The following is a 144,179-nucleotide window of genomic DNA, read 5'->3' as shown; positions in this document are numbered from 1 at the left end:
ACTGTTCTTACAGTACTCGTGAATGAAGGAAATGCTTTGATGGCCTCACACACGTGGATGGCTTGTTGTCAAGATCCACAAATACTCAAATCAATCTACAATTGATTACTCCATTCAGACTCATCATATTACAACAGCAAATCATTAACTCAGTTATAACCACAGCCATGAGTTGGACGTCCTCTAGAGCTTCACCTCGTTGTCTGACAGTTGGTTAGCTTGAGGCTGTCGTAAATTGTTCGAGCATGCCATAAGCAATTGTGGTGGCGTCTCAAGTCGAGTGGAGTGAGTTGCCACTCGTGGCGAGGAACCAGCCTCACAGGGGTCAGCTGCTACCTCAAGGAGCAGCAAGCACGGGTCGACAGACATGTGGCTCTCTCCAGACAGCTGAGGTGAGGCACATACGCCAAAGGAACTGGTATAGGCATGCGTTTTCAAATACAGAGATATGTAAACAGGCAGAATATGGCGCTACGATTCGGAAACGCCTAAATAAGACAACTAGTGTCTGGTACAGTTGTTAGATCGGTTACTGCTTGTACAATGGCAGGTTATCAAGATTTAAGTGAGTGTGAAAGTGGTGCTATATCGCCGCACGAGCGAAGGTAGACAGCATCTCTGAGATAGCGATCAAGTGGTGACTTTCCCGTACGATCACGTCACGAGTGTACTGCGAATATCAAGAATCCGATAAAATATCAAATCTCCGACTCGCTGCGGCCGGAGGAAGATCCTGCGAGTACCGGACCAACGACAACTGAAGAGAATCGTTCAATGTTACAGGAGTGCAATACTTTCGCAAATTGCTGCATATTTCAGTGCTGGGTCATCAACAAGTGTCAGCGTGCGAACCATTCAAAGAAACATCATCGATATGGGCTTTCGGAGCCGAAGGTCCTCTCGTGTACCCTTGATGACTGCACGGGGCAGAGGTTTAAGCCTCGCACGAATCCGTCGACATCGACATTGGACTGTTGATGACTTGAGACATGTTTCCTGGTCAGACTAGTCTCGTTCCAAATAGTATCGAGCAGACGGACGTGTATGGATATGGAGACAACCTCATGAATTGATTGGCCCCTGCATGTTAGCAGGGACTGCTCAAGCTAGTGGGGACTCTGTAACGGTGTGGGGTGTGTGTAGTTGGAGTGACATGGGACCCCTGATACGTCTAGATACGACTCTGACAGGTGACACGTATGTAAGCATCCTGTCTGATCACCTGCATTCCGACGCATTTGGGCAATTCCAGCAGGACAATGCAACAGCCTATACGTTAATAATTGCTACTCAGTGGCTCCAGTAACTGGAGTCTAAAAACTTTCGCTGGCCACCGAACGCCCCTGAGATGAACATTATTGACCATACCTGGATTGCATTGCAACGTGCGGTCCAGAACAGATCTCCACCCACTGGTATTCTTACGGATTTATGGACAGCCCTGCTGGATTCCGGGTGTCAGTTTCGTCAAGTACTACTTCAAAGAATAGTCGAGTCCATGTCACGTCGTGTTTCGACACTCCTACGAGCTCGTGGAGGCCCTACACGATATTAGGCAGGTGTACCAGTCTATTTGGCTCTTCAGTGTATATAGCGTGCGTTTATCCGTTCAGAACATTCTTCTCATCTTTGCGCCCAGGTCGGGTGCCTCTGCAACTACCAAATACGGCACTTTGGCGACGTAGCTTTATAATTTCTTTATTTATTTTTTATTTTTTTATTTTAGGCCTTCAAAATTATAAAAGTAAACCGTTTTTTACTTTTCAAACGTGTCTGGAATCCACGCCCTTTAAAATTGAAACATCCAGCTTTAGCCTTCTGGGCCTCTTAAACAATGAAAGAAAATAATTAACGAGCCAAATATAATATTGGCTCTATAGTAATTAAACTATTATAACTCTTACTGATGAGGTTCAGTGGAAGAAAGATGACAAACTAGGGGAGTTAATAGCAGTTAGCAGATACCTAGTTAACGAAGACCACATGCAGCTGCGAGTTAGGAGGTCGGATGCTAAACGGAGGTTCGTGCACATATTTTGAGCATTCACTATACGTAAATTATTGGCGCGACCTATAGCTAACCATTTAGGCGGTACTCTGCACTAGCATACTTCCTCATTATCATGAAGGGCCTTCCACTCTCTCTGTCTATCCCTCCACACTCCTCTCTCACCCTCCCTCTCTCTCTCCCTCTCTCTCTCTCCTTCTCTCTCCCTCTCTCTCTCCGTCTCCCTCCCCCCCCTCTCTATCTCTCTCTCTCTCTCTCTCTCTCTTTTCTGATGCGTTATTTTTTTATTGCCCCTGAGCAAATATATTCTCTTTGATCTGCGTCTCGTGTCACTTTTCTGAAACACACAAAGATACATGAGCGTAAGGTTGATACTATAACAAAGCATAAGCCTTTATCATGATCTTCATTACAATTGCAAATTGTAGTTCCCATACCTGCTTATGTGAGCTCATATTACCTCCATTTTTTGCATTGAGGTGTTCCTCATCAGATCATTGCATCCACGGGTGGTATTCGTATTGCTGTATAACTCTTTTAACATCAAAAAAGTGGACTTCCAGATGGTGTCTATCGCACTACCTTCGAACAGTACATACAAAATAGTGAAGCAAGTCCTGCAATGTCGGTTTCTTGATATCATGTACCTATAGCTAAAGCGGCATGTTATTATACAGCCGCTTGCTGCGTAATACTACAGGTGTATTTCACACTGACAACCCTCATTGGCACGGCGCTCCATCGCGTCTGGCTAAACCTAAAACCTGGGTACTCCATAGCTAACAGCTATAATCGCGCAGTGCAATCGCACTACTAGCATCGAATATTAACTACAACACGCAAATCGTCCTTATAAGTCAGACTCGTCCAAATACTCATCCAATGCACTCATTACCTACCAATGCTGCCTCAACTATTTAAACACCATCCACAAGTCGTCCACAAATATTCGTCTCCTTCTTCATTCCACACTAGCCCAGAATTACGAAAGTGGTTGTCATCCGTTCAATGAATCTATTGAGGTGTGAAATGTATATTCGACCTTTCGATTTGTGACTCCAGCGGGCCTCATTCTCAACAACTTTATTATGAATGGTTTTCCTCACTCTGTATGGACTAGAGTGTACGTAAAAGAATTTAGATCTTACAAATTAGCATCAGGTATGACGTTTTGATTTTTTACTTCTTTTCTACAGATGTCAACACATTTATGAGACAGTATCCACATATACCACAGAATGTACCTGAACAATTATATCATACATATAGCTCCGGAGATACTATGGGCATAAACACGCTTTTTGCTTAAAATGGGGCGCAAATTACCCATGCTATTTTCATTCAGTGTTTCATAATGAGAGCATATAGCTACTTCCAACAAATTTTAAGCGTAATATCAAACATTTCATAAACTTTTTCTCACTTACTTGCTTGAACTAAAATATTTAACCCCTGAATTCATTAGTAATGTCATCATACATCTGATGTTGTTTTGTACATAGCACCGCTATTTTTCAAAGAATCCAGAGTGTGCTGGTAGTACCGCAAGAAAACGATGTGAGGATATGTTAAATATAACAATATCCTTGTCTTTAGGTTAGCTGAATAAGATATTTTCCCAAGGGTAAAAGGAAGTGATCTGAACGTCTGGATATCTTAGTGTCGGTTTCTTGTAACTTGTTATCCAGCGAGACTTCTGGAATTTTAAGTAGTGTGTTCTATTTAGCGCGCGACCAGTACTTTGAACACGTAGTGATTACTCAAGAATCGGTCGAACAAGTGGCTTACAAGTTACTTCCTTCGTGGATGAGTTACATTTCTCTAAGATTCTTGCTATGAATCTGAGTCTGGCATCTGCTTTTCCCATTATTTGTTTTATGTTGTCATTCCACTTAACGTCGTTCTGAATAGTTACTTCTAGATGTTTTAAAATACATACTGTTTCCAGTGTAGCCGCGAAATAGGAATACGTTTTCCTTTGCAGTATGTTGCATTTATTCACGTTTGGTGTTAACTGCCTAAGATTGATCTGTCCATCAGTTCTCTGGAGATTAATTTGTTTATCGTTACTATCGTCTGGCGTTGCTACTTGGTTGTGTACTATCGCATCATCAGCGAACAGCCTTAATGAGCATCCGACGTTTTCTATTACATCATTTATGCATACTGTAAACAGTAACGGTCCTATCACCCTTCCTTTGGGTTCTCCTGGAGTAACCTTACATCTATCGATTTTGTTCCGTTAAGAGTGACATGTTGAGTTCTATCTGCATGGGAGTCTAGAATCCACTCGCAAATCTACGCCGATACTCGATAAACTCTTATTTTTTCACCAAATGGCGATGCAGGACAGTCTCAAATGTCTTCCTGAAGTCAAGGAACACGGCATCAGCGTGAGCGCTATTGTCTATGGCACTGTGAATATCATAGAGGGACAAAGCGAGCTGAGTTTCGCAGGACTTCTGTTTCCGGAATCAATAATCATTTTTACATGAGAAACCATCATTCATCGAAAACGTTATAATTCTTGAGCATGAAACATGTTCCATAATTTTACAAGATATTGATGTCAACGATATAGTTAAATAATTGTGTGTATCTGTCCTAATCACTTCTTAAAAACGGGAATGACCTGCACTTTCTTCCAGTCGCTAGGTACCTTTCGATGCTCAAGCGATCTACGATAATTTACTGCTATAAGCGGAGAAACTTCTTTCACATGATCTTTGTAGACTCTTATAAGTATCTCATTTGGTACTGACGCCTTTCCTCTACTAAGCGATTGTAGTTGTTTTTATGTTCCGCGATCTATTACCTCAATATCTGCCATTTCGAAGTTCCTACGACGATTGAAAGGAGGGATCGTTTTACGACCTTCCGCGGCGAAACAACTTAGATAGACGAAATTCCTTCTGTCTGTTATCTCCCGTACGGTACAAGTGAGGTCACTGAGTGAATCAATAGATGATTGTGAACCACTTACTGATTTTACATACGACCAAAACCTCTTATGATTTTTATTCAGTTGGGTTGACTAAGTTTTACTTTTAAAGTCATTGAACGCTTCCCTCCATACACTCATTTTTGCTTCGTTCAGATTTTGTTTTTCGACTAGATTTTTGCTTCTCTTGAATATGAAACGAATCTCTCTTTGTTTGCGTAGCAGCTTTCTAACACGACTATTAAACCATGGTCGTTCCGTCCCATCCGAAACATACTTGTCTAGGGCATATTGCAAGATGCCTTTAAATTTTTTTCCATTTGATCTCCACATCTCCGTCCTTATCAGCGAATATTTTATGCTGACTGCTCAGGTTCTTTGAAATTTGTATCCTGTCTTTCTTGCTAAGCAAAAGTATCTTCTTACTATCCGCCGAAATGAGCAGAGGATACTCTCAGAACCCAAGGGCCGTTGTGACAGATGCTACCACAGCCTAATGATCGCTGATATCTACATCGACGTTAACTGACTAGAAAAATACAAGTGTGTTTGTTGCCAGGAGGACTGTGACGTTATCCTCACGACTTAGTTCTCTATCTGCTCAAAGTAATTTTCGAACAAGATACCCAGAACAATGTCACACGAATCCCTGACTCTGACACCAATTTTGACAGTATGGCACTCCCAATCTATTCCAGGCAATTTAAAGTCTCCTCCTTTTCCCACGGTACGATCAGGAAAATTTGTAACGATATTCTGCATGTTCTGTCTGAAGCTCTGTACCACTAGAGCTGCTGATCCCATTACCATTTTTGACCGATTTTTGGTACTTAACTTCACCCAGATTAATTCACGATCGGAATCCGTGATAACCTCGCTAGATTTTATCGAATTCTTTATTGCAATAAATACGCCTCAACCATTCGCGTTTACTCTATCCTTACGATAAATATTCCAATCTGAACTACGGATTTTGTTGTCATTAACGTCCGGTTTCAACCAACTTTCTGATCCACATACTATATGTGCACTATAACCTGCAGTGAACGATACTAATTATGGAACTTTCTTTAGATGTTCTTGCAGTTTGTTAAAACCATATTAAATTTTTCTATCTCTGACCCTAGATGACTAACATTCTCTGAGGAAGTTTGCGGCTAACGTATCGCGCATATCGTCTTTTATCCAACGGGAGGGTTCATCGAAACTCAAAAGCCACATGTGCGGGCAGTATACTCCGCTGCCCTAGTAGCCCCTTCCTGCGTGTAGTTCACGCCTGACCTATTAAGGGGAACCCACAGTTCTGCACCTCGAATGAGGACGGCCTGGTCAGACGTTGCGCATCAGAAGATGCAGCGACAGCCGGGTCAACAGGAGATTCGGACGGCACCAAAGGTCTCACAGGTCTTGTCACCAGAGCTCCGATGTCGCCGCAACTTTCAGCATTAGCCAGAAGCATGACGACGATAGTCAAAGCAGCTTTGCAGCTGTTCGCAGATAGCAGCCAATTTTCCTTGTGTCCACTCACAACAATCGCATAAACTAGCAATATCGTAGTCTGTAAAAACTCATAGCGAGATGAATGCCGCTACATGTCTGTTTGCGGAATCCATATTAATTTATATAGAAGGGGTTCCTCAACCCCAAGATGGTCGTAAAGCGTGATCGTGAAACGTGCCCCACAATTCTACAACGAAATAACATCAGTGATACAGGCCTACAGTTACGTGTGTTTGCTTGAAAACCAGATTGACCTGCCCTTTTTACAGTTGAATGGTACCTGTCATTGCTCCAGCGACCTGCGACAAGCTGCTGTTAGAAGAGGACCTATTGTCCAAACTTTGTTTTTGTCGACTGAATGAGTTCCTGTGTGTGATTTCTGTTCCAGAAGTATTAAAAATTTGCATGCAGTAAAGATATCTCTTTGTTCCTTCCGATATGTAGGTTCTCACCGCTCTGAGCCATTGTAAAAAATTGGTCACATGGAGAAGCTTACACTGAAACTGAGCGTTTGTACAAAAGTATAAAAGTTGATTTGGTTTACTGCTTCTAGAATTCTTTACTTGTTAGCAAGTTGGTGACACTAGAAATGGTTGGAGAAATAGCAACATGATGCAGAAAAAGCTTAAAAATTCGTAGTTAAGTATTGTACTTTGAATACAGACATAACATTATTCGTACAGAGCCTTCCGGTAACAAGTAGACCGCAGCGATAAGTAGGCAAATGGCCAAACTGAACGGCTTCAAACAATCAAAGGCAAGAGAAATATCAGTCTACAGAGGTCTGAAAGGAAAAAGTGCGTGAGCTGCAAAGAATAGGGATTGTTTCAGGACAGAACCTTTCATTGACACGCATCAGTCATCAAAGTCATTGCGGTGCTGAGCTGCAGTATTTTCACTTTAGCTTGACTAATACAATGATTTGCCGTAGAAAAGATAGGATGCAGGCAATACGACAGCATAGTAATTGGCTCAGCTGGAGACTTCGATATCGCCCTTCGGGTTTGAGCTGTGATGAAATGACGTGACAAATGACATACTCGTGCGGAGAGATGGTTTGTATTACTTAGGCGTGGTAGTAGTGTCAGTATATGCCATGCTTGTAATTTCAATTGGGTTCATAGAGAGCGTTGCAAATTACGATGGTGTGGGGACGTGATTAATCCAGAAGTTTAGTTAACAGAAAATAATGAGCTTACGCTTCACTCTGCCTCAGTCTAACATATAGTGTCACGACACTCACTGATAAAATTGTTGCCATCTGTGCGACTCCAGCACACCAAGGGGCGGCAAAGCAGAGGTAAAATTATAATTCGTTTTTAACATTTTTCTAGTTAATTAGGTAAATAATTATTAAATTATTATAAGACATAAATGATCATGAGAATCTTGTAAAAACGACCAAATCTCCTTGATTCAGTGACATAAGCTACAACATAATTGTAAGGAAATACTTTCGAGTAAGTGTATAATTGTAGCTTACGCTACTGAAAACAAAACCATACAAACACGCATTTCATGCATGAGAAGAATTTTTTTTTCTATGTTCGTATTATGCCAGGGGCTTTCCTTGCCACGTAACGACTCCTCACGGGAGCTAATGTTTCTTACACTTCGTCAACTTTTTAACACATAAATATTTTTGTAAATGTAATTACTTTTGTGTCAAAAGCGGATGTGTTGATGATTCTTGACATTTGTGGCTCAGATGCAGCAACAATTGTGGAATTGGTTTCTTCTGTGTTGGGAAATAGTTTTATTGTTTCCTTTTATTTTATTATCACATGTGTGTATGTTTTTATCTCGAGCTACGGTTGTAGTAGCTTGTCTGCTACGTTGAATCATGTAAGTATTGCATACCAAACTGGTTTCCTTCGTTCCATATTCACTGATTGGACTGGAAGTGTAGCGAAGAATCCTTACGTTTTTGAGCTAATATACGACGCCTTTCTCCAAAAGATCAACTCTGCTGCTGTTTACAAGCACTTTTTCTGCTGTTCAAAAACACTAAATTCTCAAGTAAATATCTGTAGGTTACAAGAAAGTCGTAAATAAACTGTTCTGTTACATAGCGATTCACACCTGCTAGGGTTGTTAAAAACGTAAAAAATGGCATATATATTGCTTTCTTCTTCTTGTTGCTGCAATTTATTGTGCTGCAGACGCTCCAGTTTGTAAAAACCATTCTAGAGACCAATATAAACAGTTAAGTTTCAGTTTCGCTTTCACAAAATGTCGGCGAACCCAACAGTATAACTTCCTGGGCGCTTGTCGTGCTGCAATCGCATTGGGCAACAGAAAAGAGGCGGAGTGTCGCGACTGTGTATGTTCGACTGTGATTCTGCTTACACTCCGAATCAGCCAGAGCTTAAACAGTATCTTTGATCTAATTATTATTATCTTAGTAACGAGAGTAAACAATGATTATCAACATATGTGTACTTGGAATTACTTGTAAATGCGTCTTCCTGTCGGCATTTATTTTTCTGAATTTATTTAATCAATATTAATCGTAATACCACTCAAATAAGAAAAGGTGATGCCTCGATGATTACGAAATGCGTAAGTCTGCAGAAATTTAATATGTGATATTAATAACTGAAAGTAATCTATAGGGGTATACCAGAATTACCTGAGGTAGACAGCCGATAAGATGGTAAAGAGCGATAGAATATAGAAATTCACCATTGCCAGGTCCAGATTAGGGCTTACAACTCCCCTCTAAGTGATTCTGCTCTTTTAATTTGCGCTGTATTGGTGAAGCCGTCTTTTCGATACAGCGTGTTGTCCATTGCTTTGACCAATGACTTTCTGTGTGACGTCTTGAGTTTACGAATCGAAGGATGTGAGCGTCCTGGCCTTAGTGACTGGTGTAAACTGCATATGCTGTTTACTCAAAAGACGAAGTCATGGATCAAAGCCGACTGGTGTAGTCAGATCATGCGCTAATCCCGAAATGTTTGGCTGTTTCTTTCCGTACGTGGCACGAGATCCGAGTGTAAGGTTAGGCAGGAAACTGAGGGCAGAGTTTAAAATGTTGCGAGAGAAACGATTTGTGATATGTGTTTAACCATGCTTCCCACAAATATTTAGTTGTTTTTTGAATTTCACACGTTTGTCTGCGGAGGTGTTAGGTACGAAACTAGGAACACAGCTTATATTGTTACGAGCGCAGGAAGTAGTGCTATCATTTATAATCTTGATTCTTAAAGATTTTTTTTCGAATGTGGTCTCGTAGCGACGGGGCTTATTCGACATGGATTGTTTTTGTAGGAGAGTTGCTGAGTCTTTATGGTGACGTTTAGGACTGTGATTCGGTTTGTAGTAAAGGTGCAGTTGAATGAGAACGAGTCTTTAGTGGTTATTGGTATCTAACTGCATTTGGTTTTTGAACTGTTGCTTTTAGTTTACAGTTTGGTTTTATAGTGTGAAAGTTGTGTGGAGTTTTTGCCTTGGAGTTGTGTTTGAATATTTTCTTTTTTGCAGTATGGTTTGTGTTTTTGTGTGTGCTTGTGCTTGTGCGTGCGTGTGTGTGTGTGTGTGTGTATGTGTGTGTGTGTGTGTGTGTGTGTGTGTGTGTGTGTGGAGTTGTGTTTGAATATTTTCTTTTTTGCAGTATGGTTTGTGTTTTTGTGTGTGCTTGTGTGTGTGTGTGTGTGTGTGTGTGTGTGTGTGTGTGTGTGTGAGCGTGTGTTTTGCAACCAGCTTTGATTAAACATTTGTGGAAGGTGACAATCAACGGCGGTTAAGTAATATATAAAATGCAACTTTGACCATCAGCCATTTTTATTTTAACCCCAAATATCAACCGGTTTCAGTCACCGACCATCTTAACTGATAAGGGTTAAAATGGTTTAAGCCACAACGTATCATTTGTCATTACTTAAATAATGTGTAGAACGTGTCAGGAATATCAAAATACAACGCAGGACTTTCACAAGCAAACAAACTAATACCAAGTGTATACAGAGAAGTACTGAACTATGATTGGTAAGAACGTTTTTATGATCTTTTTTGTTTAGTGTGAGATTGTAATTCGGTCACAGAAAGGATATTGCTTTGAAATTAGGTTCTCAGTTTTGTGTTTGGTTAGTTTTATGTCTTCGTTGTGGCGATGTAGATATAGTGTAATTCGTTATCCTTATTATTATAGCTTTATTGGCGGGGGATTGTGTACATCTATGTCTTCGTTTAAGTTATGTAAGTCAGAGAAAATTTTCAATACTGATCATTTTGTGTTTCCTTCTTTGGCTCTCGGTGGTGGGGGGGAGTGCGTTTTCAGTGTTGCGTTTCCTGTCCTTTTTGGTTGGGTTTATTCTGGAGGTATTCGTGAGAGTTATTTTTCGATTATGTGACTCTCTTGGAACGATGTTAGTCATATTGTAGTATTTTTAGTTTGCCCCTGCTCAAAACTCCTTAATTCCCGTGGTTTGCGGCCGTAATGGTCTATCTTGTGGTCGTGATCTTGAAGTATGCCAGCGGCCTGTTATTACACCTTGGTTGTCATGGTAAATAAAGTACGCTTTATATTCCCGATAAAACGTCAGAGGTCAAAGTAGACGCGTGGAATCGGAACCTGCACTAATCCCAGATGTTGTTTTTGCTACCGCGTTTCAGCGGCTTTTGGCCGTAGGTATTGGTATCCATTTTTTACTTTATGTGTTGGTCTCACTTTCTGCTCTTTGTCTTGGTGACTATTTTTTCAGTTGATTTATATACGTCGAGTGACGTTTTAGAACAAGTGTAGAATAGTGCCAGTGGCGTACTTACGTGTTTCGTGCAGGAATGTTGTCAGCGCTTGCCGTGATGGACGATGAGAGCAAAAGAAGGTGTGTTCGTGTTACGCAGCCAATGGGAAAGGAGCAGGCAGACAACGTGTTTCGACGTAATACTTTCGGAAGAAAGGGCGAAACATTGCCGTAAAAGGGGATTATTGATGTATTTGCTCCTTGTTTGAGTCGTAGCTGTTTGAACTGTGCTAGTATCTACAAACCAAGGAAAGCGTCACAACTCATGCTATACAAGAAAATGTAGTGAAATATTTCTCTGCTTCGTATTTCTGTGCAATCGGTCTGTGTGAGCACACTCAGTAAGTGGGTCAATGTTTTTTAAGTAACTCATTGGAAGAACTGTGTGGATCAATGTTTGTTTTTCTTTCCTTTTTTTCTTTTGAAACATTGAATGAAATAGGTTCATCAATGTTTTTGAGTTAAAATATGGGAGAAGGTATGTGGGTCAGTGTTAATATATCGAACGTGCGACTCCCTTGTGATTAACATTGATCCACTTATTCACTGAGTTTGCACAGATCGATTGCATATTCAATTCCCCACCACATTTGATACCTGCAATTTTCCGTGAGACGTGCAGCAACTCATTGCTTTCGGGGAAATGTAAAGAAAATATAAAAATGAGTCTCCTGCTACAGAATTTTCTTCTCTGACACTACTACAGTTCTCAAAGTGAAAGTAAAGTATTAGAAAACACAGGGGAAAGGGTACGTAATAAGAAGCGACGTCCGCAATATAAGCGGTAATGGTCACGAATGCTCTGTGAATTGTACATAGGTCTTACAGCAGAATTATACGTCCGAAGAACAATTGCTTCATTTACTTGTTTATAGTTGCATCACTATGCTAGAAAACAAATTAACTGACTGCCGATAACAGTGCATACTGACGATGTCAGATGTTGATTACGGTATAGTTTCTTCATTGTTTAGGGTTATATTACATGTGGCGCAAATTTTGAAAGACAAATTCTGTGGGTTCTACATGCTTGTATTAGTGCACCAATATCACAATAGCTTTTTAAAAAAAATATTGCTCAAATTAATTTCTTTCTCGTATAAAGAAAAGATGTAGAAATTATTCACGCCTAACGTTCATTGAAGTAGAGGTGATAACAGACGGAGCTCGTATTGTGGAGAAAATAGTACCAGAGTTATACGAAGGAACCAACCTTGCGGTTACCTTAATCTGCTTAGAGAAACCGCCGAAACCCTAGATATTGATGGACGAATTACTGTGAATCCAAATGCGAAGCCCGCGTGCTACCATAATGGCACCTCACTAGAACTAAAATAAATAACGAAACCATGTTATCCCATTTAGCCAAACTTTTATTAATCGGCAAACTGTGGTTTCAGGTGGTATTGGCCATGGTATCGCGGTCGAACAGTTCAACAGCCAGGCAGTCTTCTCCATGCGCCGAGTTGACGACGGCGCCCCCAGCAGGCAGCATAAGGTTTGGTGGCAATGAAGAGCGGCATGGTGTGGAGTGTTGAGCCTTCGTGGTTGGCAGGGAGGCCACTGGAATGACTCTTCTCCAGGCGCCGAGTTGACGGCGGCGCCCCCAACAGGCAGCATAAGGTTTGGTGGCTATGAAGAGTGAAATGGTGTGGAGTGTTGAGCCTCCGTGGTTGGTGGGGAGGCCACTGGAGTGACTCTTCTCCAGGCGCCGAGTTGACGGCGGCGCCCCCAACAGGCAGCATAAGGTTTGGTGGCTATGAAGAGCGGCATGGTGTGGAGTGTTGAGCCTCCGTGGTTGGTGGGGAGGCCACTGGAATAACCTGTCGACAAATTTAAATTTCAGATTTAGAAACGTGGTCACATTATGATGGGTTGATATGACATAATATGTAAATAAAACTGATAAATTATCATATGACGTGGAGCATATATAGGATCGGTTTCTGTAGCGATACTGTTCAGACTGCAAAGTAGACGCGAAGCACAGTTACTAGTTTATAGCCGTTGCAAAGGATAAAGTAATCTTTACCTAGGTTTCGATAAGTTTAAACCTATCTTCTTCAGAAGTCGGCCTGAGGAAAATGAACGTCGTGATTTATATGAAAGGTATACACATAAGTCAAGATTAGAGTTTAACATATATTAAGAGAAACTTGTGTTACAGAATATGAGAAGAATTTCTTGTACTTACACTACATGGAGTAATACGTCATTGCCATTTTTACAAACGTCTTCGTAGCTCCATTAGTCAAAATCAAATATAGCCCTAAGAGTAGGGTATGTCAGATAAATAAAATTGAGTACATGGAAGCTGGAGAGCGCATAAGCAACTGAGTAAAATCGGCCTGCGTGGTAGCACTGTTGGAAAAAGTGTAAGGCGCTTCGTAGTTATGGGCTAGTAAAATAGTGTAATGACAATATTTTTATAAATTGTTCTGCACCCTAGATACTGGCTCACCGGAGCGATGCTCCTCTCGCCCATACTCATCAGCTCAAGGATGCTAAGTATCATAAATAAGGGCCGATTTTACTCAGTTGCTTATGCGCTCTCCAGCTTCCATGTACTCAATTTTATTTATCTGACACACCCTACTCTTAGGGCTATATTTGATTTTGACTAATGGAGCTACGGAGACGTTTGTAAAAATGGCAATGACGTATTACTCCATGTTAATATAATAGTGTAAGTACAAGAAATTCTTCTCATATTCTGTAACACAAGTTTCTCTTAATATATGTTAAACTCTAATCTTGACTTATGTGTATACCTTTCATATAAATCACGATGTTCATTTTCCTCAGGCCGACTTCTGAAGAAGATAGGTTTAAACTTATCGAAACCTAGGTAAAGATTACTTTATCCTTTGCAACGGGTCGGCTGTTTTAAATCTAAGAATTTAAATGTGGGAACTACCAGCAATGGCTGTTTGCCTCTATCCTGCTCCCTGAGTACAGTTCCTTCTGATGAAATTGGTTAGATAATCATTGTATCATGATGGCAGATAGTTGTTGCAATTATCAGAATATTTCTACCATTATAGTGACCATTATACTTAACGAAGTTCTATGCATAAAGTAACTGAGACAACTGAGACTATTGGTATATGCACTTATGTCAGAATCGTAGAGTTTCTTAAAACAAGTTCCCAAATGTTGAATTGAAATTAGGAGGGCGTCATGTATATAACATTGATGCAGCATAAAATAACCGAACCAAAAGACCAAGTAAAAGCTGCGTGCCATGCTTAAAGGTGAAACTGTACTGAATACTTGATTATTGTTTTGTGGACAGGAGGAGATAAGAATGTTTTCTGAAACTTTGGCCATTCTATGAAAGGATAGGCAATCATATTGTACCGTTGATTCTTAAAATTTAGTGAACCCTAGCAATACTAGGGCGAAATAATATACTGTGGAAGAAGACTGCATATCCGCTCAGAGTTTAAAACTGTTGTAGATGAACAGTATTGCAAGCATCGTAATAACCACCCACAGCTCAGTACAATAAAATTTACGGTTCGACCATAGAATTTTGCATTTTGTAGGCTTGTTGATGTGCCTAATCTTACAGCATTTCAGTGACATTAAAAAAGTACAATTGTAGAGTCGGAAAAATAAGGAAACGCAGGTTACCGTTCTGAAGGGAGTTACGATGTGGCCATGAAAATAGAAATACACTTAGAAACTAAAATCTGCAGATAGAAGTTTCACTCACCCTCGTAGTGTGGATTTCCATTTCTCACTGCAGACGTCTCTGCAGTAGCTCCTCAAAAAACGCGTCCAGCGTAAACTGACACTCCTGTTGGAAAAGAACTTAATTAGTTTTCTGATATCAAACATGTGGAGTAATACAGATTCTAATACGGCCGCTTTTTATGAAGTGCTACATTTATCAATAAATTTGATAGCTACATTTATTGATGATATTTATACAGTGATTGATTTTAATATACAAGTAACATCACTACTCAGTCTACGACTGACCAACTAGTAATACTAAACAAATACTATTGTCTCATGATGTACAAATTTTTTGCTTGCGCAGCTGGTTATTGAAGTACTTCTGGGAATTATGCCGAGTTATTGTTCCTGTTGTATGCAGAGTAATTCAACAACCGATCGAGCCGTGTCCTTCAGATTCCCTGACTAGATGGAGTCCAGGGATCGAGTGCACATAACGGCAAAACTCGCTGCACCCCAGGCACGGTCATCGAAGCATTTTTCACAAATCCAAGCAACTCGGCAAAACACCCGGAAGCAGGGCATTAACCAGTATCACATTCGTGAGTCAGTGATGATGTGAACAGGAAACGAAAAATACACTTTGAAACCAAACGCTATTGTTAGGTATACAGATCTAATTTACACTCACCGGAGGAGCACGGATTTCTTCTTCTTCCTGCAGCCGTTTCTGCAGCAGCTCGACAAAGAACACGTCAAGCGAAAATTGACGTTCCTGTTGGAAAATAACTTATTAGTTTTATCATAAAGAGCACGTTTATAATTCAGAGATAGTGCTACTTCTTAACATGTACAGGTGTTACGAAGTTTAATACTTATTAAGAATGTATGGGCCTGTAGATAGGCAGTAATACCTACCATTATGCTACGGGCGAACTGTTATGCTGGAATTACAGAGGGCTACAGAGTAATTATTCGAAGTACAGCGTCGCCATGATCTTTCTATTCTCTGTTCCGCTGTGTTCTTTCCGTGGAAAGGAAAGTAAGTGGGACTGTGACAGATTTTACTGAAAGTTCCAGTTTCTCTATTCTCTGACTCCTCCGAAATCAACATTAGGCTTCCAAGTCTAGAATTCAGGAATACATTTCCTTTGGTCATCAGATAAAAACCAGTTAGCAGGGAACTCGTTGAGCAGCCAGATGGTTTGCAATGTTGTCTTCAGCCAGTCACTTGTCTTGGACGCGTATAATGTGAAGCTCTGCTCTTACAAGACATTTCAGCACAATTCTCTACAACTTAGAAGGGTCTTTTCCATTCTCAAGCACTTCCGTATCAGCATCATAGTCCAGGCACTCTCAACTAATGGTAGACACAACTTCCCGGTTGGTCAGTATTTATTTTAATGGCCGTCAGTAGAGTTGTTGCAACCATTTAATCGCCTATGGCTGGACTATGAACTTTATCTTATCTAATGCCAGAAGGGGGGATATAATGTGCTAGTAACATGCACGAGACTGGCAGGAGCCTGTGGGATCTGAGGAAAAGAGCAAGCATATCATGCAGCCATGGAGGTCTGTGGGCAACTAACCCATCGAGACAATGTGCCATTATCCTGCAGGTGAGAAAGACATACGACTGTTGGAAAAGGTGTGACTGGCCAATCATCAGACCAAGTAAGACCTTGTATATATATCACTTTCACATACTGAAGTTACCCAGACTCCTACCCGAATAGGATATATTTCTAACAAATGTCATCATAGTCTAATGAGAAGGCAGTTAAATCTGTAATGACTGTGGCGTAATGTTTTTATATGCCATAATGTCTGTGCACGTTATCACAAGGCAGAATTGAATTTAAGTGGAGAACAGCCTTTTATTTTACTTGAATTCGAGATATAGTAAATTTTAAAAATTTTGTGAATCTCTGGAGATGAGATTGAAGACTTTAGTGTGCTGCCGAGAGCAGCAAATTCTGTTTCGCTCCAGTGATCAACAAATCCATCCATTCGCCAGTGACATTCATCTGTGGCTGTATTTTAGATCCGGTTGCGAAAACTGACAACGATTCCTCCATATTGTTCAGAGGTAACAAGTTTTTTGGTTGGTGCTTCAGAATATTCTACTAAACTAGTGAAACGCAGTCACTTATTTTCCACGTATCGAAATAGTATTAAATATAATTTTTGTAATTATGTGTGTGTGGGGGGGGGGAGGGTGGAGGGGGGGAAAGGGGGTCGCTCGTCCTTGCGTGTGCGTTCGTGTGTAAGTAAGGTTTTTAGACATTTTTTACATTTTAATTCTTTGTCGAATTTTTACTGTTTTATCACTTTGAACTTCACTGTTCCCATAAACGTACCACTTTCATGTACGGAAAGCAACACACAATCGTCATAGTCAATACTCTAGTAGAGTTTCCTGTCTTAGATGTATTATTCATCAATAATTGTCACATGGGATGTTTATAGCGAGCCGTAGAGTCATTTACAGTAAATCGTGAAAGTCTGCAATACCTGTTGACCAACCTATGTACAGTGAAGTAGCTCTAAAACTTCAGCTCTTTGTTTATTATGATATCAGTAATGCAACGTGACGTGGCTCACCCCAAAGGTACGTCGAGCAGCGACCAACGTCTCGTCCAGTCGCAGATCTTCGTCTTTCTCCCCTCCCACACACCGGGAGAAAAACGTCTCGATGCGTCGGAACATTGCTGCAACGATAACGGGCAGCATGTTAGATACGGCCATACCTTGTCCACGGAGAAAATCTTATTGTGAAGTCTCACGAGTGTATCGCAAGAAAAAACTTGGGGACGTGATGTCATGTATCTAAACTTAGCTTGTGTAATAATAAGAGCTTTCAGTGTTACAAACGATCTATAATATTCAGATCGATTAAATATCATTGATTTACTTGAAAAAGTTTATCCATTTATGACTGGTCAGGAATTCATCGTCTTAATTCCTTTTTACTAATTCCTAACAGATGAATAGAAGAACTAAACTAACACTAGTTCTTTGATGACAGCCAGAGGTGTCATCATTGTGTGGTACATTTATTCTGCAACGTATAATTTTTGTTTGGTAGCAGTTATTTAAAGCTATCACTATTAGACAGACAGTCAGTACTATTAGCAACACAGTGTAACGCTACACTTGTTTCAGATATACACCAGGTATAGTTATTTAAACTTCGCATTTGACCAGATATTACGCCGCGATTTGGTTAGTACCCTACGTTCGTTCAATATGGCACCATGAGGTAGGAACGGTAATTTAGTTATTGTGTACTAAAAGGAACATCTTGTTGGTGATGTGAAGTTACTGCTTAATAATCTATGCAACAGTGTGGTGGTTTAAATCCCAAATCTCTCCGCAGTGTCTGACGGGATTATATCCGTTGTCTTAGTGTATTCTCAAAGGGCTGCACCTTTCTTTCTATGTGGCACAGTCATCAACAACCTAAGTTCAACACTAAATCTAGAAGCACTGTTCGGAGCTATGTGAACCAAACAACAACCATATTTGCGTTGAAATTTTCCCAGCAACATTTGAATGAAGGAAACACCAGTACAGCTTATTTACTCCCAACGTAATTAAAATTTAACGATGCTCCACGATATTCATTTAATTTTCTTGAGGAACAGAAAAGGAAAATACTTTTCCTATGGGACCATGTCAACTCATTATGACTTTCCGCAGCTGGAACTTGTTTACGAATTGTCTTCTTCTTCACAGAAGGTAGAAGATAAAAGATTAGGTGACAGCAACAGATAATGCCGTTCTCGTTGTGAAACTAAATAATAAATTTGAAAATGACGATTCCAGCAACTGAAATTGACAAAACCTCAGCAAAGAGAACTGTCCCTACAAGTCAAGCTGTCTTGTAACCTTTGTAGCTGCATGGTGTATTGAAAAAATGTAAAGAATGTGAATGGAACTGTCTTTTTTTTCCTTTCATTGCACCTCGCTTCTGAAGTTGGGCGTTCACTTAGTTCAAAGCTTCTAATAGTCCTCAAGAACTTAAAATGTTTCGTTACTTCAGCTCGAAACACAAAGTGTAACAGTAGAATATATGAACAAAAACTGGACCTCCTTTAATTCAAAAACTCACACGAAGAAATCGTATCGTTATTTCAAGTGCTCGAGTGAATACGGAGGTAATTGCAAGGCAACGGCCCTCAACAGTTTAGGTAACACAACATTGATGTTAGCATACATTGTGATCAACATCAATCAGCAACGCCAGTAACTGCAGAGCTCTACACTGTTTAGAAACGTCGATAGGAATGGTGAAACGAGTAGAATTAAAAAATTTAAATAAATCATTATATATACCACAAAATAATGGTATTTTGCTACTGGGAGATATTCAGCAGTATCTAATGAAAAAACCTGAATAGCTAGTCAACTCCCGATGGATTTAACAGCTGACGACATTCCAAGATATTAATTCAATTTCCTGAAGCAACAGGAGACGAAAACTCTTTTGTTACAGAGGCAATCCACTCAATGTTGCTCTAAGCAGCTGCCATCATATTCCAAAGCGTCTTCTTCTTCACAGACGAAAGAAAGTTCCAGCGGTACGACTGTGCAATGATCGCAGACAACATGTATGTACAACTGAGAAGCAAGGAGATTGGTGACACACTTATCATTGTGAAACTAAGTAATTAATTTGTGAAAGTATGAGTAACGTACGTGAACTTCGTCAAAAACTCAGTAAAGTGGTTTGTCTCTGCAAGTCAGGGACCTAACCTTTGAACATGTATAAAAATTAAGACAAAGTGATCTTTCACATACTACACTGTACTAATAACATGTTCCGAAATCACAAAATGATCCATCGTAAAACTGCAACTTGCCAGTACTTCTCCACTAAACTCGCATTCATTTAAAGGCTTGTACGATATTCTAACTGCTGATGATTTTGTATGGTAAATAAATAGGTTACATTTAAGTGAATGGCTCATACCACTTGCGGGTACAATGCACCTCGCCTCTGAAACTGGGCGTTAGCGTACTTCAAAGCTTCTGAAGCTCCGCAGAACTTTAGAAAGTTTCCTTAGTTGTTCTTGAAACACAAACTTCAACGCTACAACACTTGAATCAAAGCTGATGCTTCTTTTACTGAATAAATCACACAACGAATTCGTATAGACACTTCTAGTACTCCAGAGAATACGGAAGTAATTGCTAGACAACGGTCCTCGATGGTTTAGGTGACATAGTACTGTTGTTAGCATACCCTGTGGTCAACATTAAATAAAACCCCAGTAATAGCAACCCCAGCAAATACAGAGCACATTGTTTTATAGGAATGTCAATATCAATAGGCAAACAAGCACTGCAGTAAAATTTTAGGTAATTTAAATCTGTCAGACGAAATAATCAGGCCTTGCTATTGAAAGATATACAGCAGTGCCTAAAAGATGAAAATGCCCGAATAACTAACAAGCTCACAAAGCATTTACCACTAAAAAATACTCCAAGCTCTTAATTCAGTTTCATAAACCAATAAGAGAGTTATACTCCTTTGTTATGGAGGAAGGTCAACTCAGTACGACACCAAACAGTTGGCATCAATTTCCAAAATGTGTTCGTTTTCATAGACGGAAGAAAATTCCAGAAGCATGACCCTGTTATGACCACAGACACTATTTATATGTAATCGACAAGCGAGAAAGATCGCTAACATAGTTGTCGTTGTGAATCTCAACAGTTAAAAGGAACAGAGCATGCTACAATTCTATCCGTCTGCTCTGACCCACGACTCATATTTGTAGTGAAGTGGATAGTTCACACGAGATACTACGACAACTACAGATAACATTTAATAAGAGTCCGATGACATTCTTCAAGACGGTGAACGCAATATAGACCATTAAAATAAAAAATAAACATTAAACATTTTGTGGAGGTGGTATTGAAGAGCTTTAATGAATGTTAAGAACTGCCGTATGCAATACACAGCTGTAATGGCATGTTTTCTTACAGACGATCGATTTCGGTCTAGAAGCAGAAAATCATCGGGTCCAAAAACCTTGTCTTCTATGCAGTTGCTTAATTGGAATAGTAGTTAGCTTATTACAAAGCTCCATCATTGATATATCTATGTATATCGACTACTGGGAAAAAAGTTATCGAGGTTAAACGGACATAATGTTATGTGTGCACAGCTACTATCAATGATGGAACAACGTACATCTGATAACTGCGATTCCATTTACTCAGGCGAATAGCTGAGACTGTTTTTGGACCCGATGATGAAGTGATCCTAGACAGAAATCGATCATTTTTGTTAAAATATACCGTTGTGTATTGTATAATGCCATTCTTAACACACACAAAAAAACCATGTGAAGTATCTGAACCAGTAAATGAAATGAAAGTATAACGACAATCGCGGGAATGTGAGAATTTTGGGTGCGTAGATACTAAAAAAGGTTAATAAGCCTAAGAACATTTCCGAATTCCTTTAGAATAAACCGAACGAAAACATACAGAAAATACAAAATTGGATTCGAATGATTTGCTTGACCAATACAGATGAAACGAAGTCGGTAGTATTAGACACTTCCACAAAACAACATAACTGGAAAGTAACACACTCACACATGCTTCCAGAATGACGCAAGCTGAAATATAAAAAGGAAACCCAAGCTTAATCGCAGCGTACGCTGTACCAATACAGCTTTAACAGCCAATGATAACAGATCCCCTGCAATGTCTCTAACGTAAACAGAAGATACTGCAAAACTGGCAGAATTGGAATAGCATTCTTCGCTTGACCTGTATCTCAAAGGAAGACAGCGGTATCACACACAACCCCACAAAACGACGTAATCGATAAATATCGCACAGAAACTTTTATGTGCTATTTATGCTTATCCATTACGGATATTTTAGAACCGTGACTGTATATTAATGTAAATAAATTATACACAACTGCAACCAGTCACTTTTTCATTAATAATGCTTTATTACATTAACCGGTTTTCGAACCCTTTCAGGTTCATCTTCAGATGATTTCGGCAGAATCCGGGAAGTTACATCATTACTGGTAGTAGCATAATGCTGGGTGCTGGTTCTATGGCAGAGAGATGGGTCACTTCAATGTATCGCCATGACTATATCGATATCGAAAGATAAGGTATAGTCATGGCGATACATTGAAGTGACCCATCTCTCTGCCATAGAACCAGCACCCAGCATTATGCTACTACCAGTAATGATGTAACTTCCCGGATTCTGCCGAAATCATCTGAAGATGAACCTGAAAGGGTTCGAAAACCGGTTAATGTAATAAAGCATTATTAATGAAAAAGTGACTGGTTGCAGTTGTGTATAATTTATTTACATTTTATGTGCTAAACCTAAAAATATAAAAAAGTAACACACAAATGGTATCGCAGTACACACTGGACCTACACAGCTCATTCAAAAACAGCAATTCCACCCCCCCCCCCCCCAAACACACACACAAGCACACACACACACACACACACACACACACACACACACACACACACACACACACACACACACACAAAGACAGACACACACATACAAATCTCACAATGCAAGAATGACGTACAAGTATTTCTCCAGACTAAACCAAAGCGAAAGAAATAAAAAGACATACACATGGATATGTGGAATCATATTTCGAGTCAAGTCTATTGCTACACCGAGGACAGAGATACAAAACAAAAGCCACATACATTAACTTAATCGAAAAATTATTTCCACAGATTCCTTTAGAATAAACCGAAAGAAAATATGTTGGGATCACACTACAAACGAAAATAAATAGTTCAAAAACCGAAAACAAAAAGACACAAATCCATTATGCACCGTAAGAGTGAGTGACCAGTAAAAAGAAATTGAGCTTCTTAGGAACAATGAATTTCATAAGCGCAGCTTGTTAAAGAGTCACATTCGAAAAACGGCCAAATATTTGTAAATTAAAAAATTATGAATAACATTACCACTCGTTATACTCACGACCGTTTGAGCAATGCACTTTGGGTACGGCTAACCTCATCCTCGACGAACTTCCCACATTAAAAACACAGCTAAATAACCCAAATATTTGTCAGAAAACATAATAAAAATATAATCGTTACTAGCTTTTCCGTGGCAGTTTAAGCTGTGGTCTCAAGTTCCACCCAAACCAAACCCTCGTATGTCGCGACGTATTTGGAATAGCAGCATAGTTTACAGGCATCACAGATTTCAGTGGTAAGTAACGCAAACACAGGCCAACGTTTAATACCATTCCGCTTGCATCCAATTCAACATAAAGTCATGACGTCACATAGGATGTCATGGGTCAAAGCAATCGGATGCAAAAGGATAATGCGCTTGACATTTTTGCAATTGTGGAACTAAGAAATTCGTTTGAGAATACAAGATGAAAGCACATGAACTTCGTCAGAAAGAAAGTATAGAGGTCTGCCTGAAAAAGCAAACACTTAATACTTGAATTTCCATTAAAAATTAAAACAAAATGCTGTTTCACGTTATATACTGTTAATAACTTCAGGTTCTGCAATCACATCACACTCCACCACACGCTTCAATCTGCTGGTATTTCTCCACTAGGCACACAGAAAATTAAGATCTTCTACGAAATTCTAACTAAAGGTAATTCCGTAAGGTAAATAAATAGGTGACAGATACGCGAATGCCTCATACCTCTTGAAGGTAGACTGCTCCTCACTTCTGAAGCTGGGCGTTCGCTTCGCTCAAAGCTTCTAAAGCTCCCTAAGATCTTTACAATGTTTCGATAGTTGTTCTCGAAACACAAAATTCAACGCTACAACACTTGAATCTAAGCTGATGCTTCTTTCACTCAATAACTCACGCAACGAATTCGGTTAGACACTTCGAGTACTCGAGAGGGGTAAACAGAAACCTTCGATCTTACTCGTCGGCTTTGACCCGTGACGTAAACGTGTTGTGGTGTGTGACGTCATTACGGCGCGGAGTTTGTTTTGCGATTGTGGCGTGTTTGTAGATGTCTTGTTTTTGTTTGTGGTGCTCTCTGGTGGTGTGTTCATGGTTTTCGTTTGTTTTAATTTAATGCTCATTGCTGTACGTCGGGTGAGTTTGTTATTGAGTGTATTTGGTTGTCGTTTTTTGTTCAGGAATGGATATGAAAGACACCGTTAGAAGTTATCAAGTTCTTACAACTATTCGGTTTAATCGCCGAAGTTGTTGATCGGACGCTTCTGTATTTCCCGCGTGCGTGCGTGCGTGTGTGCATTTGTGTGTGATTGTGGTGGCCAATCTAGTTTGTGGGGCTGGAACTTTTTTGAGGTAAGTTCCTTTTTTTTTGTTTTTGATGTATGTTTTGTGTCAACAGAAACATCCGATCTCACGCGTCGGCTTTGACCCGTGACGTTAGGGACCTACGCATTGATCTGTAGCGTAGCCCTGAATACGAGGTTAGGTTGGGAGGTTTTTTTTTGGCCGGGGGGGGGGGGGCGTCAGGGGGGGGCGCAGCCCCCCCCCCCCCTGCCTGGCCTCGAGTACCACTTGTTTATTATTATCTTTGTTCGATCGTAATTTATGTGATTGGGAGCTGTTGTAGATGTATGTAGGTGTAAGGAAAGTGTTGGTTTTTTAGGTTGGTGTTGGGGGATGTGATCGGTAGGTTCTGTTGAGCTATATAGGTCAACGGAAGTGTTCGATCGTAATTTATGTGATTGGGAGCTGTTGTAGATGTATGTAGGTGTAAGGGAAGTGTTCGTTTTTTTTTTTTTTTGTATTGGAGGATGTGATCGGTAGGTTCTGTTGAGCTATATAGGTCAACGGAAGTGTTCGATCGTAATTTATGTGATTGGGAGCTGTTGTAGATGTATGTAGGTGTAAGGGAAGTGTTCGTTTTTTTTTGTATTGGAGGATGTGATCGGTAGGTTCTGTTGAGCTATATAGGTCAAGGGAAGTGTCCGATTCTGGATAGGAATGTGTTTTTTGGTATTTGGTCAGTTTTATGATGTTGATTTATTTCGTTGTTTTGCGTGGTTTTGTATGGCGGTCGGTGGCTACATTTGTGTATATTTAGTTTGTCCCCACCCAAAAACCCCCAATTTCCCACGCTTGTCCCGTTAGAGTCATTAGGCTTTTTGTGAAACTTGTGTATTTCAGTGTTTATAATACGTATGCGATGTTTTTATATCCGCCTTATTGGATAATACGTATGCGATGTTTTTATATCCGCCATATTGGATTTGTCGTTTATAGTCGTTTCCGCTACATTTGTGACGTCATGGGTCAAAGCCGACGGGTAAGATCGGACGCTTCTGTATTTCCCTCGAGAGAATACCGAAGTAATTGCTAGGCAACGGTCCTTGACGGTTTAGGTGACACAGCATTGTTGTTAGCATACCCTATGACCAACATCAAGCAGTAACCATAGAGACAACAGAGCACAACATCGTATAGGAACGACGACAACAAAAGTTAAACGACCATTGAAATACAAAGTTAATTAAGTTATGTACATGTTGCAGCTTTTCAGATTATGGCATCGCTTAGAAGTAACGTCACACGCTTGTGTCCTCGATCACTCATTCACGTAGTACGTTTAAACTTTTCACACTCGCAAAAATTGATTCCCTCAGCGAAACGAACTTCCACCTTCGTTCTACGTCCGTTTGTGTAAAACCACTAAGACATTTTATGGTGTATTAACTTCCTATATCCTTCGCTGAATCTCTGCGTCGTTAAAATGGAAGATTTGTTAATGAGACGGATCACATGAGCAATAGGTACTTTTATTCCACATACACTGACAGAAAGAAACTGAAACAATCCAGCAGCGCCATTATGAGAATGCAAATCATATTTGCTTCAAGTACACACTGCCAATTTCGTGAGCGTTAGTTACCTTTGAGATTGAGCCAGGTGAGTTGATGTTCGTCAAGAGACATCATCAGCTCCACAATGAGTATGAATGAGACGAGGTAGCAGGGGTACGAAAAGCGGGATGTTTCTTCTGCGATATTGCGGTCTGGGGTGCGATTTCGTATGACAGCACGAGCACTCTTGTGGTCATCCCACTATCCTTGACTGCAAAATTGAACGTCAGTCTGGTGGTTCTAATTGTCATCCTGCCAGTCATGAACAGCATTCCAGGATGTGTTATCCAACACGATAACGCTCTCCCACATACTGCTGTTGCAACCCAAACAGATCCACAGAATGTCGACATGTTGCTTTGGCCTACTCGATCACCAAATCCGTGTCTAGTCGAGCAATATCGGACAACATTGGACGACAATTCCGGCGTCATTCCACAACCTGGATTAACCGTCCGTGTATTGGCCGACCAAAAGCAACAGGCGTGGAACTCCATCCCACAAACTGACACCCGGCATCTGTATTATGCAAGGAATGCTCGTATGCATTCAACATTCTGGCGGTTACACCTTTTACTAATGTACCCGTATATTACATTCGCCATGGCTAATCTAGTGCGTATATTAGCCTGTGCTCTTGCATTGTTAATTACTTAAATATATTACCTAGACGAATGTATTCCCATAATTTCATTAATCTACACTAGTTATCTTTTGGTGTTGAGATTTTTTTGTGCCAGTTTATTTTAAAACTTTATTAATATATCTCACTTATAAAAGGAACGTATGATTCCTTTTACATATTTCAATTGGTATTATCCTGAAAAGAACCTTTTTAGAGGGCAAATTTTCATTGTCTAACTATTCTGGCTTAGAGAACCAAGGCCCAACATTTCGCTTTGAAAGCGAGGCCGGTATCCTGGAACTTTTTCTTGAGTTCCCATGCGGATGAATCCTGTGAAGATCATACTATCGACACGTCATTAAATGTAGGGAAATACGGTGTAGGGAGGAATATAAACTCCAAAAAGTTTCAAGGACTGAATACAAGCTGTCACCCGCACACCGGAAGCAGAGGACGAAGCAGTCAGTCGAGTTACGAAGTCGGAACGTCACGGAACCCTGCTTTTTCTTTTCGCCGTCCCACGCCACCAATTTCAAGTGAGGCGAGGTCTGATCATGCCTAAGCCAGTTGCAACAGTTGACGTCATACTGACGATGGAAAAACTGCTTTTTTGAGCTTGTATTCCTCACGTATAATAATTTACATAGTAGCTTGATAATTGAGTAGCTAGGGTCAAGTGTGCCGTAACGTGTGTTTAAGTTGGTTCACTCTGCCAAATCTGGGACATTTTTCTTGAGGTAACGTTCACTGTAATCAACGTGGCAGCCATTCAGTGAGAGCATACGATGATGGAAAGGAGAAAACTGTCACCGCTATAATCATGGTGCCATGAGCACCCTTTTCACTAACGTTTGTACTTGTAATTGGATGTCAACACTGAAGGTTTGGAACTGAATATGTACTTAAACGGCCGCCGCTGTGACCGAGTGGTTTTAGGCGCTTCAATCTGGAACCGCGAGACCGCTACGGTCGCAGGTTCGAATCCTGCCTGAGGCATGGATGTGTGTGTTGTCCTTAGGTTAGTTAGGTATAGGTAGTTCTAAGTCTAGGTGACTTACGACCTCAGATATTAAGTCCCATAGTGCTCAGAGCCATTTGGACCATTTGTACGTAAATTGCCAGAAACTGTAAGATGTAACAAATGTACTTTTAGGAAAGAATAGTCACTTCAAATGGAGGGTCGTGTTGTGACAGTTTCCCGCTCTTTGTAGTAACTCGTTTGACTAACTATTGCGAATAAGTTGAAACAACCGCCAATACGATCTTCCCTTGGCCCCTGGCAAGGGGAGATAAATAGGATGAGAGCAGTGTTGACACGTAGTTAAGATAATGTTGGCATCTCTTCCAGGTTATGTGACGCAGCGCCATTGCCACAAGAGTCCCAAACGCTTAACAGGAATTTGTGAACTAGTGAGGGCATCACGCAAATATCTACGTCGACTGCTGCAGCAAATGCTACGCAACCGCTAAATGTAGACAATATGTACATAGACGCGTAGAGCTTTCCAACTGCATTGAGATGCCAGGCAAGTATAGCGACATAATACTGAAAAGCGAACTAAAAAAAAAAGGAATGTGTTTTATCTTAAATACTCTGTGCATAGATTAGTACCTCCAAAGCAAATTCAGTTAACTAAGGAAAGGTGGAAATAACTTAATACAAGCCACTTTCTAGACAACATCTAAAATGTGGATAACCGATCATTAGCCGCAGTCACCCAACTTCAGTAGAATTATTGCTTCATCGTGTAACGACGAATTTTGAACCTTCAGACTAAGAAATTACTAAAAACTGTAGTTTCCTACACAGCAGATGCAAATCGTAACTGTAACTGCATAAGAATAAAAAGGCCTGCATGTCAACCAGAGTGGTATATAGCAACATGTTACGGCTTCCCAAGCCCTAATTCTCCTGCTCCCTCTCCATTGCAACCCTACACTTACCGTCCTATCTCCAGCTTCTCCTTTCAAAGAAGACGTTCTACAATAAATTGCTTGCAGTGAAGTGTTTCATTCTCATCATAAAAGTACCGCCAACATTTCATTTTGGAAAATCCACCAAGAGTTTTTAACGTTATTAATGTGCGACGGAGTGTTTCAATAACTAATAAAATTGGCAATAGTATCATTTCAAATTTGCTATGCGTTTCAGTGGGTAAGTGTCAGATTACAAATCACGACGGTCCAAGCCCTAAGCCAGGAGTGGTCAACAATTTTCTCTTACACGTATCTGTTCTTACACGTTCGACAATGATTTGTTAATGTGAGTAATGCGAGGTCAAGCCATGGCTCATATTCCGTGTTAAACTGTAGGGCCTCTTACAACAGACTGGCTAAATGAGTTGCGAGTCGGAGAAACCAACGGGACCATGGATAGAAAATTACTGTGGTGTTTGAACCACCTATCGTGTTGATGACAGTTTTATCGTTAAATGTATACATTTCATAGATTTCCCTTGCTTAACATTATCAAATACTTTTTCAGAAGAGATCACCATCCACACGTACTCTTACGGGTTTGTGGACAGCCCTGCTGGATTCATGGAGTCAGTTTTCTCTAGCACTACTTTAGAGAATTGTAGAGTCCATGATGACCTCAGAAGTTAAATCCCATAGTGCTCAGAGCCATTTGAATCATTTTTTTTTTTTTCGAGTCCATGACACGTCGTGTTTCGCCACTTCTGCGGACTCGCGGGAGCCCTGCAAGGTATTGAACAGTTGTACAAATTTCTTTGGCCCTTCAGTGCATATAGTGTGTGTTTTTCTGTTCAGAATATCCCATATCTTTGCATCCATGTCGGGTGCTTCGTATTACTTGTAAAGCACTGAAACACCAGTACTTGACAATATTTGACAAATGAAATACACGTAGAACCGTTACATACAAGTATCTTGAAGCTACCAAATACAGCTGTATGGATTCATTTATTTTTTATTTTGGTTTTAGGCCTTCAAAAATTGTAAAAATAAACTGTTTATTACTCTTCAAACGTGACTAGAATCCAGGGCTTTTAAAACTGAAATATCGAGCCTTAGCCTTCTGGACCTCTTAAACAATGAAAGAAAACATTTAACGAGCAAAATATAATATTTGCTATATAATAATTAAACTATTATAACTCTTACTGATGAGGCTCACTGGAAGAAAGATGACAAATTAGGGGAGTTAATAGCAGTTAGCAGATACGCAGTTAAATAAGATCACATGCAGTTGCGAGTTAGTTTTCTGAGGTATGAACGGATGCTAAACGGAATTTCGTGAATATATTTTGTGTTTTCACGATATCTAAATTATTGGTGCTCCCTACAGCTAACTATTGAGGCGGCACTCTGCTCTGTCATACTTCCTGATTATCATGATGGGCCTTTCAATTTTCCTCTCCCTCTCTCTCCCTCCATACTTTCTCATTCTTTCTTTCTTTCTCTCTCTCTTCTGATGCTTCCTTTTTTTAATTTGTTCTTGACAAAAATATTCTATTTGATCTGCATCTCATCTCACTTTTCTGAAACACACAACGATACATGAGCATAAGGTTGATGTTATTACAAAGCATAAGCATTTATCATGGTATTCATTAAAATTGCAAAATATTTACGTATTGTACCATACCTGCAAATGTGAGCTCATGTTAACTTCATGTTTTACATTAAAGTGTTCCTCACTAACACATTGCATCCACGGGTTGTATTCGTATTGCTACAAAACTCTTTTAACATCACGAAAGTAGACTTCCAGCGGATGACAGTCGCATCATCTGTGAACCGTACATACAAAATAGTGAAGCAAGTCCTGCATCTTCGGTTTCTTGATATCATGTACCTACACCTAACGTGGCATGTTATTATATAGCCGATGGCTGCGCAATGCTGTAGGTCTATTTTACACTAACAACCCTCATTGGCACGGTGCTCCATCGCGTCTGGCTAAACCTAAGTACCTCGGCACTCCATAGCTACCGGTTATTATCGCGCAGTGCGTCTCACTACTGGCATCAAATATTAACTACAACACGCAAATCGTCCCTACAGGTAAAAGAATTTATATCTTACAAGTCAGCATCAGCTGTTACATTTTGACTTATTTCTTCTGCACTACCGAAGCCAAGACATATATGAGACAGTATCCACATATACAACTCAATGTACCTGAAAAATTGTATCATACATATAGTTCGGTAGCTACAACGTCATTGACATGTTTATTGTTTAGAATGGGGTGCAAATTGCCCATGCTATTATCCATTCACTGCTTCATAATGAGAGCATATAGCTACATCCAAGAAATTTTAAGCGTAATATCAAACCTTTCATAAACTCTTTCTCACTTACCTGCTTGACCTCAAATATTTAACCTACGAATTCATTCGTAAATTAATTATTAATCTGACGTTGTTTTGTACATGGCACTGCTATTTTTCAAAGAATCAAGGGTGTGAAGGTAGTACCATAAGAAGACGCAGTGAATATATGTTAAATATAACAATATCCTTCTCTTTAGCTAAGCTGAACGAGATACTTTCCCAGAGGCAAAAGGAAGTGATCTGAAAAGCAGCATATCTTAGTGTTGGCTTCTTGTAACTTGTTATCCAGCGAGACTACTGGAATTTTACGCAATGTGTTCCATTTAGAGCGCGACCAGCACTGTGTACATATGGTGCTATCAGGATTTCATGCGATTAAGACATGAACTGTTCACTGTGACCAGCTAGGGACCTGTTGAACTCTCCTCTGAACTGCCTCTGCTAAGCTGAGACGAGCCACTGTGCCCACATTGAGTCGTGTGCCGGGGAACAGAGCGTCATGAAGTGAAACAGGGAAGCTCGTGAAATACATGTCGACTTCCATGTACATCTACGTCATACTCCGCAAGCCACCCAATGGTGTATGGCAGAGGGTACTTTTTCAAGCACTAACTGAGCCGTCCAACCCTGTTCCACTACCCATTACCACTTGGAAAGAATTGTTATCCGTAAGCCTTATTATTGGCTCTAATTCCTGGAATTTTCTCCCCGTGGTCATTACGTGAGACAAATGTCGGGGAAGTAACATATTGTCCAACTCTTCCCGGAAAGTGCTCTCTCGAGATTTCAATAGTATATCTTTAAATGATGCAAAAAGCCTCTCTTGTAACATCTACCAATAGAGTTCGTTTAGCCTCTGTGTAGCGCTCTCGCGCCGGTTGAGCGATCTCTTTACGTAACACACCGCTCTTCATTGGATTTTCTCTATCTCTTCTATCAGTCCTATCTGACGGGAACCCCGGATAGACGAACAAACCCCGGATAGACGAACAGTACTCACGAATCGGCCGAACAAGCGGCTTATAAGATGCTTCCTTCGTTGATGAGCTACATTTCCTTAAATTTCTTACCATAAATCTTAGCCTGGCATCTGCTTTTCCCGCTATTTGTTTTATGTGGTCTTTCCGATTAACGTCGCTCTCAATAGTTTCTTCTAGGTATTTTACAGTACACACTATTTCCAGTGTCGGCGTAAAGTAGGAATTTCTTTCCCTATGCATGTGCAGTATGTTATCTTTATTCAAGTGTACTGAGTCTGCAGTTAAGATGTATGTGCAGTTTGTTATATTTATTCAAATTCGGTGTCAACTGCTTGAGGCTGCTCTGTCCATCAATTCTCTGGGGTTATTCTGCTTATCGTTATTATCTTCTGGCGTTGCTACTTAATTATAGACTACCGCATCATCAGCGAACAGCCTTCAAGAGCATCCGACGCTTTCTATTAATTCATTTATGTATGCTGTAAACAGTATCCGTTCTATCAAACTTCCTTTGAGTACTCCGGGAATTACCTTTACATCTGTCGATTTTGTTCCGTTAATAGTGACATGTTGATTTCTGTCTGCAAGGGAGTCTAGAATCCAGTCGCAAATCTGCTCCGATACTCGATAAGCTCTTCTTTTTTCACCAAATGGCAGCGCGGAGCGGTCTCAAATGCCTTCCTGAAGTCAAGGAACACGTCATCAACCTGAGCCACGTTGTCTACGGCACTGTAGATGTGATGGAGGAACAAAGCGAGATGAGTTTCGCAGGGCCTCTGTTACCTGAATGCATGACCAATTTCACAGAGGAGATTTTCATTCACCTAAAACGTCGTAATTCTTGAGTTGAAACATGTTCCATTATTCTACAACATATTGACGTCAACGACATAGTTATATAATTGTGTGCATCTGTCCTAAGACCCTATTTAAAAACGGGAGTGACCTGCACTTTCTTCCAGTCACTACGTACCTTTCGATGCTCAAGCGACCTACGATAATTTACTGCTAGAAGCGGAGAAAGTTCTATCACATGATCTTTGTAGACTCTTATAGCTATCTCATCTGGTACTGACGTCTTTCCGCTACTAAGCGATTATAGCTGTTTTTCTCTTCCGGGAACGATTAACTCAATATCTGCCATTTCGAAGTTCCTACGACGATTTAAAGGAGGGATCGTATTACGACCTTCCGCCGTGAAACAACTTCGAAAGACCAACTTCGGTATTTCAGCCTTTACTCTGTTATCGTCCGTTTCGGTACCAGTGTGCTTACTGAGTGAATTAATAGATGATTCTGAGCCACTTACTGACTTTACATACGACCAAAACCTCTTATGACTTTTATTCAGGTTTCCTGACGAAATTTTGCTTTTAAAGTCATTGAACGCTTCTCTCGTTGCTCTCCTTAAGCTCATTTTCGCTTCATTCAGGTTTTATTTTCAGCTAGGTTTTTCTTCCCTTGAATATTAGATGAATCTCTATTTACGTAGCAGTTTCCTAATAAGGTTATTAAATCATGGCGGGTCCTTCCCATCCCCTAGGAACTTACTAGGGACGAACTTGTCTAGTGCTATTGCAAGATGTCTTTGAATTTTTCTCATTTGTTCTCCACATCTCCCTCCTCATCGCCAAATATTTAATGCTGACTGTTCAGATTCTCTTAAATTTGTATTCTGTCTTTCTTGCTAAGAAAAGATATATTCCGACCATCCGCCGAAACGAGCAGAGGAAGCCCTTAGAACCTATGGGCCGTTTAGATAGATGCTACCACAGCTTAATGATCGCTGATATTTTCATCGACGGTAACTGATTCGATAAATACAGGTGTGTTTGTTTCCTGGAGGACTAAGACGTTACCCTCACGAGTTGGTTCTCTATCTGCTCAAAATAATTTCGTACAAGACATCCAGAGCAATGTCACACGAATCCCTGACTCTGGCACCAGTTTTGAATAGTATGGCACTCCCAATCAATTCCAGGCAACTTAAAGTCACGTCCTTTTACAACTGTACGATCAGGAAAATTTTTAAACGATATTCTGCAAGTTCTGTCTGAAGCGCTCTACCATTAGAGCTGCTGATCCCATTACCATTTTTGACCGATCTTTGTACTTAACTTTACGAACATTAAATCACAATCGGAATCCGTGGTAAGTTCGCAAGATTTTATCGAATTCTTTATTTCAATAAATACTCCACCAACATTCGCGTTTACTCTATCGTTATGACACACTTTCCAATCGGAATTTACGATTTCATTGTCATTAACGTCAAGTTTCAACCAACTTTCGTTCCAGATGCTACCTGTGAATTATAACCTCCATAAACGAAACTAATTCTAGAACCTTCAGTAGATGCTCCTGCAGTTTACTAAAATCATATTAAACTTCTGTATCTCTGATCCTCGACGACTAACATTCATGAAGACGTTGAGGCAAACTTATCAGGCAAATCGTCTTTTATCCCATGGGAGGGTTCATCTAACCTAAAAAAGCCCCATGTGCAGGAAGCACGTACTCCGCTTCCCTAATATCCCTTTCCTGCGTCTAGTTCACGCCTGACCTATTAAAGAGAACCCTACAATTCTGCACCCGATGGCAGTGGTCAAGAAATTCGCATCCGATTCCGTCACAGAGTCGTCTGAGCCTCTGGGTTAGACCTTCCACTCTGCTCCAAAGCAGAGGACCATGAACATTCCTGGGTGATGGCTCTGAGCACTATGGGACTTAACATCTATGGTCATCAGTCCCCTAGAACTTAGAACTATTTAAACCTAACTAACCTAAGGACATCACACAACACCCAGCCATCACGAGGCTGAGAAAACCTGACCCCGCCGGGAACCGAACCCGGGAACCCGAGCGTGGGAAGCGAGAACGCTACCGCACGACTACGAGATGCGGGCGAACATTCCTGGGTACGATGCTACAGGTAGACATCACGGCCTGCACCCTGCATCCACCAAAACAACCATCAGCCGAAACGAGCCGAGGATGTCCTCAGAACTCAAGTGGTAGGCGTCATCCATGCCGACATGTGCCACTAAATGCAGCCGGCCGGACCCAGTGTGCTCGAAAGCTGGTAGCGCCTCCGCCAGAACACAGTCGTGAACCACCGGCAAACATAACGAGTTCAAACTGACTTTCTTTCACGCCTTGCCTACTATTTTATTGAGGGTCTCCACCATCCACCTGACATTTGACCTCCCAATCACAAACATAACCACCCCCTGTCCGGAGTGGGCAGGGAAACTGGTCGCTGTCCCAACATGAGAAGCATCCCGTGATGGCTCACAGTTGTCATCAACACTGGGTAGCACCTCGTACCCACTGCTGAGGCGTTGGGAGCCAGCCACGCGTAATGTCCCCTCCTTCGATTATCTTCCGGTGACGTGCTAACCCACCACCGTCTGCCACCCGCCATCGAATGAGGACGGACTGAGCAGATATTGCGCATCTGAAGATGTAGCGACACCCAGGTCAGCAGGAGATTCGGATGGCACCAAAGGTCTCACAGGTCTGTCACCAGCGCTCCGATGTCGCCGCAACTTCATCAGCCAGAAGCATGACGCCGGTAGCCAACGCAGCTTGCAGCTGTTATAGCGTCCCCAGTGCCATATTACGAAAAGACTTAAAAACAATATTTATAAAGAAGACATCCATAATTTGTAAGAGATTTTTTTTCATGTAGCCGTAAAATAATAATTTCTCTGTCCAAGTTTCAAATGCAAAGAAATAATTTATGACAAAATGATCTAAAGAGGTGACAAGATACACTCTTTTGTTAATTTTTTAGTCGTCTTCATTACTTCTTCTCTTGTCTTTATTGTGTACAGACGGACGTCTTGCGAGTGCTGGCAAATGTAAGCATACTTGTATGAGTTAAGCATATAATATACTGATTTAATATTATTGTGCACTTTTAATTTGTAAGAGGTGATCCCGATTTCATGTCCGCCTTCCTTGAATTAACCTGCATTCAAGTAATTTACAGCTCAACAATCGCAGCGGCCGATGCAGCCAACGACGCCATTACGTGGCGATATTAACTTATGAAAAATTAGCGGAAGCGGAAAACTCGCCCGCTATTAGCATAATATTAATTTTTCTCCACAGCCGCACGAAGTTGCAGAAATACTTAGCTTTAAGATTCTTATTTTCAGTACCATAGCCGAGACCCAGAGCCAGGACTCTGACTACAATACAATGGTTAACGGAGGTAAGAAAAATACTCTCGCGCATGTGTGGGCCGCAATTTTAATTATTAACTAAAGATTTCTTGCTTTAAAGTGAACTGACTAGCCGAGGAAATTAATATGAAAAGTTTATTACATTGTTCAACTTAAATATCATTTTTATTAAGGCCCACCACGTAAGTCGGCAACAATCAAAAAATAATAATAACAATAATAATATATATATTAAATTACGACGGCCGACGGACGCGAGACTGTTTACGAACAGGAGCCAATTTTCCTTGTGTCTGCTCACAATAATCACATTAACTAACCATATCGCAGTGTGTAAAAAGTAGATATAAGATCTCAAATGGCGCTACTGAGTGTGGAATATATGTAAATAATAAAGAGGGAAATAAAGAAACACTAAAAACTGCTCTGCAAATTTCTCGCTACGCTCTGAGAAAACAAGCTCTTGAACAGAAAAAAAATTGCTCTGCTGAAATGGACGTATCTACAGCTACTTGTTACTAGAAACACTGTTCACCGATAAAGCTAATGTTCGACTTAGGTATGCAAACTAGAATGCAATGATCGAAACTATTTGTCGTGTACCAGCACGAAATTTGGACTTAGTGGCGTGTCGTGGAGTTCGTAGCGAAGGGAACATTACACTAGTTTGCCACTTCACACAGGGGTATGCACCAAGATTTACGCAAAAACAAAAACTTACGTTAATTTCCAAACCACTAGTTTACGCAGTAAAATACACAGATATAGATAACTTCATTGCAGAAGCTCGTGAAAAAAAAACAAAAAAACAAAAAACAGAAATTAAACTAAATTACTGTGTATCAGGCAAATGCTGCTGCTGCTACCGCTACTGGCGGGTCCACTCGGCTCGGCGTCTGTCATAGCACACAACTGCTTCCAATAGTTTCTAGTTGCTTCTCGCTTCGCAAGCCAGATTTTGTCGCATCGGAGTGTGTAATATGTGAGTCAAAATGGTTCAAATGGCTCTGAGCACTATGGGACTTAGCATTTGAGGTTATCAGTCCCCTAGAACTTAGAACTACGTAAACTTAACTAACCTAAGGACATCACACACATCCATGCCCGAGGCAGGATTCGAACCTGCGTCCGTAGTGGTCACGCGGTTCCAGACTGAAGCGTCTAGAACCGCACGGCCACACCGGCCGGCGTAATATGTGAGTCATATTTCTCTATTTTCTGTTCTCATAAAAACATTTTCATCATGTGATTTATCCTTGAAGTGCAGTGCTTGTGTACCTATTGATATCGACGTTCCTGTAAAATGATGTGCTCTGTATTTTCTGGGGTAGCTATTATTGGGGTTACTGTTGAATGTTGATCACACGGTACGCTAGCACGAATGCTTTGTTACCTCAACCGTAGAGGACTCTTGCCTCTCAGTTACTTCCGTATTCACTCGACCACTCGAAATAAAGATACGAATTCATTGTGTGAGTTGTTGAATTAAGGGAGGTCCAGTTTTGATTCATATATTGCACTGTTACGCTTTGTGTTTCGAGTTCAAGTAGGGAAACATTTTAAATTTCTTGAGGACTTCTAGAAGCTTTGAACGAAGCGAACGCCCAGTTTCAGAAACGAGGAGCAATGTAAGGAAAATAAAAAAACAACAGTTCCTTACACATTCCATACATTGTTTCAATACGTAATGCAACTACAAAGGTTACGAGCGAGCTTGACTTGTCGACACAGATCTCTTTGCTGAGTTTTTGACAATTTCAGTTGCAGGAATCGTCCATTCTCAAATTTATTATTTAGTTTCACAACAAGAACGGCGTCACTTACCTCTGTCACCAAATCTGTTATATTCTATCTTCTATGAAGAAGAAGACAATACGTAAATAAGTTCCAGCTGCGTAGGGTCATAATGAGTTGACATAGCACCATAGCACGAGTATTTTCTCTTTCTCAAGGAAATCAAATCGAAACCGTGAAGCATCGTTTAATGTTAATTCCGTTAGGAGTTTATAAGCTGTACTTGTGTTTTCTTCATTCAAATAGCGCTGTCAAAATTTCATCGCAAATATGGTTCTTACATCGTACGTGTTGTTCTTTAGTTCACATGGGGATGAAGAGTGATTCTAGCTTTAGCGTTGAACTTAGGTTGTTGATGACTCTGCCACAAAGAAGGAAATGCGCAGCCCGCTTAGAATATATCGACTCAGACAACGGGTATTTGTGAAAATCGTAATCTCGTCAGACACTGCGGAGAGATTTGGGATTTAAACCACCACACTGTTGCATAGATTATTTACCAGTATCTTCCTATCACCAACAGGAGGTTCCCTTATGTACACACTAATTAAATTTCCGATCCCGCGTCAGTAACGTAGAGTAGTAATCAAATCGCGGCGTAATGTCTGTCCAAAGGCGAAGTTTAAATAACTATACTTAGTGAATATCTGAAACTAGTGTAACGTTGCACTCTCTTGCTAATAGTACTGACTGTCTGTCTAATAGTGATAGCTTTAAATAATTTGTAAGTAGGCTGTTTATGTTTTCTCTATGTAACTAGGCTGTTTATGTTTTCTCTATGTAAGTAGGCTGTTTGTGTTTTCTTATTGGCAACGTTACGTAGCGCTCAATATGAAAATCACTGGCTGTGCTGTGTGCAGTCTGTGGCTGCTTTGCATTGTTGTAATACTCACCATTGTAGTGTTAGGCAGCTGGCTGTGAACAGCGCGTAGCGTTGCGCAGTTGGAGGTGATCCGCCAGCAGTGGTGGATGTGGGGAGAGAGATGGCGAAGTTTTGAAATTTGTCATGAACTGCTATATTTATATATGATGATATCAAGGTAAATACATTGTTTGTTCTCTATTAATATCTTTGATTTGCTAACTATCCGTATCAGTAGTTAGTGCCTTCCATAGTTTGAATCTTTTATTTAGCTGGCAGTAGTGGCGCTCGCTGTATTGCAGTAGCTTGAGCAGCGAAGATTTTTGTGAGGTAAGTGATTTGTGAAAGGTATAGTTTAATGTTAGTCAGGGCCATTCTTTTGTAGGGAATTTTAAAAGTCAGATTGCGTTGCGCTAACAAAATATTGTGTGTCAGTTTAAGCACAGTCATGTATAATTGTTCAAAGGGGACGTTTCATAAGCGTTGCGCAGTTGGAGGTGAGCCGCCAGCAGTGGTGGATGTGGGGAGAGAGATGGCGGAGTTTTGAAATTTGTCCTGAACTGCTATATTTATATATGATGATATCAAGGTAAATACATTGTTTGTTCTCTATTAATGTCTTTGATTTGCTAACTATCCGTATCAGTAGTTAGTGCCTTCCATAGCTTGAATCTTTTATTTAGCTGGCAGTAGTGGCGCTCGCTGTATTGCAGTAGCTTGAGCAGCGAAGATTTTTGTGAGGTAAGTGATTTGTGAAAGGTATAGTTTAATGTTAGTCAGGGCCATTCTTTTGTAGGGAATTTTAAAAGTCAGATTGCGTTGCGCTAACAAAATATTGTGTGTCAGTTTAAGCACAGTCATGTATAATTGTTCAAAGGGGACGTTTCAAATTGCTATCAAAAAAAATCATTCATTGCAGAATAAAGCTACCACGTAAGGAACACACCTTTCGCTGTCATCGAAGAACTAGTATTATTTTAATTCATCTATTAGGAATTAGTAAAAGGGAATTAAAATAATGAATTCCTCACCAGTCAAAAATGGATAAACTTTTTCAAGTAAATCAATGATATTTAATCGATCTGGATGTTATACATCGTTTGTAACACTGACAGCTCTTATTATAACAGAAGATAAATTTAAAAACATGACACCACGGTCTCAAGTTTTCCCTTGGGATAGACCTCTGAGACAACGCAATAAGATTTACTCGTGGACACGGTCTGGTCGTATCTAACATGCTGCCCGTTATCGTTGCAGCAATGTTCCGACGCATCAAGACGTTTTTCTCCCGGTGTGTGGGAGGGGAGAAAGACGAAGGTCTGCGACTGGGCAAGTCCTTGATCGCTGCTCGACGTACCTTTGAGGTGAGCCACGTCACGTTGCATTACTGACATCATAATAAGCAAAGCACTAAAGTTTTAGAGCTACTTCATTGTCGATAGGGTGGTCAACTGGTACTACAGACTGTCACGATTTACTGTAAATGAATCTGTAAATCGCTATAAACATCCCATGACACAAGTCATTATGAATAATACATCTAAGACAGAACCCTGTACTATACTATTGACTATGACGATTGTGTGTTGGTTTCCGTGCAAGAAAGCAGTAGCTTTATGGGAAGAGTGAGGTTCAATGCGCTAAAACAGTAAACATTCAATAAAGAATCAAAATGTAAAAAATGTCTAAAAACCTTCCTTACACACGCACGCACACGCAAGCACGCGCGACACTCTCTCTCTCTCTCTCTCTCTCTCTCTCTCACACACACACACACACACACACACACACACACACACACACACATACACACAAATAATTACAAAAATTACTTTTAACACTATTTCGATATCTGGTATTAAAAAGTGACTCTGTTTCACTAATTTAGCAGAATGATCTAAAGTACCAACTAAGAAACTTATTACGTCCGATGGCCACGTCACACTCAACAGATAAGCTTCACTGGCTGCATATATGGAGGGATCGTTGTCAGTTTTTGTGACCGTGTCTGAAGTACAGCCACAGATGAACGTCACTGGCGAATGGATTGATTTCTTCATCACTGGAGCGAAATGCAATTTGCTGGTCACTCAGCAGCAAACTAAAGTCTTCAACCTCGTCTCCAGTGATACACAATTTTTGTTTAAGTTTACTGTATCTTGACTTCAAAAACATATATATATATATATATATATATATATATATATATATATATATATATGCCTGATCTCCACTAAAATTATAATAGTATTTACGCCACAGCCATTACCGATTTAACTGTCTTTTCACCAATTAATGGAGATATTAGTTAGAAATGTATCCTATTGGGATAGAAGTCAGGGTAACTTCAGTGTGTGAAGTGATATATATATAACGTCGGACTTGGCCAGATGATTGGCCAGTCACACCTTTTCCAACGGTCGTATGTCTTCTCACTTGTAGGATAATGGCACGTTTTGTCGATGGGTTAGTTGCCCACAGACCTTCTTGGCTGCATGATGTGCATGATCTTTTCCCCAGATCCCACAGGCTCCTGCCAGTCCTCCATGTTACTGCCACATTATATCCCAAGTTCTGGCATTAGATAAGATAAATTTGATAGTCTAACCAAAAGCTGGTTAAATGGTTGCAACAACTCTCCTGACAGCCATTAAAATTAAGATTGACTAACCAAAAAGTTGTGTCTGGCATTAATTAAGAATGCCTGGACTACGATGCTGATACGGAGGTGCTTGAGAATGGAAAAGACCCTAATAAGTTGTAGAGAATTATGCTTAATTTTGTTACATGGGCAGAGCTTCACATAATATGCGTCCAAGCCAAGTGACTGGCTGAAGACAACATTTCAATCCATCTGGCTGCTCTACGAGTTACCTGATACTTGGAATTTATACCTGACGACCAAAGGAAATGTATTCCTGAATTTCACACTTCGAAGACTAATGATGTTTTCGGAGGAGTCAGAGAACAGAGAAACTGGAACTGTCAGTAAAAATTGTCACAGTCCCACTTACATTCCTTACCAGGGAAAGAACACACCAGAATAGAGAAAGAAAACGTCACGGCGACGTTGTACCTTGAATAATTCCTCTGTAGCCCTCTGTCGTTCCAGCTTAACAGTTCGCCCACAGCATAATGGTAGCTATTACAGCCACACAATGTATTCTCACTATCGCTATCTACAGGCCCATACATTCTTAATAAGTGTTACTCTTCGTAACACCTGTTCATATTAAGAAGTAGCGCTACATCTGAATTAAAACGTGCTTTTTATGATAAAACTAATAAGTTCTTTTCCAACAGGAACGTCAGTTTACACTCGACGTGTTCTTTGTCGAGCTGCTGCAGAAACGGCTGCAGGAAGCCGAAGAAATCTGTGCTGCTCCGGTGAGTGTAAATTAGATCTGTATATGGAATAATAGCGTTTTGTTTTAAAGTGTATTTTTAGTTTCCTCTTCACATGATCACTCACTCACGAACGTGATCTTGTTATTGCTCTGCTTCCGGGTATTCTGCCGAGTTGTTTGTATTTGGTGCACAATTCTTCGATAATCGTCCCAGGCGTCTTCCTCGGGTATAGCGAGTTTTGCTGTTAGGTGCACTCACTGCCTGCACTCCAACCAGTCCGGAAACGCTACACGACACGAAGATGACGGCTCGGTCAGTCGTTGAAAGCATTGTGCATAAAATAAGCATAAAAAGACAGCAAAATTCCCGGAAGTGTATCATTTATCAACTTCGCCTAGAAAACCTTAGCAATGACGGGGTATTAGTTATGTGTTAGAATTACTATTTCCTAAGATGTGGGTAAGAGTGACGTTCCTTGGATATTAAAATTAATCACTGTATACATTATATCAACGTAAGGATGTGCGTTTGCCCTTTTCTGCCAGGGTTTCATTCTCCCTCCATTTCAACTCTTCCCCGCTCTTTCTTTGCTCTTTGTTCGCCATGATGTTAGTCTCTTCTCTATCTTTGTTTCTCTAGCTTTGCAGTTTTAGGTTGGAGGTTTCCGTGTGTTTCAGAGTGGCTGGCTCATCCTTTTCTATTCTTGTGACCAGTCAGCCCACGCTATCTGCTATATTTTTTAATACTTTCTTCGGCATTTGTTTCTTTTAGTGTACGTTTCCCCCTTTTGGTTTCCTTCTTCCGTTTTCTCTTCGAGTAATGTTCCAAGTTACTTTTACTACTTTTTTACTTTCCCAGATTCTTTTGGGGAATGGTTTTAATCCGAAACCCTTTTGAATAAAGAAATGAGAACTGATGACCATGTAGTCTCGATTTTTTAACGTCCAAACCAACCAAAAATCCAATATCTGATAGTTGCGTAATTCATGATAAATATAACACTTTCTTACACTCGGACATAATAGCAAATAGCATATACCCTGTATTATTACACACGTTGGACATCGTAAAACTAAAAGTATCTTTTCTCCTACAGGACCGTCAATTTACACTTGACGAGTTTTTTCTGGAGCTACTGCAGAAACGGCTGCACGAAGAAGAAGAAATCCGTGTTGCTCCGGTGAGTGTAAGTTAGTTCAGTTTTCGGAATAGTGGCATTAGGTTTCAACGTGTACTACTCGTTTCATGTTCAGATCAGTACTCTCTTACGAGCGTGATAGTAGTTAGTGCCCTGCTTCGGGTGTTTTGCTGAGTTGTTTGGATTTGTGCACAATGCTTCGATGACCGTGACCGGAATGAAGCGAGGTTTGCCTATATGTGTACTCGATCCCTGGACTCCATCTAGTCAGGGAATGTCAAATGACCTGAAAGACACGGATCGGTTGGTCGTTGCAATATTCTGCATAAAACAGGAACAACAACTCTAGATAACTCCCAGAAGTACTTCGATAACCAATCGTGCAAACAAAAAACTTGTAGATCATGGGCCACTAGTATTTGTTTAGTATTATTAGTTGGTCAGACATGGACTGAGTAGTGATGTTACTTGAATATTAAAATCGATCACTGTTTAAATATTATCAATAAATGTAGCTGGCAAAATTATTGATAACTGTAGCACTTCGTAAAAAGCGGCCATCTTAGAATCTAGCACATGCTCTGTATTACTCCACATGTTGGAAATCAGAAAACTAATTAGTTCTTTTCCAACAGGAGCGTCAGTTTACGCTGGACGCGTTTTTTGAGGAGCTACTGCAGAGACGTCTGCAGTGAGAAGAGAAAAGCCACACTGCTACGGTGAGTGAAACTTCGATCTGTGGATATCAGTTTCTAAGTGTATTTCTGGTTTCATGGCCACATCGTAACTCGCTTCAGAACGGTAACCTGCGTTTGCGTTACTTTTCCGACTCTACAATTGTACCTTTTTAATGTCACTGAAATGCTGTCAGCTTAGGTACAAAGACAAGCCTACAAGATGCAAAATTCTATGGTCGAACCGTAAAATTTGTTGTACTGAGCTGTGGTTGGTTATCACGATGCTTGCAATCCTATTCTCCTATAAAAGTCTTGAATTTTGAGCGGATACGCAGCCTATTTTGACAGTGTATTCTTTGGCCCTACTATTGTTAGGTTCTACTTAATATTAAAAATGAACGGTACAATATGCTTGCCTACACTTTCACAGTATGGACGGAGTTTCGGAAAACATTTTTATCTCCTGTCGCCCATGAAAAGGGATAACAAGTCTTCAGTATAGTTTCACCTTTATCATCGTACGCTGGTCTTTTGGTTCTCTTCTATTATACTGCATCAAGATTTAGTTTTCTGTCATATAATAAACAATGACGCCCTCGGAATTTCAATTCAACACTTTGGGAACTTGTTGTGACAGCCACCTGCCATCATAATGTAACGATCAAAAGGAACTGTGCTCAGGGGACATGATGGAGGCAAATAGCCATTGTTGGTAGTTTTCAAATTTAAATTCTTATTTATAATACTTAGCAATCTTGAGTTGATGAGTAGGGCAGACAGAAACATCCCTTCACTATACCAGTATATGGAACGCAAAACAATTTTTAAAATATATTGTCATTGCACTCTTTTATTACACTTGTGCCAATATTTATAAACTAGTAATCCATTTCGTGCCTATTTTAGTCTCAACAATATTAATAAAGAATTCAACCCTGTAATACCCTCGGTTCCTACGATAATTTTGCAGTTTTCTTTACATACATCAACCCATCATAATATGATCACGATTTTAATTCTGAAATTTAAATTTCTCGACAGGTGACTCCAGAGGCCTCCCTGCCAACCACGGAGACTCAACACTCCACACCATGCAGTTCTTCATAGCCACCAAAACTTATGCTGCCTCGTGGTGGCGCCGCCGTCAACTCGGCGCCTGAAGAAGAGTCACTCCAGTTGCCTCCCCGCCAACCATGGAGGCTCAACAGTTCACAGCATGCAGCTTTTCATAGCCACGAAATGTCATGCTGCCTGCTGGGGGCGCCGTCGTCAACTCGGCGCGTGGAGAAGACCATCTGGCTGCTCAACTGTTCGACCGCGATACCGTCTCCAATACCACCTGAAACCAAAGTAGACGATTCAATAAAACGTCGGCTTAATGGGATAATATAATCTCGTTATTTATTTTAGTTCTAGTGAGATGGCATTATAGTAACACACGGGCCTCGCATTTGGATTGACAGTGGTACAAGTCAGTAGTCAACATCTAGGGTTTCGGAGGTTTCTCTAAGTAGATTAAGGAAACCATAAGTATCGTTCCCTCGTGATACGACTCATACTATTTTCTCCACAATACGAGCCCTCTTTGTTATTAGCTCTTCTCCGATGGACGTTAGGTCCGAATAATTCCTACATCTTTTCTTTATTGAGTAAGAGATTCATTTGAGCAATACTTTTTTAAAAAAAGCTATTGTGATATTGGTGCGGTAGTACAAGCATTTAGAATCCACAGAACTTGCCTTTCAAAATTTGCTAAGTAAGTTCATCTGCAAATTCATTGAAACTAATGATAACACTTAAAAGAGTAATGTGACTAAAGGACCTCTGCATCTAAGGATAACAAGTTAGTGCCGGTCATCTCGACGGTTACTTATTAACTCAGCCCGCCACATGTAATATAACCCTAAACAATGCAGAAACTAAACCATAATCAACATCGTCATTATACACAGTTATCGGCACTCGATTAGTTTGTTTCCATTAATGACCCCACACTCGTAACTGAAAAACTATATGGGTGAGAAACAGAAGATTTGTTGACACATTTAGCAACTGGTCATAAAAGTAGCATTTGCAACTAGGAAACATAAGCTAAAGCACTCTTAGCGTAATCTAACTGATGCTGCTTTTCATTGTATTCCATCGTGCGAACAATAATTGCTTAACATTGTGATGCAACTAAAAATGCATGGCTCAGCCGTAAGACCTATATACAATTCACAGAGCATGTGTGACCATACACGCTTACAGCGCAGACGTCGCTTCTTATTACGTACCCTTTCCCCTGTGATTTCCAATACTTTACCTTTCACTTTGAGCACTGTAGTAGTGTCAGAGAAGAAAATTCTGTGGCAGGAGACTCATTTTTACTTTTTCTTTCCATTTCCCCGCAAGTAACGTGTTGGTGCACGTCGCACGGAAATTGCAAATATCAAGTGTGGTGGGGAAATGAATATGCAATCGACCTGTGCAAGCTCAGTGAATAAGTGGATTGATGTTAATCACAAGGGAGGTGCAAGTTCGATATATTAACATTGAGCCACGTACCTTTTCCCATATCTTAATTAAAAAACATTGATCAACAACTTCATTCCATGATTCAAGATAAAAAAAGAACTGCAACAAAAGCATTGATCCACACAGTTACTCCCATGACTTAATTAAAAAACATTGAACACCTACTGAGTATGCTCACACAGATCGATTTCGTAGCAATAGGAAGCACAGACATATTTCACTACTTTTTCTGGTATATCATGAGTTGTCATGCTCTCCTTGGTTTGCAGATACTAGCAGAGCTTAAATAGCTACGACTTAAAGAAGGAGCAAATAAATCTATAATCCCCTTTTACGGCAATGTTTCGCCCTTTCTTCCGAAAGTATTACTTCTAAATACGTTGTCTGCCTGCTGGACTCTCATTGGCTGTGTAACATGAACAGCTGACACACCTTCTTTTGCTCCCATAGTACATCCTGCACGAAAAACGTAAGTACGCCAGTGGCCCTATTCTAAACTTTTCCTGAAACATCAGTCGACCTATATAACTCAACTGGAAAACCAGTCACCAATACAAAGAGCAGAAAGTGATACCAATACAGAAATCCAAAAATTGGTGCCAACACATACGGCCAAATCTTGCTGAAATTGACGGAACGCGGTAACAAGGACAACATTTGGGATTAGTGCACGTTGCGATTCTACATGTCTACTTTGATCTAAGACGTTATATCGGGGATACAAAGCGTACTTTATATATTATGCAACCACAGATTTAATAACAGGCCTCAGGCATACTTCAAGATTACTAGCACAAGATAGACCATTACGGTCGTAAATGAACATAAGAAAGATGCGAATTATTTCAGTCACTTAATGAAATGAAACTAACGGGACAGCCACTGGAATTAGGGAGTTCTGGGCGGGGACAAACAAAAAATACTACAATAAGACTAACATCATTCCAAGAGAGTTACATAATCGAAAAAATAATTCTCACGAATTCCTCCGTAATAAACCCAATCACCCCCCCCCCCCCCCCTCCCTTCGCCCGGCCCACGTCAAAGAAGGAAATCCATTATGATCAATATTCGAAAATTTCACCTGACATACATAGCTAAAACGAAGACAGTGATGTAGACAGTTCCCCACCAACAAAGCTAATAAGGGTAACGAATTTCGCGCGCCAATGAAGACATCGGTGCCATAACCACCCCCCCCCCCCTCCCACTTCCCTCAAGAAAAACTAACCAGACACAAATCTAAGAACCTAATTTCAAAGAAATAGCCTTTCCATAAACAAACTACAATCTCACACTAAACAGAAAAGATCATAAAAACGTTCTTACCAATCACAGTTCAGTATTGCTCTGTACTCACTTGGTATTAGTATATCTGCTTCTGAAAGTCCTGCGTCGTATTTTGGTATTCCAGACACGTTCTAATCATTATTTAAGTAATGAAAGATGTTACACTGTGGCTTAAACTATTTTAATCCTTATCCGTGAAGACGACTGAAACCAGTCGAGATATATGGGTTTAAAATGAAAGCAGCTTATGGTCAATTTATACATTACTTGACGGCCGTTGATGGTCACCGTACAAAAATGTTTAATTAAAATGGCCCCAAAACACACACACACACACACACACACACACACAAACACAAACCATACTGCAAACAACAAATTATTTAAACACAACTCCAAGGCAAAACTCCACAAAAGCACACAACTTTCACTCTAGAAAACCAAACTGTAAATTAAAAGCAACAGTTCAAAAACCAAAAACAATTAGAAAACCAATAACTACTAAAGACTCGTTGTTATTGAACTGCACACTTACTGTAAACGAATGACAAATCTAAACGTCCACCACAAACACTCGGCAACCGCACACAATATGTCTCTTACAAAAACAATCAATTTCGAATATGCCGCCTCTCTACGACGTCACATTCGAAAAAAATCTTTAAGAATCAAGATTATAAATATGATCACTAATTGTTTATCTCGTAACAATCTAAGCTGTTTTCCTAGGTTCGTACCTAACATCTCCATCGACAAACATGCCAAATTCCAAAAAAAACTAAGTATTTGTGCGAATCATGGGAAAAAACATAATCACAAAACGTTCCTGCCTAACCTTAGCTTCGGAACTCGTGCCACATACGGAAAGAAACAGCCATACATTTGGGGATTGGCGCGTGGTCTGATTCCCGTCGGCTTTGATACATGACTTCATCTTTGGAATAAACAGCATACACAGTTTATACCAGTCACTAAGCCCAGGCCTGTCATAGCCCTCGCATCGCAAACTCAAGAGTCACACATAATGTCACTGGTCAAAGCAATGTACAAAACGCGGTATCGAAAACATGGCTTCACCAGCGCAATTTAAAACAGCAAAATCACTTAGATGGGAGCTGTACACCCAAATTTGGACATGGCAATGCTGAATTACTTTAGTCTATTGCTCTTTACGTCTTATTGGCTGACTTACACAGGTACGTATGGTACATCGCTATAGACCACTTTCAGTTATTAATATCACATTTTTTACACTTACGAAAAAGTAGCCAATTATTATTTAGAATGAAATCTCTGCAGACTTACGCATTTCGCAGTCATCGAAGCATCACCTTTTTTTTTTTTATTTGAGTGATATTACGATTTATGTTCATTAAATAAATTGAGAAAAAATAAATGTTGCAGGAAAATGCTTTTACAAGTAATTCCTAGTACACATATGTTGTTAATCTTTGTTTACTCTCGTTACTAAGATAATAATAATAAGATCAAAGAAAATGTTTAAGCTCTGGCTGATTAGGAGTGTAATCAGAGTCACATTCGGACATACACAGTCGCGGCAATCCCCCTCTTTTCTGTTGGCAACTGCGATTGCAGCGCACCAAGCGGCCACGAAGTCAAACTGTTGAGTTCGCTGTGATTTTGTCAAAGCGAAAGCGAATCTTAACTGTTTATATTGGTCTGTAGAATGGTTTTTTCAAACAGGAGCGTTTGCACCGCAATAAATTGAAGCAAGAAAAAGAAGAAGGCACGATATTTGCCATTTTTTAAGTTTCTTATCAACCTTAGTAGGTGTGAATCGCTATGTCACAGAACAGTATATTTACGGCTTTCTTCTAACCTAAAGATATTTTCTTGAGAATTTCGTGTTCCTTAAGAACAGAAAAAGTGCTAGTAAACAGGAGCAGACCTGACCTTTTGCAGAAAAGCGTGGTATATTGGCTATATATCTTACGTTTTCTTCGCTACACTTCCAGTCAAATCAGTGAATATGGAACAATGGAAGCCAATATGGTATCCAATACCTACATTATTTTACGTAGCAGACAAGCTACTATAACTGTAGCTGGAGCAAAAATCCCATACAGATGCGACAATAAAAGAAAAATAGCAATAAAACTATTTCCCAATACAGAAGAAATCAAATCCACAATTGTTGCTGCATTTGAACCACAAATGGCAAGAATCATCAACACATCCGCGTTTGAAACAAAAGTAATTACATTTACAAAAATATTTATGTGTTAAACAGTCGATGAAGTGTATGACTGTGCGAAACATTATGTTACATAAAAGTTGTTACGTGTCAAGGCAAGGGTCTGGCATATTACGAACAGACAAAAAAAAATATTATTCTCATACATGAAATGTGTGCTTGTATGGTCTTGTTTTCAATGGAGTATGCTGAAATTATACACATAATCAAAAGTATTTCTTTATAATTATGTTGTAACTTATGTCACTGAATCTAAGAGATTCGGTCGTTTTTACATGTATCTCATGATCATTCATGTCTTATAATAACTTAATAATTATTCAGATAATTAACCAGAAAAATGATTAAAACGAACTATGATATTACCACTGCTTTGTCGCCCCGTGGGGCGCCAGAGTCGCACAAACTGTCAGATGGTAACAATTTTCTCAGCAGTGAGTGACGTGACTGTATGTGTTGGACTGTGGCAGAGTGAAGCGTAAACTCATTATTTTCTGCTAACTAAACTTCTGGATTAATCACGTGCCTATACCATCGAAATTTGCAACTCTCTCTATGAATCCAGTTTAAATTACAAGTATGGCATATGCTGACACTACTACCACGTCTAAGTAATACAAACCATCTCTCCGCACACGTATGTCATTCGCCACGCCAGTACATCACAGCAGAAACGAGCGATATCGAAGTCTCAAGCTGAGCCAATTACTATGCTGTCGTATTGCCTGCATTCTATCTCTTCTACTGCAAATCATTGCACTAGTCAAGCTAAAGCGAAAATTCTGTAGCTCAGCACCGCAATGACTTTGATGACTGCTGCGTGTCGACGGGAGGTTCTGTACTGCAACAGCCTCTATTCTTTGTAGCTCACGCACTTTTTCCTTTCAGACCGCTGTAGACAGATATCTCCCTTGCTTATGATTGTTTGAAGATAATGGGAGGCATTTGATGAGAACGATGTGTCCTGCCGAAATTCATAGGGCAGGCCGTACATTTTTGCCATTCCCCTACTTATCGCTTCCATCTACATGTTGCCGAAAGGCCCTGAACAAATGATTTTGTTTCTGTATTCTACGTACAACGCTTAACACCGAACTCTTGAGCCTTTTTTGCATCATGTTGCTGTTTTTCCAACCATTTCTAGTGTTACCAACTTACTAACCAGTAAAGAATTCCAGAAGCAGTAAACCAATTTAACTTTCCAAGTTTCATATAATCGCTAAGTTTAAATATAAGCTTCCCCTTTGGATCAATTTCTTACAACAGCGCAGAGCGGTGAGAACTTACACATCGGAAGGAACCAAAGGATATCTTTACTGCATGCAAATTTTTAAAAAAGAACAGAAATCACACACGGGAACACATTCAGTCTACAAGTTAAGTACAGACGACAGTTCCTCTTCTAATGGCAGCCTATAGCAGGTCGCTGCAGCAGTGAAAGGTACTATTCGACTGAAAAAAGGGCGGGTCAATCTGGTTTACAAGAAAACACACATAACTATAGGCCTATATCGCTGACGTTGTTTCGTTGTAGAATTGCGGGTCCATCTTGGGCATCAGGAACATTCTCTACAGAAATCAATATGCATTCCGCAAATATAGATGTAGCGACATTCATCTCGCTATGATTGTCCGTGGGATCCAGAGCGTCGAAGAATACGGTGCCTAGGTGAACGGCGTGTCCCTCGCTTCGGTACAGCCCAGCACTGTACTTTAGTGAAGAAAGTAGTGCTTGTCGAGTAGTGGACCAGAAGGCTGGTTACAGCACGTGCTATGAGATGAAGCTCAAAACGTGTAGCTTAAGGTCCAAGGGAGCTCTAAAGGGCCGTTACTGTTTACAGTATAAAGGGCGAAACGGGTGTAAGTCCAGTTATTTCTATTGGTGATTATGGCCGGTGTGCTGAAATGTATTTCTTCGGTACATACATCATTTACAGACTAATAATTATAGTTTATAATAGTAAAAGCCAAGATCGCTCGATGTGAAATATTAACAGAATCTTCCCTCGGTTCTTGGTAGAACAACATTATAATAAATGAAAAACACCAGTTTGTTGAACAGAAGCAAACTGGTGCTTTTCATTTATTACGATGTGAAATAGTTTATTTCATCACCAGAGTCAACAATGAAGTAGCTGTCATCCTGAGTTGCTCAGATCACCGAGAAATATAATTATACTTGTAACTTCCTGGCAGATTAAAACTGTGTGCCCGACCGAGACTCGAACTCGGGACCTTTGCCTTCCGCGGGCAAGTGCTCTACCATCTGAGCTACCGAAGCACGACACACGCCCGGTCATCACAGCCTTACTTCTGCCAGTATCTCGTCTCCTACCTTCCAAACTTTACAGAAGCTCTTCTGCGAACCTTCTCATTCTGGATAATTATACACGATTCAGTCGACGTTCTGAGAACACGCTCAATTACAATAATAGTTCCACATTTGTTTGTAAAATACATAAAGCAAACCGGTATATACGTAGCTTTATTATTATATTTGGAGAAAGTTCGCAGTATATAGATTAGATGATGTGTAATTATGTTTCTGGGAGATCTGAGGATGATCGATAGGTGATGTTAAAAATTGATCTCCCCAAAAACATGTGTGGATTATGGGATACGTTTTGGCCGAGCGGTTCTAGGCACTTCAGTCTGCAACCGCGCTCCCGCTATGGTCGCAGGTTCGAATCCTCCCTCGGGCATGGATGTGTGTGATGTCCTTACGTTAGTTAGGTTTAAGTACTTCTACGTTGTAGGGGACTAACGACCTCAGATGTTATGTCCCATAGTGCTCAGTGCCATTTGAATTATATAATAACTATTGAAGGGACATTTAATAAGTAATGCAATGCTTTCTTTCTGAAAACCGTTTTTCTATTCTTGATCCCAATGTACCATATTATTCTTTCCTCTTTTGACTATAAAATCATAGTGCTCAACATAATTCCTTTCAGTATGATGGTCTTATGCCACCTCATTGGTAGGGCCTGTATACACGCATGGTACCACAGCCGACGTCTTCCTGCATCAGTAACCTCCCCATCATCCACATACCGCTTCACGCAGAGTGCCAGAGTGCATCCCACCACATTGGGCCAAACAGATGGAATTTGGAAGGTACCGGATCTGCGCTGGAGGGTGGATGAGAAGAAACAACGAAGTGTTGTGAGTTCCTCTTGGTTGTGCGGCCATTTTGAGACATTGCATTGTTACGGAGAAGGAGAATATCGTTAGCATTTTTGTGACGATGAACATCCAGATGTTGTTTCTTCAATTTCCTGATGGTATCACAATACATTTCAAGGTTGAACGTTGCAAAATGAGGGAATACATCAAACCGAATAACAGCTACAGAGTGCCAGAATACCTTTGCCCTGACTTTACCGACTACGGGTGCTGCTTTTTTCTTCGGAGGGGAGGTGATGTCTTGCCCCGCCATGGATTCCTCGTTTGTTTCCGGATCGAATGGAGGGAGATTCGCCTGTGTTAGTCTCATAACGGTCAAACGACTCTGCACAGATGGTCCTTCATTGATATTTATGGTTTTCTGTTTGGCAGTGAGGCAATTGATTGCGCCACGCCTTCAGTATCTCTACTGGTGGATGAGAGATTCAACACTACCAACAGAGGCGTCCAGTTGTGTAGCAAGGTGTTTGACTGTGGAGTGTCAATTTCCTCGGATGAGAGTATCCACCCATGCCAGCAGTGTAAGAGTCACGGCTGTGTGCTTCCAGCCGACTAGTGGGACATCGGGCATAGTTGCGATGATGACAGCCGACAAGCCCAACGACTCACCACGCTTTTGTTCACTGCCAGGTCCAGATAGACATCTGTAGGCAATGCTGACACTCCAGGAAAGAAACCCAACGACAGTTTACTGCTTGAAATGCACCTTCGTTATGGTCACTGTTTTGATAGCTGCTTATACCTCTGCGATCTATAGGAACTACACGAAGCTATAGGGGCGGGTGTGGTAATATTCCACAATGTTCGACAATAAATTACGCATGTTTTCAAAGGAAACCGGCTGTAAAAAATGTGTTGCATTGCTTACTGAACGCGCCTCGTAAATATTACAAATTGTTTGTTTTGAGGCTGGTTAGTGCCTCCGAATATAGGTGGCAAGAGCATGCCATTAATGTCTATTTCCCCTGGGCAGCAGGTCAGGTGTTGAAGTGTAGACGCATCGTTGCGATACAAGTTATCTGTATGACTAGCCATGTCCGTTTGGTGGTGTAATAACTGCACGCAGATAACATCACGTTGGAAAGTTTGATACGTGTTTGTGGAAATACTGTGTGATACAGAGAAAAACAACTCACACATGATGTGTGGAGATATTGATGTATCACATATAAAATTATCTGCACTTAAACCTGTTACACCCTACATATAAATGGTGTAGTCGATAATGACGAAAGTTCTACGAGGCTGTTTGCAGAAGATGCTGGTTCTCTATGGAAAGGCTGCAACACCAGGAAACTTTAATTAATGCAGGAAGGCCTGCAAAGGATTGAAGACTGGTGTAAGTGACTGACCACACAGAAATGTAAGGCATAATTCCAGATATCCGTCACTTTTCTATTGCAACTCTGGCTACCAATCACTGGATACAGGAAGAAATGGAAAATACTTGAGTACAGCGAGCAGATGCCAAGCTGAGGTCTGTTGGATCAACCTGAAGAGGTCGTTAATTCATCCGTGAAAGAAGTGGGTTTCAAAACATTATGATTATTATTATCCGTATATCGCTCATCAGTATTCGAAATGGCTCTAAGCACTATAGGACTTAGCATCTGAGGTCATCAGTCCCCTGGTCTAGAACTACTTAAACTTAACTATCCTAAGGACATCACACATCCATGCCCGAGGGAGAATGTGAACCAGCGACCGTAGTAGGCGCGTAGTTGCGGACTGAAGCGAGTAAAACAGCTCGGCCACGGCGGGCGGCCATCAATATTCGATCAATACCAGTTACTAGAAAAGAGGAAGATGATGCAGTGAAGAGCTACGCTTTTTGCTGGTAAGCGCAAGATTTATCTGAAATACTTAGCAAACTGAAGTGGCAGACATTATAAAGGAGTCGTTGTGTGCCAAAGAGAGGTTTGCTGTTGAAAATCTGAGAGCGTACATTCGAAGAATAGGCGTGCGCCAAATTTTTTTCAGATAGAAGCGCCGCGGAAGGACGAAAAAGTTACAGAAATTAGGTTTGCCGCAAGGTGTTCTTCGCACGCACTATTCGAGAATGGAACAAGGAAAGAGAGAAGTGATAGATGACCCACAAGTACCAACAGCCACACACGATAACGTGGCTTACAGAGTATAGATTTAGCGGCAGATGGTTCGTTCGAATTTCTTTGAATTTCCCGCGTTTCACAAAAAAAAAAGAAATCGAATAATGCTATTAACTGAGAATGTTCTCTGTATTGGTTAGTTAACTAATTTAAATGATACATAATTAAACACACGACATCGTACTACTTTTACAGATTCAGTTTGTCACAAACAATCCCAACAATCTGTGAGTGTAGAACACCTCAGCAGTGTCCTTCACTACCAGTTCTCTCAATTGCTTGGTTCAATAACACGCATAAAACTACAGCATATATGCAAATAATCGTAACAGAAAATGCAAATAATTTGTGAACAAGAAATGAAGTACAGGTTTCTAAATACGAGGACGAGGTGCCTCCGAACTTTTAATCTGATAACTCTTAAAGCTTTTTAAATAAAACAAATGTTATTAACATTCCACCTCTTTAATCTTCATTTATACATTTTTGCAGCCCTCTGCCACTAGAGGTCTCCGAATTGTAGCGAGTTGAATGGGAAATTCGTGTAAAGGGACTACATCTGTGCTGAGAAATAGCCTGCTGTAATCGAACTTCGAATTCCAAGAGTTCGTCGAAACAAGAACAACATCTCTTTCAGGATGGCAATGCCATAACACACGCAAGCTCTGCGACTTCTGCAACAATTTGACGCCTTGGCTTCCCTGTCATCGATCGTCTTCTTCTTCTTCTTCTTCTTCTTGCGTTACGGCCTCTGTAGGACCACGGGTAGCCCCTTCGTGGACTGCATTTTCCTCTTCTTCTCGCAGAACCTCTTCATTCCTTCTCTTCTCCTCTCTCGCTCTTCTTCAGAGATCTTCAGTTTCCGTTTCTCCTGGCGACTCCACTGGTTACATTCTAATCTTTTCTTGTATTCGTCTCTGTCATTGATCTCCGGCTTATTTGTCGGTGCATATTTGTTCCTCCAATTTTCCTTTCCTTAGACCTTGATCCCCAATTCTAACCAATCCTTCCGAAGTTCAACAATCCACTTGGTTCCTGTCTTTACCCTTGTCCTCCCTGTTGTTTCCCACACTCTCTACGTCATTCTGTCTATACTCATCCTAACTACATGCGCAGAAAACCTTGCCCTTTTGAGTCTGATTTCCCCGAATATTGTTCTCATGTTCCGGTACAATTCTTCCCTAGGTCTTCGCATCCACCTCTTTTGGGACCTAGTATGTTTCTCAGTATTTTCCTATCTTCTTTCTCTAGTTGCTCTGCCCCATTTCTTCCTAGTGTCATCATCTCAGCAGCGTATAATACTGCATTCCTCACTGTTGCCTTGTAGTGGCTTATCTTTGCCTCTGTGGATATATTCTTTTTATTGTATACCTCTCTCGTCATGCAGAAGGCTGACCTCATCTTCTTTATCCTCTCTGTTATTCCCTCCTTGCTCCTCTTCCTTCCTGTTATAAATTCTCCCAGGTATTTAAACTTGTCCACCATTTGTGCATTGCCTTCCGGTGTTTCCCCGTTTGCAGTGGTGTTTAGCGTCTTTGTCTTGTTATAGACGATCCTCAGTTCCACCTTTCTGGCTACCTTACTTAAGTTGTCGAGTTGTGTCTTTGCGTCTTCTTCCGTCTCACTTACGATTGCTATGTCATCTGCAAAGGCTAGGCAGTCCACTTGAGCCCTGTTGTCCTTTTTGTCCCCCACATGGGTCTTTGGTATTCCCATTTCCTCGTTTATTGCTCTCCACTGCTTGACCACTTCGTCCAGTGCAATATTGTCATCGTCGTCCTGCATAAAGTCCCCACTTGGCCCCATCCGATTTTCATCTGTTTCCGTAACTTAAAGAAAACCTTCGACATCCCCATTTTGTGTAGTGACGAAGCGGTGCAAGCAGAGGTGATGTGACTCAGTGAACAGACAAAACATTCTACAGTGACGGTATCAAAAACTGATCTCTCTTTGGGAGAAATGTGTTCGTCATGACGGTGACTATCTGAGAAATAAACGTATAGACATGAAGAACAAAGATGTAAAATATTAGTAACGTTTTATTTAAAAATATATAACAATATTCCCATGAGAAATACTCAAGCACTGCTTTTCAGCACTCTCTTGTACGAATTAGAAATGCCTTCTATTACTTTTACCTCACTTTAATCTTCCAAATAAATTCTATCCTATCTCACCACGGTTAATTAAAAAAAACTAGGCGTCTGTATCGATGATATAGAGGTTGTAGACATAAAACATGTAACTATCGACAGCAGTGGAGAACGGCACCCTGCTCTTTGCAGCCCCAGTGGCAGACAGAGTGAAGACAAGACACTGAAATCTCGTACATAGAATTATATAAATGAGAAATGTAATTTAAGGAATGAAATGCTAAATGGGAACTATTAGGTGAAGTGCTTCGAGGATCAATCACTTAATGCAAATGTATTTACGGGAACAGAAAACAGAGAAGTATGATACACATATAACACACTCCGATGCGGGAAAAATGGGTGTGCGAAGCGAGAAGCATCTAGAATCGTTAGGAAGTATTTGAGCGATGACAGACGCCAAGCCGAGTGGACCCGCCAGTAGCGGTGGCAGCAGCAGCGTTCACCTCGTACACAGTAATTTAGTTTATTTATTTACTTTTTTCTCACGTTCTTCTGCAGTGCAGTTATCTATACCTGTGTATTTTACTATGTGGACTAGTGGTTTCCAAATTAACCTAAGTTCCTGTTTTTGCGTAAATCTTGGTGCACATCTCTGTGTAAAGTGGTATACTACTGTAATTTTCCCCCCGCCACCAGCTCCACGTCACGCCACTAAGTTCAAATCACGTGCTGGTACAGGGCAAATAGTTTCGATCATTGCATTCTAGTTAGCATACGTATTTCGTGCAGTAGCTTTATCGGTGAGCAGAGTTTCTAGTAACAGGTAGCTGTAGATACGTCCATTCCAGTAGAGAAATCTTTTTCTGTTCAAGTGCTTGCCGTCTCAGGGTGCAGCGGGATATCTTCACAGCAGTTTTTAGTACTTCTTTATTCTCCTCTTTATTATTTACATATATTCCACACTCAGCAGCGCCATTTGAGATCTTATATCTATTTTTTACACACTGTGATGTGGTTAGTTAATGTGATTGTTGTGAGTGGACACAAGGTAAATTGGCTCCTGTCCGTAAACAGCTGCAAGCTGCATTTCCTACCGTCGTTATGTTTCTGGATAATGCTCAAAGTTGCGGCGAAATCGGAGCGCTAGTGACGGGTCCTGCGAGACCTTTGGTGCCGTCCGAATCTCCTGTTGACCTGGGTGTCGCTGCATCTTCCGATGCGCAACGTCTTACCAGTCCGTCCTCATTCGAGGGCCGTTGACAGACTGGTTTCCGTTAGCTGGACGGATAGCGAAGGAGAGAGCAGGTCGTGTGGCTGGCTCCCAGCGCCTAAGCAGTGGGTACGAGGCGCTACCCAGTGTTGATGACAACTCTGAGCCATTACGGGATGCTTCTCATGTTGGGCCAGCGACCAATGCATTGGGTAGTTCTGCTTGTGATTTGGAGCCCCAATGTTAGGCGGGTGATGGAGCCCCTCAGGTAAATAGCAGGCAAGGAGGGAAAGAACGTCAGTTTGAACTCTATATGTTTGCTGGTGAGCCACGACGGAGATCTAAAGCAGGTCCTGTCGGCAGCTTTCGAGCGCACTGGATGCAACCGGCTGCATGTAGTGGCACATGTCGGCATGAATGACGCCTGCCGCTTGGGTTCTGAGGACATCCTCCACTCCTTTCGTCGAATAGCTGTTTTGGAGATGGCAACTAGCGTCCCACACAGGGTGTAGGCTACGCTATCTGTAGCATCGTACCCAGGGATGTTCATGGACCTCTGGTTTAGACAGGGTGGAAGGTCTAACCCCTAGGTTCACACGCCTCTGCGAAGGAATTAGATGCGAATTTCTCGACCACAGCTATTGGTGCAGAGTTATAGGGTTCCCCTCAGTAGGTTAGGAGTGTACTACACGCAGGGATGGGCTACTAGGGCAGCGGAGTACATGCTGCCTGCTCATGGGGCTTCTTTAGGTTCGATGAACCCTCCATCGCAACAGTCCTTGGGGTGAGGGCATCGTCTGCTTATTTCGGAGGATGGTAGGAAGATATTTTTACTTAGCAAGAAAGACAGGATGCAAATTTCAGAGAACCTGAACAGTCAGGGTAAAATATTCGGCGATAAACACGGAGATGAGGTGAACAAATGGAAAAAATTCAAAGGCATCCTGCAATATGCCTTAGACAGTATGTTTCGAGTAAGGACCTAAGGGGTGGGACGGACCCGCCATGATTTAATAGCCGTGTTAGAAAACTGCTACGCAAACAAAGAGAGATTCATCTCATATTCAAGGGAAGTAAAAACCTAGCCCAGAAACGAAAGCTGAACGAAGTGAAAATCAGCGCTACGTTAACCCATCTGAATATAATACTGAGTGGTTTTGGTCGTACGTAGAATCATATATTCATTCACACAATGACCAAATTGGTATCGAAACGGAAGATAACAGAGAAAAGGCTGAAATACTGAATTTCGTCTTTCGAAGTTGTTTCTCTGCGGAAGGTAGAAAAACGATCCCTCCTTTCAATCGTCGTAGGAACTTAGAAATGGCAGATATTGAGGTAATCGATTGCGGAATAGAAAATCAACTACAATCCCTTAGTAGCGGAAAGGCGTCACTACCACACCTATAACAGTCTACTAAGACCACGTGAAAGAACTACCCCGCTTCTAGCAGTAAATTATCGTAGATCGCTTGAGCATCGGATGATAAATAGCGACTTGAAGAAAGTGCAGATCATTCCTGTTTTTGAGAAGGGTCTTAGGTGAGATACACACAGTTATATAATTATACCGTTGACGTCAATATGTTGTAGAATAATGGAACATGTCTTATATTTAGGAATTATGAGGTTTTCGGTGAATGTAAATCTCCTCTGTGAAAATGATCAAGGATTACAGAAACAGAGCTCCTGCGAAACTCATCTCGCTTTCTTCCTCCATGAGATCCACAGTGCCGTAGACTATGTGGCCCAGGTTGATGCCGTGTTTCTTGACTTCAGGAAAGCATTTGAGACCGTCCGCAGTGCCATTTGGTGAAACAATAAGAGTTTAACGAGTATCAGAGCAGATTTGCTGCTGGATTCTAGACTTCCTTGCAGATAGAACTCAACATGTCAGTCTTAACGGAACAAAATCCCGAGAACTCTTCACCGAATCGACAAATGTTAGGTTATTCCAGGAGTATCCAAAGGAAGGGTGATACGACCGTTACCGTTTACAGTATACATAAATCACCTAATAGAGAGCGTTGGATTCTCCTTAAGGCTGTTCGCAGATGATGCGGTAGTCTATAACAAAGGAGCAACGCCAGAAGATAATAACGATAAGCAGAATAACCTCCAGGCCGGCCGGGCTGGCGGTGCGGTTCTAGGCGCTACAGTCTGGAACCGCGTGACCGCTACAGTCGCAGGTTCGAATCCTGTCTCGGGCATGGATGTGTGTGATGTCCTTAGGTTAGTTAGGTTTAAGTAGTTCTAAGTTCTAGGGGACTGATGACCTCAGAAGTTAAGTCCCATAGTGCTCAGAGCCAGTAAATTGATGGACCGAGCAGTCTCAGGATGTTGGCACCGAACGTGAATGTAACATAATGTACATACATAGTAAAAGTAATTCCTGTTGTACGCCTACACTCGGAACAGTGTGTTCTGTAGCGACGTAATGTGGTATGACCACATAAAACATACAGTGGGAGAAGAAAATTCCAGGCTCAGATTCATAGAAGGAATATTAAGAAAATGTTATGCATCCACGAAGGAAGTAGCTTAAAAACCGTTTGTTCGAGCGATCCTTGAGTACTGTTCATCTGCCTGGCGTCCGTACCAGGTAGAACCGATAAAAGAGATAGACAAGATCCAACGAAGAACGGGGTGTTTTGTCACGGGATCGTTTAACCGGCGAGAGAGCGCTACGCAGATGCTGAACGAACTCAAACGCAGACGTTAAAAGAGACGCGTTTTGCATCACGGAGAAATATAGTAATGAAATCTCGAGATAGCACTTTCTGTGAAGAGTCGGACAACATATTACTTTCACCCGTATGTGTCTCGCGTAATGACCACGGGGAGAAAATTCCAGGAATTAGAACCAATACTGAGGCTTACCGATAATAATACATTCCAAGCGGTAATTCCTAGTGGAACAGGGTTGGAGGGCTGAGCTAGTGGTACAAAGAGTACACTCCGCCATACACCAGTATATGGTTTGCGGAGTATGACGTAGACGTACATGAGAGCCAACATGTAATTCATGAGCTTACCTGATACTAGATACAGTTCAGATGAGAGTTGAACAGGCCCCTAGCAGGTCACAGTTCAAGTCATAATCTCGTGAAATCCAGATAGCACCATAAGTACACAGTACTGGTCGCGTGCTAAATGGAACACACTCTATTACTTTACTTTTCCATTTTTCTTTTAGGCCTTCACAGATTATAAAAACGAACTGTTTATTACACTACTGACCATTAAACTTGCTACACCATGAAGAAATGCAGATGGTAAACGGGTATTCATTGGACAAATATATTATACTAGAACTGACACGTGATTACATTTTCACGCAATTTGGGTGCATAGATCCTGAGAAATCAGTACCCAGAACTACCACCTCTGGTCGTAATAAAGGCCGTGATACGCCTGGGCATTGGGTCAAACAGATCTTGGAAGCCGTGTACAGGTACAGCTGCCCATGCACTTACAGCACGATACCACAGTTCATCAAGAGTAGTGACTCCTGTATTGTGACGAGCCAGCTGCTCGGCCACCATTGACCAGACGTTTTCAATTGGTGTGAGATCTGGAGAATGTGCTGGCCAGGGCAGCAGTCGAACATTTTCTATATCCAGAAAGGCCCGTACAGGACCTGCAACATGCGGTCGTGCATTATCCTGCTGAAGTGTAGGGTTTCGTAGAGATCGAATGAAGGGTAGAGCCACGGGTCGTAACACATCTGAAATGTAACGTCCACTGTTCAAAGAGCCGTCAATGCCAGCAAGAGGTGACCGAGACGTGTAACCAATGGCACCTCATACCATCACGCCGGGTGATACGCCAGTATGGCGATGACGAATACACGCTTCCAATGTGCGTTTACCGCGATGTCGCCAAACACGGATGCGACCATCATGATGCTGTAAACAGAACCTGGATTCATCCGAAAAAATGACGTTTTGCCATTCATGCACCCAGGTTCGTCGTTGAGTACACCATCGCAGGCGCTCCTGTCTGTGATGCAGCATCAAGGGTAGCCGCAGCCACGGTTTCCGAGCTGATAGTCCATGCTGCTGCAAACGTCGCCGAACTGTTCGTGCAGATGGTTATTGTCTTGCAAACGTCCCCGTTTGTTGACTCAGGGATCGAGACGTGGCTGCACGATCCGTTACAGCCATGAGGATAAGATGCCTGTCATCTCGACTGCTAATGATACGAGGCCGTTGGGATCCGGCGTTCCGTATTACCCTCTTGAACACACCGATTCCATATTCTGCTAACAGTCATTGGATCTCGACCAACGCGAGCAGCAAATTCGCGATACGATAAACCGTAATCGCGATAGGCTATAATCCGACCTTCATCAAAGTCGGAAACGTGATGGTACGCATTTCTCCTCCTTACACCAGGCATCACAACAAGGTTTCACGAGGCAACGCCGGTCAACTGCTGTTTGTGTGTGAGAAATCGGTTGGAAACTTTCCTCATGTAAGCACGTTGTAGGTGTCGCCACCGGCGCCAAACTTGTGTGAATGCTCTGAAAAGCTTATCATTTGCATATCACAGCATCCTCTTCCTGTCGGTTAAATTTCGCGTCTCTAGCACGTCATCTTCGTTGTGTAGCAATTTTAATGGCCAGTATAGTAGTTTTCAAACGTGAATGGAATTCAGGGCCTTTAAAATTGAAACATCTAGCCTTAGCTATCTGGACACCTTAAACAATGAAAGAAAAAACTTAACGTACTTGCATATGAGAGCTCATGCTACTTTCATTTTTTACATTAAGGTGTTCCTCACCAAATCATTGGTTGCACGGGCGGTATTCGTATTCCTGTATAACTCTTTTAACATCACAGAAGTGGACCTCCAGTGGATGACAGTCGCATCACCTGTGAACAGTTCATGCAAAATAGTGAAGCAAGTCCTACATCTTCGGTTTCTTCATCTCATGTACCTGTACCTAACGTTGCATGTTATTCTACAGCCGCTTGCTGCTTAATATTACTGTTGTATTTTACACTAGCAACCGTCATGGGCACGTCGCTCCATCTTGTCTGGCTAAACCTAATAACCTCAGCACTCCATAGCTACGGGTTATAATCACGCAAAGCGTCTCACTACTGGCATCAAATATTAACCACAACAAGTAAATCGCCTTTACAAGTAAAAAAGTTTATATCTTACAAATCAGCATCAGGTATGACGTTTTGGTTTATTAATTCTTTACTACTGAAGCCAAGACATTTATGATACAGTATCCACATGTACCACTGAATGTACCTGAGAAATTGTATCATTCATATAGTTCGGGACATGCTACATCATAAACATTTTTTCTGTTTAAAATTGTTTGCAAAATAACCATGCAATTTTCATTTAGTGCTTCGTAATGAGAGCATATAGCATCTTACAAGAACTTTTAAGCGTAATAACACATATTTCATAAACTATTTCACACTTACCTGCTTGATCTCAAATATTTAACCCATTAATTCATTTGTAAAGTAATCATCAATCTGACGTTGTTTTGTACATATCACTGCTATTTTTCAAGGAACCGAGGGTGTGCTTGTAGTACCATAAGAAGACGCAGTGAATCTATGTTAAACATAACAATATCCTTGTCTTTAGGTTAGGTGAATAAGAAATTTTCCCAAAGACAAAAGGAAGTTGTCTGAACATCTGCATATCTTAGTGTTGGCTTCTTGTAACTTGTTATCCAGTGACTCTTCTGGAATTTATGCAGTGTGTTCCATTTAGTACGCGACTAGTACTGTGTACACGTAGTGCTATCAGGATTTCACGCGATTAAAACTGTAACTGTTCACTGTGACCTTCTGGGGGCCTGTTGAACTCACATCTGAACTATCTCTGCTGAGCTGAGACGAGCCACTGTGCTCACTCCGAGTTGTGTGACGCTGGTGGTAACAGAGCGTCATGAAGCGGAACAGGGAAGTTCGTGAATTACATGTTGACTCTCTTATACATCTACGTCATACTCCGCAAGCCACGCTTAGCCCTCCAACTCTGTTCCACTAGGGATTACCACGTGGAAAGAATTATTATCCGCAAGCCTTAGTATTGGCTCTAATTCCTGGAATTTTCTCGCCGTGGTCATTACGCGAGACGAATGTGGGGGGAAGTAATATGTATTGTACGACTCTTCCGGGAAAGAGTTTCCCGAGATTTCAGTAGTATATCTCTCCTTGATGGAAAATGCCTCTCCTGTAACATCTGCCAATAGAGATCGTTCAGCACCTGCGTAGCGTCTCGCCCCGGTTCAGGGATCCCTTGACGAAACCCACCGCTCTTCGTTGGATCTTCTCTATCTCTTCTATCAGTCCTACCTGACAGGGACCCGCGATAGATGAACACTATTGAAGAATCGGTCGAAACTACGTCTTATAAGCTACATCCTTCTACATCCTTCGTGGATGAGTTACATTTTCTGAAGATTCTTGCTATGAATGTGAGCCTGGCATCTGATTTTCCCGCTATTTGTTTTATGTGGTCATTTCACTTTACTTCGCTTTCAATAGTCTCTTCTAGATATTTTACAGTACACACTGTTTCCAGTGTAGGCGTGCAGTAGGAGTTCCTTTCCCTATGTATGTGCAGTATGTTATATTTATTCCAGTTCGATGTCAACTGACTCCGCCTGCTCTGTCCATCAATACTCTGGGGTTATTCTCCTTATCGTTATTATCTTCTGGCGTTGCTACTTGCAATATCTGCGAACAGCCTTAAAGAGCATCCGACGCTTTCTATTAGTTCATTTTCGTATGCTGTAAACAGTAACGGTTCTATCACACTTCCTTTGGGTACACCGGGAATTACCTTACATCTGTCGATTTTGTTCCGTTAAGAGTGACATGTTGAGTTTCATCTGCAAGGAAGTCTAGAATCTAGTCACAAATCTGCTCCGATACTCGATAAGCTCTTGTTTTTTCACCAAATAGCAGTGCGGGACAGTCTCCAATGCCTTCCTGAAGTCAACGGCCTCAACCTGAGCCACTTTGTCTACGGCACTGCTGATCTCATGGTGGGAAAAAGCGAGATGAGATTCGCAGGGCCACTGTTACCTGAATCCATGACCAATTTCACAGAGAAGATTTTTATTCACCGAAACGTCATAATTCTTGAGTTGAAACATGTTCCATAATTCTACAACATATTGACGTCAACGATATAGTCATATAACTGTGTGCATCTGTCCTGAGATCCTTCTTAAAAACGGGAGTGACCTGCACCTCCTTCTCCCATTCGTTGGGTACCTTTAGATTTTCAAGCTATGTACGATAATTTACTGCTAGAATCGGAGTAAGTTCTTTCACCTGATCTTTCTAGACTCTTGTAGGTAGGTCAGATGCTCGTGACGCCTTTCCGCTGGAATGCGATTGTGGTTGTTTCTATGTTTCGCGATTGATTACCTCAATATCTGCCATTTCGAAGTTCCTACGACGGTTGAAAGGAGGGACCGTGTTACGGCCTTCCGAGGTAAAACAACATCAAAAGACAAAATTAAGTATTTCGGCCTTTTCTCTGTTATCTTCCGTTTCATTACCAGTATGGTCACGAAGTGAATGAATAGTTATTTCTGAAACACTTATTGATTTTACATACGACCAAAATCTCTTAGGTGTTTTTCCTCTGTGTTGACGACGTTTCACTTTTAAAGTCATTGAACGCTTCTCTCCATGCTTTCCTTACGCTCATTTTCGCTTCATTTAGCTTTCATTTTTCAGCTAGATTTTTACTTCCCTTGAATATGAGATGAATCTCTCTTTGTTTACGCAGCATTTTCCTAATACGGCTTTTAAATCATAGCGGGTCCTTCCCATCCGTTAAGAACTTACTCGGAACGTACGTCTCTAGTGCTATTGCAGGATGTCTTTGAATTTTTCCCATTTGTTCTCTACATGTCCCTCCTAATCGCAAAATATTTTATGCTGACTGTTCAGGTTTTCTTAAATTTGTGTCCTACCTTTCTTCCTAAGCAAAAATACCTTGATACCATCCACCGAAACGAGCCGAGGATGTCCTCAGAACCCAAGCGGTAGGCGTCATTCATGGCGACATGTGCCACTACATGCAGCCGGTTGCACCCAGTGTGCTCGAAAGCCTGTTGGGCCTCCTCCAGTAAACAATCGCGACCCGCCGGCATATATAACGAGTTCAAAGTGATTTTCTTTCCCACCTTGCCTGCTATTTCCCTGAGGGCCTCCACCACCCGCTTAACATTGGAGCCCCCCATCACAAGCGTATCCACCCCCTGTCCCGACTGGGCAGGGAAACTGGTCGCTGGCCCAAAATGAGAGTCAGCCCGTGGTGGCTCAGCGTTGTCATCAACATTGGGCAGCACCTCGTACCCATTGCTGAGGCGTTGGGAGCCAGCCACGCGACCTGCCCTCTCCTTCACCTTCCTACCAGTGACACGCAAACCCACCACCGTCTGCCACCCGCCCTTGAATGAAGACGGACTGATGTTCTGCATAAGAAGATGAAGCGACACCAAGGTCAGTAGGAAATTCGGACGACACCAAAGATCTCACAGATTTCGTCACCAGCGCTCTGATGTCGCCGCAACTTTCACCATTAGCCAGAAGCATGAAGACGGTAGACAACGCAGCTTGCGGCAGTTTACGGGCAGGAGCCAATTTTCCTTGTGTCCACTCACAACAATCACAATAACTAAACATGTCGCATTGTGTAAAAAATATATTTAAGATCTCAAATGGCGCTACTGAGTGTGGAATATATGTATATAAGAAAGAGCAATATACAGACATACTAAAAAGTTCTCTGTACATTTCTCGCTACACTCTGAGACAGCAATCTCTTGAACAGAAATAAATTTCTCTATTGAAGTAGACCTATATAAAGCTACTTGTTACTAGAAACTCTGTTTACCGATACAGCTACTGTACGAATTAGGTATGTAAACTAGAATGCAATGCTGTAAACTATTTGCAGTGTACCAGCACGAAATTTGTACTTAGAGGCGAGTAGTGGAGCTCGTGGCGGGGGAACATGACACTAGTTTGCCACTTTACACAGGGATATCCTCCAAGTTCTACGCAAAAACAAAAATTTCCCTTAATTAGCAAACCACTAGTTTACACAGTAAACCACACAGGTATAGATAACTTCATTGCAGAAGCTCGCGAAAGAAATGTGAAAACAGAAACTAAACTAAATTACTGTGTATCAGGCAAATGCTGTTGTTGCTGGCGCATCTACTCTGCTCGGCGTCTGTCACCGCGCATGTACTTCCAAACGATTTAATACGCTTGTCGTTGCGCACACCCATTTTTGTCGAATCGGAATGTGTAATATGTCAAACGTACTTCCCCGTTTTCTGTTCCCATAAATACATTTGCATCAAGTGATTGATCCTTGAAGCACTTTAGCTAATAAGTCCTACATAACATTATAGCTTTCCGTCTTCAGGCCACTAGAGCTCAATCGTGATCACCCGACCTCCGTTTCAGCCTCAGCTGAAGATGCGGATAGGAAGGGCGTGTGGTCAGCATACCGCTCTCCCGGTTTTCTTTGATCGGAGGTGCTACTATTCGGTCGGGTTGCTCCTCAATTGGCATCACGACGCTGAGTGCAGCGCATGGCCGCCCGGATGGTCTCCCATCCAAATGACGGCCACAGTCGACAGCGCTCAACTTATGTGATCTGACGTGAAGTGGTGTATCCACTGCGGCACAACTATTTCCCTTCCTATAATTCATTACACACCTTAAATTTTATTTCGCATTTATCTAAATCGATGTACGAGATTTCAGTGCCTTGTCTTCACTCTGTCTGTCACTGGGATTGCAAAGAGCAGGCTGCCATTCTCGACTGCTGTCGTTAGTTACATGTTGTATGCCTACAACCTGCATATCAGCGATGTCATTGTAATTAACCGTGGTGAGATAGGGCAGAATTTATTGCAAGATTAAAGTGAGGTAAAAGTAATAAAAAGCATTTCTAATTCATACGAGAGCGTGCTGAAAAGGAGTGCCTTTGGAATTCTTATGAGAATATTCATAAATCTTTTTTAATAAAACGTTATTCATATTTTATATCTTTGTTCTTCATGTCTATACATTTATTTCTCAACAAAGTCACCCTCGTGACAAACACATTTCTCCCAAAGAGAGATCAGTTTTTTGATACCGTCACTGTAGAATGTTTTGTCTGTTCACCGAGTCACATCACCACTCCTTGCACCGCTCTGTCACTATGAAAATGGGACTGTCGAAGGTTTGCTTCAGGTTACGGAAACAGGTGGAAATCGCTTGGGGCCAAGTGGGGACTGTATGCAGGATGATCGATGACAGGGAAGCCAGAGCTTGGGTGCGGTATGGCATTGCCATTCTGAAAGAGAGATTACTCATGTTTGGACGAAATCTTAGAATTTGAAATTAGATTACAGCAGGCTTTTTCTCACCCACCGATGAGTCCCGTTAAACAGTGCCATCTGAGACGCTACAGTTCGGTGGCCTAAAATGTCACAGGGTTACAAGTACGTATATATGAAGAATAAAGACGTAGAATGCTAATAAAGACTGTTTTATTTAAAAAGCTTAATGAGTTTAAACATTAAAAATTCAGAGGCACCACGTCCTCGTATTTAGAAACCTGTACTTCATTTCTTATTCACTAATTATTCGCATTTTCTGTTACGATTATTTACACATATGGTGTCGTTTTATGCATGTTATTCAACCAAACAGTTACGAGAGCTAGTTGTGAAGGATACTGTCGAGGTATTTTATACTTTCGGACTGTTGGGAATGCTTTGTGACGAACTGAATTTGTAAAAGTAGTACGGTGTCGCATGTTCAATTATTTGTCTTTGAAATTTGTGAACTAACCAATACAGAGATTATTCTCAGTTAATAAAATTATTGTTATATATGTCATTTTTATCACTCGGTGATTCACTCTATTGTTTTATATTTTATGCTACAACTGAAGTATGGAAGATAGTTTTGAACATCGTCAAGTAACATTCGTTAAACAAAACTACGTGCCAGTGGCGTTCTGAACCCTCGTCATCTGACCATTCGTCTGCTCTTTGTGAACAGCGAAAATTCAAGGAAACTTGAACGAACCATCTGCTGCTAAATCTATACTCTGTAAACCACGTTATCCTGTTGGTGGAGGGTACTTGTGGGACATCTATCACTTCTCTCTTTCTTTGTTCCATTCTCGAATAGTGCGTGCGAAGAACACCTTGAGCAAACCTAATTTCTTTACTTTTTCGTCCTTCCGAGGCATTCTATCTGAAAAAAAATATGGCGCACGACTATTCATAGAATGTACGCTCTCAGAAAGTCAACTGCAAACTTCTTTGTGACTCTCTTATAATGTCTTCCACTTCAGTGTACCAAGTATTTCAGTGATGAGCGATATACGGCAATGAAAGACACTTCTTTCACGGATAATTTAACATTCTCTTCAGGTTGCTACATTAGAGTTCAGCTTGTCACCTCCTTACTTTTCTCAGATATTCGTTCGATTCTTCTTGTATCTAGTGATTTATCGGCAGTGGTGCAATAGAAAAACAATGGATATCTGGAATTACGCATTACATTCGTTTGTGATGAGAGTCAGTTTCACCAATCATCAATCCTTTGCAAGTATTCCTGCATTTAGATACAGTTTTCTGGTGTTGAAGCTTTGCCGTAGACAATCAGCATCGTGTGCAAACAGCCTCGTAGAACTTTCGTCATTATCGACTACACCATTTATGTACAGGATGTAAAAAAATGGCTCTGAGCACTATGCGACTTAACTTCTGAGGTCATCGGTCGCCTAGAACTTAGAACTAATTAAACCTAACTAACCTAAGGACATCACACACATCCATGCCCGAGGCAGGATTCGAACCTGCGACCGTAGCGGTCACGCGGTTCCAGACTGAAGCGCCTTTAACCGCACGGCCACACCGGCCGGCCAGGATGTAACAGGTATAAGTCCAAATAATTTTAAATGTGATACCTTAATATGTGTTGTGGCGTAGAAAGACAGCCACGCCACGGAAGTAGCCGAAAGGCACGCGTTTAGCAGGCAAGCGATAGATCTGTAACAGGATACGTAATGAATGCTATAAAGAAAAGTACGTAGCTTCTGTAATACTTAACTTTAATCCATCCTTGGTACATCGCTATTGACAATATAAGTGAGACTCCATAGATACATGCAATGTTACTAATGGCGCCTTGCTAGGTCGTAGCCATTGACTTAGCTGAAGGCTATTTTAACTATTGGCTCGGCTAATGAGCAATGCTTCGTCCGTGTAGTCGCTAGCAAAGTCGTCCGCACAACTGGGGCGAGTGCTATCCCGTACCTCGAGACCTGCCTTGTGGTGGCGCTCGGTCTGCGATCACACAGTGGTGACACGCGGGTCCGACGTGTACTAATGGACCGCGGCCGATTTAAAGCTACCACCTAGCAAGTGTGGTGTCTGGCGGTGACACCACATTCCTCCCCCGCAAATCGGCGAACGGTCGTGTTATAAGGCTTCTGCCCCCCGTAGGGAGGACCCCATGTTGACGTATGCGATGAGGTGGGGTGCCTAACTACAGGCGAGGCTGTGCCACCCGCACCCGGCCATTCGGTCCGAGGGGATCTAGGAAACGCCTGAAAACCTAGTCCAGGGTGCACGTCAACATGCGGTGTATGCGCCCGTAAAGAGACAGGAGGGGCCGAAGGGTCGACCTCCATTGCGTCGGGGTATCCGACGCGCGATGACGTCATGTGGTCCGGAGCGGGCAAGAGTTCCATGGCGGAGGACAGCTGATCACGGGAAGCGATCGGCGGCGCGCGACCCAGGGAGGCGCTTGGCGGCTGCAGCGAAGCGTCCACTGCGGGCGGCGCTGGCGGGAGAACAGGCGGCGGCGGCGGCGGTTGCGGCGGCGCGTCGCCATGAGGCAAAATGGAAGGCATCGTCGGTAACACCTGGGGATGAGGCGAGCCAGTAGATGGGTCCCCAGGGCGCTGACCGGACGGCACCGTCGCTGAATGCAGACGGGGAGCGGTAGAACCCGTGCGACGACAGAGGCGCAGCTGATTGAGATGCCGACGCACCTCACCAGAGGCCCCCAAAACCAAATACATCGCGCAGCCGAGGCAGCGAAGAATGCGCCCTGCGAGCCAACGCCGTGAACCTCGATAGTTGCGATAGAATACAACGTCGCCTGGAGCAAAAGCAGGTGGCTGCCGCTGCACAGGAACCTGATGCGGCGGGTGCAGCAAAGACATCAAGGTTCGATGAGGACGACCGTGGAGCAACTCAGCCGGCGAGCGACCATCTCGGGGCTGAGAGCGATACGATGACAAGAAGAGCAACAACGCGTCCTCCCGAGAATGCTACTCTTTCAATTTCAACATCTGTGAATTAACATTTGCGGCACGCAATGGAGGTTTGCCCAGTTGTTTGTACGTGTCGTGATTGATCAATGAAACTGCAGCTCTGGTATCGAGCTGGAATGGTATGACCTTGCTATTAAAGTCCAAATCTACAAAAAGTTTATTGTCCTGCTGACAAGAGCGACTGTCTCGTGCAATTTGAACTTATACAGGTGCAGCATCACTTGCTAATTGACGTGATTTCCGGCGACGTCGACGCACACTTGGTGTGGGACGAACACAGTCACTGTTAGAGACAGTGGCACTGGACGAAGCGGAATTAACTACATGAATGTCCATGGGCGAAGGTCCACGAGCCTGAGTAGTCTTGGTTCGATTCCGGCGCGAAGCAAAGGGCCTGGAATGATTGTGATTGTCTGATCTGAGCTTTTTCGGGCAAACACTTTGAACATGTCCTTTCTTATTACAGAAAAAGCAAATAGCTTGTCGTGACGGGCAATGTTCACGCGAATGTTTAGTCGCACACCGCGGGCATGATTTCACTGCATTTGCTCGCTTACGCGGCACACGTGGAGAGCTAGGCGGCAGCTGCGCGGACGAGCGCGAGGGCTTGTTATCGTTCCGTGCAGCGCGCCCGGCGGGCCGGTTAATGTGACACACGGCTGGCGAAGGTTCAAATGATTCCTGTGCAAAGTCAAGTGTGTCTTGCCTATCTAATATGTCTATCACTTGTTGAGGGAGGGATTAACTAGTTTCAAAATCTGTTCCCGTATACGAACATCAGAAACGTTCTGTGCAATTGCATCACGTACCATTGTATCTGAATAAGGGAGTCCACATTCACACTCAAAAGCACAATCCCTTGTAAGGCCTTGCAATGTTGCAACCCACTCCCTATTAGTTTGACCGGCCGTACGTTGTGTACGAAAGAAAGTATACCTTTTTGCAACTATATTAACTGTTTCCTTGAAATAGGCATCTAAAGCAGACAAAATTTCTTCGTAGGACAGAGTTGCTACGTCGCGTCGGGGAAATAATTTCACTATCACACGGTACGTTTGCACCCCTACACACGCCAATAAATGAGGCTGCCGCTCGTTACCTTGAACTCTGTAGGCGGCGAGATGAAATCCAAACTGGCGTGACCACTCCGTCCATGTTTCCGTAGCTGGGTCAAACGGCCTAAAAGGCGGTGCAACTGCGAGTTGTGGCTGCGGTAGCGGTGGAGCGGCGGCTGCCGCATCGTCTGGCAGTGCACGTTGACCCTGGACGAGCTGTCCAAGGGCATCCAATAACGCCTGCGTCTGCTGATTCTGCAAGCGATAAAATTCGGACAGTACATCTGGCGAAGCCATGACACAAGTAAATGTAAGCAATTAGAAAGAAGAAGACCCTTTCCGTTGACTCGTCGCCAACTGTTGTGGCGTAGAAAGACAGCCACGCCACGGAAGTAGCCGAAAGGCACGTGTTTAGCAGGCAAGAGATAGGTCTGTAACAGGATACGTAATGAATGCTATAAAGAAAAGTACGTAGCTTCTGTAATACTTAACTTTAATCCATCCTTGGTACATCGCTATTGACAATATAAGTGAGACTCCATAGATACATGCAATGTTACTAATGGCGCCTTGCTACGTCGTAGCCATTGACTTAGCTGAAGGCTATTCTAACTATTGGCTCGGCTAATGAGCAATGCTTCGTCCGTGTAGTCGCTAGCAAAGTCGTCCGTACAACTGGCGCGAGTGCTATCCCGTACCTTGAGACCTGCCTTGTGGTGGCGCTCGGTCTGCGATCACACAGTGGCGACACGCGGGTCCGACATGTACTAATGGACCGCGGCCGATTTAAAACTACCACCTAGCAAGTGTGGTGTCTGGCGGTGACACCACAATATGTCCACACGTCAGTTTGTCAGTTGTTTTTTCTCTGTATAACACTGTCGTTCCACAATCACGTAACAAAATTTTACAACCTGATGTTTTCTGCTTCGCAGTGACTAAATCACTACATGGACATCGCCTGTCATATAGATAACTTTTCTGTTCTTATCTAATTACAGTTACGATTTGCATCAGCTGTTTAGGCACCTACTTTTTTTAGTAATTTCTTAATTGGAAAGGTTCAAAATTCGTCGTTAGATGATGAAGGATTAATTTTACTGAGGTTGGGGTAAAGCGACTAATAACCGATTATTCACATTTTAGATGTTCTTTAGAAACGGGTCTTACATTAATTTATTTTCACCTTGCCTTACTTAACTGAATTTGCTTTGGAGTTAGTAATCTCTGCAGAGAGTGTTTAAGATGAAAACACATTCCTTTTTTTAGCTCGCTTTTCAGAATTGTTTCGTTATATTTGCCAGGCATCTCAATGCAGATTTTCAAGCTCTACTCGTCCATGTACACGCCGTCTACATTTAGCATTTGCGTGGAATTTGCTGCAGCAGTCGACGCAGATATTTGCGTGATGCCCTCACTAGTTCACATATCCCTGTTAAGCGTTTAGGACCCCTGTGGCAATGGTGCTGCGTTACATAAACTGGAAGAGATAGTAACATTATCTTAACTGCGTGTCGACAATGCTCTCATCTTATTCTTCTCCCCTTTCCAGGCACCGCAGGAAGATCGTATTGACGGTTGGTTCACCTTGTTCGCAGTAGTTAGTCAAATGAGTTACTACAAAGACCGGGAAACTGTCACATGGCGATCCACCATTTGAAGTGACTAATCTTTCCTAAAAGTATATTTGTTACACCTGTCAGTTTCTGGCGATTTAAGTGCACATTCAGTTTAAAAGCGTCAATGTTGACATTCAATTACAAGTAAAAAGTTAGTGGGAAGGGTGCTCATGCCACCATGATTACAGAGGTGACAGTTTTCTCATTTCCATCATCGAATACTGTAACTGAATGGCTGCCACGTTGGTTAAGGTGAAAGTTACCTCAAGAAAATGTCTCAGATTTGGCCAGAGTGAATCAACTTAAACACACGTTACGGCACACTTCAGCCTAGCTACTCAGCTATCAAGCTACTATGTAAATTATTATACGTGGGGAATACAGGGTCAAAAAAGCAGTTTTCCGTCTTTAGTATGACGGCAACTGTTGCGGTTGGCTTAGCTATGATCAGACCTCCTCACCTGAAACTGGCGGCGTGGACGGCGAAAGAGAAAGCAGGGTTCCGTGACGTTCCGAGTTCGTAACGCGACTGACTGCTTCGCTTCTGCTTATGGTGTGTAGGCGATAGTTCGTATTCTGTCCTTGAAACGTTTTGCAGTTTACATTCCTCTCTACACCGTATTTTCCTATATTTAATGACGTGTCGATAGTATCATCTTCATAGGATCTCTCATGTGGCAATAAGAATATCGAGACACAGAGGAGATTCAATAACGCAGGGAGTGACCCGTCAGAGAACCTACGCAATATCTTTCTTTCTTGCCAGTATTCCTTCGCATGGGAACTCAAGCAAAATTTTCAGGATGGAAGACTCGCTTTCAAAGCGAAATGATAGGCCTTTGTTCTCTAAGCCAGTTTAGCTTAGTTAGCTATTGAAAGTTTGCCCTCTAAAATGGTTCTTTTCAGGATAATACCATTTGAAATATATAAAGCGAATCATACCTTCATTTTATAAGTTACATGTATTAATAAAGTTTTTAAATAAACTGGCGGAAAAACATCTCAACACCAAAATATAATTAGTGTAGATTAATGAAATTCTGGGAATACATTTGGCTACGTAATATATTTAAGTAAGTAACAATGCAAGAGCACAGGCTAACGAAAGCCCCAGAAAAGGCATGGTAAATGTGGTATACGGGTACACTATTAAGAGGTGTAACCGCCAGAATGTTGAATCCAAGCGTGCTAACGCGCATGCATTGCGCAATACAGGTGCCGGATGTCAGTTTGTGGCACGGAGATCCACGCCTTCTGCCATACACGGACGGTAAATCCTGGTTGTGGAATGACGCTGGAATTGTCGTCCAGTGATGTCCGATATGGCTCGACTGGAGACAGATCTGGTGATCGAGCAGGCCAAAGCAACATGTCGACATCCTGTAGAGCACTTTGGGTTACAACAGCGTTATGTGAGAGAGTTATCGTGTTGGATAACATTTCCTGGAATGCTGTTCATGACTGGCAGCATGACAGTTCGAATCACCAGACTGACGTACAGTTTTGCAGTCAAGGTTCATGGAATGACCACAAGAGCGCTCGTGCTGTCATTCGAAACAGCACGCCAGACCACAATATTGCAGAAGGAACATCCAGCTTTTCATATCCCTAATACACTGCTCATACTTACTGGTTGTGGAGCTTATAATGTCTCTTGACTAACATAAACTCACCTCGTTCAATTTCAAAGGTAACTAACGCTCTCGAAATTTGCAGTGTGTACTTGAAGCAAACATGATGCGCATTCTCATAGTGGTGCTACAGCGCTGTCTCAGTTTTTTTCTCCAGTGTATGTGGAATAAAAGTACTTATTGCCCATGTAATCCGTCTCATTGACAAATCTTCCCTTTTCATGATGGAGAGATTCAGCGAAAAACGTTGGAAGTTAATACACCAGAAAATCTGTTAGTCGTATTACAAAAACGGACGCAGAACAAAGGCGGAAGTTCTATGGACTTAGAGAATTAATTTTTGCGCGTATGAAAACATTTAAACATACTACGTGAATGCGTGATCGAGGACACAAGCATGCGACGTTGCTTCAAAGCGATGCCATAATCTGAAAAGCTGTAACATATATTTAACTTATTTAAAATTTTATTTCAGTGGTAATTTAACCATTGCTATCGTCGTTCCTGTACGATGTTGGCTCTGCTGTCTCTATTGTTGCTGCTTGACGTTGGTCACGGGGTATGCTAACAACAATACCATGCCACCTAAACCGTCGAAGATGGTTACCTAGCAATTACTACCGTATTCTATCGAGTACTAGAAGTGCCTATTCGAATTCGCTGTGTGAGTTATTGAGTTAAGGAAGCTTCAGCTTTGATTCAAGTGTTGTAGAGTTGAATTTTGTGTTTCGAGAACAACTATCGAAACGTTTTAAAGTTCTTGGGGAGCTTTAGAAGCTTTGAGCGAAGCGAACGCCCAGCTTCAGAGGCGAGGAGCATTGTACCCGCAAGAGGTATGAGGCATTCGCGAATCAGTCAGTTATTTATTTACCTAGCGGATTCATCGGTAGTTAGACTGTGGTAAAAGCTTTTAATTATCTGCGTACTTAGTGGAGAAATTCTAGCAGACTGAAGCGTGTGGAGGAGTGCGATGTGATTACAGACCCTGAAGTATTTAACGTGAAACAGCACTTTGTGTCAATTCTTCACGGAGATTCAAATATTAAGTGCTTGCTTTTTGAGGCAGACCTCTATACTTACGTTTTGGCGTAGTTCATGCGCTTTCATCTTGTATTCTCAAACCAATTTCCTGGTTCCACAATGGCAAACATGTACCGCAATATCGTTCTCCACCCGTGTGCTTTGACCCATAACATCATGTGTGACGTCATGACTTTATGTTGAATTGTATGCAAGCGAACTGCTATTAAAGGTTAGCCTGTGTTACTTAATAGTGGAAACTATGATGCCTGTGAGCTATGCTGTTATTCCAAATACGTCGCGACATACGAGAATTTGGTCTGCGTGGAACTTGAGACCACAGCTTAAACTGCCGCGGAGAAACTAAAAGGTTTATATTTTTGTTATGTTTCCTGACAAATATTTGTCTGTTTCATTCCGGCTTTTTCACGATTTCTCAGGACAAGGGTAAGCAGGACCTGCAGAGCACAAGACAAATTTTTGGGAGTGAAACGATTAGTGATTATCATCTGATTCTTATAGCTACTTAGCTGTTTTTTTAATGTGGGAAGTTCGTCGAGGGTGAGGTTAGCCATAACCAAAAATGCATTGCTCAAAAGGTCGTGAGTGAACGAGTGGTAATGTTATTCATAATTTTTTTTTACATTTATTTGGATGTTTTTCGAATGTGACTCTTTGAGACACTGTGCTTATGAAATCCATTGTTCCTAAGAAGCTCAATTTTTTGCTACCGGTCGCTCACTCGTGTTGTGAATAATTTTTTTTTTTTTTTGCTGTAGTTCATAGTATTTGTTTAGCTGAATCGGATCGAGTCGTTGGTGTTTATTGGTGACTTATTTGTATCGGTTTTTGAGCTACTTATTTCCGTTTGTAGTGTGATTCCAGTTTTTGTTCTTACTTTATTTCTGTTTATTGTAAACTAATTTGTGTAGATAATTTTTCGATTAAGTTGATCTTATGTGGGTGATGCTTTGTATCTCTGTCCTCTTTAGGAATAGAGTTCACAAGAAATTTGATACCAACAGTCCATGTGTATGCCTTTTTGTTTTTTGGTTCGGTTTATTCTGGCGAAATTCATGTACCGTCATTCTTGCATAATGAGAATCGTGTTTGTTTGTGTGTGTGTGTGTGTGTGTGTGTGTGTGTGTGTGTGTGTGTGTGTGTGTGTGTGTGTGTGCTGTTTTCTAGTTGTTTTGTGGTAGTGTCTAGTACCACTGTCTTCGTTTCATCTGTGTAGGTCAGGCCAGTTATTCGAATCCCATTTTGGATATACTTTATATTTTCGTCGGTTTATTCTAGAAAAGCTCTTAAATGTTCTTAGGTTAATTAACCTTTTTTAGTATGTCCCCATCCAAAACTCTCCCATTCTTGCGATTGTCCCGATACTTTCTTTTCATTTGCTGCTTCAGATACTTCGCATTGATTTTTGTTTGTTAAGAACAGCATTATACAATATACAACGGTATATTTTAACAGAAACGATCGAATTCGGTCTAGGATCAGACCATCATCGGGTCCAAAAACCGTTTCAGCTGTTCGTCTGAGTACATGGAGTCGCAGTTATCGGATGTTCATTGTTCCGTCATTAATACTAGCTGTACATACATAACATTACGTCCGTTTAACCTCGACAACGTTTTTTCCCAATATTTGACACATAAAAATAATAGCAATGATGGAGCTTTGTGCATCTGCTAACTGACAATCAAGCAAACGCATAGGAGAGATGGGTTGTGGACGCGATGATTTTCTGATTCTAGACCGAAATCGATCATCTGTAACAAAATATGCCGTTACAGCTGTGTGCTGAATATGGCAGTTCTTAACATTCATTAAAGCTGTACAACACCACCTCCACAAAAGGTGTCATGTTTCTCCGGTCGCAGGTTCGAATCCTGCCACGGCCATGGATGTGTGTGATGTCCTTAGGTTAGTTAGGTTTAATTAGTTCTAAGTTCTAGGGGACTGATGACCTTGGAAGTTAAGTCCTATAGTGCTCAGAGCCATTTGAACCATTTTGTTTCATGTTTGTTTTTTATTGTAATGGTCTATATTGCGGTCGTCGTCTTGAAGAATGTGTCTGTATTGTGGGCGCTGTCTTGAAGAATGTCATCGAACTCTTACTAAATGTTATCTGTGTTTGTCGTAGTATCTCGTGTAAACTATCCACTTTACTCGAAATATGACGTCGTGTGTCAGAGCAGACGGATAGAATTGTAGCATGCCTTTCAGTTACTGCGATTCAGAACGACAACGATGTAGCGATCTTTCTCGTTTGTCGATTACACATACATAGTGTCCGTGGTCATAATAGGGTCATGATGCTGAATTTTCTTCCGTCTGTGAAAACGAACACATTTTGGAAACTGATGCCAACTGTGTGGTGTTATACTGACTTGACATTTCACTGTGACAAAGAAGTATAGCTCTGTTGTTGGTTAAAGAAATTGAATTAAGAGCTTGGAGTATTTTTAATTGGTAAATTCTTTGTGAGTTTATTAGCTATTGGGCACTTTCAGCCTTTAGACACTGCTGTATATCCTTCAGTAGCAAGGCATGATTATTTCGTCTTCCATAGATTTAAATTCCTTAAACTTTTCTGCAGTGCTTGTTTGCCTATTGATATCGATGTTCCTATAAAATGATGTGCTCTATTTGTTGGGGTTGCTATTACTGGGGTTGCTATTTAATGTTGATCACAGGGTATGCTAACACCAATGCTTTGTTACCTCAACGGTAGAGGACAGTTGCCTAGCAATTACTCCCATATTCCCTCGAGCACTTGAATAACGATACGAATTCATTGCGCGAGTTATTGAATTAAAGGAAGTTCAGTTTTGATTCATATATTGCACTGTTACACTTTGTGTTTCGAGTTCAAGTAACGAAACATTTGAAGGTTCTTGAGGACTTCTAGAAGCTTTGAACGAAGCGAACGCTCAGCTTCAGAAGGGAGGTGCAATGTAAGAAAAAATAAAAAAAAACAGTTCCATTGTTTCAATACGTAAAGCAGCTACGGAGGTTACGAGAGAGCTTGACTTGTCGGCACAGCTCTTTCAGTTGCTGGAATCGTCCATTCTCAAATTTATTATTTAGTTTCACAACGAGAACGGCGTCACCTATCTCTGTCACCAAATCTGTTATGTTCTACCTTCTATGAAGAAGAAGACAATAAGTAAATAAGTTCCAGCTACGTAGGGTCATAATGAGTTGACATAGCACCATAGCACGAGTATTTTCTCTTTCTCAACGGAATCAAATGAAAACAGTGAAGCATCGTTTAATGTTAATACCGTTGTGAGTTTAGAAGCTGTACTTGTGTTTTCGTCTTCCAATATTGCTGTGAAAATTTCAAAAAATATGGTTCTTACATCGTACGTGATGTCGTTTAGTTCACATGGGGATGAAGAGTGATTCTACGTTTAGTGTTGAACTTAGGTTGTTGATGACTCTGCCACAAAGATGCCACAAAGAAGGAAATGTGCACCCCCGTGAGAATACACCGTCTCAGACAACGGCTATTTATAAAAATCGTAATCTCGTCAGACACTGCGGAGAGATTTGGGATTTAAACCACCACACTGTTGCATAGATTATTTACCAGTAACTTCTTAATACCAACAGGATGTTCAATTATGTAGACACTAATTAAATTTCCGATCCTCCCTCACGAACGTAGGATAGTAACCAAATCGCGGCGTAATGTTCGTCCAAATGCGAAATTTAATTGACTATACTTGGTGTGTATCTGAAACTCTCTTGCTAATAGTACTGTCTGTCTGTCTAATAGTGAAAGCTTTAAATAACTGCTACAGAAACAAAATTATTCATTATAGAATAAACGTAGCACGAAATGAACACATCTTTGGCTGTCGTCGAAGAACTAGTGTTATTTTAATTCATCTATTAGGAATTAGTAAAAGGGAATTAAAATAATGGATTCCCCACCAGTCAGAAATGGATAAACTTTTTCAAGCAAATCAGTGATATTTAATCGATCTGGATGTTACAGATCGTTTGTAACGCTGTCAGCTCTTATTATAACAGAAGATAAATTTAAAAACATGACACCACGGTCTCAAGTTTTCCCTTGGGATAGACTTCTGAGACAACGCAATGAGATTTACTCGTGGACACGGTCTGATCGTATCTAACATGCTGCCCGTTATCGTTGCAGCAATGTTCCGACGCATCAAGACGTTTTTCTCCCGGTGTGTGGGATGGGAGAAAGACGAAGTTCTGCGACTGGAGAAGACCTTGGTCGCTGCTCGACGTACCTTTGAGGTGAGCCACGTCACGTTGCATTACTGATATCATAATAAGCAAAACAATAACGTTGTAGAGCTACTTCATTGTCGATAGGGTGGTCAACAGGTATTGCATACTGTCACGATTTACTGTAAATGAATCTGTGATTCGCTATAAACATCCCATGAGACACGTCATTATGAATAATACATCTAAGAAAGGAACCTCTACTACTAGACTATTGACTATGACGATTGTGTGTTGGTTTCCGTGCAAGAAAGCAGTACGTTTACGGGAAGAGTGAGGTTCAATGAGCTAAAACAGTAAAAATTCAACAAAGAGATAAGTAAAAAAAGGCTAAAAACCTTACTTACACACGCACGCACAGGCAAGCGGGCGCGAGTGCACCACCCCCCCCCCCCCACCCACACCCCACACACACACACACATACATAATTACAAAAATTATATGTAATACCATTTCGAAAACTGGTAATAAGAGTGACTGCGTTTCACTAGTTTAGTAGAATGATCTAAAGTACGAAATAAGAAACTTATTACGTCAGAACGAGCCTCTGAACGCCCAAATGGTAATGACCGACCGCCACGTCACACTCAACAGATAGCCTTCACTGGCTGCAGATACGGAGAGCTCGTCGTCACTTTTCGTGAGCGTATCTAAAATACAGCAACAGATGAACGACACTGGCGAATGAATGGATTTCTTCATCACAGGAGGAAAATGAAATTTGCTGGTCACTCAGCAACACCCTAAAGCCTTCAACCTCGTCTCCAGTGATAAACAAAATTCTTAAAATTTACCATATTTCGACTTCAAGTAAAATAAATGGTTGGTCTCCTCTTAAATTCACTACTGCTTTCTGATCAAAAGATAACGTGCACAGAAAACATGGGGTATAAGAATATTAATGCCATAGCCATAACAGATTTCGCTGTCTTCTCACCAGACTATGAACACATTAATTAGAAATGTATCCTGTACAACAGAGGTGAGGGTAACTGCAGTGTGTAAAAGCGATATGTATAAGGTCGGACTTGGTCTGATGGTTGGACAGTCTGACCTATTCCAACAGTCGTATGTCTTTCTCACCTGCAGGATAATGGTGCGTTGTCTCGATGGGTTGGTTGCTCATAGGCCTCCTTGGCTGCATGATATGCTTGCTCTTTTCCCTACATCCCACAGCCTCCTGCTTGTCTCCTACATGTTACTAGCATATTATATCCCCACTTCTCTCATTAGATAAGACGAGGTTGATAGTCTAGCCGACAGCCGATTAAATGGTTGCAACAACTCTACTGACGGTCATTAAAATTAACACTGACCAACCGGGAAGTTGTGTCTGGCATTAGTTACGAATGCCTGGACTATGATGCTGATACGGAGGTGCTTGAGAATGGAAAAGACCCTAATAAGTTGTAGAGAATTACGCCTAATTTTGTTAGAAGAGCAGAACTTCACATAATATGCGTCAAAGACAAGAGACTGGCTGATGAGAACTTTACAAACCATCTGGCTGCTCTACGAGTTACCTGCTAACTGGGATTAATACCTAACTGGGATTAATGATCAAAGGAAATGTATTCCTGAATTTCACACTTCGAAGACTAATGTTGTTTTCGGAGGAGTCAGAGAACAGACAAACTGGAACTGTCAGTAAAAATTGTCACAGTCCCACTTACATTCCTTTCCAGGGAAAGAACACACCAGAATAGAGGTCATGGCGACGTTGTACCTTGAATAATTCCTCTGTAGCCCTCTGTCGTTCCAGCTTAACAATTCTCCCATAGCATAATGGTAGCTATTACAGCAAAACAATGTATTCTCACTATCGCTATCTACAGGCCCATACATTCTTAATAAGTGTGACACTTCGTAACACCTGCACATGTTAAGAAGTAGCGCTATATCTGAATTAAAAAGTGCTCTTTATAATAAAACTAATAAGTTCTTTTCCAACAGGAGCGTCAGTTCACACTTGACATGTTCTATGTCGAGCTGCTGCAGAAACGGCTGCAGGAAGAAGAAGAAATCCGTGTTGCTCCGGTGAGTTAGTGCTCTGCTTCGGGTGTTTTGTCGAGTTGTTGTTTGGATTTGTTCAAAATGCTTCGATGACCGTGACTGGAGTGCTGCGAGCTTTGCCGTTACGTGCACTCGATCCCTGGACTCCGTCTAGTCAGGGATGTCATACTACCTGAAAAACACGGCTCGATCAGTCGTTGAATTACTCTGCATACAACAGGAACAAATACTCGGCATAACTCCCAGAAGTACTTTAGCTACCAATTGCGCAAACAAAGAACTTGTACATCATGGGACATTAGTATTTGTTTAGCATTATTAGTTGGTCAGACATGGACTGGGTAGTGATGTTACTTGAATATTAAAATCGATCACTGTTTAAATATTATCAATAAGCGTAGCTAGCAAAATGATTGATAAATGTAGCACTTCGAAAATTTCGGCCATGTTAGAATCTAGCACATATTCTGTACTGCTCCACATGCTGGATATCAGAAAACTAATAAGTTCTTTTCCAACAGGAGCGTCAGTTTACGCTGGATGCGTTTTTTGAGGAGCTACTGCAGAGACGTCTCCAATGAGAAGAGCAAAGCCACACCGCTACGGTGAGTGAAACTTCGATCTGTAGATTTTAGTTTCTAAGTGTATTTCTGGTTTCATGGCCACATCGCAACTCCCTTCAGAACGGTAACCTGCGTTTGCGTTATTTTTCCGACTCTACAATTGTACGTTTTTAATGTCACTGTCAGGTTAGGTACATAGACAAGTATACAAAATGCAAATTTCTGTGGTAGGACTGTAATTTTTGTTGTACTGAGCTTTGGGTGGTTATCACGATGCTTGCAATTCTGTTCTATAACAGTTTAGAATTGTGAGCGGATACGCAGCCTTTTTCGACAGTGTATTATTTCGCCCTACATTTACTAGGTTCCATGTAATCTTGAGAATGAACGGTACAATATGCTTGCCTACCCTTTCACAGTATGGAGGGAGTTTCAGAAAACATTCTTATCTCCTCTCATACATGAAAGAGTTATCAAGTTTTCAGTATAGTTTCGCCTTGATCATCGTACGCTGGTCTTTTGGTTCTGTTCTATTAAACTGCATCAAGGTTTACTTTTCTGTCATATAATTATCCAGACGCCCTCGGAATTTCAATTCACCATTTAGGGAACATGTTGTGAGAGCCACCTGCCATAATGTTACAATGATCAGAAGGAACTGTACTCAGGGAACAGGATGGAGGCAAACAGCCATTTCTGGTAGTTATCACATTTAAATTCTTATTTATAATACTTAGCAATCTTGAGTTTACGAGTAGGGGAGCCAGAAACATCACTTCACTATACCCGTATCTGGGACGCAAAACGATTTATAAAATATATTGTCATTGCACTCTTTTATTACTCTTTTGCCAATATTTACAAACTAGTAACTCCACTTCGTGCCTATTTTACTCTCAACAACATCGATATAGACATCGACGCTGTATTACCCTCGGGTCCTACGATAATTTTGCAGTTTTCTTTACATATATCAACCTACCATAATGTGATCACGATTTTAATTCTGAAACTTAAATTTGTCGACAGGTGACTCCAGTGACCTCCCTGCCAACCACGGAGGCTCAGCACTCCACACGATGCAGATCTTCATAGCCACCAAACCTTATGCTGCCTGTTGGGGGCGCCGCCGTCAACTCGGCGCCGGGAGAAGAGTCACTCCAGTGGCCTCCCCGTCAACCCACGGAGGCTCAACACTCGACACCATGCAGCTCTTCATAGCCACCAAATGTCATACTGCCTGCTGGGGGCGCTGTCGTCACACTCGGCGCGTGGAGAAGACCATCTGGCTGCTCAACTGTTCGACCACTATACCGTGGCCAATAACACCTGAAGACAAAGTTGACGATCCAATAAAACGTCGGCTTAATGGGATCATATGATCTCGTTATTTATTTTAGTTCTAGTGAGATAGCATTATAGTAACACACGGGCCTCGCATTTGGATTGATAGTGGTACAAGTCAATAATTAACATCTAGGGTTTCGGTGGTTTCTCTAAGTAGATTAAGGAAACCATAAGTATGGTTCCCTCGTAATACGACTCATACTATTTTCTCCACAATACGACCCTCTTTGTTATTACCTCTTCTTCGAGGGACATTTGGTCCGAATAACTCCTACATCTTTTCGTTACTGAGTAAGAGATTCATTTGAGCAATACTTTTTTAAAAAAAGCTATTGTGATATTGGTGCGCCAGTACACGCATTTAGAACCCACAGAACTTGCCTTTCAGATTTTGCTAAGTAAGCTCATCTGCAAATTCATTGAAACTAATGGTAACACTTAAAAGAGTAATGTGACTAAAAGATCACTGCACCTAAGGATAACAAGTTAGTGCCTGTCATCACGACGGTTACTCATTAACTCAGTGTGCCACGTGTAACATAACCCTAAACTATGCAGAAACTAAACCGTAATGAACACTTGACATTATCAGTATGTCCTCTTATCGGCATTCGGTTAGTTTATTTTTATTATTGACCCCCTTTACTCGTACCTGCGTAATTACATGGGTACGAAATATAAGGACTCGTTTTTACCTTTTCTTTCCAAATCAACGAGTTGGCGCACGTCTTGCGAATTAATTGCAGGTATCAAATGTGGTAGGGAAATGAATATGTAATCGAACTGCGGAAGCTCAGTGAATAAGTGAAACAATGTTAATCATAAGGGAGTCGCACTTTCGATATACAAACATTTGACCCACCTTCCTTCTCGCATATTGTAATTAAGAAACATTGAAGAACCGACTTCACTCCTTGATTCAAAGGAAAAGAGAAAAGAAACAAAAAAATATAGATCCACTCAGTTCCTCCCATGACTTAATTAAAAAACATTGACCTACTTGCTGAATGTGCTCACACCGATCGATTCCGTTGAAATGTGAAGCAGAGAAATATTTCACTACTTTTTCTTATATATGATGGGGTTGTTACGTTGTCCTTGGTTTGCAGATACTAGTAAAGTTTAAATAGCTACGACTTAAACAAGGAGCAAATAAACCTATAATTCCTTATTACCGCAATTTTTCGCTCTTTCTTCCGAATGTATTACTTCGAAACACCTGTCTGCCTGCTGCTCTCTCAATGGCTGCGTAACATGAACAGCTGACACACCTTCTTTGCTCCCATAGCACATCACGACAAGCGCTTACAACATTCCTGCGCCGAACACGTAAGTACGCCATTGGCCCTATTCTAGCTTTTTCCTAAAACATCACTCCACATATATAACTTAACAGAAAAACTAGTCAACGAGACAAAGAGCAGAAAGTGGTACCATTACAGCAAGCCAAAAATTGATATCAATACATAAGGCCAAAATTCGCCGAAATTGACGGAACGCGGTAACAAGACCAACATTTGGAATCAGCACACGTTCCGACTCCACGCATCTACTTTTACCTATGACGTTATATCGGGAAAATAATGCGTACTTCACTCTATTTATTATGAAAAACCACAGGTTTAACAGGCCGCTGGCATACTTCAAGATCACGACCACATGATAGACAATTACGGCAGGTAACGAACATAAGGAAGATGCGAAATATTTCAGTCACGTAATGAAATGAAACGAATGGGACAACCACGGGAATTAGGCGGTTCTGGGCGGGGCAAACTGAAAATACTACAATAAGACTATCATCATTCCAGGAGAGTCACATAATCGAAAAATAACTCTCACGAATTCCTGCAGAATAAAGCCAACCAAAAAGTACGAAAAACACGCCTGGATTAGAATATTTTTCTTCTAGACCTATGTAGCCCAAACGAAGACAGTGATACCAGCCCCCCCCATCCTCCCTCACCACCACCCACCCACCGTCGCACGCGAAAGAAGGAAATCTATAATGATCACTATTGGAAATTTCGCTGGACATACATTTCAAAGAAATTTCCTTTCCGTATACAAACTACAATCTCAGACTAAACAAAAAAGATTATAAAAACGTTATTACCAGTCATAGTTCAGTATGTATGTTTGCTTCTGCAAGTCCTGTGTCGTATTTTGATGTGGCTTAAACTATTTTAACCCTTATCCATGAAGATGGTCGATGACTGAAACCGGTTCATATTTGGATTTAAAATTAAAGTGACTGATGGTCAAAAATGCATTTTATACATTGCTTGACGGCCACTGATGGTGACCTCACAAAAATATTTAGTCAAGGCTGGCCCCAAAACACCCCAACACCCCCCCCCCCCCCAAACACACACAAGCACACACAAAAACGCAAACCATACTGCAAAAAAGAAAATATTCAAACACAACTCCACACACACACACACACACACACACACACACACACACACACACACATAGAAACACAAACCATACTGCAAACAACGAAATACTCAAACACGACTTCAAGGCAAAACTCCACACAACTAAACAACTTTCACTCTAGAAAACCAAACTGTAAACTATAAGCAACAGTTCAAAAACCATGAACAATAGATAACCAATATCTACTAAATACTCGTTCTCATTCAACTGCACCTTTACTACAAACTGAATCACAAACCTAAACTTCCACCACAAAGACTGAGCAACAGCCTAAAACATGTCTACTACAATACAATCCGATTCGAATATGCCGCGTCCCCACGACGTCGAATTCGAAAAAAATACTTTAAGAATCAAGATTATAAATGCGAGGACTACTTCTTGTGCTCGTAACAATCTAAACTGTGTTCCTAGGTTCGTACCTAACATCTCCATCGACAAACGTGCCACATTCAAAAAACAACTAAATATATGTGGAAAGCATGGTTATAAAGATAATCGCAAATCGTTTCTCTCACAACAATTTAAGCACTGCCCTCAGTTTCCCGCCTAACCTTACCCTCCTAACTCGTGCCACATACGGAAAGAAATAGGCAGACATTTGGGGATTGGCGCATAGTCGGATTGCACCAGTCGGCTTTTGTACATGACTTCATCTTTGGAATAAACAGCATATACAGTTTACACCAGTCACTAAGGCGAGGCCGCTCACATCCTTCGCATCCTAAATTCAAGAGTCTCACAGAGCGTCACTGGTCAAAGCAATGAACAAAACGCGGTGTCGAAAACATGTCTTCACCAACACAGTGCAATTTAAAACAGAAAAATCACTTAGTTGGGAGATGTACGCTCTAATCTGGATCTGGAAATGATGAATTACTTTATTCTATAGCCGTTTACCGTCTTAGCGGCCTCTTACTCAGTGTAAGACTGGTACACCCCTATAGATCACTTTCAGTTATTAATATCACATGTTTTACACTTACGTTAAAATAGCCAGTTATTATTTAGAATTAAATATCTGTAGACTTCGTAATCATCGAAGCATCACTTTTTCTTATTTGAGTGGTATTACAATGTTGTTGTTGTTGTGGTCTTCAGTCCTGAGACTGATTGGATGCAGCTCTCCATGCTAATCTATCCTGTGCAAGCTTCTTCATCTCCCAGTACCTACTGCAACCTACATCCTTCTGAATCTACTTAGTGTATTCATCTCTTGGTCTCCCTCTCCGATTTTTACCCTCCACGGTGCCCTCCAATGCTAAATTTGTGATCCCTTGATGCCTCAAAACATGTCCTACCAACCGATCCCTTCTTCTAGTCAAGTTGTGCCACAAACTTCTCTTCTCCCCAATCCTATTCAATACCTCCTCATTAGTTACGTGATCTACCCACCTTATCTTCAGCATTCTTCTGTAGCACTACATTTCGAAAGCTTCTATTCTCTTCTTGTCCAAACTAGTTATCGTCCATGATTCACTTTCATACATGGCTACACTCCATACAAATACTTTCAGAAACGACTTCCTGACACTTAAATCTATACTCGATGTTAACATATTCTCTTCTTGAGAAACGCTTTCCTTGCCATTGCCAGTCTACATTTTATATCCTCTCTACTTCGACCATCATCAGTCATTTTACTCCCTAAATAGCAAATCTCCTTTACTACTTTAAGTGTCTCATTTCCTAATCTAATTCCCTCAGCATCACCCGACTTAATTTGACTACATTCCATTATCCTCGTTTTGCTTTTGTTGATGTTCATCTTATATCCTCCTTTCAAGACACTGTCCATTCCATTCAACTGCTCTTCCAAGTCCTTTGCTGTCTCTGACAGAATTACAATGTCATCGGCGAACCTCAAAGTTTTTATTTCTTCTCCATGAATTTTAATACCTACTCCGAATTTTTCTTTTGTTTCCTTTACTGCTTGCTCAATATACAGATTGAATAACATCGGGGAGAGGCTACAACCCTGTCTCACTCCTTTCCCAACCACTGCTTCCCTTTCATGCCCCTCGACTCTTATAACTGCCATCTGGTTTCTGTACAAATTGTAAATAGCCTTTCGCTCCCTGTATTTTATACCTGCCACCTTCAGAATTTGAAAAAGAGTATTCCAGTTAACATTGTCAAAAGCTTTCTCTAAGTCAACAAATGCTAGAAACGTAGGTTTGCCTTTTCTTAATCTTTCTTCTAAGATAAGTCGTAAGGTCAGTATTGCCTCACGTGTTCCAACATTTCTACGGAATCCAAACTGATCTTCCCCGAGGTCGGCTTCTACCAGTTTTTCCATTCGTCTGTAAAGAATTCGCGTTAGTATTTTGCAGCTGTGACTTATTAAACTGATAGTTCGGTAATTTTCACATCTGTCAACACCTACTTTCTTTGTGATTGAAATTATTATATTCTTCTTGAAGTCTGTGGGTATTTCGCCTGTCTCATACATCTTGCTCACCAGATGGTAGAGTTTTGTCATGACTGGCTCTCCCGAGGCCATCAGTAGTTCTAATGGAATGTTGTCTGCTCCCGGGGACTTGTTTCTACTCAGGTCTTTCAGTGCTCTGTCAAACTCTTCACGCAGTATCTTATCTCCCATTTCGTCTTCATCTACATCCTCTTCCATTTCCATAATATTGTTCTCAAGTACATCGCCCTTGTATAAACCCTCTACATACTCCTTCCACCTTTCTGCCTTCCCTTCTTTGATTAGAACTGGGTTTCCATCTGAGCTCTTGATATTCATACAAGTGGTTCTCTTTTCTCCAAAGGTCTCTTTAATTTTCCTGTAGGCAGTATCTATCTTACCCCTAGTGAGACAAGCCTCTACATCCTTACATTTGTCCTCTAGCCATCCCTGCTTAGCCATTTTCCACTTCCTGTCGATCTCATTTTTGAGACGTTTGTATTCCTTTTTGCCTGCTTCATTTACTGCATTTTTATATTTTCTCCTTTCATCAATTAAATTCAATATTTCTTCTGTTACCCAAGGATTTCTATTAGCCCTCGTCTTTTTACCTACTTGATCGTCTGCTGCCTTCACTACTTCATCCCTCAGAGCTACCCATTCTTCTTCTACTGTATTTCTTTCCCCCATTCCTGCCAATTGTTCCCTTATGCTCTCCCTGAAACTCTCTACAACCTCTGGTTCTTTCAGTTTATCCAGGTCCCATCTCCTTAAATTCCCACCTTTTTGCAGTTTCTTCAGTTTCAATCTGCAGTTCATAACCAATAGATTGTGGTCAGAATCCACATCTGCCCCAGGAAATGTCTTACAATTTAAATCCTGGTTCCTAAATCTCTGTCTTACCATTATATAATCTATCTGATACCTTTTAGTATCTCCAGGATTCTTCCAGGTATACAACCTTCTTTTATGATTCTTGAACCAAGTGTTGGTTGGTTGGTTGGTTGGTTTGGGGAAGGAGACCAGACAGCGTGGTCATCGGTCTCATCGGATTAGGGAAGGATGGGGAAGGAAGTCGGCCGTGCCCTTTCAGAGGAACCATCCCGGCATTTGCCTGGAGTGATTTAGGGAAATCACGGAAAACCTAAATCAGGATGGCCGGACGCGGGATTGAACCGTCGTCCTCCCGAATTCGAGTCCAGTGTCTAACCACTGCGCCACATCGCTCGGTTAACCAAGTGTTAGCTATGATTAAGTTATGCTCTGTGCAAAATTCTACAAGGCGGCTTCCTCTTTCATTCTTTCCCCCCAATCCATATTCACCTACTATGTTTCCTTCTCTCCCTTTTCCTACTGACGAATTCCAGTCACCCATGACTATTAAATTTTCGTCTCCCTTCACTACCTGAATAATTTCTTTTATCTTGTCATACATTTCATCTATTTCTTCATCATCTGCAGAGCAAGTTGGCATATAAACTTGTACTACTGTAGTAGGCATGGTCTTTGTGTCTATCTTGGCCACAATAATGCGTTCACTATGCTGCTTGTAGTAGCTAACCCGCACTCCTATTTTTTTATTCATTATTAAACCTACTCCTGCATTACCCCTATTTGATTTTGTATTTATAACCCTGTAATCACCTGACCAAAAGTCTTGTTCCTCCTGCTACCGAACTTCACTAATTCCCACTATATCTAACTTTAACCTATCCATTTCCCTTTTTAAATTTTCTAACCTACCTGCCCGATTAAGGGATCTGACATTCCACGCTCCGATCCGTAGAATGCCAGTTTTCTTTCTCCTGATAACGCCGTCCTCCTGAGTAGTCCCCGCCCGGAGATCCGAATGGGGGACTATTTTACCTCCGGAATATTTTACCCAAGAGGACGCCATCATCATTTAATCATACAGTAAAGCTGCATGTCCTCGGGAAAAATTACGGCTGTAGTTTCCCCTTGCTTTCAGCCGTTCGCAGTACCAGCACAGCAAGGCCGTTTTGGTTAATGTTACAAGGCCAGATCAGTCAATCATCCAGACTGTTGCCCCTGCAACTACTGAAAAGGCTGCTGCCCCTCTTCAGGAACCACATGTTTGTCTGGCCTCTCAACAGATACCCCTCCGTTGTGGTTGCACCTACGGTACGGCCATCTGTATTGCTGAGGCACGCAAGTCTCCCCACCAACGGCAAGGTCCATGGTTCATGGGGGGTATTACAATTAATATTCATTAAATTAGTACATATATGTTGTTAATCATTGTTTACTCTCGTTACTAAGATAATAATAATAAGATCAAAGATAATGTTTAAGCTCTGGCTGATTAGGAGGGTAAGCAGAGCCACAGTCGAACATACACAGTCGCGAGTTTCCACCTCTTTTTCTGTTGCCCACTGCGACTGCAGCGCGCCAAGGGGCCACGTAGTTATATCGCTGAGTTCGCCGAGATTTTGTGAAAGCGGCAGTGAATTGAATTTTTTTATACTGGTGTGTAGAATGGTTTTCACAAACGGGAACGTCTATAGCGCAATAAATTGAAGCAAGAAGAAAAAGATAGCACCATATTTGCCATTTTTTAAGTTTCTAAACACTAGTATGTGTGAATCGCTGTGTCACAGAACAGTTTATTTACGACTTCCTACTAACTTCCGACTAACCTACAGATATTTACTTGAAAATGGCGTGTTTGTTAAGAACATAAAAACTACTAGCAAACAGCAGCAAACCTGACCTTTTACATAAAAGCGTCGTATATTTCCTCCAAAACGTAAGTTTTCTTTGCTGCACTTTCCGTCAAATCAGTGAATATGGAAAGGAGGAAACCAGTATGGAATGCAATACCTACAGTTTTGAACGTTGCAGACAAGCTACCATAACTGTAGCTGGAGAAAAAAAAAACCACACAGATGTGACAAAGGACCAATAAAACTATTTCCCAACACAAAAGAAACCAATTCACAATTGTTGCTGCATTTGAGGCACAAATGGCAAGAATCGTCAACACATCCGCTTTTGAAACAAAAGTAATTGCATTTACAAAAATACTTATGTGTTAAAAAGTCGATGAATTGTAAGACTGTGCGAAACATTAGGTTCGACAAAAAGTTGTAATGTGTCAAGGAAAGTGCCTGGGTTAATACGAACAAGCAAAAAAAAAAAAATTCTTCTCTTGCATGAATTGTTGTTTGTATGGTTTTGTTTTCAGTGGAGTAAGACACAATTACACATATTCGAAAGTATTTTTTTTATAATTATATTGCAGCTTATGCCACTGAATCAAGGAGATGCGCTCGTTTTTACATGTCTTATAATAATTTAATAATTATTTAGCTAATTAAATAGAAGAATGATTAAAAACGAACTATAATTTTACCACTGGTTTGTCGCCCCTTGGGGCGCTACGGTCGCACAAACTGTCGGATGGTAACAATATTCTCAGCAGTGAGTGTGGTGACTGTATGTGTTAGATTGTGGCAGAGTGAAGCGTAAACTCGTTATTTTCTGTTAACTAAACTTGTGGATTCAATAACGTGCACGCTCTCTATAATTCAAATTACAAGCATGGCATAAGCTGACATTACTCGCACGTCTAAGCAAGACAAACCATCGCCCCGCACACGTATGTCATTCGCCACGCCAGTACATCACAGCTCAAACCCGACGGGCGATATCGAAGTCTCAGGCTGAGTCAATTACTACGCTCCCATATTGCCTGCATCCTATCTTCTCTACGCCAAAACCTTGTACTGATCAACCTAAAGCGATAACTCTGTAGCTCAGCACCGTAATGACCTTGATGACTGCTGCGCGTCGACGGAAGGTTCTTTCCGGAAACTACCTCTATTCTTTGCAATTCATGTACTTTCTGCTTTCAGAGCGCTGTATACAAGTATCTCCTTGTTTGAAGATAATGGAAGGCATCTGATGAGAACGATGTGTCCCGCCGAAATTCATAGGGCAGGCCGTACAATTTTGCTATTCGCCTACTTATTGCTGCGATCTACATGTTGCCGAAAGTCTCTAATAATTTTGTTTCTGTATTCAACGTAAAACTTTTACCTCCGAATTTTTGAGTCTTTTTTGCATCATGTTACTGCTTCTCCAACCATTTCTAGTGTTACCAACTTACTAACAAGTAAAGAATCCCAGAAGCAGTAAACCAAATCAACTTTTCTAGTTTTATATAAACTTTCAGTTTGAATGTAAGCTTTCCCATTGGACCAGTTTTTTTGCAACCGCGCAGAACGGTGAGAACTTACATATCGGAAGGAAGCAAGGGATATCTTTAGTGCATGCAAAATTTTAAATCTTCTAGAACAGAAATCACACACGTGAACACATTCAGTCGACAAGTAAAGTACATACAATAGCTCCTCTTCTTACAGCAGCTTATCGCAGGTCGCAGGAGCAATGAAAGATACTATTCGACGGAAAAAGTGCAGATCCATCTGGTATCCAAGAAACTTCACATAACTGTAGGCCTATATCAATGACGTTATTTCGTTGTAAAATTGTGGGTCATCTTTTGCGAACGAGGAAATCTTGGGTATCAGGAACCTCATTTATAGAAATCAATATGGATTCCGGAAACAGAGATGAAGCGACATTCATCTCACTATGATATTCCGTGAGACAAAGAGCGCCGAAGAACACGGTGCCCAGGTGAACGCCCTGTTCCTTGACTTCGGTACAGCCCAGCAATGTACTTTATTGATGAAAATAGAGGTTGCCGAGTAGCAGACCGAAGGTGGCGGAGGGTGCTTACACGTGTCTGTTGCATTATTTTGCGACCAGGTCTGTAGGCTGTGCTACGCGCTATTTGGACTGTTTATGAGTACTGAGCGTGTCTACGCTTCACTTTGCTGCATTATACAGGAGCAGTTTGCAGTTCTGTACTGAAATTATTTCGGAAAATTAGGAGTTGTTTGCCTGTCTGCAGACTGTGTATTGTGACTCCAAGCACATCAGGGCGAGTATTTGTGAGAGTGTGATAAATATACTCCATCCCTAAATAAAATGTTCCAAAATAAATACAGTGCACTCCTTCCTTACTCCCCCTAGCAGCCCAGAGCAGGCTGAGTCATTTTCGCACAATTGTCCCCCTATCGACCACCATCTTGGATTACATCACAGGAGGGATGACACCACCATCTGGTGGCAGTATTGTGTACTAGGTCACTTGGACTATAGATCTCGTGGTGGAGAGACTGCCTGCAAAATAAGGACTTGCATCCAGAGTCATTTTCCAGCCATCCCCCCCCCCCCCCCCCATCTTGGATTCTGTCACGAAACGGACGATAGCGCTCTCTGGTGGTGGTACTGAGTACTAGGTCCAGACATTGTTTGACGCTATCTTGGATAATGGTACAAGCACCATCACCTAACGTCATGGCTGCCATCTTGGAGGACAGCGCCCTCTGGTGGTGGCGCTGTGCACTAGCTCAGTTGGGGTGCAGACCTCCTGGTGAAGACACTGGGTGGTGGTGCTGCCTCTAATTGTTTAAATAACGACTGGTGCGTAATTTCGTCATTTGACGATTAGCAAGCATGTTTGCAGATTATTTTAGATGGATTATTATTTTGACAATTTACGAGTTCTTTGGCACTCTGGACGTAAAATTACTGCATTATTGATGAGTGGTTTGCATGTCTGTAGGCTGTGAAATGCTTTATTTTTGACAATTTACATTTAGCAGGCGGGTGTGTAGAGCATTCTGCATGAATTATGTAGGAGTAGTTTGCAGCTCTGTAAGCTGTGGGTCATGTCAGAGAGTGTGTTCTGTATCACTGTCATAAATATACTCCAGCCCTAAATAAATTGCTCCAAAATAATTAAAGTACACTCCTTCCTCTCTCCATCAGCCTAGCGCAGGCTGAGTCCTTTTCCCATCAACCCCTAGCAAGCGTTGGTGGCCAGGTGGCTGAAGTTAGTGGATGTGAGCTTCGTTTCCCACAATTTTCTTATGTTGGTAGCGAAATCCCAAGTGACCTTTATTTACTGCCAAAATTCAAACTTGGCACCAATTCCTAGGAGGAGGTGGCGGTCGGGCGACTGAGGTTAGTACAAGTGTCCATTCTTTTGCACCATTGTCTTAGCTTAGTAGAGAAACGCCAAGTGACCTTTGTTTACCTCAAAACTTCGAACTTAGCGACAGTTCATAGGAGGAAGTGGCGGTTGGATGACTTAGTTTAGTGGAGGTAGCCCAAGTGACCTATCTTCCCTTGATTTTCTTTGCTTAGTAGAGGTAACCAGGGTGTAATGCATTATCCTGCTGGAATTTGAACTTCCTGCATTTTCCTCGGGGAGAAGAGGGGGTTAGGTTCGTGTAGGTAGCCCAACTGACCTTCTTCCTCGAAAATTCAAACTTCCCGCCAAAAACAGCCATCTTGAATGACGTCATGGTCGCCATCTCGGATGACGTCATGCACTGTTGCCAAGTCTAGATGTCACCATATTGGATGACGTCATCGCCGCCATCTTGGATACATCTGGCAACAATGCAGATTTCACCACAATGGGATTTGTCCCAATACTTATGGTGGCCTCATCCAACCTCATTGGAAGGGCCTGTATACACGCCTGCTACCACAACCAACATTTTCCTCCATCAACTCCCTATCATCCACATATTGTTCACGGGGAGTGCATCCTTCATCATGCCGAATAGATGGAAATTGGAATTTACGAGATTGGGACATGAGGATTGATGAGAAGAAACAGTCTAATGAAGAGTTGTCAGCTCCTCTTGGGTTCACTACCGTTTTAAGCCCTTACGTTGTTGTGGAGAAGGAGAATATCGTTTGTATTTTTGTGGTGATGAACAGCCTGAAGATGTTTCTTCAATTTCCTGATGGTAGCTAAATGCACTTCAGAGGTAAAAGTTGCATAGTGAGGGAGGACATCAAACAGAATAACCCCTTCAGAGTGCTAGAAGACCGTCGCCATGACTTTACCCATTGTGAGTGCTGCTTTGAACTTTTTCTTCGGAGGAGAGGTTATATACTGCCCCTCCATGGATTGCTACTTTGTATCTGGATCGAATAGAAACAGAGTTACCTGTGACAATGTTAGACAAACTTGTGACAATTAGCCTCATAAGGCTCAAGAAATTCTGCACTGGTGGTCCTTCATTGATCTTTATGGTTTTCTTTTAGGCAGCGAGGAACATAGTGACGCCACACCTTCGAGTATCCCAACGGGTGGATGAGTCTTTCAGCACTACCAGCCAAGACGTCCAGTTGTGTAGCGAGGTGATTCACTGTGGCCTGTCAATCTCCTCGAATGAGAGTATCCACCCAAGCCAGCAATGCAATGGGATGGCCGTGTGCAACTAGCCGGCAAGTGGGAGATCAGACCTGCTTGTGTCACATTGTTGCGATATGATGACAGCCGACTCGCCCAACGACTCAAAATGCTTTTGTTCACTGGCAGGTCTCCATAGGCATTCTGTAAGCACCTATGAATATCTGAAATGCCTTGATATTCTACCAAAAGAAACCCACTGACAGTTTTCTGCTTGAAATGCACCTACGCTATGGGTACTGTTTTTATGGCTGGTCAGCCTATAGGCACTTCACGAAACTATAGAGGCGGGAGTGGTAATATTCCACAATGTTCCAACAACAATTTCTATATATTTTCAAAGGAAACCAGCTGCAAAAAACGTGTTGCATTGCGTATTGAACGACCCTCATAGATATTACAAGTCCAATGTTTTGAGGCTGGTTAGGGCCTCCAAATACATGTGCCAAGAGCAAGCCATTAATGTTTATTTCCCCCTTGGCAGCAGCTCAGGTGTCGAAGTGAGGACACATGGACGCAAAACCGGTTATCTATATGACCGGCAATATCCCATTGATGTGTGGACATATTACGGTATCACATAAAAAAATTATTTGGACTTATACCTGTTACACACTGTATATAAATGGGGTAGTCGATTACGACGAAAGCTCTATGAGACTGTTTGCAGACAGTGCTGGTTGTTTTGGAACGGCTGTAACACCAGGAAACACTATGTAAATGCAAGAAGACCTGTAAGGTACCTGACTCTGATCAGAAACAACTGTGATGCCTAAATTCAGATGTCCATAAATTTTCTATTGCACCACTGGCGATAAATCCCTGGATCGAGGAAGAATCGGAAAATACGTGAGAGTAGCTAGCAGATGACAAGCTGAGATCTGTTGCAGCAACCTGAAGAAACATTAACTCATCCGTGAAAGAAGTGGCTTTCAAAACATTATAATAATCATTGCTGTGTGTCGCTCATCAATATTCGACAATTACCAGTTGCTAGAAAAGAGAAAGAAGATGCAGCGAAGAGCGACGCGTCTTGTTGGTAAGTACGTGTTTTAACTGAAATATTTAGCATACTCTACTGGCAGACATTATAAAAGAGTCGTTGTATACCACAGAGAGGTTTGCTCTTGAATTTCTGAGAGTGTACATTCGAAGAAACGTCGTGTGCCGTAATTTGCCGATAGAAGCGTCATGAAAGGACGAAAAAGTTAGAGCAATTAAGTTTACCGAAAGGCTTTCTTCCTAAGCTCTATTCGGGAGTGCAACAAAGAATGAGAGAAGTGACAGATATACCACAAGTACTCTCCGCCACACACGAAACGTGGCATACAAAGTATAGATTTAGCGGCAGATGGTTCGTTCAAGTTTCATTGAATTTGCCGCGCTCACAAAGAGCAGACAAATGGTCAGATGTCGTGGACTCAGAAAGCCAGTGGCAACTTGTTTTGTTTAACGAATGTTACCTGGTCAACTCCAAAATTATCTTCCATACTTCAACTATAGTATGAAATGCATAAAAAAAAGTAGAGTGAATCATCAATTGAACACGAAATGAATTACAGGTTACTATATAGGATGACGTGGTGCCTCCGAATTTTTAATGTGAAAACTCATAAAGCATTTTAAATGAAACAAAGTTATTAACATTTAACGTCTTTATTCTTCATGTGTACATACTTGCAACCCTCTGCCACTAGAGGTCTCCGAATTATAGCGAGTCAAATGGCGCTGTGTAACGGGACTACATCGGTGCGTGAGAAACAGCCTGTTGTAATCAGATTTCGAATTCCAGAAGGTCGTCCAAACATGAGCAACCTCTCTTCTAGCATGGCAATGCCACACCACACACAAACGCTGTGACTTCTGCAACAATTTGACGCCTTGGGTTCCCTGTCACCGAACATCCTGCATACAGTCCCCACTTGGCCACATTCGATTTTCATCTGTTTCCATAACTTAAATAAAACCTTCGACATCCCCATTTTCTTACAGACGAAGCGGTGAAAGCAGAGGTGACGTGATTCCGTCAACAAATCAAACCTTCTACAGTGACGGTATCAAAAAACTGATCTCTGTTTGGGAGAAATGTGTTCGCCACAAGGGTGACTATGTTGAGAAATAAATGTGTATACATGAAGAAGAAAGATCTAAAATATGAATAACGTATTATTTAAAAAGATTTAGGAGTATTCACATAAGAAATCCGGAAGCACTGCTTTTCAGGACGCTTTAGTACGAATTATAAATGCCTTTTATTACTTTTACCTCACTTTAATCTTGCAATAAATTCTGTCTTATATCACCACGGTTAATTACAAAACTATTGAGCGTCGTACATATCTGATATACAGGTTGTACGCATATAGCGTGTAATTAACGACAGCAGTCCAGAATGGTACGCTGCTCTTTGCAGTCCCTGTGGCAGACAGAGTGAAGACAAAACACTGAAATCTCGTACATCGACAGAGATAAATGAGAAATGAATTTTAAGGAGTGAAATGATATGTGGGACCCATTAGCTGAAGTTCTTCAAGAATCAATCACTTGACGAAACTGTGTTTATGAGAACAGAAACCAGAAAAATTTGATTCACATATTATACACTGCGATGCGACAAAAACGGGTGTGCGAAGCGAGAAGCATCTAGAATGGTATGAAAGTATTTGCCGGATGACAGAAGCCGAGCCGAGTGGACGCGCCAGTATCGAAAACGGCAGCAGCAGTATTCGAGTGATACACAGTAATTTAGTTTATTTATTCATTTATTTTTCACGTGCTTCTCTAATGTTGTTATCTACACCTGTGTACTTTTCTGTGTAGACTAGTGATTTGAAAATTAACCTAAGTCTTTGTTTTTGCGTGAATCTTGTTGCATATCCCTGTGAAAGGTGGAAAACTAGTGTAAATGGGAAAAATTCAAAAGCATCCAGCAATATGTCCTAGACAAGTATGTTTCGAGTAAGGTCTTAACGGATGCGACGGACCCGCCGTGATTTAACAGCCGTCTTAGAAAACTGCTATGTAAACAAAGAGAGATTCATTTCGTATTCAATGGAGGTAAAAACCTAGCTGAAAAACAAAAGCGGAACGAAGCGAAAATGAGCGTAAGGAGAGTAAGGAAAGAAGGGTTCAGTGATTTTTAAAGTAAAACCTCGATAAGTCATCTGCATACAAATTCTAAGTGGTTTTGGTCGTATGTAAAACCACTAAGTGGTTCAGAATCATCTATTCCTTCACTCAGTGAACGTACTGGTACGGCATTCAGTGTTTCATAATGAGAGCATACAGCTAGTTCCAAGAAATTTTAAGCGTAATATCAAATCTTTCATAAACTCTTTCTCACTTACCTGCTTGATCTCAGATATTTAACCCATGAATTGATTTGTAAAGTAATCATCAACGCGACGTTGTTTTGTACATCGTTCATGGGAAAAATTCAAAAGCATCCAGCAATATGTCCTAGACAAGTATGCTTCGAGTAAGGTCTTAACGGATGCGACGGACCCGCCATGATTTAACAGCCGTCTTAGAAAACTGCTATGTAAACAAAGAGAGATCTCGAATGTACTAGTATTACCATGAGGAGAAGGAGTGAATATATGTTAAATAGAACAATATCCTTGCCTTTAGGTTAGATAAATAAGATATTTTCCCAAAGGTAAAGGGAAGTGATCTGAACATCTGGATATCTTAGTGTTGGCTTCATGTAACTGGTTATCCTGCAACACTACTGGAGTTTTACGCAATGTGTTCCATTCAGGGCGCGACCAGATCTGTGTACATGTAATGCTACCAGGATTTCACGAGATTAAGACATGAAGTGTTCACTGTGACCTTCTAGGGGCCTGTTGAACTCCCAGCTAAACTGTCTCTGCTAAGCTGAGACGAGCCACTGTGCTCGCACCGAGTCGTGTGCCGCTAGTGGGAACACACAGTCATGAAGCGGAACTGGAAAGCTCGTGAAATACATGTCGACTCTCATGAACACCTACGTCATACTCCGCAGACCTTTCCTATGGCGGATGTTTCTTTTTGTACCACTAGCTGAGCCCTCCAAGACTGTTCCACTAGCAATGACCGCGTGTATAGAATTATTATCCGTAAGCCTCAGTATTGGCTCTAATTCATGGAATTTTCTCCTAGCGGTCATTACGCGAGACGTATGCGGGGGGAAAGTAATGGGTTCCCAGACTCTTCCCAGAAAGTGCTTTCTCTAGTTATCAATATGTCCCTCCGTGATGCAAAAGTTCGTTCAGCGTTTGCGTAGCGCTTTCGCGCCGGTTAAGCGATCCCGTGACAAAACACACCGTTCTTCGTTGGATCTTGTCTATCTCTTTTATCGGTTCTACCTGGTAGGGACGCCAGGCAGATGAACAGTACTCAAGGATCGGTCGAACAAACGGTTTATAAGCTACTTCCTTCGTGGATGAATAACATTTTCTTAATATTCCTTCTATGAATCTGAGCCTGGAATTTGCTTCTCCCACTGTTTGTTTTATGTGGTCATACCACATAACGTCGCTACAGAACACACTGTTTAGAGTGTAGGAGTACAACAGGAATTACTTTTACTATGTATGTACGTTATGTTACATTCACGTTCGGTGCCAACATACTGATACTGCTCGGTCCATCAATTTACTGGAGGTTATTCTGCTTATCGTTATTATCTTCTGGCCTTGCTACTTTCTTATAGACAATCGCTTCATATGCGGACAGCCTTAAAGAGAATCCAACACTCTCTATTAGATCATTTATATATGCTGTAAACAGTATCGGTCCTATCACACTTCCTTTGTGTACTCCTCGAATTACCTTACATCTGTCGATTTTGTTCCTTTAAGAGTGACAAGTTGAATTCTATATGCAGGGAACTCTAGAATCCAGTCACAAATCTGCTCCGGTACTCGATAAACTCTTATTTTTTCACCAAATGGCAGTGCGGAACGGCCTCAAATGCCTTCCTGAAGACAAGTAACACGGCATCAACCTGAGCCACATTGTCTACAACAGTGTGGATCTTACGGAGGAACAAAGCTAGATGAGTTTCGCAGGATCTCTATTTCTGGAATCTAAGATCAATTTCACAGACGAGAGTTTTATTCACCGAAAACGTCTTAATTCTTGAGCATAAAACATGTTCCATAATTCTAAAACATATTGACGTCAACGGTATAGTTATATAATTGTGTGCATCTGTTCTAAGACCCGTCTTAAAAAGAGGAATGACCTGCACTTTCTTCCAGTCGCTACGTCCCTTTCGATGCACATGCTATCTAGATTATTTACTTCTAGAACCGGAGTAAGTTCTTCCACATGATCTTTCTAGACTTATATAGGTATCTGGGCTGGGTCTCACGGCTTTTCACTACTAAGCGATTGTATTTGTTTTCCTGCTCCGCGATCGATTATCTCAATATCTGCCATTTATAAGTTCCTACGACGATTGAGAAGAGGCACCGTGTTCCGATCTTCCGCAGTGAAACGACTTCGAAAGACCTTCTCTCTGTTATTTTCCGCTTCGGTACCAGCATAGTCACTGAGTGAATGAACAGATGACTCTGAGCCGCTTATTGATTTTACAGGCGACCAATACCTCTTAGTATTTTTATTCGCTTAGGTTGACGAAGTTTCACTTTTAAAGTCATTGATCTCTTCTCTCCTTGTTCTCCTTACGCTCATTTTCGCTTCTTTCCGCTTTTGTTTCACAACTAGGTTTTTACTTCCCTTGAATATGAGATGAATCGTTCTTTGTTTACATAGCAGTTTCCTAACACGGATATTAAATCATGGCGGGTCCTTCCCATCCGTTAAGATCTTACTCGAAACATACTTGTCTAGGGCATATTGCAGGATGCCTTTGAATTTTCTCCTTTTTATCTCCACATTTGCGTCATTATTACCAAATATTTTATACTGGCTCTTCAGGTTCTTTGAAATATGTATCCTGTGTTTCTTGCTAAGCAAAAATATCTTCCTACCATCCGCCGAAATGAGCAGAGGATGCCGTCACCCCAAGGACCGTTGTGATAGAGGGTTCATTAAACCTGAAGAAGCCTTTTAGGCAGGGAGCACGTAATCCGTTGCCCTAGTAGCTCTTTTCTGCTTGTAGTACACCCCTAACCTACTTAGGTGAACACCACAGCTCTGTACCCAATATCGGTGGTCGACAAATTCGCATCTGATTACGTCGCAGAGACGTCTGAGCCTCGGAGTTAGACCTTCCATCCTGTCCAAACCAGAGTACTATGAACATCCTTGGGTATGTTGCTACAGATAGACCGCGTAGCCTACAAACTGTGTGGAACGCTACCTGCCATCTCCAAAACAGGATCCGACGAAAGAAGTCGAGGATGTCCTCAAAACCCAAGTGGCAGGCGGCATTCATGCCGATATGTGCCACTACATGCAGCCGGTTGCACCCAGTGCGCTCGAGAGCTGCAGGCAGGACCTCCCCTAGATCACCGTCGTGACCCACCGGCAAACATATCGGGTTCAAATTGACATTCTTTCCCGCCTTGCCTGCTATTTCCCTGAAGGCCTCCACCACCCTCCTACCCTTGGAGCTCAAAGTCACAAGCATAATTCTCCCCTGTATTGGTCGCTGGCCCAACATGAGAAGCATCCTACGATGGTTCATAGTTGTCTTCAACACGGGGTAGCACCTCGTACCCATTGCTGTGGCACAGGGAGCCAACCACGCGACCTGCTCTCTCCTGCGCCTTCCGTCCAGCGACACGCTAACCCACCACCGTCTGCCAACCGTCTTCGAATGAGGACATACTGGTCAGATGTTGAGCATCAGAAGATGCAACGACATCCAGGTCAGCAGGAGATTCGCCTGGCACCAAAGGTCTCACAGATTTCGTCACCAGCGCTCCGATGTCGTAGCAACTTTGAGAATCAGCCAGAAGCCTGACGACGGTAGACAACGCAGCTTGCAGCTGTTTACGGACAGGAGACAATTTTCCTTGTGTCCACTCACAACAAACACATTAACTAGCCATATCGTAGAGTGTAAAAAATAGATATAAGGTATCAAACGGCGTTACTGAGGCTGGAATATATGTAAATAAAAAAGAGGAGAATAAAGAAACAATAAAATCTATTGTGAAGATTTATCGCTACATCCTGAGACAGCAAGCTCTTGACCAGAAAAAAAATTTCTGTACTGAAGTGGACGCATCTACAGCTACCTGTTATTAGAAACTCGGCTTACCGATAAAGCAACTGCACGCAATACGTATGCTAACTAGAATGCAATGATCGCAACTATTTGCACTGTACCAGCATTAGATTCGAACTTAGTGGCGTGACATGGAGCTCGTGGTGGGGGGAAATTAGAGTAGTATGCCACCTTAAACAGGGATATGCACCAAGATTTACGCAAAAAGAGAAACTTACGTTAATTTGGAAATCACTAGTCCACACAGTAATATACACAGGTATACATAACAACATTGGAAAAACACATGTAGAATAAATAAATAACCTAAATTACTGTGTATCGCGTAAATGCTGCTGCTGCTATCACTGCTGGCGCGTCCACTCGGTGAAAGGTCTCTGTTGGATTCCTTTCATGTTAATTTCTGAAATCTGTTGTCATTTACGACATAAATTCCTCTTCTAAATTTACTGTGGTGTTTCTGACTATCTGGGAGGAGACTGAGCAGTGAAACGTGTTACTTTTCCACATAAACAAGAACGACCTGTCACACTACTATACTTATAAACACAGATTACATGTAATTCATGTCACACAGTCTCATACGGAACCTACATCCGCTTTCTTTTGTATACTGTATATGATAAGATACTGTCATCCCCCTTCCCTTCTGTGTGAGAGGATGAATGAGCAAACGTATTTCTAGTTGCATGCTGGATGGTAGCAGACAAGCCTGTCTGCTAGAGAACAGTAGGACCAACGTCGGAACAGGTAGCTACGCTTTCTAAAAGCAAAGAGGTTTCTATCCTTAGTATGGTCCTGTCCATCCCTTGTCATGTTGGTATAGGAAGCTGCCTCTCTCGTCACTTCCGTTTTGTATACGGAAGCACCCTTGGTAGGAGGCCATGTCAGTCTGTCCGCGGCGAGCGTCTGAAGTGGTAAGATCTCCGGCTAAACGCGTGTCTGCTAAGTCCGTAGGACAATGGATTTCTTAAGTTCAACCTAACTGAAAATTTAATCACCTTTATTTCAGGTTTAGCTCTAAAATATCTAATGTTATCTTAAACTGCAACGCAGTGTATTTCGAGTGTGAAGTTCAGAATATTCCGGTAGTTGCTTTGTCACTACTTTGTGAGTAAAGAGGAACCACGTCTTGATCAGTAACTCTAACTAAGATCATCAATCTTAAATGCGAATGTGCGTGAGATTATAACGTCTTGTCTTGTCAATATTTTTCAATATAGCAACTTTTCTTTATGTTCAACCCACGTGGGGTGTGCTTTGTGAGACCAGTACCACGTGCTTATACAATTGTTTGACCCATCAGGTTAATAGTAAGACGATAGTAACCAGTTCGAGGTTTTTCTTTTGTAAATTGCTTTTCGATCTAATTTATTTTAATTATCAAAATTATTGTGGAGCTACACTCTTTGTGTAAACCAAGTTGACCACGTGAAGCATGTGGTGTAATCATCGAAGTAGCCTTCAGCTACTCTTTTCGGTAAGATTTCACAGAGAGTTAGTATGAATTTAGTATACCAGTGTGTGGTAATTACATGACGGATAGGATTGCGCTACTAACGTAACTTCTTTGGGTGAAAATTGAATCGGTTGGTTGTGGTTAATTTCCTGTTGCATATGTTTCAACGTTCTTCGTGTGTTATTTTATGAATGCAGTGTTGTATGCAGTCTCCCAATCTTGACTCCATATTTAATGTGTTCCGTAAGATTACAAACTCACATTTTCACAGTCTTAAATAAGGCACCAGCTTAGTTATGATTCAAGTTTAATATGCTGAAATTTCAATGATAAATGTTAAAATAAATTTCCAAATGTAAACTGATTTATTTCTTTTTATTTAAATTCTCTTTTATATATATATATCACTGGTTGTCGTATCACTATTAAAAGATTATAATTAATGTTAATCTGGTTGGGAATTTGGTAAGCTAGACTGGATACCTGGTGAAACAGTTGCGCAGTAATGCAAGGTTAACTTCCCCACGTAGCTCACAGCATTTAAACCGTTTTTATTGAATATCAGCGAAGCTTTCAGAAGATAATAAAGCAACAACATTACATCTGCTCGTCGTCTGTCATTGCGCAAATACTTTCAAACTATTCTAGATGCTTATGGCTTCGCACACCCGTTTTTGTCGCATCGGATTGTATGATAAGTGAATCATATTTCTCTGTTTTCTGTTCCTGTAAATACGTTTGCATCAAGTGATTGATCCTTGAAGCACTTCAGCTAATGGGTCCCATATAGCATTTCATTCATTAAATTAAATTTCTCATTTATCTAATTGTATGTACGAGATTTCGGTGTGTTGTCTTCACTCTGTCTGCCACTGGGACTGCAAAGAGCAGGGTGCCATTCTCGACTGCTCTCGTTAGGCCGGCCGGTGTGGCCGAGAGCTTCTAGGCGCTTGAGTCTGGAACCGCGCGACCGCTATGACCGCATGTTTGAATCATGCCTCCGGCATGGATATCTGTGATGTCGTTAGATTAGTTAGTTTTAAGTAGTTAGTTCTAGGGGACTGATGACCTCAGATGTTAAGTCCCATAGTGCTCAGAGCCATTTGAACCATTTGCTGACGTTAGTTACATGTTATATGCCTACAACATGTATATCAGCGATGTAAACGATCAGTAGTTTTGTAATTAACCGTGGTGAGATAGGATAAAATTTACTGGAAGATTAAAGTGAGGTAAAAGTAATAAAAGGCGTTTCTACTTCATACGCGAGCGCGCTGAGAAGCAGTGCCTCTTTATTTCTTATGTGAATACTCGTAAATCTTTTCAAATAATAAGTAATTGATATTTTATATTTTTTTTCTTCATGTCTATAGAGTTATTTTTCAACATAGTGACCCTCGTGGCCAACACATTTCTCCCAAAGAGAGTGTTGGGTTTGTTGACCGAGTCACATCACCACTGCTTCCACCGCTTTGTCACTTACAAAATGGGGATGCCGAAGGTTTTCTTTAATTTATGGAAACAGATGAAAATCGGAAGGGCCAAGTGGGGACTGCATGCAGGATGATCGAAGACAGGGAACCCAAGACGCCAAATTGATGCAGAAGTCGGAGCGTTTGCGTGTTCAAAAATGGCTCTGAGCACTATGGGACTTAACTTCTAAGGTCATCAGTTCCCTAGAACTTAGAACTACTTAAACCTAACTAACCTAAAGACATCACACACAGCCATGCTCGAGGCAGGATTCGAACCTGCGACCGTAGCGGCCGCGCGGTTCCAGACTGTAGCGCCTTTAACCGCTTGGCCACCCCGTCCGGCCGCTTGCGTGTGGTATGGCATTGCCATGTTTGGACGAATTCTTGGAATTCGAAGTTCGATTACAGCAGGCTATTTCTCACGCACAGTTGTAGTCCCGTTACACAGTGTCATTTAACTCGCAACAAATCGGAGACCTCTAGTGGCAGAGAGTTGCAAATATGGATAAATGAAGAATAAAGACGTAGAGTGTTAATAACATTTGTTTTATTTAAAAAGCTTTAAGAGTTTTTCACATTAAAAATTCGGAGGCACCGTGTCCTTGTATTTAGAAACCTGCACTTCATTTCTTACTCACTAATCATCCGCATTTTTATTTACGATTATTTACATATATAGTGTCGTTTTATGCGTGTTATTCACCCAAGCCATTGCGAGAACTAGTAGTTAAGGACACTGCTGAGGTGTTTTATACTCTCAACCTGTTGGAATTGTTTTGTCACGAATTGCATCTGTAATAGTTGTACGGTGCCGTGTGTTTAATTACGTATCATTGAAATTGATTAACTAACCAATACAAACAATATTCTCAGTTCATAACATTATTCTTAAATATGTGATTTTTATCACTAGGTGATTCACTCCATTTTTTATATTTTACACTAATGTTGAAGTATGGAAATAATTTTGGACATCGCCATGTAACATTCGTTAAAACAAAGTACGTGTCAGTGGCATTCTGAGCCCACGTCATCTGACCATTTGTCTGCTCTTCGTGAAACGTGGGAAATTCAAAGAAACTTGAAAGAACCATCTGCCGCTACATCTACACTCGGTAAGCCACGTCATCGTGTGTGGCGGAGGGTACTTGTAGTACATCTATCACTTCTCTCTTTCTTTGTTCCATTCTCGAATAGTGCATGGGAAGAACTCACTGCGGCAAACCTAATTTCTCTAACTTTTTCGTCCTTTTGTAAAACTTCTATCTGAAAAAAAATTCTTCGAATGCACGCTCTCATAATTTCAACAGCGAACCCCGGTGACATATAACAACTCTTTTATAATGTCTGCCACTTCACTTTGCTAACAAGGGAACCTCCCCATCGCACCTCCCTCAGATTTAGTTATAAGTTGGCACAGTGGATAGGCCTTGAAAAACTGCACACTGATCAATTGAGAAAACAGGAAGAAGTTGTGTGGAACTGTGAAAAAATATGCAAAATATACAAACTGAGTAGTTCATGGGAAGATAGGCAACATTAAGGACACTGGGACCGCAGGAGCGTCGTGTTCTCGTGGTAACGTTAGCAGCTGCGGAACGAAAGGTCCTTGGTTCAAATCTTCCATCAGGTGAAAAGTTTAATTTTTTAGTTTCAGTTTATGTGACAAACTCATATGTTTTCATCAATTTTTGGGAGTGATTATGACATCCACAAGAAAACCTAAATCGGGCAAGGTAGAAGAATCTTTTTACCCATTCGCCAAGTGTACAAGTTAGGTGGTTGGACAACATATTCCTGTCATGTGACGCACATGCCGTCACTAGTGTCGTATAGAATATATCAGATGTGTTTTCCTGTGGAGGAATCGGTTGCCCTATGACCTTGCGATCAAATGTTTTCGGTTCCCATTGGAGAGGCACGTCTTTTCGCGTACTAATCGCACGGTTTTGCGATGCGGTCGTAAAACACATACACTAAACTTATTACAGTGAACAGAGACGTCAATGAACGAACGGACAGATAATAACTATGCAAAAATAAAGAAAATAGTATTTCCACTCGAGGGAAGACTTGCACCAAGGACCTCGCGTTCTGCAGCTGCTCACGCTACTACGGGACCACGGCGCTCCTGAGCTCACATTGTCCATGATGTTGCCTATGTCGCCCATGGACTACTCAGTTTGTATATTTTGTTTATTTTTTCACAGTTCCACACAACTTCTTCCTGTTTTCTCAATTGATCTGTGTTCAGTTTATCAAGGCCTATCCCCTGTGCCAACTTATAACTAAATCTGAGGGGGGTGCGATGGGGAGGTTCCCTTGTAAGTATATCCATTAAATCTCGCGCTTACCAACAAAACGCGTCGCTCTTCATTCCATCTTCTTTCTTTTTTCTAGCAACGGGTAATGATCGAATATTGATGAGCGATACACAGGAAATGATCATTATAGTTTTTTGAAAGCCACTTCTTTCACGTTCTCTTCAGGTTTATCTACCACATCTCAGCTTTTCATCTGCTGGATACTATCAGGTATTTTCAATTTCTTCCTCTATCCAGTGATTTATCGCCAGTGATGGAATGGGAAAGTAATGGATACGTGGAATTACGCATTACTTTTGTGTGTGATGAGAGTCAGTTACACCAATCTTCAATCCTTTGCAGTTTTTTCATGGACAACCAGCATCGTCTCCAAACAGATTTGTAGAACTTTAGTCATTATCTACTACACCATTTATATACAGGGTGTAACAGGAACAAGTCCAGATAATTTGTATATGTCATACCTTAATATGTCCAGACATCAACGTGTGAGTTGTTTTTCCTCTGCATCACACAGTCTTTCCATAAACACGTAACTATCTTTACAACCTGATGTTTTCTGCTTGGAAAAACGACACCACCAAACGGACGTCGCCAGTCATATAGATAACTCGTTTCTCGTCTATGCGTCCACGCATCAACACCTGACCTGCTGCCCAGGGGGGAATAGACATTAACGGCTTGCTCTTGCCACTTATATTTTGAGGCACCAACCAGCGTCAAAACACACGACTTCTAATATCTACCAGGGGCGTTCAGTAAACAATGCAACACATTTTTTGCAGCCGGTTTCCTTTGAAAAAATGCGGAATTTATTGTGGAACATTGTGGAATGTTACCACTCCCGCCCCCATAGCTTTGTGAAGTTCCTATAGGTCGCGGAGGTATAAGCAGTCATAGAAACAGTGACCATAAGAGTAGATGCATTTGAATTAGAGAACTGTCAGTGCTTTCTTTTATTGGAATATCAGAGTATTCTAGATATTCATAGGTGCTTACAGAATGTCTATGGAGACCTGCCAGTGAACAAATGCGTGGTGAGTCGTTAGGCGAGTCGGCTGTCATCATCGCAACAATGTCACACAAGCATGTCCGATCTCGCACTAGCCGGCTAGAAGCACACAGCCGTGACTCTTGCATTGCTGGCATGAGTGGATACTCTCATTCGAGGAGATTGACAGTCCACAGTGAATCACCTCACTACACAACTGGACTTTTTTTTTTTTTTTTTTTTTTTGTAGTGCTGAAAGACTCATCTACCATTTGGGATACTCGAAGGTGTTCCTCCCTGCCTAACAGAATACAATAAATGTCAGCGAAGGACCATCTGTGCAGAATTGCTTGACCATTATGTGACTAAAAGTGATAAATTTTTTCGAACATCGTCGTAGGCGAATCTGTTTCCATTCGATCCAGAAATAAACCAGGAATCCATGGAGGGGCTGTACATAACCTCTCCTCCGAAGAAAAAGTTCAAAGCAGCACCCGCAGTGGGTAAAATCATGGCGACGGTCATCTAGCACTCTGAAGCGGTTATTCTGTTTGATGTCCTCCCTCATTTTCCAACGTCCAACTCTGAAATGTATTAAGCTACCATAAGGAAATCGAAGAAACAACATCAGGATGTTCATCGCCACAAAAATGCAAACAATATTCTCCTTCTCCGTGACAATGCAAGGAGTCAAAACGACCGCGACAACCAAGAGGAACTCACAACACTTCGTGGTTTCTTCTCATCCAACCTGCGACGCAGATCTTGTACCTCCCAAATTCCATCTGTTGGCTGCGGTACTTTGCGTGTATATAGGCCCTTCCAATGAAGTGGCGTGTTGCCACCACACTGGACGGAAATTATGTTGGACACAATGATTTTGTAGCCAAATTGGGATAAAGAATTAAAAAAAAGTTTTCAGAACGGAAGTATTGCATTACTTATTAAATGTCCCTTCTATAGTTATTATATAATTAACAATCTTTTTGGGACGATCTAATATTGTAATTTATAATATTGGAAGCTAAGCTCGCTTGATTTGAAATAGTTTATTCCAAATCCAGTTTCGACAGTACCTATCCGTCATCCTCAGATTCTCAGATCTCCCAGAAACATAATTACAAATCATCTCATCGACATACTGTAAACTTTCTAAAAACATAACAATAAAGCAATATACCGGTTGGCTTTGCGTATCTTACAAATAAATGCGGAACTGTTATTGTAACTGATCGTGTTCTCAGAACGTCGACTGAATGCTCAAAAAAAAAAAAAAAGTGTGTGAATTCTTACAGGACTTAACTGCTAAGGTCATCAGTCCCTAAGCTTACACACTACTTAACCTAGATTATCCTAAGGAGAAACACACACACCCACGCCCGAGGGGGGACTTCAACCTCCGCCAGGACCACCCGCACAGTCCATGACTGCAGCACCTTAGGCCACTCGGCTAATCCCGCGCGTCGACTGTATGGTGTATATCTATATTTCTGGGAGATCTGAGAATCTCAGAACGCCAGCTACTTATTGTCGAGTCTGGTGATGAAATAAACTTTTTCACATCAAGCGATCTTGGCTTTTACTATTATAAACTATTATTAGTAAGCTATATGCGATATATGTTCTGATGTAATGCCTTTCAGCACACCGTCCACAGTCACCAATAGTAGTATCTGGACTTACACTCGTTACACCCTGTATATTGTAAACAATAACGGCCCTGTGGAGCTCCCTTGGACCTCAAGCTATACTTTTGGAGCTCTGTCTGCTAGCATGTGCTGCAAACAGTCTTATGGTCCGTTACTCGGTAAGCTTTATTTTCATCACTAAAGTACGCTACTGGGCTGTACCGAAGTCGATGGGCACGGCGTTCACCTGGCCACCGTGTTCTTTGGCGCTCTGGGTCTCACGGACTATCATAGCGAGATGAATGTCGCTACATCTCTATTTGCGGGATGCATATTGATTTCTATAGAAGAGGTTCCTGAGCCCCAAGATGGCCGTAACGCGCGATCGTAAAACGTGTCCCACAGTTCTACGACGAAATAACGTCAGTGATATAGGACTACAGTTATGTGTGTTTTCTTGAAAACCAGATTGACCTACTCTTTTTTCAGTCGAATAGTACTTTCCATTGTTCCAGCGACCTGCGATAAGCTGCCGTTAGAAGGGGACGTATCGTCTGTACTTTACTTGTCGACTGAATATGTGCCCGTGTGTGATTTCTGTTCTAGAAGATTTAAAATTTTGCATGCAGTAAAGATATCCCTTTGCATGCAGTAAACACATCGCTGTCCGTCCCCGTTAGCTGAGTGGTAGGCAGTCCGCTGTTAGCGGTGGGGCAAGGGCGTCGTGCTTGTGTCCCGCCTGCTGGCATACCGCGCACGCCGGTGTTTTCCTGTTTACTTTCCGCTGCGGCGAATGTAACGCGTACGTCTCCCGGGAGCGCCATGACACATTCGTACCACAGGTCTACAATAAAGATCACATTTCAGATGGACAACGCTAGACCTCGAGCACTTGAAATTGAACGTTTCATCCGAGAAGAACTTCATATTGCACCTCAAGACATCATTGGGATCCATTTTTTTATAACACAAAGCGTCGTATACATAAAATTGATAAATGAAAAGGCGTACACTGATGTTGTGTGCCGACACACTCATGGACTTAAATCTAAGCATCCTGATGGCCACATAGGATCTGTCACGATCGACCACGCTGGATTAGGCCTTCGCACTCTGCGAGTCTTCGAGCTGCCATTCGAAGTCCGGCCAGATGTTGTCATGACAGCTTTCAAACCGAGCGGCAACGTGCTATGCCACCTGGCTGAAAAAATGGAAAACATTTGAGACATACCCCGTCTTAAACGGAGTGCGACAAATTAAGATTGCACTGACGAAGCATGTGCCTATCCAGTAATTGCAGGCTGCAGAGCCATTGTCAAGTACGAAGGACAACCGCGTACTTGCGCCGGATGTGGCCAGGAAGGACATGTCCGATCGTCCTTAATTCAACGCCGACTGCCTCAGACACCGGTTGGTGAAGATTCATCCCCAGCGACACCTACTTCACTCCCCATCGAGTATGCAACGGCCGCAACCGCAACAGCTGTTCCTGCCCAGGATCGAAACGCCATATTGCAGTCAATGGTCAATGACAGCGTGGTGGACACCGCATCTACCTCCACGACGTCATCGGCAGACTTACTCAAGACGGTGATCAATTGTGCCACCAAGACGAGCCTAAAGAGAAGATGGAAGTAGAAACATAAATTGTCCCGACTTCTGTCTTACTATCAATGGAGACCACATCAGACGATTGCCGCCCGCACTCTGACACAGAACAACACGTCCGAAAACAACGGTCCCCGCCAAAGCGCAAGAAACTGCGCCATGCGCCAGCCAATTATGGCCTCCGTCGGATGACACTCAGGACTCTACCACCACAACTCACCCTTCCCATCACGATGCTGCGGCGGTTACAGTTCCTGAGCCTCAGACTGACTACACCACTTCTGTTACTGAACATGTGCGCGAGCGCTCTAATGACAGCACTAATCAACAGTTACCAATTGTTACATCTGATTCTTGGGCGAATGATGTCGAGGATGAGCCACAGCGCCCGGAGTATGCTGAAGGCAGAGATGCTCCCTCGGCTGTCCCCAGCTCCGACCAGCCACAGTGACAACGGCTGTACCGTCAACCTCTGTGGGGCCGCCCCTGCCGCCCACACCTTGCCTCCTAAACAACCCAGTTGCCGACCTGGCTGACCAAACATACTGTCTAACAACGATTAACATCAATAACATTGGTGCCCGACACAACCTATCCACGCCACAGGATCTTCTCAATGCAGCAGACATAGACATTGCGCTCCTTCGAGAGGTGTATGTCGAAGACTTCCAAGAACCCTTTGGTTACACGACTGGGGTCTCACATGCGTCGACTAATGGCAGTGGTGTGGCAATCCTCCACCGCGAAGGTACACCCGCAGAAGACGTCGAGTACCTCCCTGACGTCAGAGGCATGACTCTTACTATCCAAGGAGTCAAACTTATTAACATCAATGCACCGTCGGGATCTGGTCGGCGTCGAGAACGTTCCACCTTTTTCGCTCATACAATCATGCCTCTCTTTCTGGGCTGTCAGGACGCCTTGATATTAGGAGGGGACTTCAACTGTAGCCAAGCACCTAAAGATCAGTTACCACACCATTCTCCCTGCACGCAACTTGCGACAATTATAAATAATCTGCAAATGGTAGATTCGTGGGAACATGTTTGTTGCGATCAGCCCGGATTTACGTACTACACCAGCTATTCCTCCAGCGGCACAGCATTTTCTGACCACGAGGCCTACATCTGCGCCATTACCATCGGCCGCTAGAAGGTATGCCACAGCCGAGATCCTTGGAAGTTGAACGTCGCCCACCTAGCCTCTGAGGAATGTCGACGCCTTATACAGAACACGTGGGATTCCTTCAGTCGCCGACATGGCAACTACCGGTCTACTCTGTCTTGGTGGTTACTCTGCGCCAAGCCAGCCCACAGAAGACGTTGATAGGCTACGGTCGAGTTGTAGCAGCATGGAACAGACATACCATGGACTTACAATACACATCTTAAGGGAATGTACAACATTCCGTGCCGCGCGGGATTAGCCGAGCGGTCTGGGGCGCTGCAGTCATGACCTGTGCGGCTGGTCCGGGCGGAGGTTCGAGTCTTCCTCGGGCATGGGTGTGTGTTTGTCCGTAGGATAATTTAGGTTAAGTAGTGTGTAAGCTTAGGGACTGATGACCTTAGCAGTTAAGTCCCATAAGATTTCACACACATTTGAACATTTATTATAACATTGCCGTACTCTCCTGCAAGGCAGGTGACTGTGAACCGTGCCAAGGCACAGATGATCAGATTTACACGTTACCACCTTGAGGATGCGATCGTCAGAGCGCGCACTCAAGACAGAGTGGCCTACGAGGAACCGTCCATGTACCACGTCATTGCAGAACCACGGCGCTGACGCAGGACACTGATCCAAGCTGTCACGACGGAAGCCGGACGACGCCTTGATACCCAGCGCGATGTAGGAAACGCCCTTCATGCTCACCACCAAGGCAGTACTCGGAACATCAACATCCCCCAGAGGCGATCGCCGAAGTCTCTCAGCTCACTTATGGCACGATCTCTCCGACAGCGGCAGCGGATTTGACCGCAGATGTAAAGGAGAAGGAGCCGTCCGTTGTGACCGAGCGGTTCTAGGCCCTTCAGTCCGGAACCACGGGGCTGCTACGGCCGCAGCTTCTAATCCTGCCTCGGGCACGGATGTGGGTGATATCCTTAGGTTAGTTAGGTTTAAGTAGTTCTAAGTTCTAGGGGACTGATGACCTGAGAGGTTAAGTCCCATAGTGCTTGGAGCCATTAACGGAGGAGGAAATCATTGAAGCAATACAGGTGGGGGCTGCTCATAAGTCCCTGGGACCTGATTTGCTTCCTCCGGAATTTTATCGGACATATCAGCACTTGCTGGCACCAGTATGGACTGATATTTGCCGCAGTCTTATGTCTCCCACGACTCAGATCCTGGGACGTTCCTAGAAGGACAAAATGGTTCAAATGGCACTAAGCAGTATGGGACTTAACATCTGAGGTCATCAGTCCCCTAGACTTAGAACTACTTAAACCTAACTAACCTAAGGACATCACACACATCCATGCCCGAGGCAGGATTCGGACCTGCGACCGTAGCAGCAGCGCGGTTCCGGACTGAAGCGCCTAGAACCGCTCGGTTACAGAAGCCGGTACCCACTACAAAGTGGCGTGCTGTGTGGTAGCCACCACCCTTGCTACTGATGTGCAATCTGCATGGTACGTAACTATTAATGGAAAACAGTTCTGCCAGTCCCGCCTACATCACATCCACCTCGCCGACTCACCCTTGTGTGCTACATGCAAAGTGATTGACACGGATGAACATCGTTTGGAATGCGGGTCGGAAAAGGACGTTTGGTATTTGGTACATCAGATATTGCTTTTTTTCCTCACACTCACGACACCCGACAGGATAACTACACGATCACTTCTTTTCTCAGATGGGGTGTGTTTCCCAAGAGGAAAAATGAACTCTGAGACGTGGATTAGAGGCCACGTTGTTCACTACGTAATCGGTAATGGCAAAAAGCAATACCTAATTTTTGGTATTATCTCAACGAAAGACTTTGTGCGATCGTCAAGAAAGCTAAATACAGACAATAGTTTTCTAATTTTCTTTGGAGCACATTCCATAATCCACCTCGCACCGGAATTATCCACGACATGAGAAGATAACATTCGAACCTCTTTCCAGTTTCTTTCGTTAACGAGAATGAACAAACAACGGAAACAACGCAGTGACGAGACGCAGCGGGCTATAGCATGGGGCATCCATACGTCGTAACGGGACGACTTTTATTATTCTGGTTATGTAGCCGAAGAGGAACGGCATTCCTTTATCTACTCCTGTAAAAGAAAAGGAAAGGAAAGACAAAAATTAAAGAAAAGTGGTCAGCGCTACAAAATGTCAATCCTATGGGCCCGGGTTGGATTCCCAGCTGGGTCGGAGATTTTCTCCGCTCAGAGACTGGGTGTTGTGTTGTCCTTATCATCATCATTTCATCATCATCGACGCGCAAGTCGCCGAAGTGGCGTCAAATCGAAAGAATTGTACCCGGCGAACCGTCTACTCGACGGGAGGCCCTAGTCACACGACATTTGTTTTTAACATATCCCTTGGTTCCTTCCGATATGTAAGTTCTCACCGCTCTGCACGGTTGTAAAAAATTGGTACAATGGGGAAGCTTGTATTGAAACTGAGCGTTTATATACAACCAGAAACGTTGGTTTACTGCTTCTGGGATTCTTTACTTGTTAGTAAGTTGGCAACACAAGAAATGGTTGTAGAAACAGCAACATCATGCAAAAAAGGCTCAAAAATTCGGAGTTAAGCATTTTGCGTTGAGTACGGAACAAAAATTATTCGTGCAGAGTGTTTTGGTAACATGTAGATCGCAGCCATAAGGAGAGGAATGGCAAAATTGTACGGCTTGCCCTATGAAATTCTGCGGGACACATCGTTCTCGTCAGATGCCTCCCATTATCTTCAAACAATCACAAGCAAGGGAGATATCTGTCTACAGCGGTCTGAAAAGAAAAAGTGCCTGAGCTGCAAAGAATAGGGGTTGTTTCAGGTCAGAACCTTCCGTCGACACGCAGCAGTCATCAATGTCATTACGGTGCTGGGCTACAGGACTATCGGTTTAGCTTGACCAGTACAATGTTTTGGCGTAGAGAGGATAGGATACAGGCAAAACGACAGCATAGTAATTCTCTCAGCTTCAGACTTCTATATCGCTCGTCAGGTTTGAGCTGTGATGTACTGGCGTGGCGAATGACATAATTGTACGGAGCGATGGTTTGTTTTGTTTAGGCGTGATAGTAGTGTCAGCTTATGCCATACAGACAAAGCGACAAAGCAGCGGTAAAATTATAGTTCGTTTTTAATCATTTTTCTATTTAATTAGATAAATAAGTATTAAATTATTATCAGACATGTAAAAACGACCGAATCTCCTTGATTCAGTGGCATAAGCTTCAATATAATTACAAAGAAATACTTCCGAATATGTGTAAAATTCTAGCTTACTCCACTGAAAACAAGGCCATACAAACACACATTCCATGCATGAGAAGAATTTTTTTTTTTTTTTCCTGTTCGTATTGTGCCAGGCACTCTCCTTGACACACAACAACTTTTTATTGAACGTAATGTTTCGCAAAGTCTTACATTTCATCGACTTTTTAACAAATAAATATTTTTGTAAATGTAATTACTTTTGTTTCAAAAGCGGATGTGTTGATGATTCTTGCCATTTGTGGCTCAGATGCAACAACAATTGTGGAAACGTTTTCTTTTGTGTTGGCAGATATTTTATTGCTTTTCTTTATTGCCACAAATGTGTGGGTTTTTTCTCCAGCTACAGTTATAGTAGCTTGTCTGCTACGTTAAAAAATGTAGGTATTGCATTCCCTAATGGTTTCCTTCTTTCCATATTCACTGATTTGACTGAAAGTGTAGGGAGAAAACTTACGTTTTAGAGCAAATATACGACGCTTTTTTGCAAGAGGTCAGGTTTCCTGCTGTTTACTAGCACTTTTTCTATTCTTAAAAAAAAAAGACATTCTCAAGTAAATATCTGTAGTTTACAAGAAAGTCGTAAATAAACCAAGAAAGTCGTAAATAGTTAGGAAACCTAAAAAATGGCAAATTTGGTGCCTTCTTTTTCTTATTGCTTCAATTTATTGCGCTGCAGACGCTCCTGTTTGTAAAAATCCTTGTACAGACCAATATCTACAGTTAACATTCACTTTCGCTTTCATAAAATCACGGCGAACTCAACAGTATACTTCCCGGCCGCTTGGAGCGCTGCAATCGCGAAGTGACGCGACTCTAATATGTTCGACTGTGAATCTGCTTACACTCCTAATCAGTCAGAGCTTAAACTTTATCTATGAACTTATTATTATTGTCTTAGTAACGAGAGTAAACAATGATTAACACCATCTGTGTATTAAGGAGTACTTGTAAAATCATTTTCCTGCGGAATTTATTTTTCTCAATTTATTTAATGAACATTAATCGTACTACCACTGAAATAAAAAAAGGGTGATCCTTCGATGATTATGAAATGCGTAAGTCGGCAGAAATATAATTCTAAATAATAACTGGCTATTTTAACGTAAGTGTAAAACATGTGATGTTAACAACTGAAACTGATCTATAGGGGTATACCAGACTTACCTGAGTAAGACAGTCGCTAAGACGATAAACGGCTATTGAATAAAGTAATTCGCCGTTTTCAGATCCAGATTAGAGCGTACAACTTCCATCTAAGTGATTTTGCTGTTTTAAATTGTACTGTGTTGGTGAAGCCATGTTTTCGATACTGCGTTTTGTCCATTGATTTGAGCAGTGGCGTTCTGTGTGACTCTTGAGTTTACGATGCGAAGGGTGTGAGCGGCTTGGCCTTAGTGACTGGTGTAAACTGTATATGTTGTTTATTCCAAAGATGAAGTCATGGATCAAAGCCGACTGGTGGAATCAGACCATGCGACAATCCCCAAATGTCTGGCTGTTTCTTTCCGTATGTGGCCTAGTTTCCGAGGGTAGGGTTAGGCAGGAAACTAAGAGCAAAGCTTAAATTTTTGCGATTTGTGATTATCTTTAATACCTTGCTTCCTACAAATATTTAGCTGTTTTTCTGAATCTGCCACGTTTGTTTATGGAGTTGTTAGGTACGAACCCAGGAACACAGGTTAAATCGTTATGGGCACTAGAAGAAGTGTTTATAATCTTGATTCTTAAAGATTTTTTTTTTCGAATGTGACGTCGCTGAGACACGGCGTATTAGATATGGATTATTTTTGTAGTAGACATGTTGTAGGCGGTTGCTGAGTCTTCGTGGTGGACGTTTAGGTTTGTGATTCGGTTTGTAGTAAAGGTGCAGTTGAATGAGAACGACTCTTCAGTAGTTATTGGTTATCTAATTGTTTCTTGTTTTTGAACTGTTGCTTACAGTTTACGGTTTGGTTTTCTAGAGTGACAGTTGTATATTTGTGTGGAATTTTGCCGTGGAGTTGTGTTTAAATAATTTGTTGTTTGCAGTATGGTTTGTGTATGTGTGTGTGTGTGTGTGTGTGTGTGTGTGTGTGTGTGTGTGTGTGTGTGTTTTGGGGCCACTTTGATTAAACATTTTTGGAAAGTGACCATCAACGGCCGTCAAGTAATGTATAAAATGTTTGACCGTCAGCTGCTTTGTTATAAAACCCATATATCTCGACTGGTTTCAGTCATCGACAATCATTACGGATAAGGATTAAAATGGGTTAAGCCACAACGTAACATTTGTCATTACTTAAATAATGTGTAGAACGTGTCAGGAATATCAAAATACGACACGACAGCAAACACACTAATACCAAGTGTACACAGAGCAGTATGAACTGTGATTGGTAAGACCGTTTTTATGATCTTTTTTGTTTAGTGTGAGATGTAGTTTGTGGAAGGGAAATTTCTTTGATATGAGGTTTTCAGAATTGTGCTTGGTTAGTTTTATTTGAGGGGGCGGGGGGGGGGGTCTTATGGTACCGATGTCTTCGTTGGGGCTATACAGATCTAGTGATGAAATTCGTTGTCCTTATTATTATAGCATTGTAGATGGGGGATTGTCAACATCGCTGTCTTCGTTTCAGCTATGTATGTCAAATGAGATTTCCAATCTGATCATTATGGATTTCCTCCCTTTGCACTGAGGGGTTGGGGGAGGCTGGTATCACTGTCTTCGTTTGGGCTACATAGGTATAGAAGAAAAATATTCTCTTCCAGCTGTGTGTTTCTTGTACTTTTTAGTGGGGTTTATTGTGGAGGAATTCGTGAGAGTTATTTTTCGATTATGTGCCTCTCTTGGAATGATGTTGGTCTTATTGTTGTATTTTCAGTTTGCCCCCATCCAGAACTGCCTAATTCCCGTGGTTGTCCCATTCGTGATCTTCCTTGAAGTATGCCAGCGGACTGTTAAATCTGTGGTTTTCATAATAAGTAGAGTAAAGTACGCTTTATATTCCCGATATAACGTCATAGCTCAAAGTAGACGAGTGGAATAGGAACGTGTGCTAATTCCAAATGTTATTCTTGTTACCGCGTTCCGTCAATTTCGGCGACTTTTGACCGTATGTATTGACATCAGTTTTTGGCTTGCTGTAATGGTACCACTTTCTGCTCTTTGTTTCGGTGGCTAGTTTTTTGGTTGAGTTATATATGTCGAGTGATGTTTTAGGAAAAGTCTAGAATAGGGCCAGGGTCGTACTTACGTGTTTCGTGCAGGATTGTTGTCAGTGCTTGTTGTGATGTGCTATGGGAGTAAAAGAATGTGTGTCAGCTGTTCATGCTACGCAGCCAGTGACAGACCAGCCGGCAGACAACGTGCTTCGAAGTAATACTTTCGGAAGAAATGGCGATAAAATGCCGTAAAAGGGGAGTATAGATTTATTTGTACTTGTTTGAGTCGTAGCTATTTAAACTGTGCTAGTATCTGCAAACCAAGTTTAGCGACTCATGATATGTAAGAAAATGTAGTGAAACATTTCTGTGCTTCCTATTGCCACGCAATCGATCTGTGTGAGCACACTCAGTAAGTGGGTCAATGTTTTTTAATTAAGTCATGGGCGGAAATGTATGGATCAATGTCTTTGCTTCTCCTCTTTTTTTTTCTTTTGAATCATGAAACGAAGTAGGTTAAACAATATTTTTAATTAAAATATGTGGAAAAGTACGTGGGTCAATGTAAATATATCGAACGTGCACCTCCCTTGTGATTAACATTGATCTACTTATTCACTGAGTTTGCGCAGATCGATTGCATATTCAATTCCCCACGACATTTGATACCTGCAATTTTCCGTGAGACGTGCAGCAACTCATTGCTTTCGGGGAAATGGAAAGAAAAAGTAAAAATGAGTCTCCTGCTGCAGAATTTTCTTCTCTGGCACTACTACAGTGCTCAAAGTGAAAGGTAAGGTATTAGAAATCACAGGGGAAAGGGTACGTAATAAGAAGCGACGTCCGCGCTGTAAGTGGTAATGGTCATGCATGCTCTGTGAATTGTGTGCAGGTCTTACGGCAGAGCTATACGTTCGAAGCACAATTGCTTCATTTACTTGTTTGTAGTTGCATCACTATGCTAACCAATTATTGTTCGCACAACGTAGTATAATGAAATGCAGCATCAGTTAAATTACACTAACACTTAACAGTGCTTTTACTTATGTTTCCTAGTTGCAAATGCTACTGTTATTACCAGTTGCTAAGTGCGTGAACGCACCTTCTATTCCACACTCATAGTTTTGCACGTACGAGTAAATGGGGTCAATAATGAAAACAAACTAAACGACTGCCGATAACAGTGTCTAATGACGATGTCAGATGTTGATTACGGTATAGTTTCTGCACAGTTTAGGGTTGTATTACATGTGGCACAAATTCTGAAAGGAAAATTCTGTAGGTTCTACATGCTTGTATTAGTGCACCAATATCACAACAGCTTTTAAAAAAAATATTGCTCAAATGAATTTCTTTCTCAGATATAGAAAAGATGTAGAAATTATTCGGGCCTAACGTCCATCGAAGAAGAGGTGATAACAGACGGAGCTCGTATTGTGGACGAAATAGTACCAGACTTATTACGAAGTTGCGGTTACCTTAATATGCTTAGAGATACCTCCGAAACCATTGATGTGATGGGGCTTATCCACTGAGAATCCAAATGCGAGGCCCGTGTGTTACCATAATGGCACCTCACTAGAAATAAAATAAATAACGAAACCATGTTATCCCATTATGCCGAAGTTTTATTGAATCGGCAAATATTGTTACAGGTGGTATTGGCCACGGTATTGTGGTCGAACAGATTAGCAGCCAGATGGTCTTCTCCAGGCTGCGAGTTGACGACGGCGCCCCCAGCAGGCAGCATGACATTTGGTGGCTATGAAAAGCTGCATGCTGTGAACTGTTGAGCCTCCATGGTTGGCGCGGAGGCAACTGGAGTGACTCTTCTCCAGGCGCCGAGTTGACGGCGGCGCCCCCAACAGGTAGCATAACATTTGGTGGCTATGAAGAGCGACATGGTGTGGAGTGTTGAGCCTCTGAGGTTGGCGGGGAGGCCACTGGAGTAACCTGTCGACAAATTTAAATTTCAGATTTAGAAACGTGATCACATTATGATGGGTTGATGTAACATAATATGTAAATAAATTTGATAAATTATCATTCGACCCTGAGCATATATAGGATAGATTTCTGTAGCGATATTGTTCAGACTGCAAAGTAGATGCGAAGCACAGTTACTAGTTTATAGCTACTGAACAGGTGTAGGACGCTTCGTTGTTATGGGCCAATAAAATAGTGTAATGACAAAATTTTTTAATTTGTTCTGCACCCTAGATACTGGCTTACCAAAGGGATGCTCCTCCCGTCCATACTCATCAGCCGAAGGATGCTAAGTATTATAAATAAGAATTTAAATGTGAGAACTACCAGCAATGGCTGTTTGCCTCCATCCTGCTCCCTGAGTAGAGTTCCTTCTGATGAAATGGATTAGAATATCATTGTATCATTATGGCATATGCTTATTACAAGTATCAGAATATTTCTACCATTATAGTGACCATTATACTTAACTAAGTTCTATGCATAAAGCAACCAAGACAACTGAGACTATTTGTATATGCACTTATGTCAGAATTGTAGAGTTTCTTAAAACAAGTTCCCAAAATGTTGAATTGAAATTCGGTCGCCGTCATGGATAATTATGACAGAAAAATAAACGCTGATGCAGCATAAAAGAACGGAACCAAAAGAACAAGTAAAAGGTGAAACTATATTGAAAACTTGGTAATTGTAGCATGGGAGAGAGGGGATAAGAAGGTGTTCTGAAACTCTGGCCATTCTGTGAAAGGGTAGGCAATCATATTGTACCGTTTAGTGGACCCTAGCAATACTAGGGCGAAAGAGTATAATGTGGAAAGAGACTGCGTATCCGCTCACAATTCAAAACTGTTGTAGAACAGTAATGCAAGCATCGTGATAACCACAAACAGCTCAGTACTATAAAATTTACGGTTCGACCATAGAAGATTGCATTTTGTAGCCTTGTCGGTGTGGCTAAGCTGACAGCATTTCATTGACATTAAAAACGTTCAATTGTAGAGTCGGTAAAATAACGGAAACGCGGTTACTGTTCTGATGGGAGTTACAACGCAGCCATGAAATGAGATTTACACTTTTAATCCATAATCTACTGTTGTTTTATAGAAATCGAAGTTTCACTCACCGTAGTGGTGTGGCTCACTTCTTCTCACTGCAGACGTCTCTGCAGTAGCTCCTCAAAAAACGCGTCAAGCGTAAACTGACGCTCCTGTAGGAAAAGAACTTATTAGTTTTCTGATACCCAACATTTGGAGTAATACAGAACATGTGCTACATTCTAACATGACCGTATTTTACAAAGTGCTACATTTATCAATAATTTTGCTAGCTACACTTATTGATAATGTTTCTACAGTAATAGATATTAATACTCAAGTAGCGTCACTACTCAGTCCATGACTGACCAACTAGTAATACTAAACAAATACTAGTATCTCGGGATGTACAAGTTTTTGTTTGCGCGATTGGTAACTGAAGTACTTTTGACAGTTATGCAGAGTTGTTGTTCCTGTTGTGTGCAGAATATTTCAACCAATCACCGCGCCATGTCCTTCAGGTCGTATAACATTCCCTGACTAGATGAAGTCCAGGGATCGAGTGCACATAACGGCAAAGCTCGCTGCCCTCCAGTCACGGTCATCAAAACATTGTGCACAAATCCAAACAACTCAGCAAAACACCCGAAGCATTGCACTAACTACTATCACGCTCGTAAGAGTGTATTGATCTGAACATGAAAAGAGTAGTACACGTTGAAACCTAATGCCATTATTACCGATACTGAACTAATTTACACTCACCGGAGCAACACGGATTTCTTCTTCTTCCTGCAGCCGTTTCTGCAGTAGCTCCATAAAAAACTCGCCGAGAGTAAATTGACGGTCCTGTTGGAAAAGAAATTTTTAGTTTTATGATATCCAACGTGTGTAATAAAACAGAGTATATGCCATTTGCTAATATGTCCGAATGTAACAAAGTTTTATATTTATTACGAATTACGCAAGATTCAGTTATTGGTTTTTTGGTTGGTTTGAACAGTAAAGAGACTAAACTACAGCTTAATCAGTCCCCATTTCCTTATTCAAAAGGCTCTCGGATAAAAACCATTCCCCAAAAGAGTCTGGGAAAGTATATATGGCGCAAAAGTAACTCCCATTATTACAGAAAGAGAAAAGGGAAGAATCAAGCCAAATGTGGATAATGTGCACTAAAAGAAAAAAAAGGAGTAGAAAGTATTAAAAAATATAGCAGATTGATGGAAAGGCCGATCGCAAGAATAAAAAAGGATGAGCCAGCCACTCTGAAAAACACTATAATCTCGAGCCTACAACCGCATGGCTAGAGAAACACAGATAGGGAAGAGATGAACATCAAAGCGAACGAACTGCAAAGAAAGAGCGGGGAAGAGTCAAATGGAAGGAGGATGGAACCGTGGGAGGGAAGGTGACACGCGCATCCTTACGTTGATATAATGCATACAGTGATTCACTTTAGAATCCAAGTAATGGCACCCTTCCCCACATCTCAGCAAATAGTAATTCTAACACATAACTAATATACCATCATATCTAAGGTTTTCTAGGCGCTGTTGATTAATGATACGTTTCCGGGTATTTTGCTGTGTTTTTATGCCTATTTTATGCACAATACTTCAGTTACTGACAGAGCCGTCATATCGTGTGGCGTTTCCCGACTGGTTGGAGTGCAGGCACTGAGTGCACGTAACAACAAAACTCTCTGCACCCGACGAAGACGCCTGGGTCGATCATCGAAGAATTGTGCACAAAATATAAACAAGAACTCGGCAAAATACCCGGAAGCAGAGCATTAACAAGTATCACTTTCGTGAGTGAGCTATCATGTGAACAGGAAACGAAAAATACACTTTGAAACCAAACGCTATTATTCCATATACAGGTCTAATTTACACTCACCGGAGCAGCACGGATTTCTTCTTCCTCCTGCAGCCGTTTCTGCAGCAGCTCGACAAAGAACACGTCCAGTGTAAACTGACGCTCCTGTAGGAAAAGAACTTATTAGTTTCATCATAAAGAGCACGTTTATAATTCAGAGATAGCGCTACTTCTTAACATGTATATGTATTACGATGTGTAACATTTATTAAGAATGTATGGGCCTGTAGATAGCGATAGTGAGTATACATTGTTTGGCCGTAACAGCTACCATTATGCTACGGGCGAACTGTTAAGCTGAAACGACAGAGGGCTACAGAGGAATTATTCGAGGTACAGCCTCGCCATGATCTTTCTTTTCTCTGTTCCGCTGTGTTCTTTCTATGGAAAGGAAAGTAAGTGGGACTGTGACAGTTTTTACTGATAGTCCCAGTTTCTCTATTCTCTGACTCCTCCGAAAACAACATTAGGCTTCCAAGTCTGGCATTCAGGAATATATTTATTTTGGTCATCAGATATTAATCCCAGTTATCAAGTAACCTGTAGAGCAGCCAGTTGTTTTGCAATGTTTTCTTCAGCCAGCCACTTGTCTTGGACGCATATTATGTGCAGCTCTGCTCTTACAAGACATTTCAGCGTAACCTCTACAACTTAATACGGTCTTTTCGATTCTCAAGTACCTCCATATCAGCATCATAGTCCAGGCACTCTTAACTAATGCCAGACACAACTTTCCATTTGGTCAGTGTTAATTTTAATGACCGTCAGTAGAGTTGTTGCAACCATTTAATCGGCTTTCGGTTAGACTATCAACTTTATCTTATCTAATGCCAGAAGTGGGGATATAATGTGCTAGTAACATGGAAGAGACAAGCAGGAGCCTGTGGGATTTGGGGAAAAGAACAAGCACATCATGCAGCCAAGGAGGCCTGTGGGCAACTAACCCATCCAGACAAAGTGCCATTATCCTGTAGGTGAGAAAGACATACGACTGTTGGAAAAGGTGTGACTGGCCAATCGTCATTAACTCCGACCTTATATATATCACTTTCACACACTGAAGTTACGCTGACTCCTATCCGAATAGGATAGATTTCTAATGTCTGGTGAGAAGACAGATAAATCTGTAATGGCTGTGGCGTAAACATTTTTATACGCCATATCTTCTGTGTCCGTTATGTTCTGATGAGAAAGCAGAAGTAAATTTAACAGGAAACCAGCCATTTATTTTTGTAACTTTTTGTGTGTCTTTGTGTGTGTGTGTGTGTGTGTGTGTGTGTGTGTGTGTGCGTGTGTGTGTGTGTAGGCTAGCGAGCGTGCGTAGGTGAGGTTTTTAGACATTTTCTACATTTTAATTCTTTGTTAAATTTTTACTGTTTTAGTACATCGAACCTCACTCTTCTCATAAACGTACTGCTTTCTTGCGCGGAAATCAACACACAATAGACATAGTGAATCCTCTAGCAGAGGTTCCTTTCTCAGATGTATTACTCATAATGACTTGTTACATGGGATGTTTACGGCGAACCGCAGATTCATTTACAGTCAATAGAGACAGTCTACAATACCTTTTGACCAACCTATGTACAGTGAAGTAGCTCTAAAACTTCAGTTCTTTGCTTATTACGATATCAGTAATGCAACGTGACGTGGCTCACCTCAAAGGTACGTCGAGCAGCGACCAAGGTCTTGTCCAGTCGCACACCTCCGTCTTTCTCCTCTCCCACACACCGGGAGAAAAACGTCTTGATGCGTCGGAACATTGCTGCAACGATAACGGGCAGCATGTTAGATACGACCAGACCGTGTCCACGGTTAAATCCTATTGCGATGTCTCACAAGTCTACCGCAAGGAAAAACTTGAAACGGTGATATCATGTCTTTAAATTTAACTTTTGTAACAGTAAGAGCTGTCACTGTTACAAACGATCTATAACATCCAGATCGATTAAATATCATTGAATTACTTGAAAAATTTTATCCATTTATGACTGGTCAGGAATTCAAAATTCATTCCTTTTTAATAATTTCTAATAGATGAACTAAAATAAAACTAGTTCGTCAATGAGAGCCAAAGGTCTGTTCATTATGTGGTACATTTATTCTACAATGAATAATTTTCTTTTGATAGCAGTTATTTAAAGCTATCGCTATTAGACAGACAGAAATAACCATTAACAAGACATAACTAAGCCACACTTGTTTCGATATACGCCAAGTATAGTTGCTTAAACTTCATATTCGGCCAGACATTACTCCGCGATTTTGTTACTACCCTACGTTCGTTCAATATGGCACCGTGAGGCAGGATTGGTAATTTAGTTAGTGTGTACATAAGGGAACATCCTGTTGATGATATGAAGTTACTGGTAAATAATCTATGCAACAATTTGGTGGTTTAAATAGCAAATCTCTCCGCAGTGTCTAACGAGATCACGATCTTTACAGATAACCGTTGCCTGAGTCAGTGTATTCTCACCAGGCTATACCTTCCTTTCTTTGTGGCAAAGTGATCAACAACCTAAGTTCAACACTAAACTTAGAATCACTCTTCAGCGCCATGTGATCTAAACAACAAGACGTACGATGTAACAACCATATTTTCGATTGAAATTTTCCCAGCGATATTTGAACGAAGATAACACAATTACAGCTTAATAGCGCCCAACGAAATTAATATGTAACGATGTTCCACGGTATTAATTTAATTTACTTGAGTAAAAGAAAGAGAAAATGCTTTTGATATGGTGCTACGTCAACTCGTTATGACCCTACGCAGCTGGAACCTGTTTACATCTTGTCTGCTCCTTCACATACGATTGGATGTAACACATTTCGTGATAGAGATATTCGATGCAGTTCTCGTTGTGAAACTAAATAATAAATTTGAGTATAGATCATTCCAGCAACTGAATTTGTCAAAACCTCAGCAAAGAGACCTGTCCCTATAACTCAAGCTCTCTCGTAACTTTTATAGCTGCATGACATATTGAAATAATGTACTGGAATGTGAACGGAAGCGGTTTTTTTTTTCTTTTTACATACCGCGAAATCACATCACACTAAGTCGTAACGCTTCAGTTTTCCAGTACTTATCCGCTAAACATCCAGTCATTTAAAAACTTACACGATATAAAAGCCATGTCTGATTCCACACGGTAAATAAACTGGAGATATTTAAGTTAGCACCTCATACCTCTCGCGGATATACTGCATCACGCTACTGAATCTGAGCGTTCACTTCGTTCAAAGTTTCTAGATGTCCTCAAGAACTTTAAAATGTTTCATTACTTAAACTCGAAACACAAAGAGCAACAGGACAATATATTAATCAAAACTGGACCTTCTTTAATTCAACATCTCACACGACGAATTCGTATCGTTATTTCAAGTGCTCGAGTGAGCACGTAAGTAATTGCTAGGCAACGGTCCTCTACGGTTTAGGTAGCATAGCACTGGTGTTAGCACACCCTGTGATTAACATCAAACAGCAACGCCAGTAACAGCAGAGCTCTACACTGTTTAGGAACGTCGATAGGGATGGTTAAACGAGGGTGCTGAAAATTTTTAAATAAATAATTGTATGTACCACAAAATAAAGGTATTTTGCGATTGGGACATATCCAGCAGTATCTAATGACAAAACCTGACTAGCTAATTAACTCCCAATGGATTTAACGGCTAACGACATTCCAAGAAATTAATTCAATTTCCTGAAGCAACAGGAGACGAAAAGTCTTTTGTTACAGAGGCAACTCGACTCATTGTCACTCTACGCAGCTGCCATCACATTCCAAAGCGTCTTCATCTTCACAGACGAAAGTAAGTTCCATTGGCACGACTGTGCAATGATCGCAGACAACATGTATGTACAACTGAGAAGCAAGGAGATCGGCGAAACACTTGTCATTGTTAAACTAAGTAAATCATTTGTGAATGTGTGACAAACGTACGTGAACTTCGTAAAAAATTCAGTAAAGTGTTTGTCTCTACAAGTCAGGCTCCTAACATTTCAAGCTGTATAAAAAATTAAGACAAAGTGATCTTTCACATGTTACTCTGTACTACTTACATGTTTCGATATCACAACAAGGTCCGTCGTAAAACTTCAACTTGCCAGTGCTTCTCCACTAAACTCAAGTTCATTTAAATGCTTGCGCGTTATTCTAGCTGCAGATGATTTTGGATGGTAAATAAAGAGGTTACATTTAAGTGAATGGCTCATACCTCTTGCGGGTAGAATGCACCTCGCCTCTGAAGCTGGGCGTTTCCTTTCTTCAAAGCTTCTAAAGCTCCGCAAGAACTTTAAAAAGTTTCCTTAGTTGTTCTAGAAACACGTACTTCAACACTACAGCACTTGAATCAAACCTCAAGCTTCTTTCACTCAATAACTCACGCAACGAATTCGTATGGGCACTTCTAGTATTCGAGAGAATACGGAAGTAATTGGTAGGCAACGGTCCTTGACGATTTAGGTGACATAGCATTGTTGTTAGCATGCTCTGTGATCAACACTAAACCCCAGCAAATACAGAGCACATCATTTTATAGGAACTTCGTTATCAATAGGTAAACAAGCACTGCAATAAAATTTTAAGTAATTTAAATCTATGAAACACGAAATAATAATTCCTTGCTATTGAAAGATATACAGCAGGGTATAAGGTATGAAAACCCCCAAATAGCTAATAAACTCACAAAGAATTTACCAATTAAAAATACTCTAAGGTCTTAATACAATTTCTTTAACCAACAATAGAGGTATGGCCCTTTGTTACGGTGAAAAATCAGCTCACTATGACACCATTTAGTTAGATCCAATTTCCAAAATATGTTCGTTTTCACAGACAGTTCCAGCAACATCCCCCTGTTATGACCACAGACACTACTATGTGTAATTGATAAGCGAGAAAGATCGCTAACATCGTTGTCGTGGTGAATCTCAACAATTAAAAGGGATGTAGCATTCTGTCCGTCTGCTCTGACCCAAGACGTCATATTTAGAATGAAGTGGATAATTTACACGTGATACTACGACAACCACGGATAACATTTAATTAGAGTCCGACGACATTCTTCAAGATGGAGACCGCAATATAGACCATTAAAATCAAAAACAAACATAAACCATTTCGTGATGGTGGTGTTGTACAGCTTTAATGAACGTTAAGATCTGCCATACGCAACACACAGCTGTAACGGCATATTTTACTACAGACGATCGATTTCGGTCAAGAATCAGGAAATCATGGTTTATACCATCTCTCCTATGCATTTACTTAATTGGAATTGTCGTTACCCGATGTACAAAGCTCCATCATTGATATTTCGAATATTTCGAAGAAAACCTTATCGAGGATAAATGGACATAATGTTATGTGTGCACAGCTAGTATCAATGATGGAACAATCTGCATCCAATAACTGCAATTCTATTTACTCAGACGGGTAACTGAGACGGTTGTTGGACTCGATGATGGTCTGATCCTAGACCGAAATCGTTCGTTTCTGCTAAAATATACCGCTGTGTATTGCATAAGGGAGTTCTTAACAAACAAAAACCCATGGGAAGTTTATAATTTATATAAAAAGCAGCTTGTGGCTGGTAGCTGTTTTTTATATAAATTATAAACCTTAAGTACAACAGCCACGTTTCTCAACATGTCGACTTTCGACAAAATAGCCCATGGGAAGTATTTGAATCAGCAAATGCAAAGAAAGTATCAGGACAATCGCAGGAATGGTAGAATTTTGGTGGGGACATACTAAAAAAAACTGATGCCCTACAAATCTCTCTGACATTAACAGAAAAAACTGCAAAAATGGAAGAACTGGAATCGAACTCTTCGCTTGACCTGTAGCCGAAAATAAGACAGCGAAATCACACACAGCGCGACAAAACGACATAATCGATAAATATCGCATAGGAACTTTCCCGTGACAAACCCAAAAATATAAAAAAATAACACAAAAATGGTATCGCAATATATACCCCCAAATACACACACACACACACACACACACACACACACACACACACACACGCACGCACGCACGCACGCACACACGAATCTCAGTATACAAGAATGACGCACACGAATTTCTCCAGAATAAACCGAACAAAAAAAACAAAAAGACATACAAAACGACAATTGGAATGATATTTCGTGTGAACTCTATTTCTAAACCGAGGATAAACCGAAAGAAAATATGTGCAAGAAACTGGAAACACACTACAAACGGAAATAAATAGCTCAAAAGCCGAATACAGATAAGTCACCAATAAGTACCAAAAACTCGATCCAGTTCAGCTAAACTAATAGTACGGGCCACAGCAAAAATCAGTTACGCACTGCAAAAGTGAGCGACCGGTAAAAACAAATTGAGACTCTTAGGAACAATGGAGTTCATAAGCACAGCGCCTCAAAGATTCACATTCGAAACACGGAAATTTTTGTAAAATAAAAAAAATTATGAATACCAATACCACTCGTTTCACTCACGACCTTTTGAGTAATGCACTTTGCTTATGGCTAACTTCACCCTCGACGGACTTCCCACATTAAAAAGACAGGTAAATAACTGTAAGAAGCAAATGATAATCATAATCAAACATTTATCTTGTGCTCTGAAAGTTCTGCCAACCCTGACCCTGGGAAATCGTGCGAAATGCAGAAAGAAACAGACAAATATTTGTCAGAAAACATAATAAAAATATAAGCGTTACTAGTTTCTCCACGGCAGTTTAAGCTGTGGTCTCAAGTTCCATCCAGACCAAACCCTCGTATGTCGCGACGTATTTGGAATAACAGCATAGTTTACAGATATCACAGATTTCACTGATAAGTAACACAACCGCAGGCCAATCTTTAATAGCAATCCGCTAGCATCCAATTCAACATAAAGTCATTACGTCACAAGGGTCAAAGTAAACGGGTGGAAAAGGATATTGTGGTTGACATGTTTGCCATTGTGGAACCAAGAAATCAGTTTGAGAATACAAGATGAAAGCATCGGGACAATACCAGGAATGGGAGAATTTTGGGTGGGGACATACTAAAAACGGTTAATAGATCTAAGAACATTTAAGAACTTCTCTAGAATAAACCGAACGAAAATATATAGTAATCACAAAATTGGATTCGAATAATTAGCTTGACCTATATAGATGAAACGAAGATTTCATAAGGGCAGCGTCTCAAAGAGTCACATTCGAAAAACGGCCATATAGTTGTAAATTAAAAAATTATGAATAACATTACCACTCGTTTCACTCATGACCTTTTGAGCAATGCACTTTGGTTATGGCTAACCTTATCCTCGACGAATTTCCAAAATTAAAAAGACAGCTAAATAACTATAAGAATCAAACGATAATCATAATCACTAGCCGTTTCACTCACAAAAAATGATGTTGTGCTCCGAAAGGTCGTGTCTATGCTTACTGCGGGAAATCGTGTTAAATGCAGAAAGAAACAGACAAATATTTGTCAGAAAACATAATAAAAATATAAGCGTTACTAGTTTCTCCACGGCAGTTTAAGCTGTGGTCTCAAGTTCCACCCAGACCAAACCCTCGTATGTCGCGACGTATTTTGAATAACAGCATAGTTTCCAGGCATCACGGATTTTACTGGTAAGTAACACAGGTGAACTTTTAATAGCAGTCCGCTTGCATCCAATTCAACATAAAGTCATGACGTAACATGGGTCAAAGTAAACGGGTGGAAAAGGATATTGTGGTTGACATGTCTGCCATTGTGAAACCAAGAAATTAGTTTGAGAATACAAGATAAAAACGCATGAACTACACCAAAAAGTAAGTATAGAGGTGTGGCTGAAAAAAGCATACACTTATTATTTGAATCTCCATGAAAAATTAAAACAAAATGGTGTTTCACGTTATATACTGTTACTAACGTCAGGTTCTTTAATGATGTAACAATCCATGACACGCTTCAATCTGCTGGTACATACCGTTAAAAACTTGTGCGATATTCTAACTATAGATGATTCTGTAAGGTAGATAAATATGTGACACATGGGCGAATGTCTCACACCACTTGCAAGTACAATGCTCCTCACTTCTGAAGCTGGGCGTTCGCTTCGCTCAAAGCTTCTAAAGCTCCCCAAGAGCTTTAAAATGTTTCGATAGTTGTTCTCTAAACACAAAATTCAACTCTACAACACTTGAATCGAAGCTGAAGCTTCTTTAACTCAATAACTCACGCAACGAATTCGAGTAGGCACTTCTAGTATTCGAGAGAATACGGAAGTAATTGCTAGGCAACGGTCCTCTACGGTTTAGGTGACATAGCATTGTTGTTAGCATTCCCTATGACCAACATTAAACAGCAACCATAGAGACAACAGAGCACAACATTTTATAGGAACTTCGACAGCAGTGGTTAGGCGACCACTGAAATAAATTTGAAGTAAGTTAAATACATGTTGCAGCTTTTCAGATTATGGCATCGCTTCGAAGCATCGTCGCACGTTCGTATCCTCGATCTCGCATTTACGTAATATGTTTAAATGTTTTCACACGTGCAAAAACTGGTTCTCTAAGTACATCGAACTTCCACCTTTTTTCTGCGTCCGTTTGTGTAATACGACTAACACATTTTCTGGTCTATTAACTTCCTATATCTCTCGATGAATCTCTCCGTCATTAAAAGGGAAGATTTGTCAATGAGACGTATCACATGGGTAGTAAGTACTTTTATTCCACATAAACTGACGGAAAAAACTGAAACAACCCAGTGGTGCCACGATGAGACTGCAAGTGATGTTTGCTTGAAAAACACACAGGAAATTTCGTGAGACTGAACGCGGTGAGTTGATGTTGGTCAAGAGACATTATGAGCTCCACAACCAGTAAGAATGGGGCAGTGTAGTAGGGGTACGAAAACCGGTTTTTGTTCATTCTGCGATACTACAGTCTCGGGTGGGATTTCATATGACAGAACGGGGACTCTTGTGGTCATCCCATGAACATTCACTGCAAAACCGTACGTCAGTCTGGTGATTCCACCTGTCATGCTGCCAGTCATGAACAGCATTCCAGGATGTGTAATCCAACACTATAGCTCTCTCTCACATACCGCTGTTGTGGCCCAAAGTGCTCTACAGAATGTCGACATGTTGCTTTGGCCTGCTCGATCACTAGATCTGTCTCCAGTCGAGCAATATCGGACATCGTTGGACGACAATTCCGGCGTCATTCCACAACCAGGATTAAACGTCAGTGTATTCGCCGACCAATAGCAGAAGGCGTGGAACTCCGTCCCATAAACTTACATCCGGCATATGTATTACGCAATGCATGCACGTTTGTACACATGAATTCAAGATTCTGGCGGTTACGCCTTTTATTAATGTGCCCGTATATTACATTTTCAATGGCTTATCTAGCGCTTACATTAGCCTGTGCTCTTGCATTGTTAATTACTTAAATATATTACCTAGACAGATGTATTCCCAGAATTTCATTGATCTACACTAATTGTCTTTTGGTGTTGCGATGTTTTACCTCATAACTTGATTAGTACTTCTAAATTTTAAAATAAAAGTATGGTTCCTTTTATATAATTCAATTGGTATTATTCTGAAAAGAACCATTCTAGAGGGCAAACTTTCATTGGTTAACTAAGCTAGGCTGGCTTGGAGAACACAGGCCTATCATTTCGCTTTGAAAGCGAGCATCCTGGAAATTTTTCTTAAGTTACCATACGGAGGAATACTGTCGAGAAAGAAAGATACTGCGTAGATTCTCTGCCTGGTCTTTCCCTGCGTTATCGAAGCCTCTCTGTGTCTCGATATTTTTATTGCCACATGAGAGATCCTATGAAGATGACACTATCGACACGTCATCAAATATAGGGGAATACGGTGTAGAGAGGAATGTAAACTGCAAAACCTTTCAAGGACAGAATACGAGCTATCGCCTGCACACCAGAAGCAGAGAACGAAGCAGTCTGTCGAGTTACGAAGTCGGAATGTCACGGAACCGTGCTTTCTATTTCGCCGTCCCACGCCACCAGTTTCAGGTGAGGCGAGGTCTGATCATAGCTTAGATAATCGCAACAGTTGACGTCATACTAAAGACGGAAAAATTGCTTTTTTGAGCTGATACTCCTCACGTATCATAATTTACATAGTAGCTTAATAGCTGAGTAGCTAGGGTCAAGTGCGCCGTAACGTGTCTTTAAGTTGCTTCACTCTGGCCAAATCTGGGACATTTTCTTGAGGTATCTTTAACCTTATTCAACGTGGCAGCCATTCAGTGGGAGCATACGAAGATGAAAGCGAAAAAACTGTCACGTCTATAATCAGGGTGGCATGAGCACCCTTTCCACTCGCATTTGTACTTGTAATTGAATGTGAACACTGACAGTTTTGAACTGAATTTGTACTTAAACCGCCAAAAACAGGAAGATTTAACAAATATACTTTTAGGAAAGATTAGTTACATCAAATGGTGGATTTTTCTGTGACAATTTTCCGCTCTTTGTAGTAACTGATGTGACTAACTACCACGAACAAAGAAAACCAACCGCCAATACGATCTTCCTTCGGCCCCTGGCAAGGGGAGCTGAATAGGATGAAAGCAGTGTCGACATGCAGTTAAGATAATGTTGCCATCTCTTCCAGCTTATGTAAAGCAGCTCTGCCATGTGAGTCCTAAACGCTTGTCAGGTATATGTGAACTTGTGAGGGCATCACACTAATATTTACGTCGACTCCTGCAACAAATGCTCCGCAACTGCTAAATGTAGACGACGTGTAGGTGGTCGTATAGAGTTTTCAACTGCAATGAGATACCTGGCAATTATAACGAAATAATCCTGAAAGGGAACTAAAAGAACCTTAGTGTGTTTCAACTGAAACACACTAAGCAGAAATTAATAACTCTACATCAAATTCAATAAAGTAAGGAAAGGTGGCAATAACTTAACGTAAATACCCTTACTAAAGAATATCGAAAATGTGAAAAATAGATCATTAGTGGCATTCACGCATCCTCAGTACATTTATCGCTTGGTCATGTAACGTCGAATTTTGAACCTTGCAGACTAAGAAATTATTAAAAACTGTAGTTGCCTACACAGCTGATGCAAATCGTAACAGTAATTGGAGAAGAGTAAAACAGCCTACAAGTCAACCACAGTAGTATATAGCAACATGTTACGCTTGTGAAGCCCTAATTCTCCTGCTCCCTCTCTATTGCGACCCTTCACCTACCGACGTATCTTCAGCTTATCCTTTCAAAGCAGACATTCTACTATCAGTTTTTGTCGTGTGACTGTGGCCTTCCGTCGGGTAGACCGTCCGCCGAGTGTAAGTCTTTCGATTTGACGTTTGTAAAACTGCTAAGTTGTGATTTACCTGTTACTGTGCTCTGTGTGCCAGAAAATGAAACAGCCAACAAAAATGTAAGTACAAAATTATTCCACATAAAGACAATTGGCTACAAGTATTTTAAACGAACATTCATGCGTAGCGCGTCTGCTGAAACAAATTGTGGGGAGTTGCGACGAAGTGAATTCTGTATTCTTTAACCTGTTTTCAATTGCAGCTTTCTGTACCCTAAAAAAAAAACGCCATGACTGCAGAAAATGACTTCTTTCGCTGCAATAAAAGAAATGTAAGATAAGACTTAAATTAGCTGTGCAGTCACTGGCAATACTAAATATCATCTGCCGTTATTATGCAGCATTAAAGGGTTGACTGCAATGACCATGAGCATGTGCATATGAGATTAAATGTTTTGTAAGACTGAGGAATAATCTGCTGTATAATATCACCTTCTCAATGTGAATACAATGGACGCTGATGAAGTCTTGATATTTGGTTTGTGGGGCGCTCAACTGCGGGGACATCAGCGCCCGTACAAAGTCCCAGTTTTTACACAGTCCAATGTTTACACAATCCAACCCAGCCGTTGTCACGAATGATGATGATGACGATGAAATGAAGAGGATAACATGAACACCCAGTCCCCGGGCAGAGAAAATCTCCAACCGGGCCGGAAATAGAAATTAGGACCCCGTGATCCAGAGGCAGCAACGGTAACCGTTACAACACGAGCTGCGGACCTTTTAATTGGGACGTGGTCATAATTTTTACTTTACGTTTCACACACTCATTATCTGATGAACATCATGCCTTGCATTACAAGGGTAAAGCTGGTTCTAAAGTAAACACCTAGAAATTACATAATTGCACTTACACTACTGGAAATTAAAATTGCTACACCACGAAGATGTGCTACAGAGGCGAAATTTAACCGACAGGAACAAGATGCTGTGATATGCAAATGATTAGCTTTTCAGAACATTCACACAAGGTTGGCACCGGTGGCGACACCTACAACGTGCTGACATGAGGAAAGTGTACAACCGATTTCTCATACACAAACAGCAGCTGACAGGCGTTGCCTGGTGAAACGTTGTTGTGATGCCTCGTGCAAGGAGGAGAAATGCGCACCATCACGTTTCCGACTTTGATAAAGGTCGGATTGTAGCCTATCGCGGTTGCGGTTTATCGTATCGCGACATTGCTGCTCGCGTTGGTCGAGATCCAATGACTGTTAGCAGAATATGGAATCGGTGGGTTCAGGAGGGTAATACGGAACGCCGTGCTGGATCCCAAAGGCCACGTATCACCAGCAGTCGAGATGACAGGCATCTCATCCGCATGGCTGTAACGGATCCTGCTACCACGTCTCGATTCCTGGGTCAACAGAGGGGGACGTTGCAAGAGAACAACCATCTGCACGAACAGTTCGAAGACGTTTGCAGCAGCATGGACTAACAGCTCGGAGACCATGGCTCCGGTTACCCTTGAAGCTGCGTCACAGACAGGAGCGCCTGCGATGGTATACTCAACGACGAACCTGGGTGCACGAATGCCAAAACGTCATTTTTTTTTCGGATGAATCCAGGTTCTGTTTACAGCATCATGATGCTCGCATCCGAGTTTGGCGACATCGCGATGAACCCACATTGGAAGCGTGTATTCGTCATCGCCATACTGGCGTATCAACGGCGTGATGGTATGGGGTGCCATTGGTTACACGTCTCGGTCACCTCTTGTTCGCATTGACGGCACTTTGAACAGTGGATGTTACATTTCAGATGTGTTACGACCCGTGGCTCTACTCTTCATTCGATCCTTGGAAAACCCTACATTTCAGCAGGATAATGAACGACCGCATGTTGGAGGTCCTGTTCGGGACTTTCTGAATACAGAAAATGTTTGATTGCTCCCCTGGCCAGCACATTTTCCGGATCTCTCACCAACTGAAAACGCCTTGTCAATGGTGGCCGAGCAACTGGCTCGTCAAAATACGCTAGTCACTACTCTCGATGAACTGTGGTATCGTGCTGAAGCTGCAGGGGCAGCTGTACCTGTACACGCCATCCAAGCTCTGTTTGACTCAATGCCCAGGCGTATCGAGGTCGTTATTACGGCCAGAGGTGGTTGTTCTGGGTACTGATTTCTCAGGATCTAGGCACGCAAATTGCGTGAAAATGTAATGACATGTCAGTTCCAGTATAATATATTTGTCCAATGAATACCCGTTTATCATTTGCATTTCTTCCTGGTGTAGCAATTTTAATGGCCAGTAGTGTATTTACAAGCCTCTTCACATTCGCTTTGATGTACTGTTGTAACAGTAATTTTATTTATGGGTACATATAATTTGAAGAAGAAACACCAGGCACACAACATTGCACGGAATTTGAATGATCTGAGAATACTGATGAATGAAGACAATGCACTGATGGCCTCACAAACGTGGGTGGCTTGTTGTCACAATCCACAGATACTCAAATCCATCTACATTTAATTACTCCTTTTACAGACATCATATTGCAATAGCAAATCATTCACTCAGTTATGACCTTAGCCATAGGTTGGAGGACCTCAGAAGCAGAACCTCGTTGTGTGACAGATGGTTGACACGAGGCTGTCGTAAATTGGTCGAGCAAGCCACAAGCTTCTGGGTCGGTGTCGCAAGTCGAGTGGAGCGAGCTGCAAGGAACCAGTCACAAAGTGGTGAGCTGCTACCTCAAGTAGCAGCAGGTATGAGCCGACAGATACGTACGTGGCTCTCGGCAGGCAGCTGAGACGAGAACGGCTGTGTTTACTGGAAACAAGTCGCTCTGCTGGGCGCCGTTACCGTTGTCAGTCAAGGTCGCATCAGTTTCACTGGTCAAACACACACACCCACACACACACACACCCACACACACACACATATATATATACTTACTTATCGCGAATGGACCCAGAAGGATCACGCAAAGCTTTCTGACGTCGTTTCTTCCATACTTCTTTCATTCGTTCTCCATGTTTTCTTTTTCTTTCTTCTGTCCATTTTGTTCCTGGTCTCTTTAGTGCTTCCTTCTCCGACAATACAATCCACTTTTCCACCTTATTTCTAAAAGTTTTTCTATCTTTGACATCTTTAAGTTCAATATTTGCTTTTTGTAAATCTAATTTTACTTGGCTAATCCATGGTGTTGTTGATTTGACTTTTTCTATGTAAGTGAGAATTCTGTTGGTGAGTCGTGTGGGGGGAAGTCTAGTGACATGTCCATAAAATTTTAATCTTCGCCTTCTTATGTCTGCTGCCAGGTTTGATATAGTTTCTGTGGTTCTTCTTGATTGTATATATATATATATGCAATGCACAGTCCCACTTCAGTACTTAGCTGCAGCGCGTGCCAATAATTTATAAATTGTGAATGCACAAAATATGACCAAGAAATTCCGTTTAGCATCTGTGGGTGATCAAAAAGTCAGTATAAATTTGAAAACTGAATAAATCACGGAATAATGGAGATAGAGTAGATAGAGAGGTACAAATTGACACACATGCTTGGAACGACATGGGCTTTTATTAGAACCAATCAATATGTCCACCATCATTCCTCAACAATAGCTGTAGTCGAGGAATAATGTTGTGAACAGCACTGTAAAGCATGTCCGGAGTTATGGTGAGGCACTGGCGTCGGATGTTGTCTTTCAGCATCCCTAGAGATGTCGGTCGGTCACGATACTCTTGCGACTTCAGGTAACCCCAAAGCCAATAATCGCACTTACTGAGGTCTGGGGAGCTGGGAGGCCAAGCATGACGAAAGTGGCGACTGAGCACACGATCATCACCAAACGACGCGCGCAAGAGATCTTTCACGCTTCTAGCAATATGGGGTGGAGTACCATCCTGCATAAACATCGTACGTTCCAGCAGGTTTTTATCAGCCAGGCTTGGGATGATGCGATTCTGTAACATATCGGCGTACCTCTCACCCGTCACGGTAGCAGTTTTTCTGTCCAGCGCCATCTGTCGGCCATTTTGTGACCTTTGTTTTTTTTTTTTTGTTCTAATAAAACCGCATGTCATTCAAAGCATGAGTGTCAAGTTTTACCTCTCTATCTACATTATTCCGTGGTTTATTGCATTTTCAAATTGATACGGACTTTTTGAACTTGCAGAGCCCTGAAGCACCAAAGCAGCACTACTTCAGAATATTTGACCAATAAAATTTACGTAAAACCAGTAAATACAATAATCTTGTTTAGTTTAATGCAACTACCAAATACGGCTTTTTGGGGGCATATTTTAGCAACAAAAAAACTGTGACTCTGAGGCCTTCAAAAGTAATAAAAGTGAAGTGTTTATTACTTTACAAACCTGATTCGAATCCAGGACCTTTAAAACTCTTACCGATGAGGTTCTCTGGAAGAAAGATGAGAAATTAGAAGAGTTGTCTGAGGTATCCACAGATGCTAAACGGAATTTCTTGGTCATATTTTGTGCATTCACAATTTATAAATTATTGGCACGCGCTGCAGCTAAGTACTGAAGTGGGACTGTGCATTGACGTACTCCCTGTTTATCGTGATGGGCCTACCTCTTTCTCTCTCTCTCTCTCTCTCTCTCTCTCCTCTTATGTTTGCTTTTACTTATTGTCCCTAAGTAAAAGTATTCTTATTAATCTCCATCTCTTATCATTTTTCTGCAACACGCAAAGATATATGAGCATAAGGTTGATAATATAACATGACATTCATTACAACTACAAAATATTTAGGTATTATAGCTACCACACCTGTAAATGTGAGCAAAGCTTACCTCCATTTTTAAATTAAGGTTTTTCTCACCAAGTCATTGCTTCCAAGGGCAATATTCGTATTGTTGTAAAACTTTGTTAACATCAAAAAAGTTGACTTCCTCCGGATGACAGTCGCATCCCGTGTAAACAGTAGAAACAAAATAGTGGAAAAAGTCCTGTATCTTCGATTTCTTGATCTCACATACCTATACCTGTTTTTCACTCAGGGCTACGGCGGGACGAAGCTCCTCCGTCGTTTCTAGGTCCCCAGTTTAATACATACATACATACCTATACCTGACGTAGCATGTTATTACACAGCCGTTTGGTGTGTCATACTAAGCTGTATTTTACAGTAAGAATCCTCATCGGCTCAACGTTCCATCGCTTCTGGCTAAACCTAACAACCTGTGCTCTCCATAGCTACCGGTTATAATCGTTCAATGCACCTTACTTATGGCATCAAATATTAACTACAACTCGCAAGTCATGTACTGCCTCAACTGTTCAAACACCACCCACCACAAGTCGCCCACATACAAACGTCACATTCTTCTTCCTTCTGCACCAGCCCAGAGTTATGAAAGTGGTTGTCATCCACTCAATGAATCTGTTGATGAGCTAAATGTGTAGTCGACTTTTCGATTTGCGACTCCTGTTGATCTCACTCTCAACAACGTTATTATGTTCAAATGTGTGTGAATTCCTAAGGGACTAAACTGCTGAGGTCATCGATCCCTACACTTACACACTACTTAAATTAACTTATGCTAAGAACAACACACACCCATGTCCGAGGGAGGACTCGAACCTTCTGCGGGAGCGTCCACGCAATCCGTGACATGGCTCCTCAAACCGAATGGCCACTCCGAAGGTTATTATGAATAATTTTCCTCACTGTGTATGGTCTGCAGTAAACGAAAAAGAATTTATATCTTACAGTTCACTATCAGGTATGTCACTTTAATTTATTACTTCTTTGCTGTCGAAGATTTGCAACACATTTGTCAGACAGTGTCCACTTATATCATTGAAAGTACCTGCAAAATTACATCATTGTAGGACGTATAGTTCGGGAGAAACTAAGCCATAAACATGCTTTTGCTTAAACTGGAGCGCAAAACACCCATACTATTTTCTTTAGACGCTTCATTAGGTGAGCACTTAGACGCTTAGAACAAACTTTAAGCATAATATCAAAACTTTTCCAAACTTTCTATCACTTACCTATTTAAACTCAAATATTTAACACATCAATTCATTTGTAAAGTAATCTGCCGTTTGACGCTGTTTTATATATGGGAGTTCGATTTTTTAAAGGACAGGGAGTTTGGTGGTAGTTCCATACGACGAAGGAATGAATATATGCAAAAGATAACAACACGCTTGTCTTTAGGTTATCTGAATAAGAGAATTTCCTAAAGGCAAAACAAAATGAACTGTTCTTCTCGATTATCTCAGTGTTGGCTCCTTTTAACTTGTTATCCAGCGAGACTCTTGAAATTTACGCAGTGAGTTCCATTTAGTGCGCGACCGTTACACTCTACGTCTGGTGCCATCAAGCCCTCATCACATT

This window comes from Schistocerca piceifrons, chromosome 5 (assembly GCF_021461385.2).
Source record: "Schistocerca piceifrons isolate TAMUIC-IGC-003096 chromosome 5, iqSchPice1.1, whole genome shotgun sequence".
NCBI classification, from domain to species: Eukaryota; Metazoa; Arthropoda; class Insecta; order Orthoptera; family Acrididae; genus Schistocerca; species Schistocerca piceifrons.
This window is presented reverse-complemented; position numbering follows the sequence as displayed.